Source organism: Myodes glareolus, chromosome 24, assembly GCF_982192425.1.
Source record: "Myodes glareolus chromosome 24, mMyoGla1.1, whole genome shotgun sequence".
NCBI classification, from domain to species: domain Eukaryota; kingdom Metazoa; phylum Chordata; class Mammalia; order Rodentia; family Cricetidae; genus Myodes; species Myodes glareolus.
The window spans coordinates 49,921,479-50,059,934 of record NC_142049.1 but is presented as its reverse complement, the minus strand read 5'-3'; the positions used below and the strand labels follow the sequence as shown (position 1 = coordinate 50,059,934).

The 138,456-nt window shown below is 51.6% G+C and overlaps 4 protein-coding genes across 13 annotated transcripts; 2 read left to right on the top strand and 2 right to left on the bottom strand.

The window, feature by feature from the left end:
• Nucleotides 1-22,349: 22,349 nt before the first annotated feature.
• Clec11a (C-type lectin domain containing 11A) lies at nucleotides 22,350-25,596 on the bottom strand. Its single transcript, XM_048438196.3, has 4 exons — nucleotides 24,468-25,596; nucleotides 24,133-24,322; nucleotides 23,694-23,885; nucleotides 22,350-22,892 (listed from the first exon to the last, which is right to left on the bottom strand). Exons 1-4 carry the CDS (start codon nucleotides 24,612-24,614, stop codon nucleotides 22,447-22,449), a joined length of 975 nt encoding a protein of 324 aa, XP_048294153.1. The 5' UTR covers nucleotides 24,615-25,596; the 3' UTR covers nucleotides 22,350-22,446.
• Nucleotides 25,597-28,411: 2,815 nt separating this feature from the next.
• Nucleotides 28,412-77,870, top strand: Shank1 (SH3 and multiple ankyrin repeat domains 1). Of its 5 annotated transcripts, XM_087901279.1 has the most exons (26): nucleotides 28,412-28,487; nucleotides 30,867-31,164; nucleotides 31,323-31,526; nucleotides 31,937-32,008; nucleotides 34,751-34,859; nucleotides 35,047-35,198; nucleotides 37,488-37,655; nucleotides 38,039-38,155; nucleotides 43,678-43,755; nucleotides 43,934-44,000; nucleotides 44,262-44,592; nucleotides 45,331-45,524; nucleotides 51,037-51,150; nucleotides 51,287-51,362; nucleotides 51,783-51,809; nucleotides 59,836-59,918; nucleotides 60,165-60,289; nucleotides 60,752-60,887; nucleotides 61,351-61,431; nucleotides 61,948-61,971; nucleotides 62,125-62,193; nucleotides 62,517-62,635; nucleotides 68,956-69,052; nucleotides 69,582-72,669; nucleotides 74,226-74,306; nucleotides 74,713-74,850. In XM_087901279.1, exons 2-25 carry the CDS (start codon nucleotides 30,910-30,912, stop codon nucleotides 74,269-74,271), a joined length of 5,832 nt encoding a protein of 1,943 aa, XP_087757405.1. In that variant the 5' UTR covers nucleotides 28,412-28,487; nucleotides 30,867-30,909; the 3' UTR covers nucleotides 74,272-74,306; nucleotides 74,713-74,850. The 5 variants fall into 5 exon arrangements, with proteins under 5 accessions (XP_087757405.1, XP_087757401.1, XP_087757404.1 ...); XM_087901275.1 differs by lacking the exon at nucleotides 74,226-74,306 and having other exon boundaries at nucleotides 74,713-77,870; XM_087901278.1 differs by lacking the exons at nucleotides 74,226-74,306; nucleotides 74,713-74,850 and adding an exon at nucleotides 72,773-73,230.
• On the bottom strand, nucleotides 77,825-94,496 carry C24H19orf81 (chromosome 24 C19orf81 homolog). 5 transcript variants are annotated; one of them, XM_085682810.2, is made up of 5 exons: nucleotides 94,070-94,496; nucleotides 80,110-80,182; nucleotides 79,871-79,991; nucleotides 78,685-78,818; nucleotides 77,825-78,280 (listed from the first exon to the last, which is right to left on the bottom strand). In XM_085682810.2, exons 2-5 carry the CDS (start codon nucleotides 80,142-80,144, stop codon nucleotides 77,962-77,964), a joined length of 609 nt encoding a protein of 202 aa, XP_085538936.1. In that variant the 5' UTR covers nucleotides 80,145-80,182; nucleotides 94,070-94,496; the 3' UTR covers nucleotides 77,825-77,961. The 5 variants fall into 5 exon arrangements, with proteins under 5 accessions (XP_085538936.1, XP_048294144.3, XP_085538935.1 ...); XM_048438187.3 differs by lacking the exon at nucleotides 94,070-94,496 and adding an exon at nucleotides 91,790-92,166 and having other exon boundaries at nucleotides 77,825-78,157; XM_085682809.2 differs by lacking the exon at nucleotides 94,070-94,496 and adding an exon at nucleotides 91,790-92,140.
• Nucleotides 94,497-109,471: 14,975 nt separating this feature from the next.
• Nucleotides 109,472-124,869, top strand: Syt3 (synaptotagmin 3). 2 transcript variants are annotated; one of them, XM_087901288.1, is made up of 11 exons: nucleotides 109,472-109,534; nucleotides 110,164-110,307; nucleotides 111,333-111,498; nucleotides 115,244-115,772; nucleotides 117,190-117,565; nucleotides 118,903-119,121; nucleotides 120,985-121,105; nucleotides 121,223-121,394; nucleotides 121,486-121,618; nucleotides 124,163-124,249; nucleotides 124,380-124,869. In XM_087901288.1, the coding sequence occupies exons 3-10, from the start codon at nucleotides 111,348-111,350 to the stop codon at nucleotides 124,226-124,228; spliced, it is 1,767 nt and encodes a 588-aa protein (XP_087757414.1). In that variant the 5' UTR covers nucleotides 109,472-109,534; nucleotides 110,164-110,307; nucleotides 111,333-111,347; the 3' UTR covers nucleotides 124,229-124,249; nucleotides 124,380-124,869. The 2 variants fall into 2 exon arrangements, with proteins under 2 accessions (XP_087757414.1, XP_085538940.1); XM_085682814.2 differs by lacking the exon at nucleotides 109,472-109,534 and having other exon boundaries at nucleotides 109,901-110,307; nucleotides 111,328-111,498.
• Nucleotides 124,870-138,456: the final 13,587 nt, after the last annotated feature.

Below are 138,456 nucleotides of genomic sequence, written 5' to 3'. Positions count from 1 at the left end.
CCTGCCAGAGTAGTCAGCCACTGATAATAGGAAGAGGCCTGAGTCTCAGTAGTTTACCCTGAGGCGATGCCTGGTTACAGGAGGAACCACAAGCTGAGATTACCTGACCTCCACTCAAGAACAGACCATTCAAAGGAAATGAGTGGCGTTTTAACCACTGTAGATGGGAACACCTGCCAAAACATATTCACCAGGACATCCCTAGACAAATGTCAGTCAGTCAAGAGTCCTGAACCTCAGAGACCCCTCACCCCCACCTTTACTGCTACAAAACCCTATTTTGATTGAGCTCGGGGCTCTCCGTTTATTCCAATACATTGGACATGCAGAGAGACTGAGTTTACCTTAGCCATGATGTCAGAGCAATGAAACAGCAACCTAGACAGGTGTCTTTGCGTTGTCACCGTGTGTACCAGAGTAAATAAATAAAATTTATTTTAAAATTAAGTTAAGATTAAAATAAAGGCTCTTTGCTTTTACACACGGGACTCCGTCTCCTTGTTGGCTTTTGCGGGGACTTTGTGGATTTGGGCCTACCAATCCTAACCACGGAGTCATCCCTCCAGCCTCGTGAGTCAGTGTGAAACAGAGTTGGAATTAAGTTCTTAGGACTGAAGAGATGGCCCAATGGTTAAGAGCAAACGGCCTGGGTCCGGATGCACGGCAATCTTCTGTGTCCAGTGTTGGGATTTGATGCTTCTGTGGTCACTGCATACATGTGATGTGCATGACATAATACAGACAACACACACATAACACGTTAAAAGTAAATCTCTAAAAAAAACAAAGTATAGGGTTGAGGACTTGGCTCAGTAGATTAAAAGTGCTCACTAAGTAAAGTGAGGACCTCTCTCTGACATTCCAAAACCCACGTGAAGCCAGCTGCGGAACAGAGGGAAGGTGCACACAGGACAACCCTGGACACTGGAAGGGCAGTTCCCTGGTATACGCAGTGACAACGCAAAGACACCTGTCTAAGTTTCTGTTTCGTTGCTGTGACAAGACACCATAGCTAAGGCAGCTCATAAAAGAGAGCATTTAATTGGGGGCTTGCTGACAGTTTCATAGGGTTGTTCCATGCGCATCATGGCGGGGAGTCTAGGCAGCTGTGGTGCTGGAGAAGTAGCTGAGCGCTTCCGTCCTGCCCCACAGACAGAGAGGCAGCAGGCAGAGAGGCTCATTGGGCCTGCTGTGGGCTTTTGAACCCTCAAAACCCATCCCAAGTGACTTCCTCCAACAAGACCATGCCACCTCTTCCTCCTAATTCCCAAATAGTGCCACTACCTGGTGACTAAGCATTCAAATATATGAACCTATGGGGGCCATTCTCATCCAAACTATCAGAGCACCCTGTCTCAATTAAGGTGGAAGGCGGAGTTGAGCATCTTCAGGTTGCCTTCTGACCTCTAACGCATGTCATGCCACATGCAGACCTGCAGTCTCACACCAATTATTGTTCTTTTTAAAAATAATATGATGATGGGATGGCCCCGTGGCTCGCGGAGTCTGACAAGGATGGCCGTGAGTCCCTACAGCGCCATACGGCCGGGGGAGTCAGGCGGGCAGTTACGGCGGATAAAAGGCTCATAGGACATAGTATTATTTAAAGAAGAGGGAGACATTTATTGCTTAAAGAAGAGAAAGACAGAGAGAAAACAAAGACACGTACACACGAGACGAGACAAACACACACACGCACACGCACCCACACACACGCACCAGAGAGAGAGAGAGAGAAGATGGCGGCGGGGGGGGGGGGGGGGGGGGGGGGAGAGGGTCAAAAGTGGCTGGGATGGGCGTGGTTAGTTCTTAAAGTGTCCCAATGGAATAACACCAATGCATACCCATTATAAGCACATACCAAATTTTTTGTTGTTGTTATTATTTTTTTTTTTGAGACAGGGTTTCTCTGTAACTTTGAAGCTTGTCCTGGAACTCACTCTGTAGACCAGGCTGGCCTCAAACTTACAGAGATCTTCCTGCCTCTGCCTTCTGAGTGCTAAGATTAAAGATGTGCACCACCACCGCCCAGTCAAAAAAAATTTAAATATTATTTTTGACTGTGTGTCTGTGCACATGATCTCAGTGCCCATGGAGAGAGAAGAGGGAACAGACCCCTTCTCCAGACCTAAGTCTCAGGTGGTTGTGAGCTGCCACATCCCCCGGAAGAGCAGCTCTCAGCTTCTGAGCCATCTCTCCAGCCCCAAGGAAAGATTCTGACAGAGAAATGCCAAGGGGAGGAGCTGTGCGTCTCAGACGGTGGCGCCCGAGGGCCTGAGTTCTGGACGTGTATTCAACTCAGTTTATTTTTTGGAAGTTTCTGACATTACTTTGTTCAGAACTTATTTTTTTTTCCTTTTCTGGCAAAATCACAAGATTTTTCCGGGGTTCATCAGAAAAGATTACTCCTCTGAAAACGAAACCGCAGTACAAGGGGGAGCTAGGTGATGCCTCAATTTGATGCAAAGTTTATAATGTTGTTTGTGAGATTCCCCAGAAAATTGCTTTTAAAATTCTTTAAAGTTTGCTGCTTGAGGCTTTGAAAGAAGCATGGCCACAAATTCTTCCCATGCTTCCGACTTCCAGGAAGAAGCATAGTCACCAAGGCTGCTGGACTCCCAGGGGTCCGCAGCTGTTTGAACCTTTGTATTGAGAATAGCTCTGTGGAGAAGGGATAGTGTTCCTTTGCAGACAGCCCTCAGAACAAAGAGGTTTTGGTTTTGGTTCTTTGGGGGGGAGGAAGGTGTGTTTGTTTGGGGATGGGAGGAAGTGGTATGTGTGGAGGTCAAAGGACAGCTTTTGCTTTTGCCGGAGTCGGTTTCTCCTTCCCCTGTGTGGACCCTGGGGATGGATCACGGACGGACTTGACGGTGTCTTTCGTTACTTGAGCTATCTTGCTGGCCTACAACACTGATCGGGCTGCAATTCTTGGCTCTTTCACTGACAGCTCAGCCAGACTCTGGTGAAGCTTCCTCTCCTTTCCCATGCACTTCCACTGAATTTCCTTCCCTCTTCCTATCCTGCTTCATCTGACAGTGCTAAAGGTCAGGACAGCCGATGTGATGGTGGTGTGTACCAGTCATGCCAACGCTGGCAGGGGGCACTGAGACAGAAGGACCACCATGTGTTTGAGGCCAACCTGGGCTACGGAATGAGACTCTGCCTTTAAAAACAAACAAACTAGAGCTAGGTGGGTCCCCTTGGGGTTGAGAGGTGGTGTGGGAGAGCACTTTTTAGGATCCCCAGCGAGCTGGGGCGTGGCTCAGTGGGAGAGCCCCTGCCTAGAGTCTCCCAGTGAGAGGCTGGGGTGTGGCTCAGAGGCAGGGCTCTTCCCTAGCCTGCTCAAAGCCTTGGGTTGGATTCCCAAAGGGGAGGTGTAGTTAGAGGGGACTTGGGAATTCCAAAATCCCAGAAGAAAGGTAGTTGACACCTGGCCAAAAAGCAGCTCCTCCAGAGGTCCAGAGCTGCCAGTCTCTCTCCAAACCATGTGTAGGGCGAAGGTCGAGGTTTATGGACAGTGTGAGGGACTGTCCCAGCAGCGGTACTGGGCTTTGCGGCTCATGAACTGCTCAGTCCTGCGTCAGCAAGGGTGGCTGGTGACCAGGGCTCTGTTCCTGTGTTCATGTCCAGGACAGGGCAGCTGGTTACCTCACACCTGCCTCACCTGCCAGTCTGTCTGCCTGTCCCCCTCCCTATCTCCCTCACACCTGCCTGCCCCCTCTCCCTATCTCCCCCACACCTGCCTGACCCCTCTCCCTATCTCCCTCACACTGGTTCTATCTACATACCTCATGGGAGCCTCCTGGTTTCTGTCTTTACCCTGTAAGCTTGCCCTGTCTGTCACCCTGCTCCCTGTCAGGACCTCTGTCTGTCACATTCCGTGTGACTCTACAGCACCAGTTGCTCACTTCTACCTGGGTGCTCTATGCAATCCTCCCCCCTCCCCCGTCTCTCTTTCTTTCTCTGGGTCTCTGTCCCTCTTTTCTAAGTCCTTCTGTCCTCACCCCACTTCATGTGCCTTCATTTCAGCCCACCCCACATTTTCAGAAGACAGGAGTCCTCCATCCCAGACTGTACCCAGCTTCTTCAGGCTGCCCTAGAGCCTCTCAGCCTCCACCCCCAGTTTCTGGGTTCCTCTGCTGCCTCCTCTTCTTCTTCCCCTTGAGGGAACCTCAAGATCTGGCCCAGCCATCTCCGGATTTCCTTGTCCCCACACACATAGAGCAATGGGTTGAGGAAGCAAGTCAATCACAGCAGAGTGAGCCCCAGAGGTCTCGGCAACACCCACACATCCCCCAACTGCAGGCCGAACCCCCACATGTCCAGGGATTGAGTAGCAGCTCTTGGGGAAACCAAGAGATGGACAGGCTGGCTGCAGTGCCCCCTGGAGAACCTCCCCGAGACCCTGGCCAGCTGCAGCTGCTTCTGATCACCCCCAGTGGCACCCCAAACCCAGATGGCCGTGCCTGGAGGATTCCAGAGTTGTCCTGTTAAAAGGGTCACTCCAGCTACTTCAGTTCCTCAAAGTTCCCAGGACTATACAATGACCCAGTGCCCAGGATGGTTGGAGCAAGGAGGTACAGTGGTCAGCGACCACATGAGTCAGCAGCCAGTCACTAGCACTGAAAATCAAGAAGGCCAGATGTGGATCCAGGTGGCCCAGAGGCTGGCACGTGTGGGTCCAGATGAAGCTGAGAGGTAGGATTCCCAAGAATATGGTGTCAGCTATGAGCTGGTGACCAGAACAGCCTGCAGACAGAACAGGAAGGAGGGATTCTCCAGCCTAGGCCAGCAGGCCGTGACTCGCCATGTCCAGGAGGTAAGAGACAACTGCCACCAGAGAGTAGAGGAGAAAGAGAATCACTCAGGGCAGGTATAGAGTCCCAGAGGTGCTGACTGATGCATCTCCATAGGGTCCTCCATGGCTGTATGGGACTGGAGGGACAAACAAAGCCTCCACATCAGAGCACCCTGTCCCAAGCCTCTCAGACATGCACCTTGGGGATGGTTCCAGCACCCCCAGATCCCTGTGTCATCTTCTCTTCCTTTGTTTCTGTGACCTCCCACGAGGTCATTTTGACAAATCATGCCTTCATCACTCTAACCCAGCTCACCCTGCCCTCCAATGACCCCTCAATTTGTCCTGATATGCAGGGCTGACCTCCGTCCGCACCCTCCCCGGTCCTACACCGGCTATGTTTTCCATTGTTCCGTGAGAAGTCCTGGTCCCTGAGCCCTTCCCCTTTTCAGTATGCCCCCTGCTTTCTGACCCTCACTCCCCAGACCCTCCCCTTCATCCCACCACCTCCCTCCATTCTGAGGAACACAGCGCTTCAAGGTCCATGTCCCAGCCCATCAGTATGAAAAGCCCCACCAAGGCCATGGGGGATTCAGGACTTGGCCTTGTCCCATCCCCCAGTCCTCTAACTCTTGGGGGTCAGCTCAGGATTTAGACTCAGGTCCTATTACCACTTTCCATCCCCTCATACCCTGAGCTTATCTATCAGTGGGTGTGGGGTCTCCAGGTCAAGTGTCACCGGTCAGTGGGTGTGGGGGTCTCCGGGTCAGTGTCACCGGTCAGTAGGTGTGGGGGTCTCCAGGTCAGTGTCACTGGTCAGTGGGTGTGGGGTCTCCAGGTCAAGTGTCACCGGTCAGTGGGTGTGGGGGTCTCCGGGTCAGTGGGTGTGGGGGTCTCCGGGTCAGTGTCACTGGTCAGTGGGTGTGGGGTCTCCAGGTCAAGTGTCACCGGTCAGTGGGTGTGGGGGTCTCCGGGTCGGTGTCACCGGTCAGTGGGTGTGGGGTCTCCAGGTCAGTGTCACTGGTCAGTGAGTGTGGGGTCTCCAGGTCAGTGTCACCGGTCAGTGGGTGTGGGGTCTCCAGGTCAGTGTCACCGGTCAGTGGGTGTGGGGTCTCCGGGTCAGTGTCACCGGTCAGTGGGTGTGGGGTCTCCGGGTCAAGTGTCACCGGTCAGTGGGTGTGGGGTCTCTGGGTCAGTGGGTGTGGGGGTCTCCGGGTCAGTGTCCCCGGTCAGTGGGTGTGGGGTCTCCAGGTCAGTGTCCCCGGTCAGTGGGTGTGGGGTCTCCGGGTCAAGTGTCACCGGTCAGTGGGTGTGGGGTCTCCGGGTCAAGTGTCACCGGTCAGTGGGTGTGGGGTCTCCGGGTCGGTGTCACCGGTCAGTGGGTGTGGGGTCTCCGGGTCAGTGTCACCGGTCAGTGGGTGTGGGGTCTCCGGGCACCCAAGCAACAGCTGTTGGTCTGGTCTTCTCTTGACCCAAAGTTTAAATGGGTGGTGAGCTCTCAAAACAGGGACTTAGACCTGGCTGGAAACCAGAGAGGCCTCCACTCTGAGAATGGAAGGAATGGCTTGTTTATCTGAGTACTCCCAGGTAGGGTCAGAGCCCCTCAGGGTCTGTGTGTTGTGACTACTCACCTCAGCAGCTTTCTGGTGATCACTGCCCTTCCTCCTGCACTTAGAACAATCCACATAGTTCACACACATACACACACACACACACACACACACGCATTTGGTCTGCATGTATGTCTATGCACCATGTGTGTGCAATGCCTGTGGAGGCAAGAAAATGCGGCAGATCCCCTAGGACAGGAATTACAGAAGTTTGTCAGCCACCACGTGGGAGCTTGGAACTGAACCTGGGTCCTCTGCAAGAGCAGCCTATGCCCTTAACTTCCGGGCCACCTCCCTAGCCCCGGATACTATTATCTTAGCACCTAGACTACATGAGACCTTGGGTGAACACAGCTGGTGGAGCACTGGCCTAGCTAGCAGGAAGCCCTGGGTCCCAGGGCTTAGTGACACAGGCCTGCAATTCCAGAACTTGGGAGATACAGACAGGAGGGTTAGAAGTTCAAGGTCATCCTCATCTATATAGCAACTTTGAGGCCCGCCTGAGCTATATAAGACCCCCGTCTTAAAAATGAAGGAAAGAAAGAAAGAAAGGAAGGAAGGAAGGAAGGAAGGAAGGAAGGAAGGAAGAGAAAGAGAAAGGCAAGACGGCTTAGCAGGTGAAGATAGTTGTCCCAGAACCTAACAGTCTAAATTGGATCCTGGAAAACCACAAGTTGTCCTCCGACTGACACACAAACACCACATACTTTTACACACACACTCCCAGTAGATAAATAAATGCAAATTTTAAGTTTAAATTTTGATTTTATATTTATAAGTGTTTTGCCTGCCTGTATATCTCTGTACCTTGTGGGTGCCTAAAAAGGGAGGCCTGGGAGGGCATTGGGTAGGCTACGATGGGTGGGTGGGTAGGTGCGATAGTGGTGTTGGAGAAGGGGAAGTGGGTGGCAGGTTAAACCAGGCTTTGTCTTGGGGCTGCTGTGGGAAGTGGGGGATGTAGAATTGAGCCTGCAGTCAGCTCCCACCTTAGCCCTGCACTGACCTGCTCTCTGCCCATCAACTGCTCTGGGCTCTCCAGCCGAAGGCTGCCTCCTCTGCCCCTAGATCCAGCCCTGTCTCCTCCTGTTCTGCTCACTCACTCGTGGGCCCTAGAGGCATCTCTTTGCCCTCCAGTCCTCTCCGCTCACAGACCTCATACAACCCCCAGAACCGTGAGACAAATCCCACCCCATGCCCAACCCTGTCCCTCCCACCCCCGCATCCCTGCCTGTCCTTCCTGACCCAGCCTCTGCTCAGACACAGGATGAGAAAACGCAGGCTCCGAGGGAACGGCCATAGCCATGCACCTGTTCTCAGAGCAGGTTCCACACCGGGTGGGGAGATGTCAGGGGACGAAGAGCTTGTGACAACTCTTTCCCAACAGGGGTGACAGACTGTCTCTTCTGGCTGAGAAGATAAAAACAGCCCACACTGGGGGCTCTGCCTCCCCTGCCACCTCCTGGGAGAAGCACACAGGAGGTGTTAAAGAGCAAAGCCTCCCACCACGGGACGAGGTCTGCGTGCCTACTGTGTGCTAGGTCAGTGCTTGTGAGCCTGCTGGGTGAACCGACCTGCTGGGTGAACCGACCGCTCCCCAGGATGTTAACTCCTCCTCTAGCTGCCAAGCTCTTCCTCACAAACGTTAGCACCACCCTAAGATATTGGCCCCTCCCCTGACTGTCCACCATCTACCTGACAGGTGTCCTAAGATATTGGTCCCTCCTCTGACTGTCCACCATGTGCCTGACAGGTGTCCTAAGATATTGGCACCTCCCCTGACTGTCCACCATCTGCCTGACAGGTGTCCTAAGATATTGGCCCCTCCCCTGACTGTCCACCATCTGCCTGACAGGTGTCCTAAGATATTGGCCCCTCCCCTGACTGTCCATCTGCCTGACAGGTGTCCTAAGATATTGGTCCCTCCCCTGACTGTCCACCATCTGCCTGACAGGTGTCCTAAGATATTGGCCCCTCCCCTGAGTGTTCATCTATCTGACAGGTGTCCTAAGATATTGGCCCCTCCCCTGACTGTCCATCTGCCTGACAGGTGTCCTATGAACTTGATTCAGTGTATTAATGGAGTCACGCCCTCCTTGCTATGTGACCCTCAGTAAGCAAGTGATTTAATCTCTCTGCTAACTATCCTCCTCTGTGACAAGAGGATTGAGGTGCTCACTCCACAACTTACAGGCACACAGACTCAGGGGATGGGGACAGTGGGAACTGAGGGGGTGAGAACAGTGGGAACTGAGGGGGTGAGAACAGTGGGAACTGAGGGCGTGGGAACAGTGGGAACTGAGGGCGTGGGAACAGTGGGAACTGAGGGGATGGGAACTGAGAGGTGGGAGCAATGGGAACTGAGTGGGTGGGAACGGTGGGAACTGAGGGGATGGGACAGTGGGAACTGAGGGAGCCAAGGAAGTGGGAACTTTGGAAAATGAGAGAACCCTGGGAGTAGACCCTGGGACTTGAGGAAAACATGGGAACTGTGGGAAGTAAGAGAACCTGGGAAAGAACCTGTGGGTGTCAAACCATGCTGGAATCACCCTATGACCTATGACCTGGATCCCAGGAGCTGCCCCCATGGCAGCCTTGTCTCCCAGGCTCACTAGGTAAAAACCCATTTTCCCCATCCACGCTCCCTTTCAGCTTTTGTGCAGGTATATTAGGCACTGAGAAACAGAGCGACAGGAAGCCCATCGGTTCCTGTGGTTCAAGGCTAGCCACAGTCACACAGTGAGTGAGGTTGAGGCTAGCCTGAACTACATGAGACCCTGTCCCAAGGAAAGAGCAATGAAGACAGGAAGGAAGGTGCGTGGCCAGGAACAGCAGTGGCTGCTCTCCCCGAGAGCCCGTCCCCCGCTTAGTGCCTGTCAATTTCTCCTCTCAGCTGGTCTTGCATTTGTTCTCTGATTCCTTTTCTTGCTTCTTGAACCATTTGCTAATTTCCTTTTGGACCTTGTTTTCTCCTCCTGAGATTTAAATCTGCAGATCTTCCTCTGTGTATAACTTTGATGTTCTTGAATGAAGTGTGGCTTTTGCTTGTGTATCCCTAGAGCACAGAGATTCTTTCAAAGGGCATTCGCCAGTGCCCAAGGAGGTCAGAGTCCTTTCCCCTTTCTTAAAGAAAGAAATTTACTTTTATGAGTAAATAAAAAAAAAAAGGTTGTTTTTGCCTGTAAGCCCTTTAAGGCATGGGAATAGCTAACTCCACACCCTGCACCCCTGAGGACCTCCCAACCAGCTAGGCCCTGCTCCCCAGAATACTTTAGCAGGGGGACACAGCCCCTCAAGATGTAGGCAAACAAGCTCCACCCTACAGAGTAAAAGGCCCAAGATCAGACCACAAAACCCCACCAATGCCAGGCCACCCTGAAAAGCGCTGCCCACGCCCCCAAGAAACCCTATGTAAAGCCTGCCTCCCCCTCAGTTCTTTGCCGCTTCTCTCCCAAGCAGAAGCAGAGGCAGCCTCCCTCCTGTGTTTTTACCAATAAACCTCTTGTGTGAGGTTTGCTGTGCTGTGTGACTGTGGTATTTCTTGGCTCCCAAATGCCAGGATACCTTTCCCCTCGTGTGTGTCTGTGTGCTGTGTGCTGTGTGCACAGAAACCAGAAGAGGGTGTTGGAGCCCCCGGAACTGGAGTTACAGATGGTTGTAAGCTGCCATGTTGGCTTGGGGTCAAACTGGAACCCTCTGGACGAGCAGCCAGTAACTCTTGACCATTGTACCGTCTCTCTCGTCCCTCTGTTTCTGTGTGACTGTCTGTGTGGGGTGTGTGCATGGGAGTGCATTGTCTACAGAGGTCAGAGCACCTGCAGCCGGAGTTACAGGCAGCCGAGAGCCTCCTGGGGTGACAGTGGGGTGAGGTTGTGGCTATTCAGCTGAAATGTCTCTGTTCTCAGTACTCGAGGCTGCAGAATTCCCAGATAAATATCATGATCCGCACTTATGCAGGCTTTCAGAAGGTTCAGGAAATTCCCTGAAATGGACTGTCTTGTTGTCTTGTTTAGTTTTTTTTTCTGATTTTTCTTTGTCTTGCTTTTTTAAGTTTTTAAATTAGCTGATAGTAATTACACCCAATAGTAAGTTCTATTATGACACGTTCTTTCATGTTTATAATGTAATGTTTAATCATATCCGTCCCTCTTTCTTTCTCCTGTCCTCCCACTCCTACCGAATGCTTTCCTTTCCCTGCTAGTCCCTGTTGTGCGACATTATTCCTGGGCAGATACAAGCAAACATCTATTCACCCTAAATAGGGAACTGATGACAGACCAAAGAACGGATGCCACCAAAGTCCATCTTGATGAGCCAATGAGATTTATTGAGATGACTTACAGGGAAGTCGGGGACCTCTGAGCGCCAGCCTCAGTGTCCCCTCAGGGTTCGAAAGAAGACTCACAGCAAGCGCGGGACTTAGATCTGAGGGAGAAAATGAACTCTCCACTCTGTACTGTTCTGTATCAGCTTCTTCATTCTTCCCCTGCTGGTCTCCTATTCTGTAAAGTTTGCAGTTTATATGCACACACACAAAACAAAGGCAATTCTCTGAGCTTGCACACCCTTTATCTTTGAAGATCCCAATGTGATCTATATCCTTTATATCTGACTCCTTTCCTGATTGCATGTCCTGCCAAATGGAAGGTAGTTGCAGGGAGGTGGTTTCTGATGTATCTAGGGAACAAAGCAGAGATTAGACTGTGGGAACCAAAGTGATTGACTATGTGACTAAATTTCCCACCAGAGATCCCACAGAGTTGGGGGGATGGCCCAATATTCTAGTACATGGGAAAGAGTTGTGTTCAACAAGTCATACTCTGCAGAATCTTGCACCCAGGAAGAGTGTTTATGGCTTCCCAAGAGATCCACTGTGAGAATCAGTCAATATGCAAAAGGTGGTGGGCCCAGCGCCTTGTGAACTGGGTTTGCCTCCATCAGAATGCATTCGTTCTGGTGGGTCGGCCTTCTGCCTTATCAGCTGCAATCTCACTGCATGATTCCTGCAGACTGCAGCACAGGAATATGGGTGAAGGTTAAATACAGGAGCATGAATGTCTCAAAGATAGCTTACTTTGGCCAAAGCCCATCCCAGCACAGGTGACAGCTCACAAAATCTGGGACTCTGGGCACTAATGCTCACGAAGCTCTGGGTTTTGAAAACTGTGAATTCCAATTTGAGGATTAGGAATGGTGTATAACTAAAATATTCTCAAAATGCATTGGTTGCGGCTGGCAGGGTGGTACACTGATGTAGGTGGGTCTTCTGTATTTCTGTTGCTTTCATTGGTTAATTAATAAAGGAACTGTTTGGCCTGATAGGTCAGAACATAGGTGGGTGGAGTAGACAGAACAGGATGCTGGGAGAAAGAAGCAGAGTCAGCTGCCCACCATGAAGCTGCCAGGTCAGACATGCTGAATCTTTCCCAGTAAGCCACGACCTCGTGGTGAGATACAGATTATTAGAAATGGGTTGAATCAATATGTGAGAGTTAATCAATAAGAGGTTGGAGGTAATGGGCCAGGCAGTGTTTAAAAGAATACAGTTTCCGTGTAATTATTTTGGGTGTAAACTATCCGGGGAGCTGGGATCTTGGTGGGAACGCAGCCTGCCGCCCCATGCAACAGTACACCCCCACCCATATCCAGGAAGATGATGCAGGAGAACTGCAAGCTTAAGGCCAGCATAGACTACATGGTGAAGCATGTCTCAAAAACATAAACAGGAAATTAGGGAGATGCCCCAGTGGATAAGAGTGCTCAGTTTGCCGTCAAGAGGACTGGAGTTCAAATCCACATTTCCTGTGTCAAAAAGCAGGCATAGCCAAACATGCACGTACAACCCCAGCGCTGGGATTAGAAAGTAGGCAGAACAACCAGTGAGGGGCTGCAGTGTTGCTCAGTTGTAGAGCCTTTGCCTAGGATCCCCCTTGAGAGGCTGGGGGGTGGTGACATATCCCCCCTTCATCATTCAAGGCAGGACAGCACACAGCATGTTGGCTCTCGTTCCCAGTCTCTTGAAGATTCCTTGGGCCAGATCAAGTTTGCTACCTGACATCTTGTGTTTTCTTCCTCTTTAAAGCTTGCTTTTGTTGGGATTGTGAATGCTATTTTTAACATTTTATAATTTCTTATTGGCATTGTAAAGAAATAAAATGATTTTGCTATCTTCTTAATGAACGTGTGTGTGTGTGTGTGTGTGTGTGTGTGTGTTTCTGTGCTGCATGTAGACCCCAGAGGAAGATGTCAGGTCATTATGTCAAGACGGGATTTCTTACTGTTTCTGAAGATTTGGGGCCAGCAAGGCTGGGCATCTCCTGTATCCACTTCCATCAGCACTGGGGTTACAGACATGTATAGGCATGCTAGCTTTCCAAATAGTTTGATTCTGGGAATGCAAAGTCGGGCCTTCACATGTGGTGTAGCGAGCATGCTCCCCTACTGAGCTGTGTCCCTAGCTCCTCGCGGAGACTCCATGTGCTACTCTTGTTCTGGAAACTCTCTGATCTCTGCGTGTTTGTCCTAGTTTTTGTTCGGGTTGACTGACAGTGAGTGCATAGTTATATCACATTCGAATAATGACAGCTTACTCGGTTCCCTTCTAGTCTTTGGTTCTAGAAACCCAATCCAGAATCCGGCACACACCAGATGGTTTACCACTAAGCTCCACTCTTGACCCTTCCTTCCCTTGTTTCTCTTTTAAGATTGATTTGTTTTTTGATTGTGTGTGTGTGTGTGTGTGTGTGTGTGCGCGCGCGCGTGCGCGCACACACGCATGTACCACATATGAGTGGCATGCTCACAGAGGCCAGAAAAGGATGTTGTTTCCCCTGAAGCTGTAGTTATAGACAGTTTGAGCCACCATGTGGGTGCTGGGATCTGAACTCGGGTCCACTGAGCTGAGAGAGTCCTCTGAGCTCCTGAACCATCTCTCTAGCCTCTTCTTTTCCTTTTCTTTCTTTGTGTTTTAGACAGGGTCTCAGAGCCTATGCTGGACTCAAGCTCTCTATGTCTGCAAGGACGACTTTGAGCCCCTGCTCCTGCCTCCACCTCTGGAGTGCTGCCATTAAAAGCATGCAGCATCACATCCCGTTTATGTAGTGGTGGGGGCAGAACCCAGGGCTTGGTGCATGCTGAGTAAATACTCGGCCAGCTGAGCCATATCGCTAGCTAATACACACCACAGTGTTCTGATTCACTTCAGATCCGAATTATTGGAGTCAGCTGATCATAGACCAACACCTCTGAATGCAAGAGCTAAAATAAATTTCCATTCCTTACACAGCAATCTAATCGAACAAACAACCTCAAAACAATGTCATGGTGCATAGCAGGTGATTGGACACTGGCTGTGCCCAACTGTGGCATCTTCAGAGAGACACTGCTAACTTACCAGAGACTGTGTGGCAAAGCCTTTGTCAAGAGGTACTCTCAGACTGAGTGAAGGGATTTTTTAAATGGGGGAGGGGCTGCTCTTCCAAAATATCAGTATCCCAAACTTGGAGGCATTCCAGACTGAAAGAGGCTACGTAGTGGGGTGCAGTGGGGCATGCTTGTCACCCCAGGAGAGCGAGGCCAAGGGAGGAGGACATTCAAGGTACAGACCTGTCTGGGTTAGACAGAAAGTTCCAGGACAGCCCCAGCTATGTAGGGAAACTTGATCTTAAGGAAACAGAAAAAGAAACAGAGGCAGCTTCTGTAAAGGAGGCTTCAGGCAGCTACTACTAAACTAATGCTGACCCCGGAATGCACCCTCAGCTGGTAGGGAAGTCCCCCTGACAAACCCCACCAAGGGCACTGCAGACTGGGGGTTCCATGAGGAAAGCCTCCAACACTCGCATCCACAAACTGTGGATGGCGGAATGTAATCTCCGTGCTGAGGAGGAAGGAATGGGCAGATCTAGGGGGCTGACTGGTGGGTCAGCCACCCTAGCCAATCAGTGAATGACCCTGAATCGGAAATCAAGGTGAGAGAGATTAAGGAACACACAGGACTTTAACTTCTGGGGGGAAAGCGTATGTGTCGTGTGTGTCGTGTGTGTGTGTGTGTGTGTGTGTGTGTGTGTGTGTCAACAGATCAAATAAAAGACTGTCAAGAGATAAAGTGTTGTGTAAATATCAGGCTTGTGGGTTGAGTAACCAGGCCTGCCTCTATTCTTTGGAAGCAAATGTAGGGTAACAGGCCGGTAGAAAATCACCCTGCCCCTGACTGCCCCTGACTGCCCCCAACTGCATGGCTTGGAAGTTCCCACCCCCATAACTTAGGGTTGATAGCCAAACAATATTTCCAGTTTCGCTGAACTTTTCCATTAGCTCGCTGCCCATGCTCCAAAACTCCTATAAAGCCTGCCCCGCTGTTCTCACTCAGAGGCAGACAACATTCTGTGCTACCGCCCAATGGGTCTCTTGTGTGAGGTCTTCGACTTTGCGGTTCCTTGGCTCCCAGTTCCTAAGACACCCATATGCTGGAAAACCCTCCCATTAGTTTCATGACTTGGATAAGGCTCTTTCTGTGTCTGTGCTCCCTCTTGGGATCTGAGAAACCCTGTCCTTCATCTCCAGTCCACCAGAGACAGGCTCACCAAGTGCTCAGCACCCCATCAACCAGTGACAATTTGGTTTCCCTCTCGGTTGGTGCATACGATTCCTTGCATAGTCTTTAAGGCTACAGCTGGCCTTCTTTACTAACCCTGTTCTTGACCCTTTCTCTGGATGAGACTTCATCCCTGAGTTCAGTTTCCTGCCTTCTAGAATCACTTAAAAGACCTGGTACCAGGTGCTGAGTCTTCTCTGACTGTGCACTGAGTGTGGTGATGATCCACTTATCCATAGGTCTTCTCTTGGACCTCTCTGAGTCTTGGGGATGCCCTCAACCACAAACTGTGGTACCATTCTCCTCTCTCTCTCTCTCTCTCTCTCTCTCTCTCTCTCTCTCTCTGTGTGTGTGTGTGTGTGTGTGTTGGTTTGAGTTAAAATGACCCTCATAGATGCATAGGGAGCAGCGTTATCAGAGGTGTAGCCTTGTTGGAGTAGTTGTGGCTTTGTTGCAGAAGGTGTGTGTGTGTCACTGGGGGCTTTGAGGTTCCAGAAGCTCAAGCCAGGCCCAGCAGCTCACTGTCTCTTCCTGCTGCCTGTAGATCCAGATGTAGAACTCCCAGCTACCTCTCCAGTACCATGTCTGCACCATGCTTCCTGTCATGACAATAATGGACTAAATCTCCAAACTGTAAGCCAGTCATCCATTGGAACAGGATGGCCCATTTCCCCTGTGCTGCCTTTTAAAAAACCTCAAACCCTCCACCTGGCACCCAACCTAAAGGGTCTAAAACTTACTTGGTTTTACAGTTGGATCCGGCCTCACTATCCCTTCGATATACCAATCCAAATGGCTGCCTAGTGGCACTCTGGGTCCCAGTAGTTTTTGGAATCCTTACAAGTACTGTAAATAATCAGGGAAATGAAGAGAGATTCCCTACATTCAAGCCTTTTCTTAATTCCAAGCTTATACAATACCTAGATGATCTTCTCTGTATCCATCCCTACAAATTAGCTAGGCTGACACATCTTCTCTACTCAAGTTCCTGTCTGTCTGCAGACATAGGGTCTCACCCTCTAAGGTCCAGCCGTCTACCCCTCAGGTTCTTATCTGGGACTATTATTCCAACTCTTAAGGCCATCAGCCCAGGTCGGAAAGACTTAATCCAGTCACTCTTAGGCCTTATATCCTTTCTAGAGTGGCTGTTTCCTTATGCTCTTTGACCCCCTTTCTCCCTTCCTGATCACCCCTATATATGATGTGGCTCTTGGCCCCCACATGAGTCCATCCTTTCACCCGTTGCCAAGCCTTTTTGCAAGCTTCAACAGGCCCTCCTCCAGGCCCTGACCCTCTCTCTGTGCTCGGGGTCCTGGATCGCCAACTGGGAACCTTCTTTTGTGTCCATTGCATATTTATCAAAACAACTAGACCATATTGTCTAATGATGAACACCTTTCCTGTGTGCTCTGACCACAGCCAAACTCCTTATTTGTGAATCAAGATGTTAACCATGCTGGGCCATGGTGGTGCACACCTTTAATCCCAGCACTTGGAAAACAGGCAGGCAGGTCTCTGTGAGTTCAAGGCCAGCCTGGTCTACAGAGTGAGTTCCAAGATAGGCAGGACTACATGGTGAAGCCCTATCTCAAACACACACACACACACACACACACACACACACGAGTTAACCTTCAGGTCACCTACCTCTGTCTTCTCTTCTCACCACCCATCCTATCTCATAATGTACAAGTTTCCAAACACTACCTTCTTCCCAAGTTCTCTCCCTTCAGGTAGCATCGATAGAGGATGCCACACTTACCTTTCAGGCACGCCCACCTCTCAACATTTCGAAGCTCCTCCACTGGTCAATACAGGGATACTGCTCATCTCATTCTTGCATTGAGACCTTAGAATAGCTACTACGTCATCCCACACACATACATGAGGGTCCTCCACCGCAGACTACCTACACCTGGTACACAGATGGCAGCTCCTTCCTATGCAGGGGTTCCAAAAGGCAGGATGCACCATCATCTTGGACACCAAGGTGCTTAAGGAACCACCTTATTGAGCCCAACTCAATCACAGACCAACAGACTGAACTACTAGTTCTTCTTTTTTAGATGTATTTATTTATTATGTACACAGTGTTCTGCCTCCATGTGTGCCTGCAGGCCAGAAGAGGGCACCAGATCTCATTACAGATGGTTGTGGGCCACCATGTGGTTGCTGGGAATTGAACTCAGGACCTCTGGAAGAAGAGTTTGGGCCATCTCACCAGCCCAAACTACTAGTTCTTATCCATGCCTTAAACTAGCAAAGGGACACTCTCTAAACCTCTTCACAGACTCAAAGCATGTCTTTCATATCCCTCTGCCACACACAGCCATCTGGAAGGAGCATAGACTGCTAACAACGAAGGGAGGATCAATAACCAGCTCATGGCCATGTTGAAGGTCATAGAAATTGTGCACTGCCAATCACACCAGTGGACAACTCGGTCATCTCCAAGGGAAATAATTGAGCCAATGAGGCTAGAGCTACAGCTTGTGGAGGCGTGGGTCCCTCTCACATCCCCCGTGGCATCCTTTACAGCTCACTCTTCACTATCATCCTCAGACACTCAACAAAGTCTACACTGTGTGCACCAGCTCTTCACCCTAATAGCGAGGCTTGGTCTCACATCTCACTTCACTGAGGCCCATCTACAGCTCCTTCTCAAGGATTTCTCCTTCTCCTCCTCCTCCTCCTCCTCCTCATCCTTTTGAGATAGGATTTCTCTGTGTAGCCCTAGCTATCCTGGAACTCACTTTGTAGACCAGGCTGGCCTCAAACTCACAGAGATCCTCCTGCCTCTGCCTACTAAGCACTGGGATTAATGGCATGTGCCACCACACCTGAGTGGATTTGTCCTTCTTAAAGGCCATCACTGTCTCTTGCAACTCAATTTTACCCACATACCCACTGTCAGAAGAATCGATACCTCCTGGTTCTGGCGGACTCTTTTTCAGGGTGACTGGAAACACCAACCTACCACCAACAAAAGGGCTCAAAGAGTCTCAGATCTCTTTTGAGAAATCATCCCTTACTTTGAAGTTCCAGTTTCCCTTCAACTATGCAATGGCCGAGTTTACTTCTCAAATTCCTCAAACTTTATCCAAAGCTCTTAAGATCCCTTGGCATTTCCATATCCCTATCATCCCTACTCCTCATGGAAGGTCAAGCAAACCAATCATTGCCTCAAATTTTTCTTACTATTTATTCACAAGAACTTCACCTAGACTGGGTAAAACTTCTGCCCCTCGCTCTCCTCGGCTGAGGGTCCTCCCCAAACGACCTCTCTCCATTTCTTTGTTTGAGCTTCTGTTGGGTGACCAATCCTGACTCCTGCTCTCGTATCTCAGCCTTTACATCTCCCCGTTCACCTGATTAGTCTCCCTCTCCCCTCCCTTCCCTCTATGCTCCAGATAGTCACCAACCATTCTTTATTTTTTAAATTGATTGTTATTGAGCTCTACATTTTTCTCTGTTTCCCCTTCCTTTCTTCCCCTCCCCTTCAACCCTCTCCATGGTCCCCATGCTCCCAATTTACTCAGGAGATCTTGTCTTTTTCTACTTCCCATGTAGATTAGATCTATGTAAGTCTCTCTTAGGGTCCTCATTGTTGCCTAGCTTCTCTGGGGTTGTGAACTGTAGGTTTCACCAACCATTCTTTACCTTGGTCATCTGATCACTCCAACCCATCATCTTTTAATATTGGGAACCTGGTTCTTTTCTCGTTCCCAGATCAGTGACCCCCCCCTTACCCCTCTCCCCTAAGGGAAAGTCCCTTTCAGACTCCCACTGCTGCTAAACTCGAGGGCCTCCCCCAACAGAATATACTGCTCGCATCTGCATCTTAAACCCGTCTGTAAATGGAGACTGCTCGCTCATTTCCCGGCCACTCAGATCCAAATAAGCACACAGAAACTTTATTAATTACAACACCGTTCGACCAATAGCTTAGGTATAGTCCTACCTAGCTCTTACATCGTAAATTAACCCGTTTCCAATAATCTATGTATCGGCATGAAGCTGTGGTTTTCTGGAAAATTTCCAGCAGCATCTTTCTTCTTTCTCCTTTGGAAACTACATGGCATCTCTTTGACTCTGCCCTTTTCCTCTCTCTCTCTCTCTCTCTCTCTCTCTCTCTCTCTCTCTCTCTCTCTCTCTCTCTCTGTGTGTGTGTGTGTGTGTGTGTGTGTGTTCTGATTTCCTGCCTGGCTTTACTCTGCTAAGGCATTGTGGCCTATACAGTTTTATTCATCAACCAATAAAAGCAGTACATATACAGAAGGAAATCCCACATCACCCTTCACTCCAGAACTTCAAAACAATGGGATGGATCTTTATTTTACACTTCAACTCCCTTAAACTTCAGAGGACACAGAGACTCCCTTTGATCTCAGAAGAGCGAGGCTTCACACAATTGACCCTGCTCAGCTCTACTCTACTGGGCCTTGCTCCCTCCTTCTCTATTTCTTCCTCTCTACACCTTGGCCCTGAAATTTTTTTAAATAAAAAGATGTTATCTTAGTTTCTTGTCACTTTTTAAACTGTTGTGGTGTAGCATTAGCAATCACTTTCCAAGAAAAATCAAATTTTTGAGGGCTGGAGTCCAGTTTAGTGGTAGCATGCTTGCCTAGAATGTATGAGGCTCTGGGTTTAACTCCCACTAGCAGGTGAAAATATTTTAAAAGAATATTGCTCCCATCCCATTTCAGGTGGACATCAAGTGACTTCCTTCATCACTTCTCCTCCCTGTACTTTGAGACAGGGTCACTGAACATGGCTGGGTAGGCTGGCTGGCCAGTGGAGCACCAGATCCACTTGCTCCACCTATCTCCCTCTGTTTCCCGGCTCTGGGGTTGCAGACACTCTCAGCCGGGCCTGTCCTTTTTATGGTGTTGAGGATAAAAGCTCAGGTCCTCACATTTCCAGAACAAACACTTTGCTGACTGAGCATCTTCCTAGCCTTCTTCAGTTCGTTTGTTTTGGGTTTTGTGGTGTTTGTTTGACTGTTTTTTATTTTTTATTTTTGTTCAGACAGGGGTTCACTCTATAATCCAGGCTGGCCCAAAACCCTAGGCCCTGCCTCCTGTCTTCCCAAAAGCTGGGATTGCAGGTGTCAGCCTCCACTTCTGGTTGCAAAGAATTTTCATGTGTGTTTTAAATATTCTACTCAGTAATGTTGTAAAGAAACAGCCTGCCTCCATCTTAGGTTTAAAATCCATTTTATAGTGAAGATAAACCGGGTTTGTTCCTGTTTATGACTGAACTCCGTTTTTCACGGATTGGGCTATGCCCTCCCTGTAACCTTAACTACAAATGGTTCTGTACTGCCAGTTCCAGGAAATGGCAACCATGTCTTTGTTTCAAAAGGTTTTTCATAACCATCTTGCAACCCTACCTTTGTTTCCACTGTTGCCATGACTACCTTGTTAGGACCACCTGTCCCTTGCAACCTGTCTTTGTTTCAGGTCATTATGACTAACTTGTCATGGTATGTTCTGTTCCTGTAACCCCACCCATTTTGCCCACCAGATCCCACATTTGAAAACCCCTCAGCTATTAAAAACCTTGTCCTTCCTCACATTCAATGCCTGAACTCCTGAACCCTACCTTAGGGGGAGGCAGCTGGTGTACACAAATAAAGGCTTGCTTTAATTGCTTGTTTACTTTTATTAATTTAGCCATGATTTAGGAGGGTGGTCTTTCTCCTCAAATCTTTAGGATCAATCGTTGGCACCCAAATTTTCTAACCATTTCCTACACATATGTATATATTTATTTATTTATTTGTTTGTTTGTTTATTATGTATACAGTATTCTGTCTGCAGGCCAGAAGAGGGCACCAGACATCATTACAGATGGTTGTGAGCCACCATGTGGTTGCTGGGAATTGAACTCAGGACCTTTGGAAGAGCAGGCAATGCTCTTAACCACTGAGCCATCTCTCCAGCCCCTACGTATATATTTAATATAAAGCAATTTCACTTTTAAAAAATTGTTACATCTATCAATGAAAATTCATAAGTTTTTCAATTTGTTTGTTTGTTTGTTTGTTTGAACTCTTGTTGAAAAGGCATTACTATGTAACCGGCCAGGGACTGAACTACATTCCTCTAGATGCATGGGGCAAGCCCGGTGGATGGAGAGAATTCAGTTTTCATTGGAGACAGCTGATCTATGGTCCTCAGGCATACTGGGAAATGTAGGCCAACACCACATGGAAGCAGAAGGTGGGGCTTGCTAGAGGACCTGCATGAGACCTGGGCTCCAAGAAGGGAAGACTGACCTAGCTTCCCAGACAGGAAGTAACTGAGGGAATCCGAGTGTTCCCTGGAAGTTGTAAGATGTAAGGTTGGAGTGGATGTCTCTTCTCTCCGGAATGGGCTTGATGAAATGAGGCCCCAGGGAAAGCAGGTCTGAGAACCCTGGTCACAAAACAAGATTAAACGGCAGGACCTAGAGCACACCATCACGTTTCCTTATCTCTCTGCTGAGGATTAGTGACAGGGCTCAGGTCCTAAAGGCCCCTGAGGAAGCATGCTAGGGATGTTGGCATCTGCATAGATGCATGAGTACACCAAACATCTGTGCACAACTACGTGTTCCTATGCGCATGTGCTCCTCAACATTCTGTATTTTAAAAAGACAAGTACAAGTATCCAAAGTCAGGGTCTGGTGCTTCCTGATTCTCCCCAGGCAAAATAAAGGTCAGATGTCTCCACAGTCCCTCAAATCATATCATGGAAGAGTTTATTGGCACTGGGCTTAGCTGGGAGCTTGAAGCTTTCAGGACAGATGGGGACATGGGGACGTTGCATAGGCTATCTCTCAGGGGAGCCCAGTCATCCAGGATTGGTGGCACTTCGGGGCCCAAGGAAGGTTCAAGATGCATGGTGCACTATATAGGGTGCAAAGCATACAGGGTGGGGCTCAGGGCACACGATGTAGGTGTGGTGGTGAACACTACACTGAAAAGTTTAGACTTACTCTGCTTGAGAGACCAAAAGCAGAAGAGTGCCTCTAACAGGATGAGCTCCTGTCAGCCCACTTCCTTTATCCCGACCCCAGATGTGAGACTCTTCTTAAAGTGACCGATCTTGTAAAATGTGCTGTTCTAGCAAGATAGTAAGACTGCTACTTCTGCTTTTGTAATCAAACTTGCTTAGTCTACTCAAAAGATGACCAGGGCGACTGCAAATAAACCCCTGACCTACACGTAGGCAGACTACATGTAATCTTGTGGAGTTTGCCTTTTTAAGCTCTGGGCTGATATGGCTAGAGGCTGCATCTTTGGAGTTCTCTCAGGGCACACCTGGCCTCAACCACCCCGGGTGCCAATACCTAAAATAAAAAAGGCTTTTCTTATTAAAATTTATTCATGGTTATTGTAAACCTCTGAGCGACCCCAGACAGTAGGGTACACGAAGTAGAGCTCTGAGGCAAGGACTGGCACTCTAGAAAGGGTACTCGCAGACGAAGTAGAGGCGCCGCTCACAGTCATGGTCCCACCAGGAACCGTCGTCTGAGGCCTGCGCCACGCAGTTCTCCAGGACGCCGCCATTGGGCTGATCCGGACTGAGTGGATGTGATGCCGCGCTAGACTGGGCTCCAGGCTCCGGGCTGGGTGCGCGGTGCCAGGCGAAGAAGGACACGCGCTGGCCATTCTCGAAAAGGTAGAGCCCTTCCGAGCGCCGGTCGTTCACGCCCAGCCACACCGGCCAGTTGTAGGGGGCGAGCGCAGCGTGCAAGTACCGGCCTAGCGCATCCATTTGCTGGCGGTCTGCCGGCTGCGCTAGGTTCCCGCCCCGCGCCTTGCACCGCGCCTGCGCAGCCGCCTGAGTCTCGAAATCCCGCGAGAGCAGGAAGCACTTGTGGCCCAGGCGCACGCCCTTCAGACAGCCTGTAAGCATGGTGAGGCGGAGTCAGAACATTGAAGCAAGAGGGGGCGGGGCCAGAGCGAGACTCGGTGATCAATGAGACGGGAGAGGGAGGGGCCTGTAGGTAAAGGGAGGAGCCAAAGCAGTTGAGTGGTGTCTGAGGGTAGGGGGCGGGGCCAAGTGAATTAGAGTTAGACCGCGATGGCCAATGAGGTAGAGGCAGGCCTGCTGGGGGCGGAGCCAAAACTCTGGGGTAAGACAGACCAATGAAGCAGAGCCAGGGCTGCATGGGGCGGGGCCAGAGCTTTAGGGACTGGAAGAGGGCGGAGTCAGAGTGAAAAGTGAGGCTAAGACAAGGGTGGTAGGGGCGTGGCTAAAAGACGGTCCTTCAGTGGTCGAAACTTATTAGGGGGAGTCAGAGCATTGAGGACAGAGAGGGCGTGGATAATGGGAGGGATTAGAACTTCAGTGACCAATGAAGCCTAGCCATGCTGTCAGGGGCAGGACCCAAGCGTTTGTGGGTTATAAAAGGGTGGGGCCAGAGGGCAGTCTTATTAGAGCGGCAGTGTCTAACGAGGTGGCCTTAGAGGGGCGTGGCGAGGGTGTAGGCGGTGCCAGACAGTGAGTGGGTGGAGCTTCCAGGGTGCGGCACAGGTTGAAACGAGGAGTGTTTCACCCACCTCATAACCCAGCTACAGATGTGCCAGCACATCCCAGTTCTGTGTGGACCCTCTAGTTTCCTGACACCCTTGGTCCCCAGGTGTTCAGACCTCCCTGGCGGCGCCTCCTCCCACCTAGGCCCTCTTGGTGCTGCTGAGACTCACCCTCCAGGCGGCCGTGCTCCTGCTCAGCCCGGACCTGTGCCTCCTTTAGCGCATGCACGGAGTCGTGGGTATCACTTGTAGCATCTCGTAGCTGCCGCAGTCCCTGGGTCAGCTGGACCACACGGGTGTCCAAAGCGTGCAGACGAATATGCAATTGGTGTAGGCCTGCATCCAGGCCGGACAAACGGCCCACTGTGAAGGAACAGGATAGTCAAAAGAAGGCACAATCAGGAGTCCTAAGGAAAAGGAAGGGCATGGCCCTCCAACTCCCAAAGATGGAATGGATGAGGTAATCTGAACTATATAAATGAGGTTCAGTGGTTTGGGCTCTTGACAGGCATGTGGGGGGAGGACGCGGACCTGGGGCTCCCTTGATATGTCTGGGGGACATATGGGTCAGTGGTTGACAGACAGGCCATCCTGGCTTCTGAATACTCACAGATATAACTGATGGTGTCCTCTGGTGTGGGAGAAGGGCTGGGGAAATGGTTGGAACTGGAAATAGGTGATGTGGTTTCATCTTCCTCTTCTTCCCCTTGGGTCTCCTTGGTCCCCAAGACCTCTTCGACTTCAGGATTTCCAGCAAGACTATCATTACTTCCCACCCCAGTGGGCAGCCCCAGGGCCTCCTGTAGATTGTGGGTCAGAGAACACACATCAGTCTCCTCACCTACCCTCTCAGCTCTTTCTCTGAACCCCTTGCTCCATCTAAGTCCCATTACTTTTTTTTTTCTGCCCATCTCTACAACCCTTCATCCCAAACCCAACACTCACCTTCAACATCAGTGATTCCCGCTTTCGCTCTTCCTCCAGGGCACCTCCCCAGCCTCCCTCCCAGTCCCTTCCAGGACCCCGGGCTCCATGGCCAAAACCCAAAAGCTGAGGGACCACTAGGGCCCCTAAAAGCCAGGCTGCCTGCATCCAGCTGGGCTTCCCAGCACTCAAACTAGTAAAGTTCAGAATGACTGGGATAGATAGGACTGGGAGTCTCAGACTGGCAAGTGTCCCGGTCCTATGGGCAGGATAGATAGGACTGGGGGTCTCAGACTGGCGGGTGTCCTGGTCCTATATTGGCAGCTCACTAGCCTCTTGATCCTCCACTCTGCTTGTCTTTCTCTTCTGCCTCCCTCCCGATGATCTGGTCTGTCTCAACTCTTGGTCTCCTCAGATTCTCTTGGTGTGTCTCCCCGCCCCTCTTGGCTTCCAGGAGGCTCTGCCTCTGTGGCCGGAAACCTCCAGCGTTCCACAGCCTGATCCCGCCTTGGGTCTCCCCACACCCACCCCTTGCCACTTTCCAGAACTATTTCTGCCCCCTTTTGCTCCCTTTTGCAAGTATAAGCACTTAGATGGACAGAAGAAAGATGGAGAACATTCTGTAGGGCATCCTTGATGCTGGCAGGCCTCAGCCTTGGTCCATGAGCCTTCTTAGAACAAAGCAGGCCACAATAGGATGCTGACTTTGGCTTTGTTCCTTTCCCCGCCTCCTGGCCATTCCTGAGGAGGGAGCAGACTGCAGGGTATGCTAAGGTTGTTATTATCTGTGGTCACTACTGACCACACAGCCTGATGAAGGGGACTCTTCTGCCATCCTCAGGCTCCAGAATCTCCCAGTCCCCACCCAGATGGTCTGTCCCTGCCCTGCCAACCCTTGTGTATGCCTGCTTGTGGGGACATGTGTGAACAGCATCATGTGTACAGCTTGAAATATGTAACTCCAAGGTTCTCCTGCAGGCCAGGCCCTGAGCAGGCTAATGCTGGGGTGGGAGGTGGTAGTGGGCCCAGTGGTCCCCATCAAAGAGAAGAAGAGGTGGACAGTCAGAGCAGGTATCTCCAGGAAGTGAACTAACCAAGCATTGGACTCTGAGCAGAGAACATTTTACAAGCTGCCTCACCCCAGCCTAGACCACTGCAGTCCCCTCCCCCCCGCTCTCCCCCTCCTTCCTCCAAGCCCCTCCAATCTGGGCTGCTTGCCTGCCGCAGCCAGAGCAATCCTTCCAAACCATAAATCAGATCACATTGCTCCCCACGCCCCTGCTTCCTCACCTTCCCATCAGAAGCAGGAGAGAAGCCAAACCTGGGCCTCAGTGCTCAGTACAGCCTGCAGCGCTAGGGCCTGGGAGAGAAGCATTTTCTGCAGGCTCACCTCATCTCCCCTCACCCTCCACCTCGGCTGTGTCCTCCCTATCCTTTTCCTCCTGCAGACTCTTCCCTCAGCTCCTCCTCATCGCTGGAGTCTCAGCTCTGAGCGCCATATGAGATGCTTTTCTAAAACGCCCCCTTTTCTTCAAGGTATGATCCAACCAGCATGGCCTTGTTTATTCACGTCTGTTTCTTGCAGACCAAGGCTTGGATTCTCGGATAGTTCTGTATCCCCAAGTCAAAGCAGGGTTTCCTAGTACCTAATAAGTGCTCAGTTAAGCTGTTTGACTAGGAAGGTTCCTGGCAGAGTAACAGCAGCTTGGTCAAAGCCTCAGAGACAGACTTTTGTGTTTAGGTTGCACCTGTGCTCTCAAGGTATCTGCCTAGGTAGAGGTACCGAAGCCTGTGGGAGGATCCAGTGCTGGGGAAGTAGAAGGCTGTGCCATGCCCACTCCATGCCAGCACCATAAGTCCTGCAGGGCTTTTCCAACTAGAGTCCAGCAGGTCTTGCCAATTCATGACCCAGAGCTCTAGGGGCCCAGGCTCTGCATGGAAAAAGCAATGAAGCTCAGAGAGGGGACATGGCAGTCTTATGGAGCCCTTTGGTGGCATCTAGCCAAGACTGCTGGCTCCAGGCAGGTGCCTTACATCTGCCCTTGGCTGCTGAGAGCCCTATGAGGGGTCTTGGAAAGGAACACACCAGATTTCAAGAAAGCCTGGAACATGGAGGGCAGAGTGACCTTGGGCAGCCTCCTGGCTCCCTCGGAGCCTCTCAGATGCTCATCAGTAGCGCAGAGGTCCCTCACCAGAGGCTGGAGACCTCCACATAATGCTTAACAGCCTTGTAAACTATTGAGTGTGCATAGCCACTCAGTGCTGGTGCCGGCACAGACAGCTGTTCTCCATGGGCTCAGCTGCTCAGCACCTGGATGGGTACTCTTTGCAATGGCACTAACTCAGCTTACCCCAGGATGCTCCCGCAGCTGCAGATGAACCCAGAAGCTACCTGGAACCGCCCTCTATAGGTAATGGTGTTCCCTTGTGGCTCTGGGGATGCAGCTGGAATTGGGACAAAGGAGAAGTCAGGACCGAAGACGGCTGCAGGATGATGAACGGATCTGCCTTGCCTCTATGAATGTACCAAGCACCAGAACGCTAACCCCCTACACACTCTTAGCTCGATGTGCCCATGTGTGTGAAATTAGAGGTGATATATGATGCGTGGGGATACACAATGTTCTTTGGGACACCATAGCAGGCCACTGGAGACTACAGGGACATCCTCTATGTTCTTCATCCTTGACACAACCTCTTTAGAGCTGGGTGACCTGAAGCAAGTTACTTAGCCTCTCTGTGCTTGAATAGGAAAGAAGTCCCTAAACCTGGCACCTGTCCTTAGGGATAGCTGTCGGGGGGGGGGGGGGTGCTATAAGCGGGGTGTGCAGTCAAACAGGTGTGCACACCTGTGATGGACAGGGGGTGGGTGAGCTCACTCAGACAGCTCGCACGTCTGTCTACCGTGTGCTTCTGTGGGCAGATCTGAGCAGGCAGTTGGAGTATGGTGTGGGTAAATCTTGCAGGGTGCTGTCGGTATGCTGTGACACTGGGGTGTGACACTGTGCATGAAGCCAGGTGAGTGTCTCTGGTCCTGTGTGCTGGGCAGGCATGCCCTAAGGAGTAGGCAGCTGTGAGTATGCTTCCTTTACACCTTTACAGGACCAGTAGGGAGAAGGGACATATGCCTATCTCGGGTACTTCCGTGTGTGGGGGCTTATATGAAAGGGTTCGTGTGTGTGTGTGTGTGTGTGTGTGTGTGTGTGTGTGCACGCGCGCACGCTCACAGTGGGGGGAACCACAGGACAGAATTCTATAGCCCTCAGCATTCACTTTGGGAATATACAGACTCTCTACAAATACAAATAGCACCCCACCATGTGTAGAAAGAGTAGGGAGCACTCTGGGAGAGGGACTCCTCTGGGAGGAGCAGGACCCCATTTGGGATACAAGGGGGTAAGCAGGGGTGGAATCTGGGTTTGGGGATGGGGAAGTGGAGATGAAGGGTGGAGGAGGGCGAGGGGAGAGGGGCGGAGCCGCGTTTGGCGGGGAGGATGGGCGAGGTTTGGGGGCGCGGGGAGGGGCGATATCTCTCTGCGGGCTTCTGGAGGGAGGGGAGAGAGCGGAGGGAGGGGAGGGAGGGAGAGGAGAGCAAGAGAGAGAGAGAGAGAGAGAGAGAGAGACCGGGTGAGGGAGAGACAGCTAGTGCGAGAGAGCGAGCCGGGTGGCAGTGAAGGCGCCGAGCGGGAGCAGGCGGCGGCTCGGCGGCCCCAGGCAGAGGAGGAGGCAGAGCCGCCGGCCGGAGCCGCGGCGCCCGTAGCCGGGCCGGACCCCAGCCCCGGGGCGGGCGAGGAGGGGCGCACGGGCGCGACAAAAAGGGGGGCGCGCTGCGGATGGCCAGGCCCGGCCCGCGGGGGGGGTGAGGTCCGCGGCCCCCCCGCCCTCCCCCCAGCCCTCGCCCGCCCCCTCCCCGGCCCGCTCGCCCTCCGGGGCGGTGGGGCATGGCCTGAGGGTCCCCCGTGTACGGGGGGGTGGGGGGTGGGGGGAGGGGGGAGGGGCCGCGGGCGCCGCCGACCGGGACTCAGCAGCCCCGCCAGGCAGGTAAGGGCACGGGGCACCCCAGGGGGTTTCTGGGGTAGGGTGCAGCTGCGAGAGCTGGGGTTGCGGGAGAGGGCGGGGGCGCCCCGGATGTCCTTGGCCTGGCGCCGGCTCCAGCCTGGGTGTGCATTTAGGGTGTGTATGTGGGGGGGAGTGCGGGTGTGGAAGGGAGCGTGGCCCCTACGGGTGGCATCAAATTGGGTTGCGACCCAGTCCCGGGTGCCCCGTCCCAGATCGCATCCTTGCTGGGAGGGTGTGCCCCATCCCCCACGTGCTGCGCCCCCTAAGCCGTACTGGTTGGTCTCTTAGGCTCTTCAGGGCTACCACTGGGTCCTGGTCCCCGCCTCCCAACCCTGTTCGGCCACTCCCCCGCCTCGCCCACCCTGGCGCACCTGAGCCCCTCCCCTAGGTCACCCTGGTGCCCCAAACCCTCCTAGCCCGGGGTCTGGGCCAGAGCATCCTACGCCGCCTAGACCCGCCGTCCCTTACAGACGTCTCCAGTTCCTTCCCACTCGCGCCTCGCGTGTCCATCGCACCTCCGGTCCCTTCTCCGCGGGTCGGCGCGCCCCCTCTGCTCCCGCCCCCAGTCTCAGCTCCCTCTCTGACCTGGGGCTGTCCCCTCACCAGCCTTCCTGCCTCAGCCCCAGCTCCCGCCTTCCTCAACCTCCATTCATTCTCCCGGGGCCCGGCTCCTGGCCACGCCAGCCGTCCCCTGTCCCCCAGCAGCCTCGCAGGGCACCCCCTCTCTCCCCATCGCCAGCTCCCCCCGCCCCTTGCCGATCCCTCAGCCCGTCTCGGTACCAGCTGCGTGCCAGCTATTCTTAGCCGCCGAGCTTTTGATTCATGCCGCCCCGGCGGAGTGTGCCCGCTCCCTCCCTCAAGGCCGGAGGGGGAGGGGCCCGAGCTGTCCTGGGTGTTGGGGCAGTGGAGCCCCGCGCTCTTGGTGCCTGGCCCATGCTGACCTTTCATCCCACCTGCCACCGGTTCCTGTAGAGCTGGGGCTGAAGAGGGGATGTCAGCCAGGGTCAGCCGAGGGGGAGTGGCTGAGGTTATACAGCCAGGTGGTATGTGGTGTAGGGCGGTCAGTGGACTGAACTGGAGGCCCGGAGTCTCCTCCGGAGCCCCGCAGGTTGGGCAACAAGGCCAACTGGGGCGTGGGGACTTAGGAGCTCGGTCCCCACGAGGGGGAGGGGTCCTCAGCCCGCGGTTAGATGCCTGCTCGCCTACAGTTCTTGGAACTCTCTTCCTTAAACATTTCGTCTTTCCTTCCCCAACCCTCCTCCCCCCAGCCCATCCCCACTCCCCCAAAGTCAGCAGTACCCTCCACTGCTTCCCATCTCCATGGCAACGGTGCAGGAGCCGGGCCTGGTGTGGGGTGGGAGGGACCAGACCAGACATTCTGCTTTCCGGTTCTAGAGTGGGGAGTGGGGGGTGGTGAACAGGAGAGAAGAGGACTGCATTTGGAAAGGAGCCACCCTTCAGTAGGCCACTTTGAGAGGGTTGACCCTCCCCACCTCCTGGTCCCATATCGCTGCAGTTCATTTCTTAGCCCTCTCCCCAGCCACCTCACCCAATCCAAGTTCTCCTCGGTGGAGCCAGCAGTACCAAACAGTGCCAACCCACCCACCCTGCTGTGCCAGTCCTGAAACACACCCACAGGTCACTCGCAGCAGCCCACACCCACCCAGGCCACCACAGCTTGTCACCTGGACTGTTCCGCCTCCGCCCACACATCCTCTTCATATGCCCCAGTAACCTCTCATAGGTCCCCTGGGTACAGCTCAGGGGAACTTCTCTTTTCTGTCCATCCACCCACATTTGTGTCCCTCGATCCCCTCCAGGGACAGCTCATTCCCCAGCAGCCCTCCAAACGTGGTCAGCCACACTTCAGTGAAGTCACCAGCTCTCGGGCACCTCCTGCTGCCCCAGGCTCAAAACTCACACCTCCATCTCGCCTTTACTATAAAAGTCAGTCTTAGCCTCCCTGGGGTGAAGAGGCCAGGCTCTGGCCAGGAGGGCAGGATACTGGGGTGGATTGGTCCACCTGTCTGTCCTTAGCTAATTTTAGCTTCATTTTCTGTGGCTTGACAAAGTGGGCCAGTAGCTCCCGTGGTGATTCTGTGATTTCTGGGACACACTGGGTCAGCAGCGAAGTGGAGCGCAGGGGGGTGGGGGCTGCAAGCAGGGCCAAGGACAGGGAGGAGAAGGGTGCCAGGAAGGCTGCAGCGGTGGTGTGAGCTTGTCTGTGCGGAGGCCTGAGGGTATGTCTGGTCTCCCTTGCCTCCCAGGGCAGAGGGAGCAGGCTTCCACTGTGTCTGTCACTGAGTGGTACTAGTGGCCTCTGAGTGTCTCTACACTGAGGGTCGCCTTTGCCTTGCCCAGCTGCCTGTGATGCTGCTGTCCCCCGTCGCCCCGTGGCCCCACGATGACCCACAGCCCCGCGACAAGCGAGGACGAGGAACGCCACAGTGCCAGCGAGTGTCCCGAGGGGGCCTCAGAATCCGACAGCTCCCCAGACGGGCCAGGGAGAGGCCCCCAGGGGACTCGGGGCCGGGGCAGTGGAGCACCTGGTAACCTGGCCTCTACCCGAGGCCTCCAGGGACGCTCCATGTCTGTTCCTGACGACGCCCACTTCAGCATGATGGTTTTCAGGATTGGCATCCCTGACTTGCACCAGACGGTGAGTGGCTAGTCACCTGTCAGCTGATAGACATATTGACCAAGTCTCTTTCCCCACCCCCAATCCCAGCTCCAACTGGACTCTACTCCTTTTCCAACCTGCCCTTCACCCTCAGATTCTTGACACAACCTAGTCCTGGCCATCCTATCTCCCACCAGAAATGCCTGCGCTTCAACCCCGATGCCACCATCTGGACAGCCAAACAGCAGGTGCTCTGTGCCCTGAGTGAGAGCCTGCAGGACGTGCTTAACTATGGACTGTTCCAGCCGGCCACCTCAGGCCGGGATGCCAACTTCCTGGAAGAGGAGAGGCTGCTAAGAGAGTACCCCCAGTCCTTTGAGAAGGGGGTACCCTACCTGGAGGTGAGGCCACAGAACGCTCAACAGAAGTCATGCACTGTGATTCCAAGAGAACCCCAGTGGGCTCTTCAAGATTTCCTGAGAACTCCTAGGAGAGAGATCCCGAGTCCAGATCACCAGCTGAGTTGCCTCCTTCCTCCCCTAAGCTCCTTATACCATCAACTGGTGAGGGAATTCCAACTACAGTAGTTATTCTAGAACATTCAATGTATGTAGGGGTTACTTACAAAGTAGGGGTTATAGTGCACTAGACCTTGATGGCCTGGTACTCCTGGAAAGGTCACCCTACCTATGGCCATTTCCACGCTAACCCTAAACTCATTCTGGGAGGAAGGGAGGAACACTGACATTATTCCCCAGCAAGGACTCTAATTATGAATCTGTGTCTCCTCATACCCAACCCCTGGTCTCAGTTCCGCTACAAGACACGAGTCTACAAACAGACCAACCTAGATGAGAAACAGCTGGCCAAATTGCACACAAAGGTGAGTACCCTGGCATAGACCTCCCCTGGGTGTGCCCCCCGCACCCAGAGTCCCTTTCCATTACCTTCTTATTCTGTATTTCCCCAGCAGCTCTCCCCTCTGCCAGCCCCTCAGTTACGCCAAGTCCTCCATTTAACTTTGAATTCTGTTTGGAGACACCTATTTATCTCCATCATAACCCCTCCCACTTCCCTTTATGGCCTCACCTGCCCAGAGCAATGCCATCTACCTGGTCTGTGCATTTGTAGGAGGGGTGGTAAAGGTGGTGGTGGTGGTGGTGATGGTGGTGGAGGTGGTGCTGGTGGTGGTGACGGTGGTGGTGGTGGTGACGGTGGTGGTGGTGGTGATGGTGGTGGTTGGTGATGGTGGTGGAGGTGATGGTGGTGGTGATGGTGGTGGTGGTGGAGCTGGTGGTGATGGTGGTGGAGGTGGTGGAGGTGATGGTGGTGGTGGTGGTGGTGATGGTGGTGGTGATGGTGGTGATGGTGATGGTGGTAGAGGTGATGGTGGTGATGGTGGTGGTAGTGGTGGTGGAGGAGATGGTGGTGGAGGTGGTGATGGTGGTGATGGTGGTAGAGGTGGAGGTGATGGTGGTGATGGTGGTGGAGGTGGTGATGGTGGTGGTGGTGGTGGTGATGATGGTGGTGGTGATGGTGGTGATGATGGTGATGGTAGTGGAGGTGATGGTGGTGATGGTGATGGTAGTGGAGGTAATGGTGGTGATGGTGGTGGAGGTGGTGATGGTGATGGTGGTGGAGGTGATGGTGGTGGAGGTGGTGGAGGTGATGGTGGTGGTGGTGATGGTGGTGATGGTGGAGGTGATGGTGGTGGTGATGGTGGTGGTGATGGTGGTGGTAATGGTGGTGGTGGAGGAGATACATATGTGGAGGCCGGAGGACAATGGACAATTTGGGGAAAGTCAGTTTCTCTTTTCACCATATGAATCCTGGTAATGGAACTCATGTGGTTAGGCATGGTGAAAAGTACCCTTATCTGGTGAACCATCTCACTGGCCACACCTTGTTTTTAATACACTTCTTTACTGGTCTGAGGCTTGCCATGTAGGCCAGGCTAGCTGACCTGGAAGCCCCAGGGATATGCCTGTCTCCACCACCCCCTGCACTGGGAGTACAAGTACACACCATCACCCCTGGCTTTTTCTGTGGGCTTTAGGGAATCCAACTCAAGGCCTCACACTTGCATGACAAGCACTTTACTCCTAGCCCCTCAGCCCATTTTTAACTCTGCCTTCTCTGCTCAGAAGCACTTAGGGTTCTTTCTTACCCTGCCTGGGTAGCATTTTATAGACGCCCACAGTTCCCTGGTCCTATATCTCCACCAAGCACACACTCTGCCTTTCCTTTCCAGCCACATTTATTCTGTTGGGTGCTTTCTCTCCAGACCTTAGGTGATATCTCCCCTGTGTCTGCCCTGGTCCCTAGGAGCTGGGAGAAAGTTAGCAGGCTGATGTGGCCAGAGGGAAGCAATTCTTGACATTTAGTGGGAAGAAACTTGCCTCTTTTTTTCTCCCCAAAGCTTCTCTGTCCCACACTGTCCATTCTCCTCTGTCCTACACCGTCATCTGTTCACGTCTCTCCTCCCCTTCGTGCCTTCTCCCTCCCTCCCTGTGCCAGCCACTCTGAGAGCCAGTGGCCATGTGCAATTCCACCGTGTCTTTTTTTTAGAAATTTTATTTTTAATTATGTATGTGTGTGGGTATGTGCATATGAGTGCATGTGATCCAGGAAGCTAGCAGCATCAGATCCCCCTGGTGTTGGAGTTATCTGCCATTGGTTGGTGCTGGGAACTGAACTCAGGTCCTCTGTAGGAGCAGCACACACTCTGAACAGCTAAGCTGTCTCGCTAGCCCCCATGATATGGTTACATACTTATTTATTTATTGTTGTGCATGTCTGGTTTTGGGGTAGAGATGGCATGTTCATGTTATCGATCACATGTGGAGGTCAGAGGAGAATTTGTAGAGCTCAGTTTTCTTATCTCATGTGTGTTCTGGGGATCAGATTCAGGTTGGTAGGCTTGGCTGCATGCACATGATATTTTAATTGTTTTCTTGTGTATTGTGTGTGGAAACAGTAACAGTAGGGGTGTATTCCTTTAAGAACGTGTGTAACCAGGGTGGATGCCAGCACAGTGCCCAGTTCCCCTTTGTCATTGGGGTTTTTACTGCTGTGAGGAGACACCGTGACCACAGCTACTCTTTCAAAGAAAAGCATTTCACTGGAGCTGGCTTACAGTTCTGAGGTTTAGTCCATTGCCCTCATAGCGGAAAGCATGGCAGCACCCAGGCAGACATCGTGCTGGGCAGGTAGCTGAGAGTTCTACACCCCATTGGCAGGCAGCAGGAAGAGACAGTGAGCCACTGGACCTGGCTTGAGCTTCTGGAACCTCAAAGCCCGCCCTCAGTGACACACCTCCTCCAATAAGGCCACTCCCTGTGAGCCTGTAGGGCCATCTTCATTCAAACCACCATACCCTTCTACTTTAGAATATTACTTTTAAGCCAGGGTCTCACTAGATAGCTCAGGAAGACCTAGAACTTATCATCCTCCTGTCTCTGCCCCCAAATGCTGAGAAGACCGGCACGACCCGCCACACCAGACTTCCTTTTTGCCTTGGGAAGGTGCTGGCTGTGTACTCCCTGGGTGCTGTCTCTGGTTGCTGCTTTCTTCACTTGATCCCCAATCTCCCTGATTCCCATGTCTTTCTTTGTACACAATTCAGACGGGGTTGAAGAAGTTCCTGGAATATGTGCAGCTCGGGACGTCTGACAAGGTGGCGAGGCTGCTGGACAAGGGGCTGGACCCCAATTACCATGACTCAGATTCAGGAGGTAGGAAGAGGCGTGGGCTGTGAAGGACTGGGCTGAGGAGCAGGATTGGGTAGACAGGGACACATCCTCAACCTCAGCGAGGCCAAGGGACCAAAGGTTGTAGGGAGCTTAGCTAGGAGACCAGGGGTGGAGTCTAAGGGCTGGCGGCCCCAAGTTCTGCCTCTGAGGATCCTCTCTTGCCCTTCAGAGACACCTTTGACCCTGGCGGCCCAGACGGAAGGCTCAGTAGAGGTGATTCGAACGCTGTGCCTGGGTGGGGCTCACATAGACTTCAGAGCCCGGGATGGCATGACAGCGCTACACAAGGCTGCCTGTGCTCGGCACTGCCTGGCACTCACGGTGAGGCTGCTGGAGTCCCCAGATGGGGACCCTTTCTCCTTTCCCTTTTCCTCAATTTCTGTTCAAAAGATCCCTTGTCAGCCAGGTCTGAGGTACACGCCTGCAGTCCTAGCACTCAGGGATCCAAGGCTGGCCTAGGTTACATGAGACCCTGTCTCACCGCCCTCCAGCCCAAATGGTACCTCTGTGTCCCCACCACACCATCGGATTCTGCACACTGACAGATACACAGTTCCCGCTGTCAGTCTGTCAGGTGCCCCAGCTTAGTCTAGAAGCTGGTTGTGACTTAGCCTCTTCCCTGAACACTCAGAATGGTCCCCTTCCCTCTGTCCAGCCAGTGTGCACCTACCTCTGCCTCCCCAAATGCCTACCCTTAAAGGCCTTAGAACATAGACAGTGAGTTCCTGCTACTCAGGGAGACCCACCGCCGCGCACACCCTGGGTTTGTTCCTAGCCTAGCCCTTCATCTCCCAACACACCTGTCCTCTCACAAGTAATCCTTCTTCTCAAACCCAAGGCACAAAAGACACTTTCCCCAAAACAGGTGTGGCGGCACAAGCCTGGCATCTCAGTGCTTGGGAGGTAGAAGAAGGAGGATGAGGAGGAGTGGAAGGTCAACCTTGACTACATAGTGCGTTTCAGGCTAGCAGGGACGTCATGGGACTCTTGCAACAGAGAAACAAAATGTGATTTTCCAAACAAATAAGCCCAAGGTGCCCACAAAGTGCACAGAACAAATTTGTGTGCAGTTTTCATTTGTGTGTGTGTGTGTGTGTGTGTGTGTGTGTGTACAAGTGCATATGTGTGTGACCCATGAGCAGGCATATACAAATGTGGTAGCCAGAGGACAACCTTAGCTATTGGTCCTCAGGAATTAGCCACCATATTTCTCCAGTGGAGCTTTCATTGGCACAGAGGGCTCCCCAGTTAGGCTAATCTGGCTGACCAGGAATCTCCAGTGTTGAGATTGCAGCCGTGCAACACTTTTTCCCATGGATCACTGAGATCAGACTCAGGTCTTCATGTTTGCAAGGGCTCTCCAACCCCCTACCCCAGCCCTTGCATGCAGCCTCATTTTAAATACTCTCTCTTCTGCCTCTGCCAGGTCACCTGCTCTCTCTTTTGGCACTGGCTGCTCCCAAAGATTGAGACACACGCATGTGCACAGGTGCCCCAGTTCAGTGACCCATCCCTCTTAGCTCACACTTTCCCAAAGAGTCCCTTAGTGTAGCCAAACATTGGCATGAAGAATTGGTGTTTATAGCCAGAACTAATGGATACTCTTTATGTACCTCTGTGTGTTTCCAGATCTTGGTTATCAAGTCCCCTAACCACTGGCCACACCAGGGTGTTTAGTTTTAAAATAATTAAAATGGAATAAAATTAAAATCACACTTCCATGGCCTCGCTAGCCCCAGTCAGGTACTCATCGCCCCCCTGTGGCCACCATGTTGAATGGCACCACAGGTCACCGTAGTGTCCTACCACACAAGGGCTGCTGTGAGCTGTCTGCGCAGGGGCAGCTGTGAACACCTGATCTTATACAAGCTTAAACTTCACCTTTTTCACCATTTTTTTCTTTCCCCTAGAACCCCCACCCTCAAGGAGGCTGTCTCAAATTTGAGCTTACCCCAGGCTTTCCTTTCCCAGGCTTCCTTTTGTGGGTGTCTGTGTAGTGCTCCCAAACTTGGTCAGGGGTGTTCTTAAACTTAGACCCCATTCTTCCCTACAACCATGCCATGTATTAAAAGTCGCTCTCCAGTGGCTCACCATCCGTCACCCACTAGAGAAAGGGTGAGCCGCATGTCAGGGTGAGAGGGTCCTGTGAAGGCATCTGCCTTGTCTTCTCATTGTCTCTAAGAATATCAGAGGGGCTGGGGAGGTGGCTCTGTCAGTGGAGCGCTGGCTATGCAAGCGTGGGGATCTGAGTTTAAGTTCTAGCACACAAGCAGAAAAGCAGAGTGTGGTGGCACGTGCCTGTAATCTCAGTGCCGGGGAGGCAGAGACAGGCGGCTACCTGGGCCTTGCTGGCCAGCTTTTCTGTGTGAACTGGTGAGCTTAAGGTTCAGTGAGAGGCTCTGTCTCAAAGAATAAAGTGGACAACAATTGAGGAAGATATTTATCATCGACCCCTGGCCTCCTCTACACACACACACACATTTCTGCGTCAGAGCAGAAATGGCACAGGTATGAGCCTGTATGGACCATTTAAGGCTCACCTCCCTACGAGCGTCTTAGAACTAGAACTGCCATCTGTCCTTTCTTCCTGAGTTGTCTGTCCCTCCTTAGGCACTTCTGGACCTTGGGGGCTCCCCCAACTACAAGGACCGCCGCGGGCTGACCCCCCTGTTCCACACAGCTATGGTGGGGGGCGACCCCCGCTGCTGCGAGCTGCTGCTGTACAACAGGGCCCAGCTGGGCATCGCGGATGAGAATGGCTGGCAGGAGATCCACCAGGTATCCATTCCGTCCCGAGCACTGGGGGGAGCTTGGATACCTGGGCTTTGCAGCATCCGAGGGTTGGGATGCAAAAGAGATGGCAGAGTTCCTTACAGAGAGGAGAGTGAAATTAGCAGAGTCCTCACATAAGAAAAGGTAAAAGGACTAGGAGAATAGATTTATGGATGAGGCTGGGTGCTTGATTCAGTGGAAGGGCCAGCCTGGGTATTTATACATTGCAGTAACTGAGTGCTTAGAGTCAGAAATGGCCTGGGTCCCAGAACAGGAATAAGGGCAAAAAATAGGAGGGGATGTGGATACAGACTTCTGACCTCAAGGAGGAGGGCCTTGGGAGGGTTCAGATGAGGTCTAATCGGGCCTCTCCACTCCCTGTCCCCCAGGCCTGCCAACGGGGCCACTCTCAGCACCTGGAACACCTGCTCTTCTATGGAGCTGAACCTGGAGCCCAGAATGCCTCAGGAAACACAGCCCTGCACATCTGTGCTCTCTACAATAAGGTCAGCCCAAGAAACACCTACCTGCCCCTTCAAAGACATGCTCCACACCAGTTCACTCAAGCCTCCTAGCTCTGCAACCTCTGTTCATTCACAGTTTCTACCCACCTGTTCACCCATCTACCCGTCCATCCATCTATCCATCCATCCCTCATCCACCTGTCTACCCACTCACTTATCCATCTTCCTACTCACCCATCCACCCACTCATCCGTCTATAATCCATCTACAAACCTATCCACTTATTTATCCACCTACCTACCTTCTCACTCATCCACCTGTAATCCAATCATCTTCTGTTGACTGAGGTTTCTGTCCTGCCCAGTTCCCGTAGTTGTTAAGTCCCAAAGAAATCACACAGAGGTCTACATTAGTTATAAACTGATTGGCCCATTAGCTCAGGCTTTTTATTAACTAATTCTTATAACTTACATTAGCCCATAATTCTTGTCTGTGCTAGCCACATGGCTTGGTACCTTTTTCAGCGAGGCAGTCACATCTTGCTTGCTCTGGCTTCCTCTGTGTCTGGGTAACAACACAGAGGACAGGTAGACTGAGTCCTCTTCCCAGAATTCTCCTGTTCTCATTGCCCCGCCTCTACTTCCTGCCTGGCTATTGGCCAATCAGTATTTTATTAAACAAGTACAAGAAACAAATCTTTATGGGGTAAAACCATTGTCCCACAGCACACCACCCCCTTTTGAGCTAATGGGCGGGACAGAAAAACCTCAGTCAACAATCATCCAACTACCTATCCACTCACTTATCCATCTCTCTGTCTACTCATCTACCCACCCTTCATCCCTCCACTCACCATCATCCATCCAGCTATCTGTCCATCCATCCGCCCACCCACCCTCCATCCATCCAGCCATCATCCAGCCATCATCCAGCCATCATCCACCCATCTACCCATCATGTTTAATGAGCTTCTCCCCTGTGTCTGGCTCCAAGCTTTATACTTGGAGGATTATGGTCTAATCCTAGGTGTTCAGTAAAGTTATGGAGAATCATGTTCCCTTGGGAGCCAGATCTGGACTTGGCTGGAGGTGGCTTTCTGAATGAGGTCAAGACAGCAGGGGCAGATGAAGGGGAAAAGAGTGCTCCAGGAGGGGAGCATAAGCTGTGTAAAAGACAAGCATCTGAGCAAGGGGGCCCTTTGCAGGGGACAGAGGAATGAGAAAAGTACAGCCTGGGGATGAATGCTGTATATTCAGCAATTCAATTTTGTGGAGGGTCCCCTCTCCAGCAATTTGGGGGAGAAATGGGCTGTAAAACAGACAAGGGTCTCATCAAATGGAACTGCGGTCAGCAAGAACTAAGGCCCCTTTGCCACCTGAGTACCTAGAGACCCCAGATGAGCCAGGCCCCTTGGAGCTCCAGCCTCCTCTCTCCCTAGGGTCTCCCAGATCCTTGCCCTTGAAGAGCTACTTGGGGGGACTTCAGGGTAGGGAGGACAGCACCTGCTGGGATGCTGCTGATCTGCCCTCCCTTCCTCCAGGAAGTCTTCCAAAACAGCCCCAGCCCCTTCTGCCTCCTGAGAACTCTCAGTGCTGGGGATATGGCGGGTGGCCAAGTGCCGCCTTGTGGCAGTGAGCAGAATGCTCAACGCCAAGGGAGGATTGGTGTTCCTCAAACCCAGCAGCATCGTGCTGGCATTTCCTTCCTGCTCGCTACTGCTTTCTCTACTGCTACTCATGCAGGCCTCTGGGCCGGGACCTCTGACTCGGAGGCCGGTGTTTGATGGAGAGAATAAAAAGACCTGGCCCCACATACCCAGGAAGACCCTGAACAAGCTTCTTCCACTTTCTGAGACTACGTCCTCCCTGCAAAGGGAGTCATGTCAGCTGATTGAAAGGGATGAGTGATTGTGTACATGAAGTGTTCATCCCTAGAATACAGCCATGATAATAATTATTGTTATTATTAGTATCATTACCAGTGTTAATTGCCAGGATGTGGTCAGAAGGCTGACATTCATCTGAGAAGGGAAAATTGAGTACAGAGAATTATACAGCAGCCACTATTCCCCAAAGAGGACCAGATGAGCATATTGTTTTGCTTTCTTCAGCTCCCCCATTTCCTGCCATCTGTGAAATGGGTCAGCCATGAATGTCTTTCAAAGGATCAAGCAGGTGAACACTTTGCTTGCTACCAGATCAAGTAGATGCTTAGCAAATATGAGTTCATCTTCTATTTCTCACCTGTCTTCTCTCTGCCTATCCTAGTCAGCCAGCCACCCATAGACACATCAATGCACCCACCGACCACACACCATCCACCACCCACCCATCTACACATTTATCCTCACACTCACTCATCCACCCAACAACCTATTCATCTGTCCATCCACCTTCTCACCATCCATCCCCTTCATTCATTCTCATCTATTCATACAGCACCAGTGCATCCATCCATTCATCCACACACCCACCCATCCACTTACCTCCCTATCTACTACCAATCCATCCATCCATTCATCCATCCATCCATCTGTCTGTCCACCCATTCATTTTTCCACCCATCTATCTTCTGGCAAAGGTCAGGTTCCCTAGACTGCAAACCTCTCAAGGGTGGGGACAGAGTCTGGTAAGTTCTGGTTCTGTTCCAAGTTCCCCGAACATAGTAATTCTTTTACACCCAAGCATCCAGCCCTGCACCCACCCATCCATCCACCTATGCGGGCGGGGTGTGACTGTCACTCTGCTGTCTGTCACCTTGGCCCTGCAGTTTGCACATGTCACCCCTGCTGGTGGACCGGTCCTAGACTGTGAGTCTGTCTCAAAATGGGGATAGAATTTCATAGACTGCTGTGTCCCAAGCCCCCAGAAACAGCGTCCTTGTTACTGCTGAGAGATGAATGAGTGCACGGCTGACTGAATGGATGATGGAGTTGTGGATCTCCACCAGAAGTGTGAGCAGCTCAGGACTTAGAACTCTGGACAGGAGGCTGCTGCTTTTGACAGATTGAATGATGCAACAAACGAATGAATAATTGAGTGACTTGAGCAAATGAATTTTGATTGACAGCTCCACATCCTCCATCTTTATTTCTTCCAAGTGTATTTCTTGAGCACCTACTGTGTGCTTGGTGCCAGTTCTGGGGATAGGAGATGAGTCCGAGATAATGCAGAACCCCAGGAAAGGTAGAGGAAGCTCTCAGTTTGGTGAATGTTTAAACAAATAATCAGAATCCCATGAGATAAGTGCTAGTTTGTAAATAAACACAAGATTCTCCAGGTGTCCAGTGGAGGGAGCTGCTCACTAAAATGTGGGCATTTAAACTTGGTCAGACATGGGATAAACTACGGTACTGTGAATCACACTGTGATAACCCCATGCCCCTCGAGGTGGGCTGTGGGGCGCGTCAACGCATGCAAAACATCCATATATGGCAGCATGGGAATACATGGTTGTACGTGCTTACACACAACACAACCAGAACACAAACTGGACTTGCAGGAAGTGATGTTAGTAGTCAGACCCGGACAGACAAACACCAGCGTCTGAAGGCCAGGTTCATACCCCACCTACTCCAGTAACTCTGCAAGGGTCTAGGCACAAATGTTGCCTGCTCTGCTCCCATCCTGTAGAACAGGCCTGTATTAAGGGGATTCCCATGTAGAAGGTGTGTTAAATAGAGGCACTTAGAAATTCACATTCGAGGGAGCCAGAGCGGAATGGAGCCACAGGCCAGTGTGGGTTTGTCCCGGCTAAGACAAAGGCCAGATGACATTTCCCCACTGAGTAAATGTTCCTGGGTGGTTCCCGTGGGCTGCACACTGCTGTTGGAGGCTGGGGTCACAGACAGAACCTTTGTGTGACGTACCATAGAAGACAGGAATATAGAATTGGGAAGTCTGGCATATGGTGTTTTGAAGGAAATGGGTTAATATTGGCTTAGAAGAATACTGATCTATGCGAGAGAGTTCTGGAGAGATAAGGAGGAAGGGCTATGTGAAAAACTCCTGTCAGCACTCGGGAGTCTGAACAAGAGTGGCTTGCATCTGAGGCCGGCCTGGGCTCACAGCTAGGAGCAGGCTATTCTGAGACCCCGTCTCAAGCAGACAGCCAAAGGTAGGGCAGTGAGGGAAGGGCTCTCTGAAAAGATGGTGCATTATAAAACCCAAATGAAATGAGAGCTGCTGTGTAGGGCTCAATGGATGGAGAATTCCAAGTGGCTCTTTGGAGTGCAAAGGCCCTTGAGCAGAGGCATGCCTGCTATGGGGAGGAAGTGGCCAGTGGGGTTGGAGAAAGGGGATGTGATAAGTTCTGAGGTTGGGGCGGGACAGCTAAACGGGTGAGGGAGAGCTAAGTGGCTGACGGGGTCTGCATGTCCCCCGCTGTCTCCCACCTGACCTTGACCCTTTCCTCTGTGTTCTAGTCCTTGTGAGTCTGACAGAAAGTGCCAATGAGACAGACTTGGGAGACTGGGGGTGATGGATCGAAGCTTAAAAGCACTTGCATGCAAGCATGAGGGCCTAGACTCGAATCCCAAGAACCCATGTAAAAACAGGCATGACAGCGTGAATGTGTAATCCCACGGCCCCTACGGGGAGATGGGAAGTAGAGACAGGGACATCCCCCAAAACTCATGCCCCTGCGAGCCCAACATAGGCAGCACCAAGCAAGGGGCCTTGTCTCCAACAAGGCAGAAGGAAAGCAGGATTGTCTTCGGACCTCCACATGGGCGTAGTTACCCACAAGAACACGGACACACATTGTTCCCCCACACAGATACACATGCACAAATACAGACCTGGAATGGAATCCGAGGTCAGTCAGTGACCAGCCACGTGACCTTGACTGGTGCAGAGAGCTCTGTCTCCTCATCTGGGGGAGAAGCACAGTGATTTCTGTCCGGCCCCTCAGTGAGCTCCCTTCTCACGTTCAGTTCCTGTCACATAAGACAAGGAGCCCCTCGCAGAGCCCAGGGCCGCTTCTGTCTTAGCCACATCTGAAGCCCCACCCCTTTAGCAGGAGACAGCTCCTGGAATCCGGTGGGAGAAGCCAGAGAGCTACTATGGCTTCAATAGGAAGCAGTATAACAACTAGAGATATAGTTCTCGCGTGCTAAGTCTATGAAACTGCCCACTTGCTTATACGTCTCATGCTGGAGATGGAACCCAGGACTTTGCACATGTTAGGCAGGCATTCTACCTGAATCTCACCCCAGCTCCTCACTGGGGGATTCCAGGCAGGGACTCTACCACTGATCCACACCACAAGTTCACTTTTTAGTTTTTATCTCAAGACAGTGTTTTGCTAAGTTGCCTGAGCTGGTCTTGACCTTTTAATCCTTTTGCCCTAACCTCCCAAATGAACTAGGATGAGAGATGTGAGTCCCCAGGCCTAGCTTCCCAGTGTACCTTATACACACAGTCCATCTCCCTTGGACCGCCACAGTGCTTGAGAGGCTGCTCTCCTGGGTAATGCTGAAGTCCCCAGCATCACAACCATGTTACTCCTGCTAACTAACTTACTGTTCCTTTCCTTCCCTCCTGGACCACCGCCGTCCTTCGCAGGAGACCTGTGCCAGGATCCTCCTCTATCGTGGAGCAAACAAGGATGTGAAAAATAATAACGGACAGACACCCTTCCAGGTCTGGGCTTCGGAACTGAGGCAGGGGACACAGAGGACAGGGGACAAGAGGAATGGCAGTGAGGAAAGCTGTAAGGGGAGCATGGTCTGGGAGAAGGGAGAGGGTCAGGTCAGGGATGTGGAAGGCAGGTTGATAGACTGGAGGGCTGAGCAGCGACCTCCTTGTACCCCTCCTACAGGTGGCTGTGATTGCTGGGAATTTTGAGTTGGGGGAACTGATCCGTAACCATCGGGAACAGGATGTGGGTGAGTGAAAAGGAGCTGGGATGAAGGAGGAACTGAGGGTTCATGTTGGGGTCACAGACTTGGTGGCCCGATTGAAGGGTGTCAGGGTGGGACACAGACTCCTCAAAGTTTCAAAACTGCCTGAGGAGGGATGAGGGAATGACTCAGCACCGCCCCTCCCCCATTTCTCATCTCCTGCTGCCTCTTGCCCTCAGGGTCCCCTCCCTGCTTCTGTTTCCCCACCCCACCTGCCTGGCCCTGACCACCACTCTTCACTTTCAGTGCCCTTCCAGGAGTCCCCCAAGTACGCAGCCCGCCGTCGGGGACCCCCGGGTGCAGGGCTGACTGTACCCCCGGCACTGCTGAGAGCTAACAGCGACACGAGCATGGCGCTGCCTGATTGGATGGTGTTTTCGGCCCCAGGGGCCTCATCATCTGCGACCCCTGGCCCTACCTCAGGACCCCAGGGCCAGTCACAGCCCTCGGCCCCCAGCACTAAGCTCAGTAGTGGGACCCTCCGAAGCGCCAGCAGCCCCCGAGGTGCCCGGGCACGCTCCCCATCCCGAGGGAGACATCCTGAAGATACCAAGAGACAGCCTCGAGGCCGGCCCAGGTAGGCAGGACTCAGGTCCACAGCCGCTGGCCCAGCCCTTCTAGCACCCACACAGTCAGCCCAGCTGTTCACCTTCTGCCCCAAGAGTGGCGGTCCCCTACACACCTGTATCTCTCATTGTCTCATGGGTAAAATGACGGTGTTAGGGATGCCTGGCCTCACTGCTGGCGTGGGCTGAGGTGGGACACTAGAAGAAAAAGCTTACCGCCTGTGAGCACAGACAGATGGCAGCAGGGCAAGAGGAGAGAGGAAAGAGAGTGGGAAGAGGGGGGTGGGGTAGGTAGGAGCTTTGGGAATAATGTCCAAGGCTGTTCAGGAGTTTAGAGAGAGGAAGCTGAGAGCCGAGGGAGCAGGAGAGGGGACCGTTCTTTGGTAAGAATGCCAGGGAGAGAGGGAGGCCCACAAAGTGTGGCCCTGGCCCCAAGGAAGTGGAGAAGGCTAGGAACAGTTGGCTGCGGCCTTGGACCTGCCCCAGGAGGAAGCTAGGAGTCACTGAAGGAAGGCTCAAGAGCTGGAAGATGTACCAGCACAGGTTCAGGAAGCTGAATCAGGCTGCCTGTGCGGACCGTGGGAGGGGTGGAACTAGGAGTCTGAAGACAGGAGATGGGGTGCATGCAGCTGGTCTCCCAAAGATCCCAGAACTTGGAAAAGCACTGGGTCCCTGTCCCTGCCCTGACTGTCCCCGGAAATGCCCTGTCCCTCTACTCGCCCTGCCTCTCACCACTTCTGTGTTTGCAGCTCCAGCGGGACACCCCGAGAAGGGCCAGCTGGGGGAACTGGGGGCTCTGGGGGCCCTGGGGGCTCCCTGGGCAGCAGAGGCAGACGTAGGAAGCTCTATTCAGCGGTACCCGGTCGCTCCTTCATGGCGGTGAAGTCATACCAGGCTCAAGGAGAAGGGGAGATCTCTCTGAGTAAAGGCGAAAAGATCAAAGGTGACAGGGTGAGGCTGGGTGGGTACAGGGTGAAGGGAACCTCTCGCTGGGGACCTTAGAGAGCCCTGAGAGGTCCCTCTGGCCTGGAGGAGAGGGAAGCACTGTATGGAGCAGTATCGGGAGGAAGAGACTAACTGAGCTTTGGAGGAGCATTGATTGATATGTTCTTGGTTTTTTTTTTTTCTTCTTCTTCTTTCTTTTTGTGTGTATGTATGCTTCTGGTGTGTGGTCTTGCATATGTGCAAGAGTGTTTGTGCACATGTGTAGTGTGTATGTAGAGGCCAGAGACTGATATTGGATGCCTTCCTCAATCCGCTCTTCACATTGTTTTTTGGGACAGAGTCTCTCACCAAACTCAGACAGGCTGGATACCCAGCAAGCTCCAAGAACCCACTATCTCTGCTTCCTGTCCTGGGGCTTACAGACACCCGCAACTCCTCCTGGGGCTTACAGACACCCGCAACTCCTCCTGGGGCTTACAGACACCCGCAACTCCTCCTGGGGCTTACAGACACCCGCAACTCCTCCTGGCATTTTATTTGGGTGCTGGGGATCCAAACTCGGGTCCTTGTGCCTACACAGCAGGCTGTTTGCTGATGACCGTCTTCTAGGCCCCTGGAACTTTTCTCCTTGAGGCAGGGTCTCAGCCACTCAGGTGCACCCTGAGCCTCTGGTTATCCTGCCTCCCCCTTCTGAGCGCTGGGATTACAAGTGACCTGCCTGGCCGTTCCTCAGGAGGGCGGTGACTGTGGCCCACGGGTTGCAGCCTTCACAGCATGGGTAGTGTGCATTCCTGGATAAACGGGTGCCTTGGACATAGGGAACCATGTTGATGGGAATATGATTCGTATCAAACAGAGGATAATTTTCTGCCAGATTCTTATCTCTCCAAGAGCCCTGCAGGGTAGCGGCTGAACATCAGGCTGTCTGAACTCAAATCCTGGCCCACTACCTCTTAGAGGAAAGAGTTCTAGAAACCAACCTCTCTGAGCCCTGGTCTCACTGTCTTTAAAACAAGACTCTAGGGAGAATCATGAAAGTCACTAAGTCTCTTAGGCCCAGTCTTTGGATGCTGTAAATAAGAGGCAGCTTTCCTTCTCATAACCACTTAGAGAAAGACCAATGGTGACTGGACAAGCATCCTTTCAGGGGATAAAAGGGTCCTTTCAGGGGACGTAGATATGAGGAAGACCTTGAAGGTTGTTCAGATGTGTGTGTGTGTGTGTGTGTGTGTGTGTGTGTGTGTATGTGTGTGTGAGAGAGAGAGAGAGAGAGATGTATCTATTATCCATCATGTATGTGTATAACGTAACTTTTAATCTAGTCTACAATCTATTAGCTGTATCTGTATCATGTATTGTGTATCTATCTATTTATCTATCATCTGTATATCTATCGATCAATTTATCTAGCAATCTATGTATCTATCAGTCTTGACATAGGGTATCACACTGTAGCCCAGCATGACCTTGAACTCATTCTGTAGCCAAGACTTGCTTTAACTATCAGCAGTCTTCTTGCCTCCACCCCCAGTGCTGGGGTGACATACATGAACCAGCATGTTTTGGTTTCTAACATTCTGTACCATTTATGTAGAATATCCTTCCATGGTCTCTTTGTGTCCTCAGCTACTAGGGTGTCTCAAGTTTCAGATATCTGGATGTCTTGTTCATTATTCAGTTCACTGTTTTCTGTCCATCCCCAGTTTTAAAAGGTATTTACTTGTTTATATGTGTGTGTGTACGGGAATATACATGGTGCCTATGCCTGTGTGAATGTGGAGCCCCTGTCTGCCTATTTCTTTGAGGCAGAGACTAGGCTGAAAGCCAGTGAGCCCCGGTGATTCTTCTATGTCTGCCCACCTTAGAACTGAGACTGTAGGCATGCGTGGGACACCCAGTTTGTTACAAGGGTTCTAGGTCCTGAACTCTGGTCCTAATGATTGCACAAAACTTTCTTAACCACTGAGCCACCTCTCCAGCCCTACTTCCATTTGAGAGTTTGTGTGGAGGTTCTGGCAGGGCGTGCAAGTACTCACATACCCTTTAGTGAAGACAGGTTCTCCTCTATGAGAAAAGGTCGCTCTCTTAGACCGAGCGAGTGCACTTTTCAGGAGGTACACACATGAGTTGAGAGGGAGGAAGGGGACACCTGGCTAGCCAGCCCAGCCTGACAGATCATCTCAATCAACCCTGGAAGCCAATCCTTCATATCCACCTCCACTATTTTATTTTAAATCTTGCTTTATTTTTAGTTTATATGTATGTATGATTTGTCTGCATAAATGCATGTCCCATGTGCGTGCCCAGTGCTATGGAAGTGAGAAGAGGACATCAGATCCCCAAGATCTGCAATCACCAATGGTTGTGAGTCGCTGTGTGGATGCTGAGAGTAGAACCTGGAACCTTTGCAAGAGCAGCCAGTGCTCTTAACCTCTGAGCCAACTCTCCAACCCCCACATCCCTGGTTTTTTGAGACAAGGTGTCTACTATGTAGCCCTTGCCAACCTGGTGCCTACCGTTGTAGACCAGGTTGTCCTTAGACTTTACAGTAATCTTTCTGGATCTGACTCTGGAGTGCCAGGGATAAAGGCATATGCTCCCATGCCCGGCCGCTTCTGTCCCCTTGATCAGTATTCCCCTTGTAGGTGTCCCTCCAAGGGCTGCTGTGGAAGCTCCCCTAGGGCAGGAACTGCAGAGCTGGGCACAGCTGTCTGTCTTGGGACCTGACACTCGATCAGCACTCATTGTCTTGTAAGCAAAGGATTGATCTCAAGCCCAAGCAGTCAGGCCCAGCAGAGCCAACATCTCTGATCTGGGGCTTTCTCTCATGTCATTGCCCCATGTGCTTGGGAGAGCGGACAGGTGTGTACAGAGAAGTCCCCAGGAGCTTCATGGCAATACCAGTGTCACCTGAGCTCTGCTGGAGGCTTTTCAAGTGTGGTCCTCAGCATCTTTGAGTGTGTGCGCGTGTGTGCGTGTGTGTGCGTGCGTGTGTGCGTGCGTGTGTGCGTGTGCGTGTGTGGTGCATAGTTATGTGTACAGTTGAGTGCTTTATGTGGAAACCAGAAGTCAACCTTGGGTGGTGTTTCTCAAGACCAATCCTCCTTGCTTTTTTGAGCAGGGACTCTCACTACCCTGGCACTTTATCAAGTAGGCTAGGCTCACTGGCCAGCCAGTCCCAGGGATCTGTTTGTCTGTACCGTCCCATGGTGAGATTATGGTTGTAATACTACATCCAGCTTTCTCCATGGGTTCTGGAGGATTGAACTCGGGTTCTCATGCTTGTGAGGCAGGCACTTCATCCACTAAATGTTTTCAGTAGTTGGAATTGAATTGAGGCAAGCATTTCATCATTAAGTTAAGCACCCCAGCACATTAGGGGATTCTAGGCAGGGGCTCTATCACTGAGCAACACCTCAGTCCTCCACTGCGCGATTCTAGGCAGGGCCCTACTGCTAAGCCACTCCTAGCCCTTCTTTCACTTTTCATTCTGAGACTGGGTCTCACTAAGTCACATAGGTTGGCTTTGAGCTCACTGTGCCATCCAGGCATATCTTGAGTTTGCAACCTTCCTGCCTCAGCCGTGCAAGCAGCTAGGGTAACAGCTTGTGCTCCCAGCCCCAGCTTGCCTTCAGAGTTTTTTAACCTGGAAAGAGTTGAGGACTGACTGAGAAGGGAAAATAGGTGAAGGACCAAGTACAGACAGAGTTGGGGGAAAATACTGAGATACAGAAAAGACAGTGTGTCTGTTGCTACTAGCAACAGTATTGAGATCCTTGGATGGGAATTCAGGTACACACTAGCCACTCAAAGCTTTATTCTTGCAGCCACACAGGCTTGTGTTCCAATTCTGCCACGACAGTAACTAGCCTTCTGACCTTGGGCAGGTGGCAAGTGGCATTAGCTTTCTGAGCTTCTTTGTCACTAAAATAGGAGTAGTAAAAGTGTCCCCTCTCAAGTTCTAGCCTGGAGTGAGAGCCCAGTCTCCTTGCCATCTCTCTCTGCTTCAACAGCAGACAGGGAACAGGATGAGAGCAGGCAGGTCTGCCAAAGGGCTGAGAGTTACCACTGCCTACAACTGCGGGTCGGGAGGGAGGGATGGCAAGAGAGGCAAAGGCTTCATCTTCAGAGCAGTTCTCTGAGCTACAGGACTTTGGAGGGTTAAGGGTACACCCAGGTAGGTGGTGGATGGTAATTAGAAGGGACACGGACCAAGTGTGGACCTGCCACTAGTCAGGGAGGACTGTGCCACAGAACCCAGTCTGTCCCCCAAGCCTGCCTGGTATGCTCCTCTGGTGCAGAAAGCTCATGTGCAAGAATGTGCCATCTTGGTTCTCCATTGTGCTCACCCCCATTTCTTGGACCCTCTGGTTTTGGTTTTGAGACGAGGTCTCTTGTAGCCCAGGCTGGCTTTGAACTCTAGGCTCTGAGAACCTCCGGGGTTATATATGTATACCACATCCAAGCTTTGTTCTGTTTGGGGTTTGGGGTGTGATATGGTATGTGCACACTGTGCACAGGTGCACATGTGCAGAGGCCAGAGGAGGGCTCGGGGTGTTCTGCTGAGTCGCTCTCTGCTTTATCCCCAAAGGTGGGGTCTCTCACTGCTCTTGGAGCTAGACTGGTAGAGGCCAAGCCCCAGTGGTCTTCCTGTTTCCTAACAGCAGTGTTAAAGGTCTGTGTGTGGCCACACTCAGCTTTGGTTTTAATGGATCCAAACTCTGGTCCTTCAGGTTGAATAGTAAGCATCTTACCCACTGAGTCATCTCACCACTCCCCTACCCCTAAGTTTTGTTTTGATTTTTTGATAAAGTGTTGTGATATAGCCCAGGCAAGCCTTGAATTCACACAAATCCTGCACAAGCTATTTTTTAAAAATATTTTTATTTTACTTTATGTATATGATCATTTTGCCCACATGTATGTCTGTACAACAGTTGTGTGCTTCTGGAACTGGAGTTACAGACAGTTATGAGCTGCCTTGTGGGTGCTGGGAACTGAACCCATGTCCTCTGGAAAAGCAGTCAGTGCTCTCAGCCTCTGAGCCATCTCTCCCTCCCTCTGTCAGTACACTTAACTGTTTGCTAAGCCATCTCGCCCTCCCCATGCCTCAAATATATCTTCAGGACATATTTGGGAGTTAGAATAACAGGACAGGGTACACCAACTGTGTTGGGAGCAAAAAAGCAGCCTAGAAACATCAAGAAGGGGTCCAGTTGCTAGAGGATTTAGCATGCACAAAGCCCTGGGTTCCATCCCCAGCACCACATAAGCTGGATTTGGTGGTACACACCTCTCATCCTAGCACTGAGGCCAAGGCAAGAGAATCAGGAATTCAAGGTCACAGTTGCTATACCGTGAGTGTGAGGCTGTCCTGAATACATGAGAACTTGTCTCAAAAATACAGTGGGGTTGGGGGGAGGTAGAAAGAAGAGAGGAGAAAGAAAAAAAAATGAAGGAAAGAAAGCTCAAGACATTTCCCTGTCCCCTGTCCCCGCTGTCTTATCCAGTGCTCAGCATCGGGGAAGGAGGCTTCTGGGAAGGCCAGGTCAAAGGTCGAGTTGGCTGGTTCCCCTCTGACTGCCTGGAAGAGGTGGCAAATCGCTCCCAGGAAGGAAGACAAGGTAACTAGGAATGGTTTCCCTCACACCCTACAACCTCCCTACCCCTCCTACCCCAGCTGATGGGGTGCAGGAGTCTGGGGGTAGCCTTGAATTTGCTGTTCACAAAGTCAGGAACCACGGTATTTTGTCCCTGCAGAAAGCCGAAGTGACAAGGCAAAGAGACTCTTCAGGCATTACACAGTGGGCTCCTACGACAGCTTCGATGCCCCAAGGTAAATGTCCTCACACCCGTAGGTCCCCCGCCACTCCCAGCTCCCTTTACACTCCATACTTTAAGGCCTCTTTCTCATCTTGCTCAACTTGAAAGTTCAGAAAAGGCAGAATTCTGTTAATGAACAGCCCAATCCCAAATCCGCCCTTGGCAGCCACTGAGGCCTTCTAGTTTGGGGATACCCAAAACATGGGTTGGGGTATCTTGAGGCCCTGGGTTCTTGTGTGGGGGCTAGTTAGCATTCCTGGGCTCCTTCTTGTTTCCCTATCTGTGTGCAGTCCCACACTGTGAACATATGTACATCCTGTGTGTTATGCAGTGTGTGTGGGGTGGGACCAGCAGGACCCCATGGGTGGGCACAGCGTGAAGGGCACACTGACACCTGTCCCCTCCTTGGCTGCTGGCTGACTTGCTTCTGAAGTCTGATCGATGGGATTGACTCAGGGAGGTGAGAGGGGCGGGGTAGGGTGGGGATTGAACCAGGATGGGGTGCTTGTATTTGGGGGATGCGGAATTGTATGTGTGCATGACCCGAGCTGAGGAGTCCCAGCGTGTGGACGTTGTCTGTCTCTGCCAGTGCGCATGACACAACCGCGTGCATGTACAGGCAGAAGGCCCTTAGTTGGATATCACTGTAAATATACCCTAACCAAGGCCGTGTGCTGCAGTTCTCGATGCACACAGGTGCATTGGTGTCAGTGTTGACTGCGTGGCTGGCTTTGCACATGTGCGCTTCTCTGGCTGTGGCAAGCAAGCACTGCCAGAGATGTCCATGTGTCTGCTCACACGTGAACAGGTGACAGATCTCTCTACATCCTGTGTTACTGTGTGTGCTTTTGCTGACCCCAGTGTGTGTGTGTGTCTTCTCCTCTATGACTGGTTCTTGGATGCAGAGCCTGGAATGCTGTGGGAGGGAAGGGCAGAGGAGGGGGTGATCCCAGGGACCCAGGGCTCTGCTGTGGGGCAGGGATGCCACCCTCCTCTGCCACCCTTCTCGGCCACCCCATCCCACCTCAACCCAGAGCCCAGGGAAGGGTCTCCCTGTTCTCATTATCCTCCATTAAATGTGTCCAAACCTGTGTCTGTGTTCTGGCCACTGGGGGAAAGGTCTGGGTTGCGGGAGGAGAAAGGAATGATACCATGGGTGGGGGACAAGGTCGGGCTGGGGTGCCAGCCACTCTGAGCCCCAGGGTCTGAGGCGAATCATCTTGTGCCAGTTCACCCGGTACGTCTCTGGCTCTGAGCACCGGGTGAGTATGGAGGCTCCTTTTACCCCAAGTAGGCCTCTGAGGAGGGGGGTTTCTCCTGGGCCTGGCTCTTGGGGTGATGTCACTTGTTCTAAAGACTGATGCGGAGGGCTCTCTTTCAACCCCGGTCTCCATCCTCCCTTTCTTACTGATATCCTGTCTTGAAGCCTTACCATTTCTGTCCCTTCTCCGCGTCTCCTGGGGCTGAGAGTCAAGTGTCCCTTCAGTAATGCCTTCCCTCTGCTCTTCCTGACCCAGTCTGCAGTGACCTGCTCCTGCGCTCACACTCTGCATCTCATTGTTGGTCCCCAGCATCCCAGCTAGAGCTGGGCCAAGCTTGCTTGTGTACCTACCCTGTAGGGTGTGCCACCCTCTCTCCTCCTGCCTGGGGGGGGGGGCGAGGTTGGGGGGCATGGTTCTGGTGAGTTGTGGTGTGTGTGTGTGCGTGTGTGCCCCCTCACTACTCTCTGTTTCGGTGTTCTGGGTCCCAGCTGAGTGTTTTAGGTCCCTCACCCAACCCCACCCCCTTACCCTGCCTTTTCTTACTATGTTGGAGATGACTTGTGTGTATGTCTGCGCTGAGGATGGACTGTTTACCCTCTCTTGGGGAGGGGTCGGCCTCTCTCAACCTTGGGTGTCCCTTGCCCTGAAAATGTGGTTCTGTCTGCCTGCTCGTCCCTGCACGCTGTGGCGAGGCGTCTTAAATGATGTGTGGCGCTGCGTCCTTCTCCCTGCGCTCCCGCTCTCTGGCTCGCTCTCTCTGCACCTGCGCGAGAGGACTCTGTAAAGGGGGAGGTATAGCGGGGGGGGGGACCGGAAGTGACTCCCTCCCCCTCCCCGAGCCTTACCCCTCCCCCTCCTCCCGCCAAAGGGGCCCCCGCGTTACCCTCCCCCGCCCGCCCCCCCACTCCGCCCGGCTGCCCGGCGCAGGACGCCAAGGGGTTAACGCGGGGCCGCGGCCGCCTCCGGAGCTGTCCGCGGTGCTGGAGCCTCAGCCATGCACTGTCCCCCACGCGCCCCCCGCAGCATGTGAGCCCCCCGGGGCTGCCCGCCCTCCCGAAGGGGGGTGCGCGCCCCCTCCCCCGGCCCCTCCCCCCTCCCGGCACGGGTCAGCATGAGGCGGGGCCTGGGGGCCCGGACACGGGGGTTCAGCCGAGCGGGGACGGGGACGCGGCGGCGGCGGCGACGGCGGCCGCGGTGGTGGCGGGGGCGGCCCGGATCGGGACCTGGGCCGGGGCCGGGGCCGCGGTGGCGATGGCTTTGTCTGCAGTCGGGGGTGGCCCCGGCGGGGGCGCCCTGCCCCAGCCGCCCCCTGCGCTCTCCTCCAGCTGGCCGGCGCTGGGGCCCCGGCGGCGCAGCGTCTGGTACATTTACAGGTAACGGCGCGCAGCCCGCTCGTCCCTGGCACGACCCTCCGTGCGTTCAGGGCCCCCCAGACCTGTCCACTTTCCTCCTTTAGGCCTGAGCCCTCCCAGACCCTCTCTCAGCAGCTCAGCACCCGCCTCTCTTCCACCTCCCTCCTTCCTGTGCCTCAGATGCTGCTCCAGGGCCTCCCGTGCTCTTCAAGACTTTTTGCCCACCCTCCAATGAAAAGAGCCCACTACAGCTAGACTCTGCAACCCACTCTTGCCCTTTCTGGCACCCCTAACTCCCCTACTCTAAGGAGCCCTTCCCCAGGGTTTTCCCCCCAGATACCCCAGGCCCCCTATCCCTCCAATCTTCCGCATCCCCGCCCCTCTTCCTAGAGTCAGCAAGTCCCCCCATTCATACCCCTGTCTCCCATTCACAGTCGGTCCCCCCACACACACCTCCATCACACAGGCATCCCGCCCCCGGCCTTCCCTCCCCTCCTCTTTTCCGCTGCGTGTCACTGTGCGGCTGTGCGTGTGTCAGTGATGTGTGTGCCTATGACCGCCTGCGTGTGTGAGGGACAGACAGAAATGGAGAGGCTGTGGGCTCCAAGCCCACCCCCCACCTATGTCCATCTGTGTGTCCCTGCGTGGGGGGTGTCTGTCTCTATGTGACTTAGAGCCATAGCGAGGCTGTCTGGGGACTGTGTGCGTATGTGCGCCTATGTGTCTGTATGCGTGCGCGCACACGTGTGTGTGTGTGTGTGTGTGTGTGTGTGTGTGTGAGAGAGAGAGAGAGAGAGAGAGAGAGAGAGAGAGAGAGAGAGAGAGAGAGAGAGCATCTGTCCCAGAGACTGCGGCTGTGGGCTGTGTTTCCCAACACCCAACCTCCTACGCCTTGGCCTGCCCCCTCCTCCCCCGTACCCCCTCATCAGTTTGCTCTTGTGTTTCTGTCCCCACGTACCCTGCTCCGTGCCCCCAGGAGTCTGTGCATGGGGAGGGACGACCCTGGAGCCCGAGATTCTACCCTCTGCGGGGATGGGGGCATGTGGGCTGAATCTCACCAAGCTTCTGCATGGGGCTCTGGCACTTGCCTGTGTGCTGCTCTCAGCATGGGGACAGGGGCCGACTTCCTTGCATGCGGGGGCTCTGTGCAGGCCATGGAGAGGCCTGCCGAGATGGGAACACAGGGAGGGAACTGAGGACCTGAGGGAACACTGTGGATGGCAGCCGGCTCCAGGCTGTTGCATCCTGAGTGGGCAAGAAGGACCTGGGGTGGGGGTGGGGAACAGTCGCGCCGCAGTCTCCATGAGGGAACCAGACCTTCTCTGGGACACGGAGGGATGGCCTGGGGAAGGACATGGTGCCAGCTCCTGATGGGCAGGTAGTCCGCACCACATACAGTGGTGCTGTGTGTGCATTGGAGGGGAGGTGCGGTGAGGGCGAGTGCGGGTTTGCTGGACAGAGAAATATGTGTGGGTACTGGAAAGGGTTTGGGTACTGGAGTTTGGGGGTGCTGAGCGCCAAGAAAGGTGCCGAGATGAGAATGGAAGACAGGCAGTAGGAAGAGGATTTGGGGGCGGGGACCGGGCACCAGAGCCTGGAGTTTGCAGGGAATGTGAGCAAAAGCGGCTGCTGGAAAACCCAGCCTAGTTCGCAGGGCAAGCTGTGGATACCCAAAGGAGAAAGAGCTTTCCACGGATGGTGGGGCAGGCAGCGTGGAAGGAATGTGGAGGCTACTGAGGGACACCATGAGCTTCTCCATGTAGGAGGCAAGAGAATGTGGGGGGCCAAGGCTCAGGAATTTTGGAGAGGAGGCAGACAGGGGTGAGGAGATGGTAGAAATACAAAGAGGACCCATGGAAGAAGGGGTGAGCAGAGTGACTGGGAGCAGGGGTGATTTCCCGCTATAACCTAAGGACACCATCAGACCGGCTGTCTGGTGAGGTAGTTTGGGGAAATATGGGGATATAGGATGGTGCAGAGTGAGGTGTAGAAGAGGGAGGAGGCTCGCAGGGAGGAAGGATGGAGGCACCACGTCTGGCATGGGGCACACAAAGAGCTGTGGGTACAGAGAGACTTCTGCAGCATGCTGGGGTCCATACGATGGGAAGGAACAGAAGGGAGAGCTGTGGGAATGGAGGGGATTAGGTGCCACTGGGATGTGTGGCTTTCAGGAAACCTAACTTGTGGTCTTGACCATTCTAGCTGGTGTGATCTTGAGCAGGCCCTTCTTCTGTGCCTCAGTTTACATAGCTTTAAAGATGGGCACACTCACAATCAACCCCACTCAGGAATGTTGTAGTGACTTAAATATTAATGACCCAAAAAGTGGTTAGTCATGCATGGTTCATAATGTATCACTTGTGTTACTGGCTGAGGTTAGGATAAACCCCAGAGGCTGGAGGAGCAGTCCGGGACTGTCTTATTTAGGGTTTCTATTGCTGAAACAAACACCGTGACTGAAAAGCAAGTTGAGGAGGAAAGGGTTTATTTGGTTTATACTTTCATAACACTGTTCATCATAAGGAAGTCCATAGAGAACTCAACTAGGGAAGAATCCTGGAGACAGAAGCTGATGCAGAGGCCATGGAGACGTGATGCTTACTGGCTTGCTTCCCATGGCTTGTTCAGTCTGCTTTCTTATGGAACCCAGGACTTCCAGCTCAGATATGGCACCACCCACAGTGGGCGGGGCCTCCCCCATCAGTCACTGATTAAGAACATGCCCTACAGCAGATCCTATGGAGGTGTTTCCTCAGTTGAGGTTCCCTCCTCTCAGATGGCTCTAGTTTGTCCGTGAAGTTGACCTAAGGCCAGCCAGCGTAAAGGTCATCTGATCAACTTTGGAAATGTGTGTCTGAGGTGTTTGAGTGGTGTGATATGAAAGAAATTCTAACTGCGGTCACCACAATATTCTCTTAGGTATTGAAGATTCCTTATCAGCTAGGTATAATGGTATACACCTTAAACCCTAGCACTTGGGATGCAGAGGCAGGCAGATCCCTGTGAGTTTGAGGTCAGCTTGGTCTTCAGAGTGAGTTCCAGGACAGGCAGATCTACACAGTAAGACCCTGACTGGAAAACAAACGCACAGTGTTACTGTGTGTCTCTGGGGAGTTTCTTAACCTTTCTGTGACTTACTTCCTTGCCTATAAAATGGAACTTAGTAGTGTTTAAGTCTTCTTCGTGGACTGGCTGTGAGGAGATACCCAGTGGGTCTGCTGTGAAGGGTTTTCGATGCTGCTGGCCTGTAGTGAGCTGTGGCCTTGGCATGTGAACAAGAGGCTCATATCTGAGGACAGGGTCTGGGAGAAGGTTTATGTGTTGGGCTGGGGCTGAAAGAGATTGCAGAGTTGGATGTGGTGGTGGCTAACATACATCACCCCAACACTAGGGAGGCTGAAACAAGAGGATTGGTGTGAGCTGCAGACTAAACTGGGCTGGAGAGAGAGAGAGAGAGAGAGAGAGAGAGAGAGAGAGAGAGAGAGAGAAGAGCATGGGCAAAGGTGAGGGTGGTGGGCATGAATGACTGAAGGTGACCTTGCCTTGGCAAGGGGTAAAGGGGGAGCATGAGGGGCATCGTTGCCTCATGGGGAGGTTCTTGGCATGTGGAGAGGGTGTCAGAGTAGTAAGGACATCGGGCTTAGAAGGGGTTGTCACCCTGTGTCGAGATGAGACTGCCACAGAATACAATAAGAGTCAAACTGCCCTGACCTCTGAATTGTCCCCAGACTGTCCATTAGCCTCATCCTTCTAGCCTCCTTAGACCCATTTCTCTCATCCCCCACCCCTCCCCTTTCTTCAACCCTTCAATCTTCTCCCAGCACCTGCTTCATACAGCTGCAAAGAGTGCTGGGGGGAAGGGGAGGGCTGTGGGGGAGGAGGCAGGAGCCTATGGACAGGCTTGTTGACCTCTGGGTAATAAAACAATAAAACAGTGGCTGGGGTATGCCTCTGTTTGCATGCATGATGTGGTGCCTTTTAAGCATGACAAGGAAGGAGGCAGCACACAGGCATGTACAGAACACCCGCTGATGTACAGGAGCATGGGTTTTTACCGTGGACGCTGTGGGGCTCGTAGGAGCTCACAGAGGGTACTGACGGGGAAAAGTGGCACTAGAATGCAGTAGGCACACAATTAGGTGTTATCCCCATGTGCTGGGAGGTACTCAGAGGGCGTGTGATGGGAATACACTGATATCAAAGTGAGGGGAGTCAAAATCAGGGCATACTGGGATGTGTGGGGGTGTCACTGAAATATACTGGAGTACTTGTGGAGGGCTGTTAGCTGAATATGTGGGGGTAGGTAATTGGGGAACCCGCATGGATATTATTGGAGTGGCTTAAAGCCACACAGATCTAACTGAGGTTTGGTGTGTGTGGAGGGGGAGCCTGAGCATTGCTACAACAGAGAGAGGGAGCATGGCACTGGCCCTGGGTTCTAGATGCTAACAAAGACTGCTGCTGCGAAGAGGCACTGCAGTGCGTGTGTTCTGGAGTGTTCTGAGAGGAACTGGCTTGAGGTCGAGCAGGCAGGGAGAGTGTGGAGTGGGGTGGAGTGGTGATCCAGGACTGAGGCTGCTGAAGCCAGTCTGAGGAAGCGTCAAAGCCAGTGCTATGATTGGAATGTTATCCATTTCCTGTGTTTGTATCCTACTAAGAAGTCCTGGTGAGATAGATGGCTTTAGAATTAACATCATATTCAGGGGGAGATGGTGTTTACTTTTTCCAGTACTGGAGATGGAACCCAGGGCCTTTGTGCATACTAAGCAGGTGCTCAACCATTGATCCATACCCTAGCAAATGTTCTAGGAAGAAGCCTTCAGCCCCTCACTGGGGGGTCCTAGGCAGGGGCACTAGCACTGAGCCACATCCCAGCCCCTCACTGGGGGATTCTAGGCAGGGCTCTACCACTGAGCCACATCCCAGCCCCTCACTAGGGAGGCTCTAGGCAGATGCTCTAGCACTGAGCCACACCCCTAGCTCTCTTTTCACATGATGTCTTCACTAAGTTACTTGGGCTGATCTTGAGCTTTTGGTCCTCCTTTCTCAGCAGCCTCCCCCAGTAGCTGGGATGGCAGGCTTGCATCATCAAGACTGGTGGTTGGTGTGTGACCAGAGGATACTGACAGCCTTTGTGTGACACACTGGACACTTATCAAGGGATGCAGCGGTCAGCGCTGTCCGTCGGAACTGTCAGTAACTGTGTCAGCAGTGTCATCAGGGACACCACGTGGCCTCCATACTGAGGAACTGACACTTTAAAATAGTCCTATGCAGCTAGAGGCTGCCATACTGGACAGGGCAAAGTAAACATTGTTTGGATTGGTCCTCTGGAGGTCTTCCTGTAGTAAAGGAGATGAGGTGTGATGAGCACCTTGTCCTGTGACATAGTGTGGGCCCTGTGCCCTACCCTGTGTGTGTAGTACAACTTATGGATGTCTCACAGTCTCCTCAGCCAAGCCCTCAGGACAGAGTTGGAAACTGAAGCACAGAAGGTTAAAGTCATAGGTTCAAGGTCACAGACAGGACCCTGCCAGCCAGCACCCATTCAGGGCTGTGATCATTCACAGCCTCTTCTGCTCACCCCACTGGGTGCCTGGTGCGCTGTGGGCTCTGTAACAGCTCTGCTGAGTGGATGGGTGGATGGATTCACGGAAGGATGAATGAGGAAAGAGTGGGTGGAAACCGGAGCACCCCGGGCTTTGAGGGGGTGTCTGGAGCATAAGTACAGACTGGATGGAGGTGGGGAGCTGCAGTGAATGGTCTCCACGCAGAGGCTGGGGCACCCTGTGACTGGGTGGGGCACCAACTCTGTGCCTCATGAGTCCTTCTCCACCCCCATCCCTTCCTGCTGCCTCCTGCCTCCTGCCAGTGATTACATCATCAAGGAGAAGACAGTCTTACTGCAGAAGAAGGACAGTGAGGGGTTCGGGTTCGTGCTACGGGGGGCCAAGGGTGAGTGCTGGCCGGGGAGGGGATGGGAGATCCTCTCTGACCCAAGAGGTAGGGCCTGGATAGGGAGGATGGAAAAAGAGAAGGGACCCCCCCTACACACACACCCTTAAGCCCACCCGTTGCCCCACCCTGGGGTACTGGTCCCTCAGCTCCAGTGAGTCCACTGTGACTTGGTCTGAGCCCCATCCCCTGCTCGGCCTCTCCACCCCCTCCCCTCCGACCCCGCCGGCTCCTCCCCGTCTGCAGCGCAGACCCCCATCGAGGAATTCACCCCCACCCCGGCCTTCCCGGCGCTGCAGTACCTCGAGTCTGTGGACGAGGGTGGCGTGGCATGGCGGGCTGGACTGCGAATGGGAGACTTCCTCATCGAGGTGAGCCCCGCCACACTGTTCTGGGGACCCTGGGGACAAGTTGTCACCTGCTCACCACACTCAGTCTATGGAATCAGCAGCAGCTCTCCCTGGATCAGAAAGGGGCCCATGCCAGAGTGGTGGTCACACCTGTCATTTCAGTTAGCCATCTCGGGAAAACTGCCACTACCACTAGTTCCAGGCCAGCCTGGGCTACCTAGTGAGTTCCAGGTCAGCCTGGGCCACAGAGTAAAACTGTACCTAAAAAAATAAAAATAAAGTATCGTAGAATTGTCCCCCCGCATGTGCAATACAGGGACATGTAGGTGTAGAGGTGACTAAGGTGTGCAGGTCAACCCATTCCTGGGGACATGGGAATTACAGGGAGCCATGGAAGGGTTAAAGGATGAGAAAGGGTGGGGTAGGTCACTCGGTTGGGCACTCTGGAGCTGACGGTCTTCCCCCCTCTCCTTCACGACACAGGTGAATGGACAGAACGTGGTGAAGGTTGGCCACCGTCAGGTAGTCAACATGATCCGCCAGGGAGGCAACACACTGATGGTCAAGGTGGTCATGGTGACCAGGCACCCAGACATGGACGAGGCTGTCCACAAGAAAGGTACATCTTCACTGCTCTCACCTTAGCTGTGTCGTGGAGAGCTGGCCTGGCACACACAGAGCCCTGGGCTCCAGCCCCAAGGCTGCAGGAAGGGACATTATGGTGCCCACCTGCAATCTTAGTACTCAGGAGGTAAAGGCAGGAGGAGCAGAGACGGAGGCCATCCTGGCCTACTTAATGAGTTTGGGTTAGTCTAGGCTACGTGATACTTTGTATCAAAATAAAGGGGCATCTCCAGCCACCAAATTAAGACTCTCAGAGTCACTCCTCAAACCCCCACAAGGCTCTCCTTCCCCCTCAAGGCCTGCCTGTTCATAACCCTTCTGGGGAGAAACTGAGGCAGAGAGGGCTCAGCATGCTCGGGTGCTGTTCTCAGAGTTCTGGAAGCACAGTGAAAGGAATGGGTGTCGAGGGGTCTTCTCCCTGCAACACTGACACCTCCCGCCCATCCCCACCTTTCCAGCATCCCAGCAGGCTAAGCGGCTCCCGCCCCCAGCCATCTCCCTGCGTTCCAAGTCTATGACCTCAGAGCTGGAGGAAATGGGTGAGCCTGTGGGGCTGCCGGGGCTGAGGGCCAGGGGCGGCCAGGGGCAAGGGGCTGGACCACCCTTGACTTTGTCAGTGTTGTTAGTCACGAGGGGTCCTCGTCCTCCTCCTGTCCCGCCCCCCCTCCATGTCCTTGGGCCAGGTTCTGTGGCCTGCCTATGTGTCACTGGGGAGTTTTTGAGTCTTCTCCCCTCTGCCCTCTTGTATCTCTGTTTCTCTGTCCCGGGTCTCTGGGGGTCTGTATGTGTCCCCCACCATGGGTCACTCTCCTTTTGTCCCCTACCCCTTCTTCTACTGGCTCTCTCGACCAACAGAGGAAGGTTAGCAACTCCTAGCAGGCAGAATATCATGACCTGGGGCGGGTCTCATTTTCCTCTAACCTGGGGTCAGCTGGGCAGATGACTGACTATTCCGCTACCCGGGTCACTAGGGAGGTGGGCATTCCAAAGAGGGGTCCCTCACCTCCCCCTGATGTCCTAACTCTTGGCTCCTCTGCTGTCTACCCCTGGGCTAGTCTCCCCCTGGAAGAAGAAAATTGGTGAGTGGGCTCAGGTCTGGTGGGAGGGTCCCAGTCTCCTGACCCCAGCGGCGGATTTACCCTTCCCTTTACCCCCACCTTGTGCTGGCCACACCTGCTGGCCATGCCCTCTGCAGGGTACCTTTGAGCTTCATCCCTCTCCTTTGCCCACAGAATATGAACAACAGCCGGCACCAGTGCCCAGCATGGAGAAAAAACGGACTGTGTATCAGATGGCACTCAGTAAGATGTCACAGCATGGCTCCCTGATGCCAAATTTCCCCTCCCAGCCTTTGAGGATGCTGCATGCATTCCTGTCCTCCTCCTCCCTCTGTGCTCCTCAGACACCTGGGAGCTAAGCACTTGGGCCCTGGAAACCTGGTTACATCTTTGTGTTACCCACTCTCCTTGTCATCACTGGGCCCTGCCTGCTGGACTGGGAGGTGTTCCCAGAGACAGAACTAGGACCACATGAGCACACATGAGCTCTGTATCACCCCCAAGGCGGCGCGGTCTCTGTGGTAGGCCCCTTGCATTGTCTCTTTGACTGTCTTCACTCCCCACAGACAAACTGGATGAGATCTTGGCCGCTGCTCAACAGACCATCAGTGCAAGTGAGAGTCCTGGGCCTGGTGGCCTGGCGTCCCTGGGCAAGCACCGGCCCAAAGGGTTCTTTGCCACTGAGGTAGGTACCCTGGTGTGAGAAGGAAACTGAGGAGTGCAGATGTGAAGACGCCCAAGTGTCTTCTTCATCTGAGCACCACACTCGCCTTGAGAAGTACCACACTTCCTTTCTCCTCTCTCATCTCCCTCCATCCTTGACCATTCTGCCTCTCATGTTAAGTCTCCTCTGCCCTTTCCTTCCCTGTATAGAGATGTGGCATGATGGTTCATGCCCATCATCCCAAATCCAGAGAAACTGAGTCAGGAGGTTGCTGTAAGTTTGAGACCAGCCTGAGCTACATAGGGAAATCTTGTCTCCAGATCAAAAGAAAAAAATTAAGAAAATGATGTCATAGTTATCTATCCTAAGCATAATCCTAGATGCTCAACAGATGTTAGATGGCTATTAAAATATTGGTGCTGGGACTGGAGAGACAGTGCAGGGGTTGAGAGTATATATTGTTCCTGCAGAAGACAGGTGTTCGGTTCCCAGAACCCCCTGGGGCCACTGACAACTACCTATACCCCAGCTCCAGGAACTCTGATGCCCTCTCCTGCCTGCCTAGGGCACAGCACAGTCCACGTGCACAGCCCCACGTGCAGACACATGGACACACACATGATGTTTTAAAAATAGAGTTGAGGGGGCTGGAGAGATGGCTCAGTGGTTAAGAGCATTGCCTGCTCTTCCAAAGGTCCTGAGTTCAATTCCCGGCAACCACATGGTGGCTCACAACCATCTGTAATGAGGTCTGGTGCCCTCTTCTGGCCTTCAGGCATACACAGACAGAATATTGTATACATAATAAATAAATATTTAAAAAAATAAAAATAGGGTTGAAAGTGATTGAAGAAGACACCTAAATCCAACCTCTGGCCTACACACACTTACACACACACACATATGCATACACGCTGTGAGCAATGGCTCTCCACCTGCCTTCCCCACAGATAAAGGCTGGTCTGTATTAAGTACTTGTTCAACAAATTTCAGATACTGTGCTCCACACAGATACCCCATTCCTGCTTTAGAGTCTCCTTGTGAGGTATGCTGTAGTGGTTAGCGCTGTACAGATACCCCGTTCCTGCCTTATAATCTCCCTGTGAGGTTAGCGGTTAGCGAGTTGCAGATGTGGAACTGAAACTCAGAAAGGGCCCACACCCAGCCCGGGCTCTTCTTCCTGGTCCCTGCTGGCTCTGCCCCATGGGTTTGACCTTCTTACACCAACACAGCCACATCAGACCTGTGTGTCCTCACTGCCTGGCATCTCTCTTAGCCTATGCCTTCTGCCTGCCACAGCCCTGTCCTCAGGGGAGCCCAGGGTCTGCTGGGCAGATTGGTGTGGGCTTCCTCAACTATGCTTACTGTATCTCTGTCTTGTGCAGAGCAATGCTCATAGAGACAGCCTTTGACATAGATGAAAACCAGTCACCAAAATCGCTGTTCTGTGGGGCTTAACCTAGGGTCTCATGCATTTGGCCACTGAGACACCTTGAGCTCCTTCACTGGGGGATCCTAGAAAAGGGCTCTACCACTGGACCGTGCCCTCACCGAGGGAGTCCCTCACCCAGAGATTCTAGGCCAGCAGTTCTCAATGTGTGGGTCAGGATCCCTTTTACCAGATATCCTACATATCAGATATTTACATAACATTCATAATTGTAGCAGAATTACAGTTATGAAGTAGCAATGAAAATGATTTTCTGGTTGGGGTCACCACAGCTTGAGAAACTGTCTTAAAGGGTCGCAGTGTTAGGAAGGTTGAGAACCACTGTTGTAGGCAGATCTATCACTCAGCTACCTCCAGGCCCTCACTGAGGGATTCGAGGCAGGGACTCTCTACTGGGCCACATCCCAGCCCCTCACTGGGGGATTTGAGGCAGGGACTCTCTACTGAGCCACACCCCAGCCCCTCATTGGTGGGTGCTATGTAAGTACTATAAATGCTACTTTTCCAACCTTCAAATAATTTTTAAGTGAATTTTGAAGTCAGAAAAAGTGGCTCACACCTATAATCCAAGCATTCCAGAGACTGAGGCAGGAGGATTGCCATGAGTTTTAAGGACCAGCCTGTCCTCCCGAGTGAGACCAACTCAGAAAACCGAAGGATAAAACAGATTAGTTGCTACAGCAATATCAGTGCCTTTTGGCCAGCATGTTACCCAGGGAGGCTGTGTTGTGGCGCCTAAGTGCTCTGGCTGCAAAGTCCGCAGCAGCATAAACACTGTAGAAATGAGTCGCTGCTTGATGGGGTGGGGAAATCTCTGCAAACTCGGGGGGCAGAGGTGCAGCCAGCCATCTCGATGAGACTGGCTCGCTACCTCAGCTTTAAGGGAGAATAGGGCTGAGTTTTCCACTGGATGATGTAAAGACAGGTTGTCATTTGTTCCCCCTGGACCACACACTCCTGCACTTTTATGCAGAGGCAGGGAGCAGGTTTTGCTGTCAGACTCCTGAAATTCCCAGTATAGTGGGCCCTTCTCTGGCTAACAGAGTGTCCTGCAGGCCCCGCCCTCCCGTCATGCCCGTCCTTGGTTTCTTAGGATGTTTGAAAGGTCTTCAGTTGTTAGGGTGGGTGGTTGCTGTGCTGTCCTGCCACACAAGGTCGGAGTAGGAAAAAAGGGAGAGCCAAGGGTGCAGCCGGTGAACAAGTGCACACCCAGCAGGCGCAAGGCCCTGTGTTCAGGCTGCAGCACCAAGAGAGGTGTTGGGAGGGAAAGAGAAAGAAAGGGGTGACAATGGAGGGAGAGAGGTGACAGGCAGGAAGAGAGTGTGAGTGAAAGGAGCAGAGAATTGATGGAGACGGGAGGCAGACAGGGACAGGAGGCAGAGGGCACAGGTCTTTCGGCCAGGCTGTGCGTTCTCCCTGTGTGACCTTGAACCACACTATCTCATCCCCAGCATTTGTTTCCTGACCTGTAGAATTTTGAAACTGGCTGCACTCAGGAGGGTCAAATGAGGTCAGCTGCTGCCCCACAGGGCTCTAAAAGCAGCAGTCCCTCTGCGGGCTGGTGCCATCACCCTCTGATCTGACTCCAACACATCCCTTCTGGGTCACAGGATCCCAAACTGTCACCTGACAGCCTCGGTCTCTTGTGTGTGTGCTCATGTGTGTGCCAGCGCACAGACACATGTGGAAGCCAGAGGACTGCCTTTGGTGTCACTGTTTGTTGGCTGAGGTCTCCTGCTGCACCTGGAGGTCACTGATGAGGCTAGGCTGGCTCGTCAGCAGGTCCCAGAGAGCCACGTGTCTTCCCGCTCAGCGCTGCGATTCCCTGTGCAAGCTACCACGCCAGGCCTTTCCTGCAGGGCCGCGGCAAGCATTTTACCAACTGAGCCATTCCCCAGCCTCAGCTCTTAAGTTTTAAAACTTCTATCCCTTCCTTCTTAACCACCTAGCTGGTGCTTGAACAAATTTAAAGACAGGAGCTCACAACCTCCTATTGTAGCTTTTCTCTATATGGACAGACTTCTAGAAAGGTCTTCCTTACATGGCCCCCAAATCTACGTTCCCTGAACCTTCAGTGAACCTTTTCATCATGGTCTTCTAGAAAGGTCTTCCTTACATGGCCCCCAAATCTACGTTCCCTGAACCTTCAGTGAACCTTTTCATCATGGTCTTCTCTGACAGGTTTTCTTGTAGAGGAGAGAAGATCACCTCAATTTCTTTTTTTTAAAGTTATTTATTTATATTTTAGGTACAAATGCACTGCATGTACACCTGCAGGCCAGAAGAGGGCACCAGATCTCATTACAGATGGTTGTGAACCACCATGTGGGTGCTGGGAATCGAACTCAGATCCTCCGGAAGAGCAGCCAGTGCTCTTAACCATTAAGCCATCTCTCCCGCCCCCAACCTCAACTTTCTAGATGACAAATGGATGTTAGGGAATTGAACTTGCTTGCTCAGGACTCTCAGAAATGTATATCAATCAAAGCAGAGCTCTGTTGAGACTGGCCCCACTCTTTAGCTAACCCAAGCAGGCAGGAGTGCTTTTTCCCCAATATTTATTTTTTAAGCGTGTGTGGATGTATACTGGGTGTGTGTATGCATGGGGGGTTATATATTGGGTGTTCATAGGTATGTGGTGTAGGCATGTGGTGTGTGGCATATGTATGTGCATGGTCTGTGTGTGCAGTGTGTATGGTGTATTTACAGTGTGTGTGCATGGTATGTATATATGTGTATGGTATATGTGGTAGATGTATATGGTGTGTGTGTGGTATGTATGTGTGTGGTGTATGATGTACAGTGTGTGTTGTATGGCGGGTGCATGATGTGAGGGGTGAGGTTGTGGTGGTGGGCGGGGTGCATGGTGTGTGTGTGTGGTATGCAGCATGCAAGTGTGGCACATTCCAAGACCCATGCAGGACAAGCACCTCCCTCCATCACTCTATCTTGTTCCTTTGAGACAGATTCTCACTGAACGAGAAGCTCACAGTTTTGTCTAAATTGGCTGTCTGTCAAGATCTAGGAATCCATCTTTGCCCCCTGGCCAACATAAGCCCCAGTGCTGGTGTTACAAGCACGGGCAGCCAGGCCCAGAGTTTTATGTAGGTCCTGGGAATTTGAACTCAGGACCTCATACTTGCAGAACAAGTGTTCTTACCCACTGAGGCATCTTCCCAGCCCCTCACCCATTGTTTTGACCTGAGCTTTTCCAAGCCGATCGTGTCCGTTCCTCAGACTGGGCTCCCTAAGAACCTGTCCTCCCCCTGGGGCCTCCTCTGTGGCTCTCGTTACCTCCGGTTCTCTTCGGTTCCAGGCTCTCTAACACGACCTCGTCACGCTTCTGTTTCTGCTGTGACTTTTCACCACCTCCCGCTCTTGTCACGGTGTCCGGTCCCTGGGCTCCCTATGAGGCGCCTGCTCCCCGACTCTCAGACTCTTTGCTGCTCTAGTGGGATCACAGGCACTTATCCTGTTTCTGGGTTCCCTGGCCCTGTGGAAGCAGCACCCTCCAAGGGTATCTGTCTCTCCAGGGCTGGGCAACCTTTTTCCTTGGACGTTTGTTATTTTTCTGAGACAGGGGTCTTATGCTGTAGCTGACTCTGCCTGGAACTCACTTGTAGACCAGGCTAGTCCGGAATTCATGGCAATCCTCCTGCTTCTGCCTCTCCAGGTCTGGGATGTTAAGTGTAAGTCAGCACACTGAACTCTGTGTTCTGTTCTCTAATTTATTTACAGCTTGCCTTTCACGGACAGGACATCCTTGTTAGGGAATGAATAAGACAAACATAGTAATAGACAGTTGTAACCTAGGTAGGCCAGAGGGTGCACTTGAGACCCAGGAGAGCCTTGACTCTCAGGCCATCACTGCCCTCTGAGGTCTCAGGACGATGGACATGGTCCACATGTTTTGTATGGAATCACCATCACATTGGGTTCAAACACAGCCAGTGTGATGGATGGGTGGAAAGTCAGATGGACAGAAAAATATGCACAGATGGAGTGATAGACAGATGGAATGGCGGATGAACAATCAGAAATCTCAGGGAATGATGGACACAGGCTCGGACAGATGAGATGGATGCTCACACAGACAGAAATTTTTCTTTAATGATCTGAGTGGCTCAGTGACTGAGGGTTTGTTGTGCTGTCATGAGGATGGGAGTTTGGATCCCAGGCCCACAAAGTCCAGCATCCCCCACAACATCTGCAACTCTAGCTCTGGTACCCCTTCTGGCCTCTGAGCAGAGGACTGTGTGAGCACCTGCACACACCGCACACGCACTCACACACATGCACACATACGTGCGTGCACACACGCACACATGCAGCACACACGCACACACATATTTAAGATAATGATGAATTGAAATTGAAGAGTAGCTCACGTGGGCTCTGAGGTAGGACCGTGGCTGTGGCTGTGCCTGTTTGGCCTCACACCTGGGTGCTTCTGTGGGTCTGATATGGGCTGCAGCTGCCAGGGATCAGAACCGAGGGCCTCATGCTTGTGTGTGTGGCAAAGTACTTTACTGACTAAGCAATCTCCCCAGCCCTGATTTCTTTTTGAAAGACTCTGCCAAGTCTGGAAAAGAGACTAGAGAGGGCTGGACAAGAGAAGCGACAGAAACTGGCCAGAAGAGTGTGCCTGGGACCTGGGAACAGGCCATGACTGCAGGTGGTGCTGGCTTAGGGGGGCAGCTCTTGCTTGCTTTTCTTTTCTTTTCTTCTGACTGCCACCCCAGAGAGGCTCTGCAGGGACAGCTCTCTGCTTCCCCACACCATGTTTCTGTCGTGCAGAGACTCCGAGGAGAAAAGCCTCGAAGTGTGGAGAATTCTGACTGATCCTTCTCTACTCTCTCTTCTCTCTCTCCCTCTAACTACTACGCTGAAGTCGAGCTTTGATCCCCACCACCGCTCCCAGCCAAGTTATGACCGGCCTTCCTTCCTGCCTCCTGGACCTGGCCTTATGCTCCGGCAGAAATCTATTGGTATGTCTCTCAGAACGGGATGTGGTCCGGGAGCATAAGAGAGGACTGTCTAGGTTGGGCAATGTATCCTAGCACCAGATTTGACCCTGGTTAAGTGAGGTCGGGTTTGGATGAATTCGAGGTTTGCTTCTCAGCTGTGTGACCTGGGAAGGGTAGCATCTAAAAAACTGGGGTCTTTCGGTGTTCAAAGGACGGAGGGTTGGTAGCAGGCAGGTAGTAAGTAGAGGCAGATACTTGTTGAGGGAGAAGTCAGCTGCTTCTTGCATGGCTCTATGTAAAAATGATAGATAGCCTTTTCTTCTTAAGCCTGCTTTAAACTCACTCCAAATCACCATTAAATTATCATGTGCGCAAACCTTTGAACAACTAGTAAACGGCGCCCCCTCGTGGCTGAAGGGTAAAATTCCACTTAATTGAGCCTTTTCCCTTGCGCCCCTGCTGGTGATTGCTGTTACGCAGTGCACAGCTTGCACCTAGGAGGAACTGGTCCAGTCTCCAATTCCTCCCTTGGTTTTGTGTGTCTCAACAGGGGCTGCAGAAGATGACAGACCTTACCTAGCACCCCCAGCCATGAAATTCAGCCGTAGTCTGTCTGTCCCCGGTTCAGAGGACATACCCCCACCACCCACTACATCCCCACCAGAGCCTCCCTATAGCACACCTCCAGCCCCCTCCTCTTCCGGCCGCCTCACTCCCTCCCCTCGGGGAGGCCCCTTCAACCCCGGTTCTGGGGGTCCCCTTCCTGCCTCTTCCCCTTCATCTTTCGATGGGCCATCTCCTCCTGACACCCGTGCTGGGGGCCGAGAAAAGAGCCTGTATCACAGTGGAGCCCTACCCCCTGCCCATCACCATCCACCTCACCACCACCATCATCACGTCCCACCTCCGCAGCCCCACCATCACCATGCACACCCTCCTCACCCACCGGAGATGGAGACAGGAGGTTCTCCCGACGATCCCCCACCTCGATTGGCCCTGGGACCCCAGCCCAGCCTTCGAGGCTGGCGGGGCGGAGGACCCAGCCCGACCTCGGGGGCCCCATCACCTTCCCACCACAGCAGTAGCGGAGGCAGCAGCGGCCCCACTCAGGCTCCCGCCCTGCGCTACTTCCAGCTGCCCCCCAGGGCGGCCAGTGCAGCTATGTATGTGCCTGCCCGCACGGGCCGCGGTCGCAAGGGCCCACTGGTCAAGCAGACCAAAGTGGAAGGCGAGCCCCAGAAGGGCAACCTCGCTCCCGCGTCCTCCCCAACATCCCCAGCGTTGCCGCGGCCTGAACCACCTCCGGCCGGGCCATCGGAGAAAAATTCCATCCCCATCCCTACAATCATCATCAAAGCCCCATCCACCAGTAGCAGCGGGCGCAGCAGCCAGGGGAGCAGCACAGAGGCTGAGCCCCCCACCCAGCCCGACGGCGCGGGCGGCGGCGGATCCTCGCCCAGCCCTGCGCCGGCCACGTCCCCGGTGCCGCCGTCCCCGTCGCCCGTGCCCACCCCTGGGTCGCCCAGCGGCCCAGCAACCCTGGATTTCACCAGCCAGTTTGGAGCAGCCCTGGTGGGCGCGGCACGGAGGGAGGGAGGCTGGCAGAACGAAGCCCGGCGGCGGTCCACGCTGTTCCTGTCCACCGATGCGGGAGATGAGGATGGAGGCGACAGCGGGCTGGGCCCGGGGGCTCCCCCAGGTCCTCGGCTGCGCCACTCCAAGTCCATTGATGAAGGCATGTTCTCCGCCGAGCCGTACCTCCGGCTAGAGTCAGGGGGCAGCAGCGGGGGCTATGGGGCCTACGCAGCCGGCAGTCGAGCCTACGGGGGCAGTGGGAGCAGCAGCGCCTTCACCAGCTTCCTCCCCCCGCGGCCTCTGGTGCATCCGCTGACTGGCAAGGCCTTAGATCCCGCCTCTCCGCTGGGGCTGGCCTTGGCCGCCCGGGAGCGGGCCTTGAAGGAGTCCTCGGACGGTGGGGGCACCCCTCAGCCACCTCCGAGACCTCCGTCGCCACGCTACGATGCCCCGCCGCCCACCCTCCACCACCACTCGCCTCACTCACCCCATTCACCACATGCACGTCACGAGCCAGTGTTGCGCCTGTGGGGGGACCCCGCGCGCCGGGAGCTAGGGTACCGGGCAGGTCTAGGGAGTCAGGAGAAGGCCCTTCCCGCCAGTCCACCTGCAGCTCGCCGCTCCCTACTGCACCGTCTGCCCCCGTCAGCTCCAGGGGTTGGCCCGCTCCTGCTGCAGCTGGGGCCGGAACCCCCAACTCCCCTTCCTGGGGTGAGCAAGGCCTGGCGCACTGCAGCCACCGAGGAGCCTGAGCGGCTGCCTCTGCATGTGCGCTTCCTTGAGAATTGCCAGGCCCGGCCTCCCCCAGCGGGCACGAGAAGGTCCTCCACTGAAGACGGGCCTGGGGTCCCACCGCCCAGCCCTCGCAGGGTCTTGCCAGCCTCTCCCACCTCTCCGCGGGGCAGTGAGGAGAACGGCCTTCCGCTGCTGGTCCTGCCGCCGCCAGCCCCTTCGGTGGATGTGGACGACGGCGAATTCCTCTTCGCGGAGCCGCTGCCTCCACCCCTGGAGTTTTCCAACAGCTTCGAAAAGCCAGAGTCGCCCCTCACACCCGGGCCTCCCCACCCGCTGCCAGACCCTCCCTCCCCAGCTACCCCTCTACCTGCAGCCCCACCCCCGGCTGTGGCCGCAGCTCCTCCCACCCTGGACTCCACCGCGTCCAGCCTGACCTCTTACGACAGCGAAGTGGCCACGCTGACCCAGGGGGCTCCCGCGGCTCCTGGGGATACTCCTGCTCCAGGCCCGCCAGCTCCAGCAGCCCCAGCTCCCCCAGCCCCGCAGCCAGGCCCTGATCCTCCACCTGGCACGGATTCTGGAATTGAGGAGGTGGACAGTCGGAGCAGCAGCGATCACCCGCTGGAGACCATCAGCAGCGCATCCACACTGAGCAGTTTGTCTGCGGAAGGAGGAGGCAACACGGGGGGTGTGGCTGGGAGCGGGGCCGGGGTGGCCAGTGGGACTGAGCTCCTGGACACCTACGTAGCCTACCTGGATGGCCAGGCCTTCGGGGGCAGCGGGACTCCTGGCCCACCGTACCCCCCACAGCTCATGACTCCCTCCAAGCTCCGGGGCAGGGCGCTTGGGGCTGGTGGAAATTTGAGACCTGGTCCCAGTGGGGGACTCCGAGATCCTGTCACCCCCACCAGCCCCACGGTCTCTGTGACCGGAGCTGGAACAGATGGGCTTCTGGCCTTGAGTGCTTGCTCAGGACCCTCGACGGCAGGTGTGGCAGGAGGTTCCGTGGCGGTTGAGCCAGAAGTCCCGCCTGTACCTTTGCCCACTGCCTCGTCCTTGCCTCGGAAGCTGCTACCATGGGAGGAGGGTCCGGGACCCCCACCCCCACCCCTGCCAGGGCCCCTGGCCCAGCCTCAGGCCTCTGCCTTGGCCACGGTCAAAGCCAGCATCATCAGCGAACTCAGCTCGAAGCTCCAGCAGTTTGGTGGGTCCTCTGCCGCGGGAGGAGCTCTGCCTTGGGCTCGGGGAGGCAGCGGGGGCAGCACAGACAGCCACCACGGAGGAGCCAGTTACATCCCAGAGAGGACCTCCTCCCTGCAGCGTCAGAGGTGAGCAGAGACCTGGAACTGGCGGGTGGCTATGGCAGGTGCTGGAGCCCAAGGTCCCCAAAGAGCCTCGGAGTTACAGAAAACAAACTGGGCTGTCTTGCAGGAATCGGACCTCTAAGAAGCACACTTTCAGCTCCATGGTCACCATAACCCATGGCCCAAGATGAATGGCTACATGTTTTTATTTTGTTTTTGATGGTCCTGGGGAGCAAACCTAGGGCTTCAGGCATGCTAAACAAGTGCTCCACTATTGAGCCATGGCCCCAGCCCCTCACTGGGGGAGTCTAGTCAGGGGTTCTACCACCAAATCACACCCTGACCTCTTACTGGGGGACTGTAGGCACGGGTTCAACCACTGAGCAAAGCCCCCAACCTTTTTACTGTGTTTTGAGTCAGGACCTAGTTAAGTTGCTTTGGCTGGCCTTAAACTCTGTTTAGAGTTCAAAAACCAAGTTTAGATGTCTAATCCTCGTGCCTCAGTCTCCCCAGTAACTGGAATGACCGACTATACATCCCCAAGCCTAGATACAAAATATCAACAGCAAAACTGCATTAGCTAAAGGTGTCTGTGTGACTTTTCACAGTGCCTCCTTGAAAGGGGTTGGGGCAGAACTTGAGCCACTGCGGTCGACGTGATGGAGGAGGGTGGGGCATCTTTGGGGAACCCAGCTCCCTCTAGATAGGATGATATGGGCCCATGCTGTCACTCCCCAGATACTTCTCAGTTGTGGTCTCTTTGAAGCCATGACCCATTCTCACAATGGCTAGAGAGCAATCCCATCTTTAACTCAGATGCACGGAGGAGAGCTTGAAATGCTTCCTATCTGTCTACAGTGCACTGTGATTCTGGCCCCTGTATCTAACAATCCAGGGTGGATTTAGCAAGCTGGGGAGATAAGAAACAATTCACTCATTGTTTTCCATGGGTGGATGGGAGGGAGCTGCAGGTAGGCATCAGTGCACAGATTACATGTTTAGCACAGCAGTGTGCCCTCTGGAGAAGGGGAGGGGGCACAGTGGACAGTTCAAGCCAGACCCAGAGCGCATCTTTCTGCTAGTTTATTAAGGCTCAGATGCCACACTGGGGGACTCTAGGCAGGGGCTCTACCACTGAGCCACATCCCCAGGGCCCTAACTGGGAGATTTTAGGCAGGGAAGAGCTCTACCCCTGAGCCACACCCCAGCTAGACACTAGGCACAATAATAACAGCTACCCTCGCAAAACAATCCAAGAATTGGCTGGTTACAGTTTTCTCAGAGGTCACCAGGCCGTATGGGGGACAGTTAGCCACCCAGTGGAAATAGCTAGTTCAAAGGCCCTACTGTGTGGCCGTGCTGAAGGGAGCTCAAGGGATGAGGGGACCTTTTTCTCCCCTTGTTTCTTCTCTCTTCACCTCCCTCTCTTCACCTCTCTCTCTGTTCTCTGTCCCCACCCCCTTCCATCTCTTTCCCCCCTTGAACGCCCACCCTCTTTTTTGTTTGTTTGTTTGTTTTGTTTTGTTTTGTTTCTGTCTCCCTGTCTTCCACTCTGCTATGACTGACCATAACCAAAAAAGGCAGTATAGAGTAGTGGTTAAGAGCTCAGACTTTGGTGACTTCTAACTGGGCTCTGCCACTCCCTGGCTGTGTGTCCTTAGGCAAGTTTCTTAAGCTCTCTGTGCTCTTGATAATAGTAACCTTCCACCAGGGCTGTTGGGGATTAAATTGAGCGGAGATTCAGAAAGCCTTTAGAACAATGCCTGACACACATGCGCTGCAGCAAGTGGTGGCGGGTGTTATTGCTATCACTTAATGGTTCTTTTTCTTCCATCTCTCTTGGCTATCACCCTCTCCCTGTCCTATTTCTTGCCCTTCACTTCTCTCCTGACATTCATCTGACCCTCCCTTACCACCACCCCATCTTCTCCATCTCTACCCCTACCCTTGTGTCTCTCCCTCTGAATCATGACTTCTGCCTCTTATTCACCCTTGCCCTCAACACTCCCCCCAAACCCTTCTCCCTTACCCTTGGTCCCCTACCCCCCACCCCTTGTCACATTCCAGGCTCTCCGAAGACTCCCAGACCTCTCTTCTCTCCAAACCCAGCAGCAGCATCTTTCAGAATTGGCCTAAACCCCCTCTGCCTCCACTCCCCACCGGATCTGGGGTCTCCTCCTCAACAGCTGCAGCCCCAGGAGCTACATCCCCTTCAGCCTCACCCGCCTCAGCTTCCACCCGACACCTGCAGGGCGTGGAATTTGAGATGCGGCCTCCGTTGCTCCGCCGGGCACCCAGCCCCTCGCTGCTGCCTGCCTCGGATCACAAGGTCAGCCCAGCGCCCAGGCCCTCTTCTTTGCCCATCCTGCCTTCAGGACCCCTCTACCCGGGCATCTTTGACATCCGTAGCTCCCCGACCGGAGGGGCAGGAGGCTCGGCTGACCCTTTTGCTCCAGTCTTTGTGCCACCACACCCCGGGATGTCTGGCGGTCTCGGAGGAGCCTTGTCGGGAGCCTCTCGCTCTCTATCACCCACCCGCCTGCTCTCGCTGCCCCCGGACAAGCCATTTGGCGCCAAGCCTCTCGGATTCTGGACCAAGTTTGACGTCGCCGATTGGCTGGAGTGGCTGGGCTTATCAGAGCACAGAGCCCAGTTCCTGGACCACGAGATTGATGGCTCCCACCTGCCCGCCTTGACCAAGGAGGACTATGTGGACCTGGGCGTGACCAGGGTGGGCCACCGAATGAACATTGACCGGGCTCTCAAATTTTTCCTGGAGAGGTGATGGCTGGCCTGGACGGACCAACCCGTCCATAGGACCCTTGAGCCTGCTGACCTCTTGACCTCTGACCCCTCTGACCATCATTCTCTCCCCCACCCTCTCAGGGGGCCAGGGATTCTGCTAAAACTGTGCCCTGCCCTGTCTCCCCAGGCCTGACTGAGGTCCCCGATGGACCGGATGCAGGCCAGACACTGGCACCTCACAAGAGGCGGGCAGCTGACACTGGGCTGCTAGTGGTGTGGGGGGGGGGGGGGAGTGTGATTAGAAAATGACACAGGGGTACTGAGAAGGAGGAAAAGGTCGACTGGGGGGGGGACAGACAGAGCCATAGAGGGTCAGCCCAGAGCCTGACTGGATGGGGGGCTGCCCCCCAGGCCGCAGGGGAAGATTGCCCTCCTATTCCATCACCTGTGCCCCTCTAATAACCCTTTCCACCTGTCCAGGCCCCTCAGCCTCCTCCTCCCCCTGCCTCTTGCTTGCCGGCTCCCCACCCTGGCTGCAGTTTTGCACAAGCTTGTCCCCTTGGCTGTCTTGCACACCTCTGCCTGCAAGGCCCTCTCTGCTCCCTAACGCGCTGCGTTCTCTTTCTTCTCTCAAGCGCCATGGCCTTTGCTAGCTTGTTCTCTGCATCCTTTCTTCTTGGGGGCTGGGGTTGCACCCTTTATTTCTCTGATCACCCTGGACCCATGCTGCAGACACACATGGGACTTTCCTTCCTTCCTCTCCTTCTCGCAGACCCAGGCATACTCCTGTAGCCCCTGGCCACCCCTTCTTTCTGCTCTGTCCTTGCACACTCTAAACACATTTACCTCCATTCTCATACCTGGAAATTCGTTCCTGTCCTGGCGCCCCCAAGCCCATACTCTCCCTTTCTCATGATGACACTCCTGTCCCCTGCCTTCTCCCTGACATGTGGCACATCCCTTGCACACTCACATCCCAGATCTCTCTCTCTCTCTCTCTCTCTCTCTCTCTCTCTCTCTCTCTCTCTCTCTGTCTCTCATTTCCCTGTGTAGCTCTGGCTGTCTCTGGGACTCACTCTGTAGACCAGGTGGCCTTGAACTCAGAGATCCACCTGCCTCTGTTTCCCAAGGCTTCTTCTGTTGACATCCACCCTCTTTCCTGCATCCTCCTGCGCACTTGCCCTCCCCAGCCTTTTGCTTCTCCCCAGGAGCTTTTCTTTCTTTCTTTCTCTTTCTTTCCTTCTTTCTTTCTTTCTCCTTTTTATTTTTTTATGGTGCTCAGGTGTGGGAAGTGCTTGCTGCGCTGCTCAGTCTTTCTAGGTGACTTCCCCGGTTGCCCTGCAGAGCCTGGCCTCTTTTCAGTTTGCATACTTGCCTCTCTCTAGGCACTCTTAGCCACAACTCTCCTCCTCTTCTCCTGCGCCACCCTAGGTCTTTTGCTCACCTCCTCCTGCTGTTCCTAGGGAGAGGAGACCCTGCGCATGCACGCTGGCTCCCAGCTCACTAGGCTGTCACTCAGTCCATCCATCCGTCTGTCAGTCCATTCTGCACGAAGATCCTCCTCTTCCCCCCACCCTTTCTTCTCTCCCAGATTACCCCTCCCCCTCCTTTTAGCATGGCTCCTCCCTCCCTGCACGTGTCCCCCCCCCCCCCCCCCCCCCCCCGCTTCTGGGGCTTGGGAATTTAAAGCCACCTCTCCTCCCCTAGGTAGTCCCCTCCCCTGCTGTGGGTAAAAGGGGGAAGGGCATCGCCCTCAGGTCCCCCCCCCCATGTTCAGCTGCCAAAGAAGGGAGCTCCCCTCCCCCCAGCCCATTCCCTAAAGCTGCCCCCCAGGACCCCCGGGGGCGCTTCGCCCAGGAGGGGAGGGCCAGCCCCCTCCCCTCACCACGTCAGGGAAATGCAGGGAACCTTGTGGGAGGGTCGCGGGAGGGGGGAGGGGTGACAAGGACTGGAGAGGAGGTGGCGTTGGGCCCCTACCCGCCCCCTCCCCCTGGTCGGATGCCCCCCGTCCGCAGGGGGCCTGCGCGGCGCCTGTCTATCAAGGGCTTGTTAATTCCGGATGGGTGCCGCGGGGTTGGGGAGGGAGTAAGGGGTGGGGTTAGGGGGGGAAAGGAGTAGGGAAAGGGAAGAGGGAGGGGCTGGATGGGGGAGCGGGGTGGAGAGGAGAGACAAAGCAAAAAGAGAAATAATAGCAAAAGAAAAATATACAAAGCAAAATAAAAATTAAAAAACTAGAACACACACAAATCCAAACGGGGGAAAAAAAACTCCTGAAATAAAAGCCCTAGAACTGTCTTCCAAGGGGGCGGGAGGGGACGAGAAAGGATTTGGGCTCCTTCTGCAGCAGGGATGGGGTGTGACCTGATGGATGACAGTAGAGGTCTGCCCCGCCCCCTACGCCCAACAAGACTTTGCTGAGAGAAATGGCTTTTGTATCAGGTCATTCTTTATAATTAAACTCACAGTATCCACCCCCTCGAGCCGGCCCCGCCTCCTTCCTAGAGAGGCCACGCCCCTTACATGCGGCAGGTCTGGGGGCGGGGCGCAGCTGGGACCCGCCCCCGCCATGCGTCAATCTTCCTCGGACGGCTCCGCCCCCAGAGCCTGGAGCATTCGCCTTCGGACTAGGGATCGGCGCAGGTGAAGGCGGTAATCGCCCAGCAGCAGATCGTCGTGGCGCACCAGTGGGTGAGCGAGTCCGCGGAGGCAGAGTCCCGAGCGCAGCAGGCGCGAGCGCGTTTGGAAGTCTGTGACGGTGATGAGCCATCTGCGGGCGAGGCGAATACCGAAGGATGTCGCCGGGATTCGCTCCGGCCGCCTTCGCTCGTGGCCGCCGCTGCCATTTCTCCTGGTGTCTCTTCCACCTGACCAAGGGTGCTCCAGACCGCGGCTGACTCGGCCAGAGGTGCCATTCAGTCCAGGCCCGCCCCCTCAATGCCATCATCGTTCTGATTCTGCCCAAAGTGTCACTCGGCCTAGGACCCGCCGCTCTGGGTGACTCTGAACCTCACACCTCACTGACCTCCCTGACCTTGACTTCACCTTCTCACTGTAGGCTCCAGTCTTTCAGTGACTTTCAGCTCCACTCACCTCCTAACTCTAACCCCACCCACCAGCTTCTTAGTCTCGGCCCCGCCCCCTCACTGCTCACTGTCCCTCCCCTCACTTCCCCCCTCACTCGCTCGGACTCCATCTCCAAGTTCCATTACTAAGACACCCCCCCACACCCCGTCTCCCTGGCTTCACCCCTCCCATCAGCCGCTTAACCTAGACCACGGCCATGCATGGGCTCACCTGTCTCTGCGGCCGGCCGTCCCGCAGATGACATTCATGTTCTCATACCGGATACTGCTCACACGCCCACTCTCCATGGCCCCGGGCATCTCTGCCTCCAGAGCCTCCAACACCTCCAGGTGCGTGAAATCCTCCTGCGTGGGGGGTATACAGCTTCAGTCTGGTTGGAGGCTGGCCCAGACTTCACCTGCAGACCCACTAGGTTCTGTTACTCTTGTCAAAGAGGAGACCACAGGTGTCTCTCAGATGCGAAGGCGTCCGCCACTCAAGATCATTCTTAAAAACCAGAATGATTACAATTTCACCACCCTACAGGGAAACTGTCCCAGAAACCAGCCATAGATGGTGCCTTAAAGTTCTGGAAGGTGCTTGGCAGAATTTGGACCTATGATCTCATGTTAAGGTGGTGCAGTATCAGAAGGATCAGAGGAAGTTGTTTCAGGAGATGTGCTGATCGCTGACCACAGTGCCAAAGGGGAGGAAATAGTTGTCCCAGCACATGAAACCAATTAGGACAGGCTGGCACCACAGTTCAGTGGGTAAAGGTGCTTGACTTGAGTTCAATCTCCACAACCACATAAAGGTAGAAGGCGGGAGCTGAGTTGTCCTCTGACCTCCGCCTGTCAGACGTTAGGTGTGTCTGCAGGGGAGGCTGTATGGCCTCTTCCTCCCATCCGTGTACCTCTTCGCTTCTGAGCTCGAGAGAGAGAGCTGCTGCGCCCTAGGTGGGATGATGGCACTGGGGTCCCTTCCTCAAAGGCACACAGGAAAGGAAAAATGGGGTGGGGACTTGTTCCCAAGAAACGAGGACAGCAACCCCCATGACAGAGTAAAGTCACAAAACACCCAAAGAGGTGCCTAGTACAGAGTAGGTGCCTCTTAACGTCAGACACAAGCAGATATAATCTTGTTCGTGTGTGTGTGTGTGTGTGTGTGTGTGTGTGCGCGCGCGCGCGCGCGCGCGTGCGCACATTTGTTCTTGTTTGAACCAGGGGCTCAGGTAGCCTAGGCTAGCCTTGAACTCATTGTGTACCTGAGGCTGACCTCAAACTCCTGCTCCCCCTGACTTTGCCTCTAGAGTTCTGGGATAATAGACACACACTACCATGCCTGGCCATCTCAGTTCTGAGCAGGTGATCCTCTCACGACCCAAAACAATCCGTGCTAAGAGCTGACGGCCTCTCACCGAAGTCTCCATGCATAGGCAGAGGGGCTGGGCAGAGGGCGGTGCTGAGAACTTTCGGATACATGGGAGCTCCCGGTCCAGTGCCTCATATTCTGAGATGACCTGTCGCAGGTACTGCTTTCTGGGGGGCGGGCGGGGGAGAGAAGCAAGACAAGGAAAGGGATCGCTGAGGTCAGGGGCTGCTGCTGTCACCGCTGCAGGAGCTGAAGTTGGTGCTCTTGGAGCCAGGGAATACTCACGAGGATTTGACGGGTCTGCATAGGCTCCGAGCCATGGACTCCTCTGTAGCCTCCAGATCCACAAGGATGGATCCTAGGTACAAGAGAAACCAGTGTCATTTTCCAAGTGCCCTTGGCAGCCACGACTTTTCAGAAGAGAGTCACCCAACAGTGTACACACTACCCCAGAAAGCTCGATCTCAGAGGCCAGTCTCTGAGATGCCACCTGGAAGCAACAAAATCCATCCTTCCACCTGGTTCTGAGACTCTGGATTCCTCATTAGGCTCAGGCTGAAGGGGCCTGCAAGAGAACAATACCACTCTGCCCAGAATTTATCCTGAAGTTCAGCCTGCTGGTTGGACCTTAACTGACAAGTTTCATGTGATCCCTTCTTGTGAACCTGCTCATTAGCTGATGGGCTGCTCTTTCCCCTGGCTAGTGATTGACACACATGACCTATTTCTCCTCTTTACTTCAGCCCGAGGGTTGTACAGGCACAAGGGTGTCTAGAGCTTCCCTGACCAGCTCCTTTGTGGCCTGGCAACTGAATTCTCACCAACAGTGTGAGCAACTGTGAGCCACTGACATAAAAGAGTGTTTACCGAGTGTGGTGGCGTGCACACCTATCATTGCAGCACTAGGAAGGCTGTGCAGGGGGTTTGCCATAAGTTCAAAGGCAGTCTGGTCACACAGTGACTGCAGGGTCAGCCTGGGCTTCACAGGAAAAGTGTGGGAAGGAGGGACAGATAGAGGAAGAAGAGGAATAGAAGGAAGAAGAGGGAAGAAGGCAGGGAAGGAAGGGAAGGAGGGAGAGGGATGGAAGGGAAGGAAGAGAAGGAGGGAGGGAGAAGGAAGGAAACTGTCATTGATGTTTGGTTCCTTCCTTCAGAGGGACTGGACTGTGAGTGGAGTAGCAGGCTATTTTCAATCATATTGGGATATGCCGAGCAACAATGTAGAAGGATCCTGGGCCTAAGAGTTGCCCTGTAGAGTTCAAGCATCCCTCAACCCACTCTAAGATCAACTAAAGTCTGCCTCCTTTATGTTACTGTGTTTCAAGGCAGAAGAGAGAAGAGTTGCCCCTGACAGTCAGGGCTCCTTGACATTTACTTCAGACAGGGCCACTAGGGCAAGACCTGCTGAAATGGGAGCACTGTGAGGTTGTGTCACGACAGGGGCCAGACACAGCTGCTCACAACACACAAACTTCTGAGCAGTGGTGGCGCAGGCCTTTGGAAGAACTCGAGTTTGTCGCCACTATGGTCTACAGAGAGAGTTCCAGGACAGCAAGGGCTATGTGGAGAAACCCTGTCTCTAAAACCAAAAACAAACCAAAACAACATAGAAACTACAGAAAGGATCAAACGGCCCCTCCTGGCTCAGAGCTGATGGTGGCATCTCACCTCAGCACCCTGTGCTTAAAGCCCCAGCTGCTCCATCTTACATCAGAAATAAATACTCCTTTTGTGCACGTGGACTCTTCTAGATGTAGTGTGGGACCTTGTTTGAAGGCAACCTTCCGAGCCAAACCCAAGACTAGAATCTGCATCTTTTGTTGTTGTTGCATTGCTGTTTTGTTTTCTAAGACAGGGTCTATGTAGTCCTGGCTGCCCAGGAACTTACTCTGTAGACCAGGCTGATCTTGAACTCAAGAGATCCACCTTCCTGAGCCTCCCAAGTGCTGGGATTAAAGGAGTGGGTCACCACGCTTGACTACTTTTGTTCACTTTTATCCTGTCTTTCCACCAACACCCCAGCTTAGAATCTGCAGGTTCTGTCATACTTCAAACACAGAAGTTTTCCAGAGTGTATCACTGTGGTGTATCCAGTGACTCATTGATAGTGCTGGGAATTAACCCTGGGGGCTTATTTAGGCAGATGCTAGGCAGATGCTCTACCACTGAGACATGACCCCAGCCCCTCACTGGGTATTCTAGACCAGCACTTTCCGGGTGATGTACATGTCTCATCATGTCATGCCACCCTGTCACATGGTGCCTCACGTGACACTGAGCTGGCCGATCTCCCTGCTGCAGACTGTCTCTCATATGCACACACTCTGTGATCTGCTCTCCATATAGGCTCAATTACTAAACTAATTCCACAATGCTATACAGTTGGCTGTCACCACCTTCTGAGAAGTGCGCAGGTCTGTGTGTGTGGAGGTCAGAGATGAGCCTCAGGTACCAGTCATTAGGCACTGTCCACTTTGCATTTTGAGACGGAATCGCTCACAGGACTGGAGCTCTCCAAGTCTGCTAGGCTGGCCGGTCCCTGAGCCCCAGGAACCTGCCGTCTCTGCCTGTGCGGTGCTGGGATTGCCGGTGTGCACTACCACACCTACTTTGTTTTTGAAGGATTTGTTTCTATTTTTATTTGTGTCTCTGTGTGTGCCACATGTATGTGAGTGTCTGCAGGGGCTAGAAGAGGACATCAGATCTTCCGGAGCTGGAATAACAAGTGGCTGATAGCTGCCTGATGTGGGTGCTGGGGTCCAGACTTGCCTCATCTGCAGGAACTGCTGAAGCCATCTCTCCTGCCCATTTTGTTTTGTTTAACATGGGTTCTGGGGATTGAATTTAGGCCCTTATGCTAGCACGGCAAGCACTTTGCTGACTGACCGATCTCCCAACCCCTTTAATGGTGTTTAAAGGCCGGGTCTCAATCTACAGCCCAGGCTGTCTGTTAGCCCCGGCTGGCCTTGAACTCATGGTAATCCTCCAGCCTTAACCTCCTGAGTGCTAGCATAGTAGGTGTGCCTCACCATACCCAGCCCACAGTCTCGATGTGTTTTATTGATTTTTTTGTTTTGGTTCGTTTCAGTTTTTTGAGTCAGTGTTTCTTTGAGAAACAGTCCTGACTGCCCTAGAATTCACTCTGTAGACCAGGCTGACCTCAAACTCATAGAGAGCTGCCTGCCTCTGTGATAGTTAAATTTGAACTAATCCTTAGGTTAGTTTTACCCACCCCTCTTACACCATTTCCATGATCCCAAGTTCCCGAAATGGGTTGAACTCTGCCCTGTGTGTGACTGATGACAGCTACTAACCGCGTGCCTCAACCACGCGTGATCTATTTTTAACCACCCTACCCTTCAACTCTGTATTTTCCCACTCGCCATAACCAATCAGGTTTAATGTCAACTACCCCAAGACTTTCCCCAAGGCTTGAGCCCCTGCTTGTGATTTTTCCCTTAATAAGCCCTACCCTATAAATGCTCAGGGCCGCTCTCAGTCTCCTGAGTGCTGAGTTGCTGCCCAGGTCCAGACCTGCTTCCATAAACCCCTGTGTGTTTGCATCAGATACTGGCTCTATGCTGGTCTTGTTTGGGGGTCTCACAATACGTGTACAACACCTCTGCTTCCCGAGTGCTGGGATTAAAGGTGTGTGCCACTACCAACAGGCTTGATGTTGTTTTTTAAGTTTTATTTTATTTTTAATTTTGTATGACATACCCACAGAGGTCGGGTGTCAGACCCTCTGGTGCTGGAGTTAGATGTGGCTGTGAGCCACCCAGCATGAATGATGAAATCTGAACTTGGGTCCCTGGCAAGAGCAGCAAGCACTGAGGTATCTTTTCAGCCTCAGACTCAATGTTCTTGCCCAAGCATCCAGCAAAGTGCTAAGTGCAGAGATGGTCCAGTGTGAGCGTTGACAGGGAAAGCCCCAGGTTGAGTTGAAACCCTTGTGGGAACCACTTGAGTCTGAACTCAGTCAAACCGACTGGAAATAAACAAAAACAAGCAAACAGATCTGGACATAAGTCAGGGATTTAAGTCCAGATTTAGACATAAAAATCTAAATATGTACTACACAAGAGAATCTCCTGGAAAAATTGTGGATTTTGTCAGCTGTCACTATGACATGGTAGACATGTCCTTAAAAGTTCCTAGCAGTTTGGATGGGGTTATGAGGACGGCTCCGTCAGTAATGTGCTTGCCTTGTGTGGTGCTTCTAATAGTCAATGCGATACAATCTGCAGTCGTCTTGGAAAAAGTCTCACTGAGGAATTGTCCGACCAGGGTGTTCTGAGGGTGTGTCTGTAGGAACTGATCCTGTGAAGCATGCCCACTGTGGGCAGCATTGCTCTCTGGGCCTGGGACCCTAGACCATATGAGCAAGAGTGGAGACAGCAAGAAGAGCACTGGCGTGCATGTACGCATGGGCTCACTGCTCTCAGATCACACCAGTGCATGTGATCTGGCCAGTGGCTTCACGCTCCTGATGCCTTCACGTCCCCGATGTCACAGCCCTGGAACTGTGAGTCGAATAATCTCATTCCCCCTTAATTTTAGGGGGGTCAGGGTATTTTGTCACTGCAACAGAAAACAAACTAAGATGCCATGCAGTCATAAATACTTAAGCGTGATCCCCAAAACTCATGATGTCAGTATGTGCCTGCAATCCCAGGGCTGGGGAAGTGAGACAGAACGCCAGTCAATCTAACAGAATCAGTGAGCTGCAGGCCAGTGAGACAATCCTGTCTCAAAAAAAAGTGACCTGTGATTGAAAATGTCAACCTCTGATCTACACACACATAGACACACACATAGACACACACACACACACAGAGATACACACACACACCAATATGGAGGCACAGGTGAAATAAAAATTGGTGGAAATGATATTGTGACTGCAATTAATTAATTAGTGGGGGGGTGTCCACATAAATGTAGTGGGTGTCCATGCATATGTAGCGGGGGTGTCCACAAAATGTAGTGGGTGTCCACGCAAATGTAGCGGGGGTGTCCACGCAAATGTAGCGGGGGTGTCCATGCAAATGTAGTGGGGGTGTCCACGCAAATGTTGCGGATGTCCACACAACAATCAGGAAAACACTGCTCACATTGCACCTAGGGACTCTGGGACAAGTGAGTTCATTAATGTCTTGATTTTGCCATGGGGTAAAACTCTCTGCATTTCTATCCTGAGGACTTAGAAGGAAATCGATGCCCTAGAAATGTGTGTTTTATCATTGGAAGATGTGGCGTGGCAACGCCTGTTAAGAATGAGAATGATTTCTCAGGAAATGTGATATTAAATACGTATTGGATTTTTCTAAACTGTGGCAGCATTTCTAATCCCTATAATTATGCAATAAATTACTAAAAGTATATTTATTCAGTGGTAGAACATTTTCATAGCTTTCCTATTACTGCCTACATGTGTACACACACAAACACACACAGAGTCACAGTCACACATGCACACACACATAGAGTCACACAGTCACACATGCACACACACACAGAGTCACACAGTCACACACACACACATACACAGAGTCACACAGTCACACACACAGAGTCACACACGAACACACACACAGAGTCACACAGTCACATACATACACACACACACACACACACACACACACACACAGAGTCAGGTATGGTGATCAAAGTCTGTCACCCAGTTATTCAGAAGGCTACATGAGGAGATCAAAAATTCAAGGCTGGCTTGAGCTACAAACTGTGACCCTGCTTCAAATAACAAAAGGATGAGCCTGTGGATCAGTGGTACAGCCCTGCCTAGAACCCATGAGTGTCTTAGTCACTGTAATTTCTGTGAAAAGACACCACGACCAAGGCAAATCTTATAAGAAAGCATTTAATTGGGACTGGCTTACGGTTTCAGAAGCTTAGTTCATTATCATCATGGCAAGGAGCACGGTAGAGTGCAGACAGTCATGGTCCTGGAGAAGTAACTGAGAGCTGTATCACGATCCACAAGCTGGGGGACCCAGTGCACACTTCCGCTAACAGGGCCACACCTCCTAATCCTTCTAATTCTTTCATACAGTTCTACTCCATGTTGACTAAACTTTCAAATGCATGAACCTAGAGGGCCATTCCTATTCAAACCACCACATTCCATTCCCTGGTCCTCATAGGCTTGTAGTCATATCATAATGCAAAAAATGCATTGAGTCCAACTTCAGAAGTCCCCATAATCTATCACAGTCTCAATACTGTCTAAAATTCCAAAGTTCAAAGTCTCTTGAGACTCATGGCAATCACTTAAACTGTAACTGATGTAAATCACTTAAACTGATTTTACCCCTGTAAAATCAAAATAAAAAAGCAGCAGATTACATACTTTTAACATATATAATTGCTCAAATTACAATATACATTACTGTTCCAAAAGGGAGGAAAAGGAACATAGTAAGAAAATACTGGACCAAAGCAAGACCAAAACCCAGTAGGGAAAACTCCAAATTCTGCATCTTCATGTCCAATGTCAGACTGGACATGAAACGGGCACTCGGGTCCCGATGTCATGCCAGGTGGTGGTGGCATACACCTTTAATCCCAGCACTTGAGAGGCAGAGGCAAGCAGATCTCTGAATTCAAGGCCAGTCTGGTTTACAGAACGAGTTCCAGGATAGCCATGGCTACACAGAGAAACTCTGTCTTGAAAAACTGAGAGAGAGAGAGAGAGAGAGAATTACTAATAACCACACGACACATGGCATTCCAACATGGCAAATATACATCCACATAAAGCCTGAGAAAACTCTAAAAAATGTGTGTTAAAAAAGGGCGTTAGACACACAGAGCAGTTTCCTAATTTGTGGGCCTTGGCACAGTGGTGCATCCCTGGTTGTAGGCTGTTAGCTTGAGCTGCCAGTGTTGCATGGTGGGCTCCCACAGTCTCTCATGCTGGCCGCAGTACAGATACGCCACTCACAGTTTAAAGGCTCATATATCAGAAAAAGGATAAAGATACACAACCAAACAGATTCAGACAAAAAGAGCCTCTAAACGAGTCATGGTGTGTTTATAAATGTATGTAGACTTGGGAGAGCAAAGAGAAAGAATATATACAGTCTTACATTTAAAAATATAGTTTTAAAGTCCTTAAAAAGAAATTAAGTAATAAAAAAATATAATAAGCCATATAAAGATGTAAAATACACAGAGTCTGGATCCCATATCTTATTGTGTGTCTTTAGATTTTTTTAACTGTTAATGAGTAAATGATAACTGCTAAGAGATATTTAATTATAAAAGCTACTAAATTTTAAAAAACATATATATATATTTTTTTTAAAAATATTTATTTATTTATTTATTTATTTATTATGTATACAATACTCTGTCTGTGTGTATGTCTGCAGGCCAGAAGAGGGCACCAGACCTCATTACAGATGGTTGTGAGCCACCATGTGGTTGCTGGGAATTGAACTCAGGACCTTTGGAAGAGCAGGCAATGCTCTTAACCACTGAGCCAACTCTCCAGCCCCCAAAACATATATATTTTAAAAGTATCTTAGCTTCAAAATTTAGGTCAAAAGATATGTCACTTTGGGGGAGAGATTATGCTTACATTTCCACAATAAATGAGAGGCTATGAATTCATTCTGGGTTAAGGAAAATCAGATTTGATCGAGAAAGATCCCCTGAAAATCCTGGGTATATACATAAAGAAATAAACCTAAAATAACTATAAGATATATAATGTATATTTTACCTGCTCAAACATGCAACAGAAAATCATCTCTGACTGACTTGTGTACAATGCACAATCTTTACTTGTATTTTACAGATAAGAATGTTACCTTTAAAAATTTATGTATTTTCAGTACAAGGGGACCAGACACCAATGGAAAATGAATGACCCAGGTGATCCAGCATGTGAAAATTCCTCTGTTACAGTTTCCTCTGAGTTCAACATCCAGAACAGCTTCAATTACTAAAATCGAAGATGCTCCAACCCTTCAGACTACTTCAGCCAATACCTAACAATTATTCTGGTTTTCTCAAGGTTCCCTCAAAGAAAACAAAAGCATAACTTCTTCCCCCAATGCAATACATTTTCTGACTTCCATTTTAAAGTTAGTGCATGCCTACAGTATCCAGGCTGGTTTAGTTCAGCAGTCCCTTTGACAGACCTGTCTCTCGGAAGCTCCTGTGTGTAGTCAACGCAACACAAAACATTCGCAGTCAACACAACACCATTCAGGACCCAGACTCCCTGTGTGTTTCTCATCTTTACATGGCTTATTCTTTTATATTACTGTACTCTCTCTTTAAAGACTTTATTATTTATAGACTATTTTTTCTATGACTGTCTATACCCATTTTTATGCACATCTTTAAATACACTGCAACCTGTTTAGAGGATGTTTCCATCTGGACCTGTCTTTATTGCATGTCTCTAGCCTTTTCTGACCGTATGAACCAAACCTTAAACTGCTAAGCAGCACTGCCGTAGTGGGTGGCTCTGCCCCACTCGGCTCCATGAAAGCCAAGCTTTATGGCCGAGAGCCTGACCAAGAGCTGCGTTCAACTGGGTGCTGAGTCTAACCGGGAACTGCATTTAACAGCCCCGGCTCTGGGATGTTGGTGCCCACACGGTGGCAAGTGTTTTTTACTTAGCTTGCTGTTTCTACTCAGAATACTCGTCACTGCATGACAGAGCCGCGTACAGGAACCATGTCCAGTTTGTTTCTTTGTTTCTTAGCTTCCTTAGTCCTATGTGGAAATTTGAGTCCCACATTGGAACTTCAAATGTAACATACTTCTTTTGGCCACCAGCCAGCTCCCAGATCATGACACGGATATTTCTTATTGGTTATGAACGTTCAACCTTATCTTATGCTTGTCCCGCTAGCTCTTATAAGTTTTTAACCTGTTTATCTTCACCCATGCTTTCCCTCAGGGCTTTCTACTTTTCTTTCATTCTGTTCACTTGTCCGTGTCTGTCTGTCTGGCAGCCACCTGGCCCCAGGTGTCTCCCTCTCCTTCTCCCTCATTCTCTCTTCTCCTTTTCTGCAGTTTAGAGTCCTCCCCCTACTTACTCCCTCTGCCCACCAGATCCACCTATCCCTTCACTGCCTAACTATTGGCTGTTCAGCTTTTACTAGACCAATCAGGTGCCTGAAGCAGGCAAGGTGAAACAACAACACATCTTTACATAATTAAACAAATGCAGCACAAACAAACGTAACACACTTTTACACAATTAAATAAAGTACTATCTGCAGCATGCACGTTCCTACTAGTATGGCCCATTAAGCCTCATGAAAAGCACTCAACTGCTTTTCTAGTCTGAAGGCCCGAAGTCCACATTCCTTCATTAAGCAGCCTGGTCAGGCTTGTCACAGCAGTGCCCTGCTCCCTGGCACCAACTCCTGCCCTAGTCAGTGCACTATGACCAAGGCAACCTTAATCAGGGTCCAGGGTCTTGCTCAAAGTTTCAGAGGCTTAATCCATTCCCATGGTGTCAGGAAAGCGTGGTAGCACATGTGACACTGGGGCAGTAGCTAAGAGCTAAGAGCCGCATCCTAATCCATGGGCAAAGTGAGGGGTGGGGCTGGCACGAGCTTTTGAAATTTCAAATTCCAACTCCAGAAACACAGGTTCTCCAGCAAGGCCACACCTACTAATCCTTTCAAATAGTTCCACTCCTTAGTGACTAAGCATTCAAATATATGAGACTTGGAGAGCCATTCTTATTCACAACATTACTCAGTGGTAGAGCCCCTGCCTAGAATCTCCCAGTGAGGGGCTGGGGTGTGGCTCAGAGGTAGAGCCCCTGCCTAGAGTCCCCCAGTGAGGGGCTGGGGTGTGGCTCAGTGGAAGAGCCCCTGCCTAGAATCCCCCAGTGAGGGGCTGGGGTGTGGCTCAGAGGTAGAGCCCCTGCCTAGAATCCCCCAGTGAGGGGCTGGGGTATGGCTCAGTGGAAGAGCGCCTGCCTAGAATCCCCCAGCTTAGGTTTGATTCCAAACATTGAAAGAAAAAGTATTTACTAATTAATTAGGTTCAAGAATTTCATTTCTTAACAGCATCTCTATGGCTTCCTATGTATCCTGGAGGATAATGGAAAGAATTCGTTCACCAGAAAACTTAACAGTATTAAATGACTGATACCCACTTTCCCCTGAGAATTCCCAGTCTAGCTGAAGTGGAGAGGAAATCCTTCCCCAGGCCTAGCACAGTATGCTTCCCTATGGAGGTGGGATCCACAGTGGGACAGAAAGGCTGTAGGAACTTAGCAAGTTCATAGTTTGCATGTGAAATGTTCCTACTGGCTCAAGCATTTGAACACACGATACCCAGTTGGGGGCTGTTTTGTAAGTGATGGGAGCTTTTGGAGGATGGGTCATGTGTGGGGGGCAGGTCTTGAGGTTTATAGTTCTGCTCCCAGATCCTCAGGAATATTCATTAGGCTTAAACCAGTTTGTCAGCACCACGTGGTAACCATTTAAAACCTAGGACAGCTTGAGCCCTAGTGGCAGAGAATTTTGTTAAATGATCCGCGGGTGCAGCTTGAGCCGAAAACCCTAGAAAGGAATAATAAGGTCATCTTGTTCTTCTTGCTAGGTAGGATGAGGTGGACAACTGAGTGTTAGTTGAGATGGGAGAAGAGGGCATCTCAGGAGCTCTTTGAATGAAGACTTCCGGAAATGACGGTTGAAACTATGGCAGCTACCTTGTGTCCATGAGGTAGGCAAGCTGGTATACCAAGGAAATGCATCTCAGATTAGAACCTTGGGAGACGAAAGGAACTGGCTCCCTGATGGTGTCACTAAATTTGATCTCTGGGTTTTTGTGTGTGTGTGTGTAGGACAATGCCATTTCTATTCTTTGCAGAGTAAGTTTCTGCTATTTATAGCCATGCAGTCTTACTGGGAAGCGGGTGAGTTGTGCTGACAGAGGTTGCAAGCCTGCGGCTGATGTGTGCAAGAGACAGCGATGGTCTGGGTGTATGTTAGAAAGGCTCCCTGGAACCAGGCTGGGCCCTGGTGGAGCAGAGAGACCAATGACAAGGAGTCAGAACTATGGACAGAGAAAAGAACCAGACGTAGCCAGAAGTCAGTAAGGCAAGGATGGGGCGGGGGCGCAGGGAGAGGAACTGCGTGGGGCTGGAGTGAAAGGTTGGCAAATGGGTTCTGTTTCAGCATCTGAATTGGTGGTGGGGCCATCTGAAAATAAAGAACAGGGACTGAAGACAGGAAGACAGCAAACTATTCTGAGTCCAGAGCCACACTTCGCAAGAATATTGCAAGACCCAGGAGTTAAGGCATCTAGGAAAGAAATGGACTCAGAGGCATTGTTGAGGCCCAGGGGGCTCATGGCGTTCTGGGCTCAGAGATGTTAGCCAGGACACTGCACCTTTTCAAGGTAAATTATTTGTAAACCAAGGGTATTCGTCAGAAGACTGCAGAGGGTGATGGGAAAAGGAGTTCTAAACACAGAGTATTAGCTAGGGAACTGCAATGTCTCATGGGAAACATAAGTTTGGGCCCAGAAGTAGCGTTCTGTGCGCGGCAGAACTTCATGTAAAAAGACTATTAATTAGCCTGGTAACTGCAGAGGCTGGTGGAAAATGTGGTTCTGGACTCAGACTATTGGCCAGGGACCTGCAGAGTCCTGTGGTAAATGTAGTTCGTAGTCCAGAGTCTTGGCTAAGACTCTGCAAGGTCTCCTGGGAAATGTAGTTTTGACTCCAGACTATTAGCAAGGAAGCCTCCTAGGAAAAGTAGTTAAGAGCCCGGGGAATTGCAAAGTCCTCTGAGAGATGTACTTTGGGGGCTTACCCCACTGGCGAGAGACTTGCAGAATCCCAAGGGCAATGTAGTTCTTCTATACCCAGACTCTCAGCCAGGGCCACCTGGGAAATGTAGTTCGAAGCTCGAGGACCAACTGTACCGGAATGCCGGTTCGCCTGCCCTCCAGGCCTGCTCACCTGCCTCCCTGTGCAAGCAGTGGACGCCCAGGTTTGGGGAGCTGTGTGGCTCCACCCCTGACTGCATCCTGGAGAGGCGGGTCGGAGGAGGTCCAGGAAGATGGGGCGGAGTGCTCACACAGGACCACACGCCCCAGCTCTTTCCGTCGGCTCCTGCTTCTTGCTCTTTGAAAGCACGTGGGACAAACACGGAACTGCAAGGCTGAGACCACAAGGACACGCGCGTTCCCCTAACCTCGGGGACTCGGTGTGCGCCCCAGTCTGTTTCCTTCCCCGTCTTTCCCCCACTTCTGGTCTCTCTCTCTCCACACCTCCTGCCCCATCCCTGTCTTTGGCTTTCCCCCAACTTCTCTGCCTGCCTCCCTCCCAACCCCATGCCCCAGCTGTCCTCTACATTTCTCCCAGAAGACTCTCTCCTCTTCCCCACCTCACTGGTCTCTCCCTCCATCTCCCCAGCCTTCTCCATCAGCCTCCCCAACAGCTCCCTAGCCCCCCGGATTGCCCCCTCTTCATTCTTTGGAGTCTCTCCCCAACCCCTCACCCTCTCTGAGCCTCCCTACTTCCCCTTCCCCTTCTCCCAGATTGATTCCTCAGTCTCTCTTCCATAGCTACTTCTGGCTCCATCCCCTGCCGCCCCGCCCCGCCCCTCTCTCATCCCCTGTCTGTGCCCACTTGCCCTCTGTTCATCCCCGACTAGATACCTGGAGACAAACAAACTGAGTTCTCTAGGGGGGAGGGGACGTTAGGCTGGTTACCATGGTGCCGCTAGAGGGGAAGCAGGGCTGGGGTTCATATTCCTGAATGTGGGAAAAGTGGAACTGAAGGCCAGGACCGGAGGCTTTATGCAGGCAGGTGCCCAGTTAGACCATCGGGGAAGTTTTGTCCCCGTGCCCCCGGGCTCCCTCTTTGTATCTTGTGTCACCCTCTTTTTAATTACCCCCCAGCCCCACCCCGAGACAGTTTGCCTCTATAGCCTAGGCTGGCCCTTGCCTTCCAGCTGCAGAAACCCTGAGGCTGGAATCCCTGCTCTCCCCTCCCAGGAGGTCTCTGTTGTGTTTCACGGCTGACTGCTTCCTGAGTTTGCAGATCAGTCCAGATTCTGCAGCCAAAGCTAGAGTCTCATTCTCTTTCTCTAACGGTGGCAGTAGCCAATGTGCCACCTTGCAGGTGCAGAACTTGCTTGGAGCAAGTGGAGGGGAAGGTGGAGGGGAAGGACAGCTTTCCGGTGATTGGCATGGCTGGATCCACTGTGTCTGAAGCTCGCGATTCCCTGTTAGGAACTGAGAAACAAACTTCTGAGGTTTAGCTGGATTTGTTTGGGGAGGTGTTTCGATTCTGTTCGAGAGGGACTTTGGCAGCTGGTGAGAGCCCATAGTGGGTGAGGGACAAATATGCCAGATAGGCGGAGCTTAGGTGAGGGGTTTAATGGGATGAAGGTAGTGTGTGTGGGTCTCTTCACCGGGCCTCTGGGGACAAAAGCTGTGGAAGGGGGGTGGGAAGAGAGAGAGGCAGGCAGGGAGGGAGGAAGGGAGGGAGGAAAAGAGGGAGGGAGGGTTTGAGGGTGCACGCACTCGAGAGCGGGAGTGCTCCTGCATGCCTGTGGTTCTGGGAGCTGTGTTCACAAGGCAAGGGCTCCCCAGCTTCTCTGGCTCTTCCCTTCCTCTCTTTTGTTTGGTGGAACCTCCACCTTGTCCCCACCTCTCTCTCTCCAGATCCCACCTTCAGTAAACTTACCAAGCAGCCTGCCAAGGCTCCTCCCCTTGAGATGCTTGAGACTATGTCTACAGGGTACTTAAGACTTGGCCCATAGACCAGCCAGGTGATTTCTCTCTTGCCTCCCCCGAGAGTCACCCAGGAGTTGCTTTGCTCTGTTTATTAAACCTGGCTTTATTAATTCAGCTAGATCTGGCTTATTGCATTGGCAGAGAAACCTGTTAAGTCTGGAGCATAGCCCCCAGCCCCTGGCATTCATCCCAGCCTCCCTGGCCTGGGAGCTGCATTAGTCTTGACTCCAAATCCCAGCATGCCAGGTCCTGACCCCGCCCTGGGAGAGGATCAAGACCACTCCCACAGAAACACATGGTTCCTGGTTTGCATGGGCACCCCGCTGTCCTGTCCTGTCTCCCCACCATGCCCGAGAACACTGTACTTAATAAAACAATGGGCATTTTGGTTTGTTTTGATCTGACCTAATTGGATTTCTTGCGCCGGCGGAGCTGCCCCTTTTTAGAATTTTTTTTCTTAACAAAACCCACAACCCGGTAATTTCAAAATACTTACCATTAACCTGCCTTCTTCAACTCCATCTCTGTAGGACAAGGAACATCATCGACTGTGGAAGCCCTCAGGGTAGAGGCATGTACACTGAATGGATGAGTGAGTGCTCTTCTGTGTCTAACAGTGCAGCCCCAGCCCAGTGGACTTTGCCCCTCTAAGTCCTGTGAGACCAAAGAGTGCAGAAGAAGAGAATACAGTCTCAGACAAAGCAGGTTAGCCTGGTCTTCTGTGCAACCTAGGTGACTAATTAGCCACTTTTTGTTGCTGTGATAAACACCATTACCAAGGCAGCTTAGACAAGAAAAGGTTTACTTGGCCTTATAGTTGCAGAGGGATGAGAATCAATGGTGGCTGTAGGAACAGCAAGCTGAAAGCTCACATTGTAACCACAAAGCAGGAAGCAGAGCAAGCTGGGAATGGCTCTCTTTGAACTCTCAAAGCCTGCCCCGAGAGGCACACTTCCTGGAGGAAGGCCGCACCTCAAGTGCCCAAGCAAACACCACAACTAGGGATCAAGTGTTAAATGCAGTGACAAGGACTCCTGAAAGGCATCTGTCCTGGTTCACTTTGACTGTCAGTCCCACCCAGCTGAGAGCTATCTGAGAGAAGCCTCCTTTGAGGAATTTCCTAGCTCAGCTTGGCCTATAGGCTGTTCTGTTGGAACTTTCTGGATTGTTAATGGCTTTGGCAGGACCCAGCTCACAGTGGGTTGGACCATAGCGTAGACAGGTGGACATGGAATTTATAAAAGATAGCCAAGGAGAGGCATGAGTGACAAGCAAGCTAGAAAGTAGTTTTCCTCCATGGTTCCTGGCTTCAGGTTCCTGGCTTCCCTCAGTGATGGACCGTGCCCTGGAGTGTGAGTCACATCAGCCCTTTCCTCCCCTAAGTTGCTTTTGATCCCAGCAACAGAAAAGTAGCTACAACTGTCAGTCCTCCAAACCGTATTGTCCTCGCTCTCTGTCTCTCTCTGTCTCTCTCTCTCTGTGTGGAACCCAACCAACATTCTTAAAAATAAATAAGTAAAATCAGATATACACATATGCATACTTGTTTTATTTATTCTTTGGCAATTTCATTTATCTGTATAAAGTATACTGATGAAATTCAGACTCTCCGCACTTCATCAGCCTCCAGCCTGCTGTCTCTTCTTGATTTTTAAGTTCTCTTCAACATGGTCACATGTATTTCATTTATATTTAATAAATAAAGCTTTCCAATAAATAGATAAATAAATAAATAAAGCTTTCCTGAAGATCAGAGAGTAAAACAGCCACCCTGATCAGCCTTACAGACCAGGCAGTGGTGACACACACCTTTAATCCCAGTAGCCACAGTAGTTTGGTTTAGAAACCGGGCAGTAGTGGTGCATATTTTCAATCCCAGCCCTAGAGAGAAATATAAGAAGGGAGGCAGGCTAACCATTTCAGACTGAGGTAGAGGTAAGAGCCAGTGACTGACTGTTTTACTTTTCTGACATTCAGGTTGAATTCCAATATCTGTCTCTGGATTTCTATTAATCATGCTACATTTGACACCCAATGTTTGGGGTATGAATTCACAAAAGAATTTGCCTGAGTGGTATAGGAGTTCCTTCTGTTTGTGTGTTGCTTTCATTGTTTAATGAAAGAAACTGCCTTGGTCTAGTTGATAGGGCAGAACTTAGGTAGGCGGAGAAGACAGAACTGAAGGCTGGGAGGAAGAAGGGCAGAGTCAGAGAAGGCATGGATCCTCTGCCTGAGATGGGTGCTGGTTAGAATCTCCGATGAGCCACTGCTACGTGGCGATACACAGATTAATGGAGATGGGTTAAATAATATGTAAGAGTTAGCCAATAAGAAGTTAGAGCTAATAGCCAAGCAGTGATTTAATTAATACAATTTCTATGTGATTATTTCGGGACTAAGCTAGCCGGGTGGCCTCACCTTGCAATACCTGAGGCTATTTCCCTGAGGATTTTTATCATCTCCGTCCTACCCAGAAAAGACCTGAGCTGGACCCAAACCTAGCCACCTGGGTTCCAGAGAAAAAATAGTACTCCCAACTCCCATCTGCCCAGGCTTAGGTTCCTCTTCTGCCCTGTCCATTCGCCTGCCCACAGCTTCTCGTGGCACCCACAGCTTGCTACCAGCCTACACAGTACCAATACAGCTTCCCATGCCCCCCACCATAGCTTCCTCTGACTCCTATGGTTCCCACAGCTTGCTGCCAACCCTACTTGCGGCTCCCTTGCAGCTACCATGACTTACTGTGGCTCCCGCAGCTTCCCTTGGCTCCCCCAACCCACCATGCCTGCTGTACAGCTGCTCTAACTGGCATATCTTTAGCGAAAATCCGTTCAGTATGATTTTTGAGTTCTGCTTAGAAAATTCACAGGTTTGTGACATTGGAACAAGACCAGAACTCCAAGGTCTCTGGATTGCTTTAGTAATATAACTGTGACACCTACTGGCCCACATTGTTATTACACCTTAAAATTCTCATCTGAACCAGGATTTTAAAAGAGGTAAGTCATCTGATAATGACTGATAATATCACCATCCAGGAATTTTCGTTTCTGCTATGGAGGGAATTCTAGAAGAAGTCTATGACCTACCCGGGACACATACATTCTTAGCCAGAGCTGCTATTAGTTTGGTATATCATAATACATTCTTAAATGGTTTGCTAACAGAGTCAAGAATGAGAAACTTGTAGAAATGATACAGACTTTACAGACTATAATAAGATGTTGGCCAGAAGGATTTATACCATATAAAATGTTAATCATAATCTGACAGGCAAAATTCACTCCATGTCAACAAGTTATGAGAGCTTACAGACTGGTACTGAGAGAGAATCTAAAAGGATTCACACTGTTAAAACTGACAATCAAACTCTGTTAAAAAGTTACAGAAGGGTAGCAGATAGAATATCAGTCCTCGAAGGCAATCTACATGCCATCCAAATAAGCTCTAAGGATGAGAAGATATCATTAATGGAAAAATTTTAAAACTTGGGGATCATATGTGCATGATGAGAACCAGAGATTAATTGGTTTAATGAAATCATAGGAAATATTCACAGGTCAAGAAATTCAGAAAAGACAATAATACATAGATTTGAAACTATTAAAGAACTTGTCAGAACTGGTTGGCCAGTGGTGGCGCATGCCTTTAATCCCAGCACTCGGGAGGCAGAGGCAGGCAGATCTCTGTGAGTTTGAGGCCAACCTGGTCTACAAGAGCTAGTTCCAGGACAGGCTTCAAAGCTACAGAGAAACCCTGTCTCAAAAAAAAGAACTTGTCAGAATTGATAAGCAGTTAAGAGTGAACATTGCCAGTACCAATCAGAGTCAGAGATGACTCACCAAGAGTTGTAGCTACTTATCCTGTTACTATCTCTGAAAAGCCAGAAAATAGTAAATACCCAGAAGGATATACAGAATGTGAATGGGAGCCTATACATATAAAAGATCTAAAACATATTAAGGAAGCAGTAGTTTTTTATGGCATGCACTCACCATATGTAAGGCAGTTAATGAAGACATAGGCTTCAAGAAATAAGGTTATTCCACATGATTGGCTTCAGTTAGTCTCAGCTGTATTAGATCATGGTCCACAGTTACAGTGGAAGAGTTATTAGAGAGAGGAAGTTAAGGTTCTTGAACATGAAGGTAGAGTCTGAGGTTTTAGTCTCCCAAGATCAAATTCTTGGTGAGGGCTTTTACGCTGATCCAGTCAAGTTATATAAATACACACACACAGACACACACACATGCACACACACATGCACACACACACGCACACATGCACACACACGCACACACACGCACACACACACACACACACACACACACACACACACACTGAACATATTCTGTCTGTATGCAGTCAGTACAGCAGCCTTGAATGATTGGGACAAGATTCAAGAACTACAAAAAAAAATGAATTGTATACTAAGGCCCAAGAGAACCATTTTGTGATTTTTTGCAAAGATCAACTAAAACTGTACAAATATCAGCAGCAGATCCAGAAGCTAGATGAGCACTCATTGAATCTCTGGCTTTTGAAAATGCTAATTTAGAATGGGCCTTAAAGGTCAGATCAGCACCAACAGATAAATGGATCCTACACACAGTCAATTTTGAGTCTTTTGACTATAACACTGAGGCTTGGGTAGGAGAAGTGATTTCTAAAGGTATGAAGAGACATCAAAATACAAATGTTTTAATTGAGGTAGAACAGGCCACCTGATAAGGTATTGTAGACAGGGCATACCTAGAAATAATGTTTCATCTGAGAATGACTCAAATAGAAGGCCCCAAGCTTCTGGATTATATACAAGATGTGGCAAAGGCTGACACTGGACCAACGAATGTAGATCAACAGGAGACAAACAAGGCTACCTATTACCACTGAGAAATTCCTTGGGGCCTTCTTGGCCCAGTTATTCCTAGTCACTGTAGAGAACATGCCTTCCCAGGAAAATTAGAAAGTCCAGTGCCTGTTGTAAAAAACCAAACTGCTCTGGATGATAGAATAACCACGGAAGATGGATCAAAAGTTCCAGTAGAAAATAGAAAGCATATATTTTGGCAGACTTCTATAAATGATCAAAACCAAAGCTGAGTGTATGAATAAATAACATCATAATTGAAGGATTATTAGACACAGGTGCAGATGTGACTATTATTACTCCAGAATCTTGGCATCTGAATTGGCCTCTTCAGGAAACAGATGTTCAAATTCTAGGAACTGGAACCCTAGTTCAGGTAAAAGAAAGAACTAGGTATCACAGAATCACTGTGGCTCATGATTTTAATCCCAGCAATTGGGAGGCAGAGGCAGGCAGATCTCTGTGAGTTTGAGGCCAACCTGGTCTACAGGAGCTAGTACCAGGACAGGTTCCAAAGCATGATGGAGGAGGGTTATCTGTCTATTGTGTTATTTTCATTGGTCAATAAAGAGACTGCCTTGGCCCTTTGATAGGACAGAAAATTAGGTAGGCGGAGTAGACAGAACAGAATGCTGGGAAGAGGGCAATGAGGCAGACGCCATGGAGCCAGCCACCAGGTCAGACGTGCTGAATCTTTCCCGGTAAGCCACACCTCGTGGTGTGATACAGATTATTAGAAATGGGTTAATATCAAGATATGAGAGTTAGTCAGTAACTAACTCTCTAGAGATAATGGGCCAGGCAGTGCTTAAATGAATACAATTTGTGTGTTGTTATTTCCGGGGCTAAGCTAGCCATGCAGGAGCTGGGCAGGATGAAAAGCAGGCCTGCCCGCAGCTCCACACTACATATGGCGCCCAGACGTGGATAACTGAATCCACAGAAAGCTTGGGAAAGCTTGGGAACGAATAGAGTAAAGCATGTTTTGTTGGTAACAGCAATTTCTCGGGTCTGCTCTGATTGCTAGAGGCAAGCAAATGCTCTCATCTAAGAGAGGCTTCCTGACTCAGCTTTAGCTGCAAAAAAGCGACACAGAAACCTGTCTCAAACAAACAAACAAAAAAAACAAAGAAAGAGATAGGTTGGATGCATAGGACCAGAAGGACAGAGAAGAAGGCTGGGGCCATATGTGACTAATATAGCAGTGAATCTGTGGGGTCGTGATCTGTTGCAGCAATGGAATACCCAGATTAACATTCCTACAGTTTCAGAAACAGACCATAAACCAATTCATGTTTCTGGGAAGGATATTACAAGGTACTATAAAAAACGGTCACTAACCATTCAGGCTGTACAAAAACACTCTGGCGAACTCTCAGAGATTCCAATGACCCTACCTTTAAAATGGTTAACAAAGAAACCTATATGGGTTAAGCAATGCCCTTTAACAAAAGAGAAACTGCAGGCTTTAGAACAGCTGGTACAGGAGCAACTAGATGCTCAGCATATTGAAGAATCAACCAGCTCTTGGAATTCTCCTGTATTTATTGTTAAAAAGAAATCAGGGAAATGGAGAATGGTAACAGATATAAGAGCTGCTAATAAGGTGATTCAGTCAATGGGCTCTCTAGAGTCTGGCATTCCTTTGCCTTCTCGGTTGACAAAAGATGGCCTCTTAAAGTTATTGATTTAAAAGATTGTTTATCCACCTAAATCTTTACAAGAAAAAGACAGAGAAAAATTTGCCTTCATAGTGCCTACTTAAAATAATTCTCAGCCTGCTAAGAGATATCAATGAAAAATTCTCCTACAGAGAATGTTAAATAGCCCCACCTAGTGCCAATATTTTGTAACTTAGCCATTGGAAATGATGCATAATCAATTTTCTGAATTTATAGTTTACCATTACATGGATGACATTTTACTATCTGATTCAAATGTAAATACTTTAGAAAGAATGTTTGAAGAAGTAAAGAAAAATTTTTCCTTGTTGGGGATTATAAATTGTTCCCCCCCCCAAAAAAAAACACAAAAAGGAGATCCTAGTAATTATTTAAGTTAAAAAATAGGTTTGTAAAAAAAATTAGACCCCCAAAAGGTACAAATCAGGAGAGATTGATTATAAACTCTTAGTGACTTCCAAAGATTGCTAGGTCACATTTCCCATCTTCAGCCCACTACTGGGATAGGTTCTAATTAATTTAAACAAAATCTTAGATGGTGACAAGGTCTTAAATTGTCCCAGGAAATTTTCAGCTGAAGCTGAGAGAGAATTGGCTTTGATTGAAGAGAAAGTACAGGAAGCACATGTGGATCATGTGGATCTGAATCTTAACTACATTCTGGCCATGTTACCCTCCAAACATTCTCCTACAGGAATTTTAATACAGAGGAAAGATATTATCTTAGAATGGATCTTTTTTTACTACATAAAGAATTAACAATTAAAAACTTACTTGGAAAAAGTCTCTGAGTTAATTCTTAAAGGTAAATTGAGACTTTGTCAATTAGCAGGACTAGACCTAGCAGAGATTATAGTATCTTTTAATAATGATGAAATTGACAAGTTATGGGAAGAAAGCAAACCCTGGCAGAGAGCTTGTAGTGAGTTTTTGGGAGAAATTAAGAACAACGATCCCAAAAGCGAGAGAATTCAATTTATAAAGAGAACTATTTGGATCCTTCCTCACATTGTACAGGACACACCAATAACTCAAGCCCCTGCATTCTATACTGATACAAATAAATCAGGAAAGGCAGGTTACAAATCAGAAGATTTATGTGAAGTTGAACAGGAAATTAGAGACTATAGATTCATTCTCAGTCAAGAAAAAATGAGATTTGATAGAGGAAGACCCCTTGAAAAATCTCTAATAGGAGCAGATGGATCAGATGATCCAATGTTTTAGAGCACCTCTGTTGCAGTTTTCTCTGAGTTCTACATCCAGACCAGTTTCAAGACTGCTGCTGAGATGTTCCAACCTCACAGAATACTCCAGTCAGGACTTAAGCATAATCTTAAATTTTCTTTGGGTCCCCATAAAATTACCAGCACACCCAATCAGCAGGATGCAGCTTAGAAAACTATGCCTGCCTTCCCCAAAATAATGGATTATAGATGTTTGTTCGTCTTTGTTTAGTGTGTTGTTTACAGTTGTTATGGATCATGGTCAGGAAAAAAGCTAAACAAAGGAGATTAGATTCAGGGTTTTTATTTTGAAAAGAAAAAAAGGGGACATGCTGTGGGATAATGTTTTTATACGCTGTAAAGATCTGTCATTTTTATTCATTTATTAAAATGCTGATTGGCCAGTAGCCAGGCAGAAAGTAGAGGTGGGGCAATCAGACTAGGAGAATTCTGGGAAGAGGGAATACAGAAAGTCAGCTGCCACCCAGACACAAAGGAAGCAAGATGAGAATGCCTCACAGAGAAAAAGTACCAAGCCACGTGGCTAAAAATACTTAAGAATTATTGGTTAACTTAAATTATAAGAGCTAGTTAGTAATAAGCCTGAGGAAGAGGCTAAACTGTTTATCATTAAGCCTCTGTGTGTTTATTTGGGACTGAATGGCTGTGGGACTGGGTGGGACAGAAACTTCTGTCTCCAGTATGGTGGTTGATTTTTGGTTGTTCAATGGAATATGGATATTTGTCACTGTTTGAGGGGGATTGGTTACAAGCTGTTTTTGGTAATGGTCAGGAAAAAACTAAACAAAGGAAATTAGATTCAAGGTTCTTGTTTTGAAAAGAAAAAAAGTGGACTATGATATGATAGAATAAAAGGGTAGATTATTGAATCTACTCTGATAAGAAAGAAAGGAGGCTATAGATATAAAATGAAAAGGTAGACTATTGGATCTACGTTTATAAAGTGACTACTGTTGTAAATATTTTACATATGATTGTATACGAATTCTATATATTGATACAAATTTAAGATTAATTTTGTTAGAACATGCTATACATACATTTCAACTCATTTAACAATGTAATTCAAATTTCTAGTTCTTGAAACTTATTATTACCAACTGTTTAGAATAGTAAGGAAATACAGGTTAATAAGTAGTCACCTATTAAAATCAAACTTGTAGTCACATTATCTATGTTTTCACGGTCAAACAAAGATATATTTTTAGATAGACAGGTCATCTTCAAACACTTCAGAGATCTACAGAATGTGGCATTTAAGATGTTTTAATAACATAGACTCTTTTTATGACAATGAGGCATGTCTGCTCCTGGCAGCAACAATCTACTACAGAGAAAAATGGGTATCAAAGAAACTCCACATGGGGTTCACTTTCTCTGTGGCAAAAGTAAGCCACTGGGCAAGAAAATGCCCTTGCCTCGACTGCTGACAGTGTGCTGTCCAAATTGGCCACAAAAGAAAGGGACTGCCAAATATTGTCAAGAGAAGGAGGGACAGTCCTTCAGAATATTCTGTCCCACAGAAAAGTCTATTGGATGTTCTAGGGCTGTAGGCTGAAGATGGATGCCCCAACATTGCAGAGGAACTTTGGGTCACTGTCCAGACAGCCAGCTGTTTCTGTCATTTCTCACAATTTTCAGAAGTCACTTGCTCACACTCTCTGCTTACTCGGTTAATATTATTTCCTTCTTGGGTCTCTGAAGGAGTTGAGGACTAGATAGTTATAGTTTCCCATGTTTATCTCACACAGAAAGCAAGTTATGACTGAAAGTAAGTTAGGTACAAGACTTTGGACTCACCAAGATAGGATAGAGATGGAGTATTTTCTCTGAATTTGTCAAATGCAAATGGACTGAACATTGTTGATGCATTTATTTTCTATATATATTGTATATAGTCATTGTATTTATTGTATATAGTTTTTCTTATATTAGTTATAGCCTTTTTGTTTTAGACACAGGGGAAATATAGTGATATTTCATTTGTATTTTAATAAATAAAGATTGCTAGAAGATCAGAGAGTAAAGCAGCCACCTTGATCAGCCTTAGATCAGGCAGTAGTAACCCACACCTTTAATCCCAGTAGCCACACTAGCATGCCACAGAATTAATCCCAGCGATAGAGAGAAATATAAGATGAGAGGGGACAGGTCTCAGTCAGTCTCATTCTGAGGATTCCTGAAGGCTGGATCACCAATTTGGACTGAGGAAGAGGTAAAAGTCAGTGACTGGCTGTTTTGCTTTTCTGACCTTCAGATGAACCCACAAATCTGTCTCTGGGTTTTTGCTAATTGTGCTACAGTTGCCCTTTCTGTCTCCCATTCTCCCCTCTTATTTCCCTCCCAATCTTTCTGGAAGTCTTCTTCCAAATACCTTCCCCCTCCCTCTTTCCTGTCTTTTTTTTTTTTAATAACCCTGCTGTGGGACAATGCTCTTGTATCCTGTAAAGATTTATCAGTTATATTATTTTAATAAAACACTGAGTGGCCAGTAGCCAAGCAGGAAGTAGAGGTGGGGTGATAAGAATAAGAGAATTCTAGAAAGAGGAAAGACTCAGTCTGCAGTAATCATAACCCAGACACAGAGTAAGCAAGATGAGAATGCCTCACTGATAAAAGGTACACATGGCTAACAAAGACAAGAATTACGGGTTAATGTAAGATGTAAGAAAGAGTTAATAAGAAGCCTGAGCTACTAGGCCAACCAGTTTATAATTAATGTAGACCCTTGTGTGTTTCTTTGGGACTGAACAACTGAGGGATAGGGTGGGACAGAAACCCCTGGAAACATAACCTATTGAGTTTAGTTAGAATTCCATGTATGAGCATGGGTATAGTTATTTACTAGAACACAACTTTCCAGTAGCTACACTACTGAAGAAAAATGGCTTCCCCTCAACCAATGACCATTGACCCACAACCCCTCAGGGAAGGGAAGGGGCCCTATAAGCCTCTCCCACATCCATGCCTCCCACATTAAGCTCTTTCTGAATTTGAATCACCAAGCTTCACCCCCAACTTTCTGCATCTTTGTCATTCTCTGTGTCCCTACCCTTTTCTGTGTGTCCTGTATGTCTCTACCTAATGCATCTCTCCCTCTGTCTTCTCCTCTCTCCTCTCTCTCTTTATCTCTATTGCTCTGTGTCTCCATTTCTTCATTTTTCTGTCTCTGTTCCCTAGCTGATTCCTCTGCCAAGCTGCCATTCTTGCCTCCTCTGTCAGGCCATCAGCAGCCCTTGGCCACCAGCCCAGAGCCCACATTCCTGCATCAGCATTTTCTCCAGTTCCACAAATGATGTCAGTACTGCAGCAAGGCTGGCTGCAGCCCTGCTTGGAGGGTTTCCTTTCCCACTTGCTTCTACACAAACCCTGGCAACTTGGCTGCCAAAACCTTGGCTGACCTCTTTCTGGGGTTAACTTGCTACTGAGCACCGGGAGAGAACCACCGTTCATACAGACATGGGCATCTATCTCTGGACAGGGCTCTGTGTGGATCTGTATGGTTTATCTTTGAACCCCAGGGCTTATCCTGGTCCGTTTTCCAGGTGGTGACACCACAAGGGATTCCCAGCAGGTAGGCAGATATGGGTGGTGAAGGGAATACCTCAGGAGGTGTGGGAAGGAAAACAACGGGATTTGAGCAAACTTGTTCATTTGTTCACCCACTACCCCACCATTTACTCTTCCAACATCCTCCATAAGCACCATCATCCATCCATCATTCCTCTCTCCAGTTTTTCAATCATCCATCAGTCCTTCCCTCCACTCTTTCCTTCAGTCAGCCAGCCATGTACCATCCGTCTCTCCATTCCTCCATCTGTGTTAGCTACTTTTCTATTGCTGGGATAAAACACCATTAATAGATAAAGTACCATGAGTAAAAGTAACCTACAGAAAAATTTATTTGGGTTTCTGATTCTGGAGGGGAAGTCCATAATGGCTGAGGAGACAGGATAGAAGGCAGCCAGAGCAGGAAGCCGAGAGATCTCATCTTCAGCTACAAAGAGGAAGCAGAAAGAGGGAACTGGAAGTGGGAGGAGACCATGAACACTCAAAGCCCACCTCAAGTGAGTAGCCTACTTCCTACAGCAAGACTCTACCTCCAAAAGATTCTGCAACATCACCAACAGAACCAGGAGTTCAAACACATGACATTGTGGGGGGACAGTTCTCAGGACCAGGAGTTCAAACACGTGACATTATGGGAGTCAGTTCTCATTCATTCAAACCACCACACCGTTCAACCATCCATCATCCATTCCGCCACCCATTTCTTCTTTATTCACCTTCTCGGCAGCTTGTTCATCCATTCGTTCAATTTGGTGGGTGTCTGCGATGTGCCAGGCACTGTCCCAGGCAGTGTGGACATCAGAGAATGAAAGAGCAATGTGATGTCATCCTCACTGAGTGGCCCAGTCCCTCCTGCCCAGGCCTCACTCACCTCATCTTAGGTATTGTTCTGCTGCTGTGACAAAGCAGCACTTTCTTGGGGTCTTGCTTTCGGCTTCCGAGTTAACCCATTTCCATCATGATGGGAGCACAGCAGCAGTCAGGTGGGCATGGCTCTGGGGAGAGGCCAAGAACTCACATCTTATCCACAAGCTGCAGGCGGAGAGGGAAAGACTGAGTCTGATGTGGACCTTTGACAGCTTAAAGCCCACCCTCAGTGACTTACCTCATCCAACAAGGCAACAGCTACTCCAACGTGGTCACTTTCTAATCCTTTTCAAACAGTTTCACCAACTGGGGATCAAGCACTCAAACATATGAGCCTGTGGGGATCATTCTCATTCAAACCACCACAGCCTCCTCCCTTCATCTTTTCCTACCCCTAGCCCCACCATTCCCCTGAGATCAGCTCATGCACCCAGAAGCCTTCCTTGACATCCTTCTCAGCACTGGGTACCGTGGACTTTCCTGCGCAGCCCCAAGGTGGCCCTCGTCTGTGTCCTTAGTCAGTACTCTCAATGTTAGCTTTTTTTAATTAAAAAAAATACTTTCCTCATTGTACCTTCTCTCTGTGTGTACACACACATGCCATGGCACACATGTGTAGATCAGAGGATAACTTGGGGATTGAAGCATGATTAATAAAAACTCTGAGAGAGAAATTAGGGTTCAACCTGAAGATTCAAAAAGCAAAGCAGCCAGCCACTGACTCTTGCCTCGACCTCAGACTGAAATGGCGATCCTGACTCCCAGAATCTCAGAAGGAGACTGTGTCTGAGAGTTGTCTTGTCCCATTTTATAATCCTCTCTAGGGCTAGGATTAAAGGTGTGTACCACTGGGATTAAAGGTATGCAGCACCTGATTTCTATGGCAACTAGTGTGGCTACAGGGATTAAAGGTGTGTGTCACCATAATCTGATCTGTGAGATTGACCAGTGGGACTGTCTCACTCAGATCTTCAGGCAGTCTATTGAAATGCCACTCCAGGGGATGTCGGTTCTCTTCTTCCACAGCGTGAGTCCTAGGGATCAGACTCAGAACATCAAGTTTGGTGGCACACTCCTTCACCCACCCACTAAGCCATCTTGTCTTCCTGGAAAGAACCGATGAACTGTATTACCTCCTCTTCTACTGAATCAAGTAGGATGAAGATAGCCAGCTCATTCTGTTTCCTGGTTCCCATGCTTCACACCCAAGGTCCTCTAATATCCCAGATGCATATCAAATCAAGGTTCCAGATTCAGACCCAAAGTGGCTTTCAGATTAACTGGGCCACTTGCTGTCTGTGAGGTGAGTACTTGCTTTCTAGGGCCTCCATTTCCTCACCTGTCGGTGCCACTAAGGAATAAATGCACAAGCAGAACCGCTCGTTCTGACAGCACTAACCGTGAAAGCATACCTCGGGCCCTCGCCTGAGAGTTACTAGACAGCTGCTCTAGGACTGAGCTGCTACATCTGTCCTCACGGGGCAGGCAGGACTCAAGACACTTTAATCTTCAAAATAATGTTGTATTATCTGATTATTTAAATTATCATTATCAGGGCTGGACTGAAACCCCATTAGCAAAGTGCTGACTGTGCACACATGTAATGAGTTTGAACCCCAGACCCTTACATGAAAAGTCATGGGTGGTGGGACCCTCCTTTAATCTCAGCTCTGGGTGCTGGAAACACATGGATCCATGGGACTCACAGGCCAGCCAGTCTAGTCTACTTGGTGAGTCCTTGTCCCCCCAAAAAACAAAATAGATAGCACTCTGACACCTGCACATGTATGTGCATGCATTCACACACACACACACACGCACACAGGCAAGCATGTAAACCAATTATCATCATCTTGGGGGAGGGTTAGTGGCACAGGACAGTACTAGCACTCTGAACGCTGAGGCAAGAGGATTGCTAGTTCCTATCTAGTCTGGGTTCCATAGTAAACCTTGTGTCTAAGAAATATTTTTAATTTAAAAATCTTCATCATTTACAAAGAGGGAAACTAAGGCAGTTAGAAATAAAGCCACGCCAGGTTGTGTCGTGTGCTGAACTGGCGTTTGAACACACACGTTTTCCTGAGTTGCACAGACGGCTAGTTCTTTCTGCAGCTGACGCGGCATGCTGAAGCCGCCTCAGATTCACAGTGTTTCTCTGGAAATGTGTCATGCAAAGCTGGCAAGCCCATCTGTGTGCACATTTCTGAGTGTGTATGTCACTGTCTGCGTCTCCCCACATATGCATCTCATGAACCCTGGTCAGGCTGAGCTGCATGGCTGGGACTAACCGCTAAGGCCAGTCACACCTTTGGTGGGCAGACACCCCTGCATGCTCCCTCAGACTGAGGTGATGTTAAAAGCATAAGTGTGGGGCCCTGGATGGAGCCAGAAATCTTTCTGGAGGCTTCTGATGACTTCAAAATGCATGCATAGGTTACCATGGGGGAGAGCAATCTAGTTAAAAGGGTTACATTGAGCCCAAGGTTTCAGATATGCTAAGCAAACATTTTTCCACCGGGCTATAGTTCAAGCTCCTCACTGGGAGATTCTACTAAACAAGGGTTCTACTGTTGAGCAAGACCCCCAGTCCCTTACAGGATAGGATTCTAGGCAGATGCTCTAGCACTGAGCAATGCCCCTAGTTTCTCCCTGGGGGATTCTAGGCAGGGGTTCTACTGCTGAGCAACATCCCAGCCCTCTTTTCATTTTGACACAGGGTCTCACTAATCTACAGAGGCTGGCCTTGAACTCGCTATTTTCCCTCACCATCCAGAGTGACTGGGATGAGAGACCTCTGCCACCAGTTCTGGCAGCAATTGGTCTTCCCCTTGGAGGTTGTGGGGTTTTTGTTGTTGTTGTTGTTGTTGTTGTTGTTGTTGTTGTTGTTGTTGTGTGTGTGTGTGTGTGTGTGTGTGTGTGTGTGCAACTGGTTGAAAGAAAAGGGAGGACGATAGCAATGGGTGAGTCAGGGACCTCCAAGCCAACCCTCTGGGCTGCTCTCTTGTAGATGAGGACCCCGTCGGAGGAACTGGATCTCTGTGGGCCTCCGCTGGTCTGTGAACCGGGAGTAACACGATTGCACTCATCCCTATGCCGGAGTGAAGATGCCACGAGAAGACGTCTTCAAAGCTCTTAACTCATTACCTTGGTGATGGCAAATGGCATTAGCTGGTATTCATATGGCAAAACCCAGTGCTTTCTGCCCATAGGCAGCTGTTAAGCACCTGCTTGCTGCCAGCGCTTAACGACATGGACCGGTTTCTGAAACTACGTCCCTAAGGAGTAATTTCATTGTATTTTGCTGGACAACAGGATTTGGGATGCTTCGAGTCTCAAGGGGTCTATGGCAGGACTCCAATCTAGTGCCTGTGGTTCTACCTCAAACCTGAGACCTCCTGTGGCCGGTTTTGCGTTTCTCTCTGCTCAACTGCAAACCCTGAAGTCCGGCTCTCTGGAGGACAGAGTATTTGTGGCCTGGGACTTCTGAGTCCTAGCCTTCTAGGTCCCTCAGGTGGCCTAGCACTGGGTGGAACTGTGCAGCCAGCAACCAGGGAGGTGCACACCGCGGATACAGCAATTTTGACTTTTGGGTTGCTTGGGTTGGGGAGGGGGGGGGGGAGCCTGGGGGAGGAGCCGAGGAGCTGCGACCGGGGCGGGGAGGAGCCAGGCTGGCACCGCGGCGGGCGGGCGGGTGCGCGCGCTGGGCTGCAGCATCCGCGGCTCCGGTGAGTCCGCCCCTCCCCCTCCCCCGCCCCCGCCCTAGCCTCATCCCAAGGGGGCGGCCCCGAAGAGGTCGGTGCGTAGAGGGGCGCATCTGAAGCTGGGGAGCTGGAGTCTGCAGTGACAGCTCGGGGGAGGGGCACGTGGCCCTGGAAAAAGGGGGATCCTGATTCCAAACACCTGGGTGCACTCCACCCCTCGCCCACCCATCTCCAGGGCATGGGGATCAGTGACCTATTCCATGGCCCCCTAAGGAATAGAGCCACGTGACCTTTCAAGGTCCTGGACACCGTTCACCTCTCCTGCAGCGTCTTGGGACCCTGACATTTTAACCCTTTCAACACCCCCCTCTCAAAAAAAAAAAAAAAAACTCAGCTTCTGCAGCCCAGAGACGCAATTGAGGACTTCAACTCCCAGCAGCCCGTGCAGCTCCAGTGCGATGAAACTGCTGTAGCACTAGCAGCAAGACCTACTGGGAGTTGTAGTCCCTAGGCGTTTAACTCGCTCCTGGGGGCCAGGAGGTGGAAGGGGGCGGCTGGACCTCTCTGGGGTCACCTGGGGTCGCCCAGCTACTTCGAGTAGGGCAAGACACAAAACTTGAGCTGATTCTTTCTCTCCCGGCTTGGGTCCCCAGATCAGACACCAGCCCCCCTTCTTTGCACCTGGCAAGCGTGGAGACCGGTCCGCAGCGGCTAGGCTCGTCCACCCTGCAACCCCCATGGGCTACCGCCCTCCGCCACCTCGGCTGCCACCCAGGACAAGGCAGGGGTAAGCACAGGTGAGTCTGACCCTGGCCGAATGGGAGTCTTCCTCAGCCGTCCCCCTTCACCTGACTCTGTCTGGCTCTTGTTCTTTCCTTCCAGGCCCCCTTTCCCACCCATGTCTGATGTCTAGCCCCAAACCTTGTGTCACTCTCTCCTTTCCCACCTCCACCTCTTGCTCCTGTTCTCTTTTTTCTGACCATGCGTCTGTCTATCCGTGTGCCCAACTCTCTTCTCTTGCCTTGTGTCTGAGGTCTCCAGCCATTGTCTGACTATCGGACTAGGAATTCAGCATCTTCTCTCTCTTCTAATCTACCTGTCTCTTTGGAAGGTATTTCTGCCCACACTCCTGCCCTTCTTCCTCTCTCTCTCTCTCTCTCTCTCTCTCTCTCTCTCTCTCTCTCTCTCCCTCTCTCTTCCTCTCTCTCTCCCTCTCTCTCTCCACCATGTCTTGGATATAATGAAGTAAATGCCGCTCCCAGCCTCTCCATCCTGAATCCCTATGCTCCACGTTCTGTGTCCATCATTCCCTGGCTACTGGACTTCACTCTGTCCTCTCTCTTATCTCTGCCTCTCCTCTTAGCTCCCCTTCCCTCAACTTGGGGTTTCTGTCCCCCGTGTGACTCTTTTTTCTTCCTCCTTCTTCCTTCCTCCAACCCTCCAGCAGCTTCCCACCCTGAGCCTTCCACCAAAGCTCTTCCACCTGCCCCGAATGCCTTACCTGCCACAGCAGGCTGCCCACTACCGATGCCTGACTCCACCTTCCACTCTGGGTCACAGAGTGCCTGCCCTGACTTCCCCGTGCTCCCCTGGGGGCATGTTCTTTTAGTCTGAGAGTGCCCTGCCTTTTGCTGTGGCTCTATTGATCTGTTTGCTCCTTGATGCCTCTCACTGGATGGTGATCTCAAGAAATGTCCTTAATACCTGTCTATTATTTCCGTCTCTGGGTCCCCGAGCCACCACCCTCTGCCCTCTGCCCCTTTACCAGTCCTTCCTTCTCCCTGCTCCATCTGCTTCCCCCCCAACCCCCTCTTAAGTGTAGGACCACGTGGCCGCTATGTCTGGGGACTATGAAGATGACCTCTGTCGGCGGGCCCTCATCCTGGTCTCAGACCTCTGTGCACGGGTCCGAGATGCTGATACCAATGATAGGTGCCAAGAGTTCAACGAACTGCGAATCAGAGGCTATCCGCGGGGTCCGGATGCAGGTCAGAACCCCTGCTGTCCCAACTGGCCACTGCCCCTATGCACCTCCACAGCAGCAAAGACTCTGGGAAGGTCGGAGCAGGGCCGCTCAGCGTTCCACCCCTTGATGAATCTTGCCTGCTGCTCTGGCCCCAAACCACTGAACTGGGAGGAATAGTTGTGTGTTTGGTTCATCTAACCCCTGACCTTGGAGCTGTTGGCCTCCTCCTCCCTAATTATGACCACCAAATATCCCCCTTCGGGAATCATGAATCTGTTTATTTCCCTCTTTTTTTTTTTTTTTAAGGTGAGGGAGGGCTGAGGATCAGATAGGGCCTTATGGAGCCCAGGTTGGTCTTAAACTTGAAACAGTCCTCCCGCCTCCGTCTCCCAGGTGCTGGGGTTATAGATGTGAACCATCATACCTAGCAACACACAGACTAAACTAGCCAAAGGCAGGGGTGCTGGTGGGGGGAAGAGGCAGCGTGCAGGAGACACCAGGAAGGACTGTCCAGTGTTTCCTCTGTGAGGTCACAGGTCAGCTTTAATTCTCCCTCTGTTGGTATGTGACACATTGCCCGCCAGAGAAGCTCCCTGAAACCTTAGTACTTAGGGTTTGTTTTTTTTTTAAGTTTGGTCATGTGATGTATTAACTTTTACGTTGCCATGACCAAATTCCTGGTGGAAACAAAGAAGGAAAGATTCACACACATCATAGCAAAAGGCAGAGGGGCACAGCAGCACAGACAGCGTGGCTGACCAGGACGCAGAAGATCCTGGGGATGCTAGTCTTAGCTGCCTTTCCTCTTCCCTACTCCATGAATCCTCTCTGGAAATGCCCTCACATACACAGAGGTGTGCCTTAGCTCCTGGGCTTTTGCTGCTGGTGGTGTGTATGCATGAATGTGCGCTGGTGCACATGTGTGTACATGTGTACATGTGTGTGTGTGTGTGCGTGTGAGTGCATGCATTTGGAAGTCAGAGAACTCTTTAATAGCCCCCCCACTTTTATTTTATTTTATTTTATTTGTCTACACATTTTTCTTGCATGTATGTCTGTGCACCATATACCTGCTGGTGCCCATGGAGGCCAAAAGAGGCTGCTAGATCCCCTAGAACTGGAGTTACAGGTGGTTGTGAGCCACCATGTGGGTGCTAGGAATTAAACCCAGGTCAAGAACAGCAAGTTTTCTTAACTGCTGGCACATATTTTTTCACTTTTTCTTTTTTTTTTTTTTTTTTTTTTGGTTTTTCGAGACAGGGTTTCTCTGTAGCTTTGGTGCCTGTCCTGGAACTAGCTCTTGTAGACCAGGCTAGCCTCGAACTCACAAAGATCCGCCCGCCTCTGCCTCCCGAGTGCTGGGATTAAAGGCGTGCGCCACCACCGCCCGGCTATTTTTTCACTTTTTGAGACAGGATCTCTCATTGGCCTTGAACTCACCAAGTGGGCTAGGCTGAGTGGGGAGCAGGTCCCCAGGATCTGCTCATCTGTGTCTTTGGGTGCTGTTACAAGCGTGTACCGTTATGCCTGGCTATTTTTATGTGGGATCTGGAGATTGAACTGAGGCTTCTCTGGGCTGGTTGTGCAAATGCTTCACTGACTGAGCCGCTCCCCAGCCCCTTGTTTTGCATTTTGATATAGGGTCTCACTCTGTAACACAGACTGACCTGGAACTCCATAGGTAACCCAGGCTGACCTTAAACTCACAGCAATCCTCCTATCTCAGCCCCCTGGTACTGAAATGATAGAGATGAACCACCTACACCTCGCTCCTAGGTGATTCTAAATTTAGTTGACTTGACAGTGAAGAGCAACCATCACAGGTAGATGTGGTGAGCTGTCCACATGGCAGCTCTTAATCTTTCCAGAGCATGAACTGATAGCCCCCAACTCCCAATATAACTTTGCATTGCCACCAACTACCTGGCGTGGCTCACACTAATTCTTGGCCTTGCACACTCTGGGCTGTGAAGACCGGCAGGGGAGCCAGAGAGACTTGAAGGATTTAGATAGAGTCCTCTGAGTGGGGAATCCTATACTGGCAATGTTGAAAGTGTCCAACCCGTTTCCTCTATGACCCCCATTGCCCCGATGCCTCCCACATACAAGAGGCTGCTAAAATCCTGGACTCTGGTTTCCAGTAGCGTTTAGGGCTCTCAGTGGGGTGGGGTGGCCACCTAGATAGGAGCACTCTGAGGGAGGTGGCAGGATGAAGTTCAGACTTCTTGCACCAATGTCGGCACATGTTCCTGCGACACCCCCTCTTTCCTACAGCGTCAGTTTTAGGTGAGAAATGGGCTATATCACATGTAGGTGAGAGATGGGCTATATCACATGTAGGCTACGCAGTAGCGGAAGGACTAATGCTACAACCTGCTTTTGCTTCACCAGGTGATCTAGAACTAGGAGGTGTTTCCTTTTCCCTGAGTGTCCGGACACAGCAATTACAGTGGGATGTCCCAAGTGGCAATGGCTGAGTTACCTGCTCCCACCCACCGTAGTTCTCCATCTAGATAGAGCAAGGTCTCATCCTTATTCTACCTCCAATCCCAGGAGTCACAGCCTCAAGAGTTACATCCATGAAACCCCACTCCTGGTATCAATTACAAAAGGAGTCACAAAACCCCTCTCCCAGTATTAATTACTGAGAGTGACCCAAAACACTGGTTGTAAGAAAGGGGCCATGCTGAGCATGCTGCTGGCCTTTAGAAGACACCAGTTGGTGTGTGTGTCATGTGACAGCGGTCGTGAGTCTGATCATTTGAATAAGGAAGTCTCCCCGAGGCCACTGCTCACCAAGGAGTACTGAGGTGTGACAGTAAGAGCATAGGTCTTAAAGTGTGGCACCTGTGTGTGTGTGTGTGTGTGTGTGTGTGTGCGTGCGTGTACGTGTGTACGTGTGTGCACATGTGCGTGTGTGCGTGCACGCGTGCATGTGTGTGTGTGCGCGCGCGCGTGTGTGTGCATGTGTGTGCGTGTGTGTGCATGTGTGTGCATGCACGTGTGCATGTGCATGCGTGTGTGTGTGCACGCCCGCTTGTGCAGGAGGCCAACCACAGATATTATTTCTAAGGCACTGTCCTCCTTGCCTTTTGAAACAGAGTAGGCTAGGCTGACTAGCCAGCAAGCTCCTAAGGATCCACCTTGCTCTGCCTCCCCAGTGTGGGGTTTACAAGCACAAGCCGCCTGGCCAGCCTTTCTATGCAGGCACCAAACTCAGGTGTCACACTTGTGCAGTGAGTACTTTCCTGACTGAGGTATCTCACCAGTCCCCGTCGCACCTTGTCCTCTGACCTTCACTTCCTGTTGGTCAGTCTCACCGGGTGCTCTGAGGTGTCAGGTATACTGTCAGACCTCAGCAAATGTTAGTTATTGTACTCGGGTGTCGCTCGTCATTGTTACCGTCAGCCGCGACAGAAAGCGCCTAAGACAGATTCCCCAGGACAGACAGACAGCTAAGGCTCTCCTGGTTGTCGCCGAGCTTTTTGGGGTCTTGTCCTTCACAAGTGCCCTATGACAGAGAAGCAACATGAGCCTGGAGACAGTCTTCAGGGCCCCCATCTCCAACCTGTCAGTCGCTACCTACAGAACGTGGTGTGAACTCCACCGCCTCTGCAAAGCAACCGTTATATAGCGGTGTGACTACAGCCAGAGTATAGAGTTCCAACTCAGTCATCCTGGTAACCACTCAGGACAGTAGATGCCAGATGTTTTTGGGAGAGTGCTGACCCCTCATGATCCCTGATCTCTCTCTTCACTCTTTCCAGACATTTCCGTGAGCCTGCTGTCAGTCATCGTGACATTCTGTGGCATCGTCCTCTTGGGTGTCTCTCTCTTCGTGTCCTGGAAGTTGTGCTGGGTGCCCTGGAGGGACAAAGGAGGCTCGGCAGTGGGTGGCGGCCCCCTGCGCAAAGATCTAGCCCCTGGGGTTGGGCTGGCAGGCCTGGTCGGAGGTGGTGGGCACCACCTGGGAGCCAGCCTTGGAGGCCACCCCCTGCTGGGCGGCCCCCACCATCATGCACACACAGCCCACCATCCGCCCTTCGCCGAGCTGCTGGAACCAGGTGGCCTTGGGGGTGCTGAGCCTCCAGAACCTTCCTATCTGGACATGGACTCATATCCAGAGGCTGCTGTGGCCTCTGTGGTAGCCGCTGGGGTCAAACCAAGCCAGACATCCCCAGAGCTGCCTTCTGAGGGTGGGACAGGCTCCGGGCTGCTCCTGCTGCCTCCCAGTGGTGGAGGCTTGCCCAGTGCCCAGTCTCATCAGCAGGTCACGAGTCTAGCGCCCACCACCAGGTGAGAGATGGTGTTGGGCTGGGGCCTTCACTGTGAGGCCTTGCTTCTCTTCTCTATCTTCTCTATCATCTTTGACCCTTCTGATAGCAGGGTCAGAACAGGTGTGGGATACTGACCCCTGGATCCAAAGGAGGATGAGCCTGAGGCCTAGACTTCTGGATGTAAGAGGAAGGGAGCAGGGCCTTGGATAAAGCCGCCTGGAGACAAGAATCCAGGGTTAGAGGCTAGCATGGTAGTGTACATGTTATCCCGGCCATTTCACAGGCTGAGGAAGGAGGGGCTAAGGTTTGAGGCTGCCCTGGGCACTGTAGAGAAACTTGGTCTTAAAATAAAAATTTAAAAAAAAGATAAAATTAGAAAAAAAGAAGGCTAGGCTACATCTCGGTGAGAGAGCACCTGCCTAGAATTTCCCAGTGAGGGAGTGGGGGTGTGACTGAGAGGTCCCTCAGTGAGGTTCCAGGGTGGGGTTCTGCACAAGAGCTCTGGCCTAGCTTGCCAAAAGCCCTAGGTTCAGTCTCAGTACTGGGGGCAGGGGTTTGTGGTTTCTGAGGGGCAGGCAATTATTGATCTCATGCGGTGTAAGCTATGGTTAGTATATGGGCCCAGTGTTCACTTGACCGTTCTGTCTTCCTCATTGTGTGCATGTAAGCGTAGGGTCTGATAGGAACTGGACCAGAGATGCATGCTGTGCCCAGGCCTCCACCCTCAGGCTCTGACAGTCCAAGGGGTATGAGTTAGGAAGGCAGGAAGGCAGCTCGAGGCACTGCCAAGAGCCCCACGGAGATCCCAGCCCAGGCTGGGAGGAAGCTGAAAATTCCCTGGATGTAGAAGTAGCTTGACAGACAGTCACATGGTGGGGAAGCTAAGACAGATGTGCAGGTAGGGGAGCATGCACTGTCATTGCAGGCCGGACAAAGTGAGGACAGAAGAGGGCAAGTTCTTGATGGGGGAAGCCGGGAGGCGGCAGGAGGCAGATCTGGACCCAGTCTGGGACATGGGGCTGCAGACGCCAGACCAGCGGAGGCTAGAAGTGGCAGGGGTAAAGGCTGTGTCCCGAGGGCACTGGGGAGCCACAGCAGGGTGTGAACCAAGGAGGAAACGTGTCAACTCTTGAGCCATCTAGGGAGGGAGAAATGAGGACCAGCAGCCCAGGCAGGCAGAGGACAGGCTCAGCCAAGAACAAGCCATAGAGACAGAGAGCAGTGACAGACCAGGGAGGGGGGAGGTCAGCTGAAGATGACTTGGAGGATCTGGGTAGGGCGTCCGAATGAAGAAGTCCTGATGACCTCTGGAGCTAGATTAGAAATATGATAACATCTCTGTTGTAGATGGGAAAACTGAGGCTCAGTAAGCACAGGTGTCTTATCCAGGTCAAGGACAGGTCTGCATCTCACCTTGGTCTCCCCTTGACACACAGGTACCCAGCCCTGCCCCGGCCCCTCACCCAGCAGACCCTGACCACCCAAGCAGACCCAAGCAGCGAGGAACGGCCACCTGCGTTGCCTTTACCCCTGCCAGGCGGCGAAGAAAAAGCCAAGCTCATCGGTCAGATCAAGCCAGAGCTGTACCAGGGCACTGGACCTGGTGGCCGGCGAGGCGGTGGGGGCTCTGGGGAGGCAGGGGCACCCTGTGGCCGCATCAGTTTTGCCCTGCGGTATCTCTATGGTTCTGACCAGCTCGTGGTGCGGATCCTGCAGGCCCTGGACCTCCCAGCAAAGGACTCCAATGGGTTCTCAGACCCCTACGTTAAGATCTACCTGCTGCCTGATCGCAAAAAGAAGTTTCAGACCAAGGTCAGGGCAAGGAGGAAGGATCCACAGTGTGTGTGGGATCTACCAGGTTTGAGGGAGGGAGCTAGGGAGGACCCCTGGGTCTGCGGGAGGAGAGCAAGGGCCTGGAGCCCTGGGTCTGAGGGAACATGGCTGAGGTCCATACCCTGAGTCTGAGGGAGGAGTCTGGGGAAGTCACCTGGGTCAGAAGAAGGGAGGCAAGGACTGGACTCCTGGGGTGGGGGGAAGAGTTCTGGGTCTGAGGAGGAAAGGAGGGGCCTGAACCTGGATCTAAGAAGGAAGGCTTTGGAGAAGGCTTAGGTCTTATGGAGGAGGCCTGGGATATGGATCTCTGGGCCTGAAAGAGAAGGGCTGGGGAGGACGCCCACATCTGCAAGAGGGGGGCTGGGGAGGACGCCCACATCTGCAAGAGGGGGGCTGGGGAGGATGCCCACATCTGCAGGAGGAGGACTGGGGAGGACCCCCACACCTGCAGGAGAAGGGCTGGGGAAGACCCCCCACACCTGCAGGAGAAGGGCTGGGGAGGACCCCCACATCTGCAGGAGGAGGGTTGGGGAGGACTCCCACATCTGCAAGAGGAGGGCTGGGGAGGACCCCCCACATCTGCAGGAGGAGGGCTGGGGAGGACCCCACACCTGCAGGAAGAAGTCTGGGGAGGACCCCCACATCTGCAAGAGGAGGGCTGGGGAGGACCCCCACACCTGCAGGAGGAGGGCTGGGGAGGACGCCCACATCTACAAGAGGAGGGCTAGGGAGGACCTCCACATCTGCCGGAGGAGGGCTGGGGAGGACCTCCACACCTGCAGGAGGAGGGCTGGGGAGGACCCCCACACCTGCAGGAAGAGGGCTGGGGAGGACCCCCACATCTGCAAGAGGAGGACTGGGGAGGACCTCCATATCTGCAAGAGGAGGGTTGGGGAGGACGCCCACATCTGCAGAAGGAGGGCTGGGGAGGACCCCCACATCTGCAGGAGGAGGGTTGGGGAGGACGCCCACATCTGCAAGAGGAGGGTTGGGGAGGACCTCCACATTTGCCGGAGGAGGGTTGGGGAGGACCTCCACATCTGCAGGAGGAGGGTTGGGGAGGACCTCCACATCTGCAGGAGGAGGGCTGGGGAGGACTGCCATGACTGAAGGAGGAGGACTGGGCCTGGGTCTGTGGCTCTCAGGGAAGAGGGCTGAAGTCTGTGTCCTGCATCTTAAAGAGGAGGCCTGGGGAGGTCTCCTGGGTCTGAGGGAGGAGGCTGGGGCAGGGCACATGGGGTAGACATGGAGCACATGGCTTACTGATTCTGGGAACAATACCAGTGGACATTCTGTCTGTCTCTGCCTCCACCCAGGTGCACAGGAAGACACTGAACCCTGTCTTCAACGAGACTTTCCAGTTCTCGGTGCCTCTGGCCGAGCTGGCACAGCGCAAGCTGCATTTCAGCGTCTATGACTTTGACCGCTTCTCGCGGCATGATCTCATTGGCCAGGTGGTTTTGGACAACCTTCTGGAGCTGGCTGAGCAGCCCCCGGACCGTCCACTCTGGAGGGACATCCTGGAAGGTGGCTCGGTCAGTGGCTCCACCCACGATGGGCCCTCTGCACCCTCAGGTCCCCTGCTGACTCCTCACCCTGGGTCTCCCACCTCTTCACTTCCCAGCCCTGAGTGTTAGCAGCATTACTTCGCAGGGAGTACTGCAGACAAAGAAACTAGGGTGGTAGAGGGACTCGGAGGGGGCTCTCTGCCCTTCCAACTTTATGAAGCACTATTGTGGGGCCCTGGGCCTAGAGTCCCACCCAGATATCTTGGGACTTCACACTGCATACCTGGCCCAGACGTCACTGTGTAACCCATCCTCCCCTCCCCCACCATGTCTTCTCCTCGTCTCCCCCTAACATCTCCTTGCTCATTTCCAGACTCGCAGGCGCTCAGGCCGTCTCTGAAGCTCCTTTTTCTCCCTTCAAACCCTTTCATAGTCTTCCTTCTGTCTTTTTGGGGTTTCTTGGGAATCCTGACACCTGGATCTTCAGATATCTGATGTACTGGGTCCCCTCCACTTTCCCCAGCATCAGATCAAAGAGCCCACACCGCTGACCCTGATTTTATGACCTCTGCCAGGGACCTCTCATTCCTCTGCAGCCCCAGTGCCATGCCCAGGTCTGGCTGAGTGTCCCCAGTCCTTGAGTTCTCAGGCTGAGCACCCAACCCCAATTCCTGTCAGTCTGGGGAAGCCAGGGTCTGAGGAGTGAAACAAGAATAGCCTCATATCAGGAGAGGGCAGGTCTGAGCCCCAGGGTCCTCAGCTGTCAGGGCTGTGGTTGAAGCAGGTGCCTGCAGCTTCATTAGAGCTCACCATGGTCAGCTTGTCTTTGGGCCCAGTGTCCAGGGCCTGGAACTCACATCCACCCTGCTGTCATCTGAGGCATGTCACCCATTCAAGCCTCCTTAGCTAAGGTCTTTTCTCCTCCACTCATCCGCCCACGCCCCCCAGAGTGGGGAAGTGCAGAGAAAAAGGGAGGAGAAACAGAGAATCTAGAGAAGCAAGTGCCAAGGATGACCAGCACTCAGAGGGGACGGGGTTGGTAGCTGGAGGCAGGCCACATACAGAAGAGACGGGCAGTCCTGCCCAGAGCCTCCATTCTGCGTGGCTCAAGGATGTGAAGATTCCCAAAGAGCACAGGAGGCACACAAGAGCAGGGTGGCGCTTCCAGGGAGGCCAGTTGCTCCTTTTCCTCCCAGTGACACAGTGGCCGGAGCCCCCGGGACCTACACTGACTCAGACCCTGCTCTGACTGCTCACCATTGTCACGGCTTTTCCCCAGGCTGTTCTCTCTGTCAGCGGAACCTCCTCACCTGATTTCATCCCCGACCTGTTATCATTGGCATCGTGTCTGACCAGCCCCCGTGTCCCCTAGCACTGCACCCTGGCATCGGCATCGTGTCTGACCAGCCCCCGTGTCCCCTAGCACTGTGCCCTGGAGTCGGCATCATGTCTCACCAGCTCCCGTGTCCCCAACACTGCGCCCTGATACCCTGATGACTTGCACCTGCCATGATTGCTCTTCTTTCTCTCTAGATCTCTATCTGAGTCTCCAACTGCTTCTCTATTTTGGTCTTTGTCCCCCACCCAGGTCAGTCTGTCTGTCTCTGGGTTTCTGTGTCTCTCCAATCTCTACCCACTTCTCTGTCTTTCTCTCTGCCTCTGTCTACGTTCTCTCAGTTTGTCTTTCTCTTGTTTCTCCTTTCCCTGGTCCCTGTGGCCCACTCTCTCCTCCACAGAACAAAAAACGCTTTGATGGTGGTGACCAGCTGTGGCAGGGGAGTTGTGGGGCCTTGGCCGCGAGTCAGACTGTTCAGTGTATAGGAACCTAGCATAGTGCAGAGAGAGGCGGGATGGAGAGAGGGTTACATGCTGCCTCTGTCTCCACTGCAGGAAAAGGCAGATCTTGGGGAGCTCAACTTTTCACTCTGCTACCTCCCCACGGCTGGGCGCCTCACCGTGACCATCATCAAAGCCTCTAACCTCAAAGCAATGGACCTCACTGGTTTCTCAGGTATGTGCGGGTTGAGGCCTGAGGGAGAAGGTTAGGTTGCCAGACAGGAGGGCTAAGGCCCGGACCCCCGGGCCCGAGGGCGAAGGCTCTGCTCAGTCCCAGGGCTTCTCTGCGCAGACCCCTATGTGAAAGCCTCTCTGATCAGTGAGGGGCGACGTCTGAAGAAACGGAAGACCTCCATTAAGAAGAACACGCTGAACCCCACATACAATGAGGCCCTAGTGTTCGACGTGGCTCCCGAGAGTGTGGAGAATGTGGGACTCAGCATCGCAGTGGTGGACTATGATTGGTGAGGGGCCCCGACAAGGTGGGGCAAGGCATTGAGGGGTGTGGCTGTCTACCTCCCCGACTTTTCCAGTAATCACCTCCCCAATCCCCAGCATTGGCCACAACGAGGTGATTGGTGTGTGTCGGGTGGGTCCGGAGGCTGCAGACCCACACGGCAGAGAGCACTGGGCGGAGATGCTGGCTAACCCTCGCAAGCCTGTGGAGCACTGGCACCAACTAGTGGAGGTAAGTGAGGCCGCCTCTGCCATGCATGGGCCCTGCGAGCCAGGAGGACCCCAGCTGCCTGTGCTGACTGCTTGGGGGCCAGGGGAAGTCACTCCACCTCTATCCTGTTTCCCGTATTTGTACAGCAGCCTGGGACTTGCAGCCATGGTGAGGGCCGCTGGGAGGATTCAGTTTGTCAAGTGTTCTGCAGTGGGCAGCTGCTATTCTTTCCCACATATGCTAAACACATAGGAAGGAACTCGGTGATAAAACCTTTTTTTTTCTCTCCCTCAGAGAAAGGTGTGAATATTAGTAGATGGTGGTGTAGCGGGTGAGAACAATTTTTAATGAATAAAATATCAGGCTGGAGTGTGTAGCTCAACAACAGAGCACTTGCTTGCCACGTGGTTTGGTCTCCGACACCACTAACCGCACTTGCAACAATAACAATAAATCCAAAACACAGCACAACAAAATGTCACAGGGCAGTGTCTATTGTAAAGACTGCTGTGTGTTTGTTTCATGCCTGGGGGCTGTGATCTGAGTCTTCTGAGGTAGAAGGCCTTCCACACAGGCCCTCGGAGGACTTTGTAGAAGAGAAGGTGTTGGGGAGGGGCTTAGAAGGAGGTGCGGGTGGGCAAGGTGAAAGGGGACACGGGCTGAGGAGACTGGGCAGCAGTAGCCACTTCTTTAAAACTGTATTTTATGTGTATGGGTGTCTTGCCTGCTTGCATGTCTGCACACCATGTTTATGCAGTGCTTGCAGAAGCCAAAAGAGGGCATGGATGCCCTGGAGTCAGACTTAGGGACAGTTGGTAGCTACCCTGGCATGCTGGGAACAGAACCCAGGTCCTCTGGAAGAGCAACCAGTGCTCTTAGCCCCTACGCCACCTCCCCAGTCCCCACCAGTAGCCACTTCTGTATTAGAAGCTGGGCCACCGCCTCTCCGCCTTGCAGATGCTGTTTATTCCCTTGGGGCCGGAAAGACGCTTCTGTTTGTAAAGCGCTTCCATGCAAGCATGAGGACTGTGTTTAAATCCCCAGAAGGCAGACAAAAGTCAGCCAGAGTCACACCCTGAAACCCCACAGCAGGAGGCAGAGATGGGAGCCTGGGGCTCACCCGCCAGCCAGCACAGCCTAATTGATGAGCCCAGGCCACAGTAAAAGACTTTGTCTCAATCACAAAGTGGGGGTAGGGAGACGGCACAGTGGGTAAGAGCCTTTGCCCTGTAAGCATGAGGACCTGAGTCTGAATCCCCAGCACCCATGGCTGCCATGTCTGCAACCACAGTGTTGAGGGGCAGAGGCAGCCAGGTCCGAGAGCTCACTCCCAGCCAGCCTAGCTCAAGTGGGAAGCTTTGGCTCAGGAAGAGACCCTGTCTCAAGGAAATATGGCGAGAGCACCTATAGAGGACCCACGTCCTGTTCTGGCCTCTGTATGTGTGCGCACACGCATGTGCACCTGCACACACATGCACAGCACGCACACAGCCATGCTCATCCATGGGTCCACAGAAACTGCCAGGTTTTCTCTCAAAGATACCCACTTTGAAAATATTGACAAATTTGCTTTCACTGAAGCCAAGAAAGTAAAATTACTGTAAGTTATGTTTAGAGTTTGTTTGTTTCAGGGTCTTTGTTTCTTGGTAGTTTTCCATTACTTTGGTATTCTGAGGAAAACTCTGCCCTGAAAGCGTATAAGCTAGGCGCCGCGGCTCACACCTGAGCCCTCGGGAGGCAGGCCCTCGGGAGGACGAGACACAGAGTCTGTGTTGAGTTCTAAGCCAGCCTGGGCTACAGAGGCTAGCCCTTCGTCCAGATCTGAGTCTGATTCTGAGGCTAACCTTAAACCTTGGTCTGGGTCTGAAGCTAACCTTAACTGTGGTCTGAGTTAGGCTAACCCTAACCCTGAGACTGAGGCTGAGGCTAACCCTCACCCTGAGTCAATCCCTCTCTCCACTGTGAGTCATCCCCCCTACACACACACACACACACACACACACACACACACACACACACACACTTTCCAGCAGGTTGAACAGCCAAGGCCCAAGCTCAGGTTGACTGAGATCTTGAGAAAGACCCCACTGTGAGAAGAGGCTGCGTCCTGGCTAGTCACTGGTCCAATGACCTTACTCACTCCACTTCTCAGGAAACTTTCAGGAAGCCACACTGCCAGCACTAGGAGGCGCTGCAGGGTGCCCTTTGCTGGAAAGTGGGCACAGCCCGAGTTTCAGCCCATGCTGTGTGTGGCCACAGACTGAGCACCTTCCCCCAGACAGCCTCTGCCCATAGCCTGCTTGTCTCTTCTGTGTGGCTCCCCAGTACCTCAGAACAGAGTTTCAAACTTCTGAGTCCCAGACCCGCCTCAAGGCCCCTTTCCATAACCTTGTCTTTCTTGCATTTATAGGGATTTATCTTTTGTGGCTGAGTTCCCCCACTGGTAGAACGGATGGTATATCATTTCCTACACCCCCTGGGAACTAAGTGAAGACAGCATGTAGCTAAGGAGTGGGGCTGAAGCTTCCTGCTGTGGTAATTGTTCTTTTTCATCCCCAACTCCAGGAGAAGACTCTGACCAGCTTCACGAAAGGTGGCAAAGGACTCTCAGAGAAGGAGAACTCGGAGTGAGAGGAGACCCAGAGAAGACAGGTGTGCCTCGGAGCTCCGGCTAGGGGCGGGGGGCTCCAGTGACCTCTCCCTCCTCGCAGCTGGCACAGCAGCAAGAGGTTCGCCCTAATCCTTCCCGGCATTTCCTCTCCCTTTCCCTCCTGTTTCTTAGGTCTGGTCTAGGCCTGGGATCAGACCAGTGCCCTCAGGACCCCATCCCTTCCTGCCCGGACTGTGAACTCATCTCCTCGAAGCCATAACGTCCGAGCTGCTGGTGCGGGCGGCCTGGGCCTGCCCCTCCTCGTCTGGAGGTGTGAGAGTGGGAGGCCGCAGGTCCAGCTCCCTGTTTCAGGGTGGGAGGTTCTTGGCCTCCATTGTCTGTCTCTTATCCCCAGAATTCCGCCTAGAGGCAAGGGGTTGTGCATGTCTGGGGACCCCTGACCCCATCCCTCTGTCTGTGTGTCTGTCTGTCTCTTTGCTGTTGTCTAAGTCTTGGTGTTCTGGCCTATGACCTCACCGTGAATGTCGACAGACCAATCCTTGATGTCCCCTGAACAAACACACCCTCCAGCGTCCAGCCCTCTGTCCCTCATCTGCGTCTGGCCGATCCCCTCCGCTGCTGCTATCACCAGAAATAAACACACTCTGTGGGTCTCATTCCACCTCGCCTCCTGTCTCCCTGGGGCCAGGAGGTGTGCTGGAGCATGGGAGCATGTATGGCCAGGCCACTAAGTGGCTTCTCTGAGGTCAGTCTCTAAATGATAATTTCAGATGAAATCCAGACTAGAATTTCCAACTGTAAGAGATGAAGTGACAGAAATCTCCTGTGTGCTTCTAACAAACCTTTCATCCCAAGTAGTGCTGGGCACTGGCGGGGGCTCAGAGGCTGGCTTGGCCTTCCTCTCACTGACAGGGGGCTCAGAGGCTGGCTTGGCCTTCCTCTCACTGACAGGGGGCTCCGAGGCTGGCTTGGCCTTCCTCTCACTGACAGGGGGCTCGGAGGCTGGCTTGGCCTTCCTCTCACTGATGGGGGGCTCGGAGATTGGCTTGGCTTTCCTCTCACTGATGGGGGGCTCGAAGGCTGGCTTGGCCTTCCTCTCTTGCACCAGGTATCCTGTTCTTATGCGATGACATGCAATCAGGCACCTCGAACAGGGCCATCCCTCATGCAATCATCTTGTCCCTCTAAAGAATTCTAGAACTGCCCAAACCTAACTAACTAACTAACTAACTAACTAAACTAACTAACGCTGGGTTGCAAAACATTCTGGGAATGGGCCCTCTTGTTATCTGGGCTCTTTCATGAGGGTTTTATCAGCAGCAGGGAAGCGTGAGCAGGGGAAGAATGAGAGGAGAGAAGCATGGAGGGGGCAGTAGCAGGACTTGCCCAGGACCTGCTAAACCCATTCAAGAGAAGATGGCTTCTGAGAAAACGAAATGAAGACCATGCCTCCCCAGACACGCTCATATTTGGGAAAGGTTTCTGATTGGTCCTGCTTAGACTTTGGATGGAAGTCACTTGACTTAAGTCTGATAAGTGTGCCACAGGCCACTCCCATCTCCTCCTCCCTTTACCACCATTGGTCCAGACACCCTGGATACCTCAATCCCTTTTTTTGTCCCTATGGCAAGTGCATCTCAAATTTACAATTCTTTAGTCAGAAACACGGGGCCTTTGATGGATGTTCCTGCCTCTGCCATATCTGACACACCCCTCCACGGGCTCCTTGGTGTTCCTTCACACTACCTTCTCATACACGTCACAAATGTTCCCACTGTGGAAAATAGAAACCTGTATACCTGCTGCTCTCTTTTGGACTGGCAGCCAGGACTTCAAAATGGTGGGCTGAGATGAAAATTATCTTTCAGGATCGGAATCCGGAAGTCAAGATGTGTGTGGATGCTTCCTCCCACGGTACTGAAGGAGTCCAGTCTGTGATGGAGATGGGCAGGCCCGGCCTTGCATAGCTAACATGCGTCACCCCTGGGCGCTGTGTTCTTACAGCACTGTGCACCGCCCCCATCTTTGTCTTGTTTGAGACAGGACCTCACATAGCTTAGGTTGGCTTGAACACGTTATGAGGCTGAGGATAACCTGGAGCTCCTGGATCTTTAGCCTCTGCCTCCTAAGTGCTAGTGTGGTAGGTGTGAATAACCATGCCCAGTTTTTGACGATGGAGTGGATCTCAGGGCTTCCTGCATGCTGAGCAAGCCTCTCTGCTTGTCTGTTAGGAAAACACCTGCTATTAGATGTGGGGACCAGTCTAAAACCAGGGTGACCTTATTCAGAGATCCTTAACTGCATCTGCCAAGGCCCTGGCCCTGGTCCTGGTCCTGATGCTGAGGACATGGTCGTCTCTGAGAAGGATCGTGACACTACCCCACCTTAGGAACTCAGTTCATTTTTAAAACATTATTTGTTTTAGGCGCATGTGTGAGGAGGCCAGAGGACAAACTCCAACCATAGATTGTGTCCTTCTGCCGTATGGTCTCGGAGAATCAAACCCATCAGGTCATCAGGCTTGGGAGTCATCCCATCCTCCCCTCTCCTTTTTCCTTCCCCTCTTCTCCCTTTCTCTTCTTTCTTCCCTTCCTCTCCCCTCCTTTTCCCCTCCTCTCCTCTCCCCACTCCTCTCCCCCAGGCTGACCTTGAACTCATGTTGAGTCTCCTGCTTCAGCCTCCCACACGCTGAGATCACAGCCATGAGATTCCTTCCGAAGATGAAGTGTACTCCATCACCTGCAAGTGTACAAACCTGCGCTTGCTCGGTCATCTACTGCCTCGCTGTGTTGCACTTCTGCAGCTGGAGATTGACCCCAGGGCTCTGTGGGCTCTGTGCATGCTTGTGAGGCCTTCACACGGCACCATATCCTCAGTGCCACCCACTCGTCAGCTGGAAGACTCTTGATTACCTCCTTTCACCCTCTGTGAGCATGGGTGTACAAGCATCTCTGGAAAATCAGAGCTGGGCATGGTGGTGCACACTCTAGCCCAGTACTTGGGGAGACTGAGGCAGGAAGAGCAGGAATTTAAGGCCGGCCTGGGCTACATAATAAGTTGAAGCCAGCCAGAAGTACATGAGACCCTGTCTCAAATCAAACAACCTATGCAACTTATTATACCTAAGCCTAATCTCATTAAGGTTGTCTGAAAACAAGCAAACTTAAGGGGCTGGAGAGGTGGCTTGCTGGCCTTGCAGAGCATCTGAAGTTCAGGCGGCTCACAACCACCTGTAACTCCAGCTCGGGGCTCTCATGCCCTCGTCCAGCCTCCGTGGGCATCTGCATTTGTATTGACATACACAAATCTTCAAAAAGGACCTTTCTGACCCCCAAATTCAGGCTTTCACTCTATTGTGATAGCAACCTAGAAGGCATCCTGCTCCGAACACTGAGATCCACTTCTCGTCTACGCTCTGAGGCCAAGGGCGATCAAAAACTCTGATTGGCTGGATAGGCCTGACACGGAAGCCTGTGGAGCATGCCCAGAGCACGTGGATTTGGGCTAAGAAGGGCAGAACAAAGGGCAGGGGTTAAGAGAACACAGAGGGCCACTGAGATGACTCAGTAGATAAAGGGCATCTGCTGAGCCTGATGACCTGAGTTTGACCCCAGGGACCCACACGGGGGAGAGAGAGCCCAGCTACAGCTTGCCTTCTGACGCCCACACGTGTGCGATGCACAGCAGGCAGTGGGCACACACACAGGTAAGGAATTTCAAAAGAGAGAGTGGAAGAGTTGTAGATTGTGAAGAGACCTTTGCAAACCACAGCAGGTGAAGGATTGCTGCCCGAAATATACACAAAACTCTGAAAACTCTGAAGCAAGAAAGAACACAGACAACCCAGGCAGGCACAGTGGCCCATACCTGTTGTCATAGCAGCCAGGGATGCAGGGCAGACAGGAGGGCAGGGCCAACCTCGGCTACATAGCAGGTCCGGAGACAACCTCGGCTACATGAGGCCAGACTCAAGTCAAACAAAAATAAAGACCTAGATAACTCAATTTACAAGTGAAGGTCTCAGCCTTCGCTGACGATGATGCTCAGATGCCAAACAAAGGTCAGTTGTGCGTTTTATGACAGCATTTGTGGTCAGACCAGGGAAGGAAGATTTGTGCGCATTCCTGATTACCAAGGTTTCGGCCATTTGATGGGGCAAACCTGCTTATATCACAGAAGCCGGGAAACAGAGAGAGAATGCCTACCACATCCGATGCTCCATCCAGACCCACAGCTCCTAGTGACAGTGCCACTCACTCACACCAAGTGGGTGGAATGGATCGTTACCCTTTAACCAGTCCTTGCTGGGGGCCCTCACAGACACTCAGAGGTGGGTTTTATGACTTCCCTAGGTGGGTCTGAACCCAATCCAGTTGACAATCGTGACTGTAAATCCCTGGAACTGGGGACACAGCTCAGTGCATGAAACACCTGCTACTCAAGCATGAGAACCAGTGCAGCTGCCCAGCTTCGACATGTAGCCCAAGTGCAGCGTTGTATGCCTGCAGCCAAGTGCAGCGCTGTATGCCTGCAGCCAAGTGCAGCACTGTACGCCTGCAGCCCGAGTGTAGCGCTGCACGCCTGCAGCCCGAGTGCACCGTTGTATGCCTGCAGCCTGAGTGTAGTGCTGTACACTACAGCCCGAGTGTAGCGCTGTACACTGCAGCCCGAGTGTAGCGCTGTACGCTGCAGCCCGAGTGTAGCGCTGTACGCTGCAGCCCGAGTGTAGTGCTGTATGCTGCAGCCTCACATGGCTGTGAAGGAGAGGCAGGAGGAGCCCACAACCTCACTGGCCAGCCTGGCTAACTCAAATGTCTGCTCGAGACTCAGTAAGAAACCCTGCCCCCCCAAAAAAAAGGTGGAGAGACAGGTGGTACACACCTTAATTCCAGCACTCTGGTGGCAGAGGCAGGCAGATATCTGTGAGTTCGAGGCCAGTCAAGGCAATATAGAGAGGCCCTGTCTCCAAAACAAAATAAAAACAAGATGGAGACAATCAAGAAAGACACAGGATGTCAAGCTCTGGCCTACACACACACACACACACACACACACACACACGGGCATGAGTACACACACCTGCATATACACACGCACCCACATTCATATATCATACATATGCACAGATTTTTTTAAAGATAAATCATCATTGCAAATGTATATAAGGGCTGCTGAGTTAGCACAGTAGATAAAGGTGCTTGCCACTAAACCTGATGACCTGAATTTGATCCCCAAAATATACATAGTGAAAAGAGAACTGATACCTATAAACTGTCCTCTGATTTCGCATGTGCTGTGGCATGAACACACACATGCACAAAAACACATGCTAAATATTAAACATATTAAGTACATAGATATGTTCAATATTGCATGTCATCAGCAAATTGCAAATTAAAACAATGAAACCCTCCTGCCACCCAGTGGAATGTCATGCCCAAGGCAACTCTTATAAAGGAAAGTATTAATTGGGGCTTGCTTACAGTTTTTGAGGGCCAGTTCATATCACCGTGGAGGTAAGCAGACAGACATGGTGCTGGAGCAGTAGCTGAGAGCTTTAAATCCTGCTCCACAGACAGCAGGCAGAGAGGGACGGAAGAATAGAGGGAGGGAGGGAGGGAGGGAGGGAGGGAGGGAGGGAGGGAGAAAGGGAGGGAGGGAGGGAGGGAGGGAGGGAGAAAGGGAGGGAGGGACGGAGAAAGGAGGTAGAGAGGGGGGGAGGTAGAGAGGGAGGGAGGTAGAGAGGGATGGAGGAATAGAGGGAGGAAGGGAGAGAGGGAGGGAGGGAGGGAGAGAGGGAGGGAGGGAGGGAGGGAGGGAGGGACACTAGCCTCAAAGTTCAAACCCACAGTACCTCATCCAAAAAGACCACACCTCCCCCAGTAAGGTCACACCTCCCCCAACAAGGCCACACCTCCCCCAACAAGGCCATACCTCCCCCAGTAAGGCCACACCTCCCCCAACAAGGCCATACCTCCCCCAGTAAAGCCACACCTCCTCCAGTAAGGCCACACCTCCCCCAGTAAGGCCACACCTCCCCCAACAAGGCCGCACCTCCTAATCTTTCCCAAGCGGTTCTTCAGCAGGGGACTAAGCATGCAAGTATAGGAGCCTACGGGTGCCGTTCCCACTCAAACTACCATAGTCCCAAATCCAAGAAGTCAATATCACCAAACGCTTGTGAGGACATGAAGCACCACAAATGCATTGCAGGTGGGGTGCCGAGTCTGTTGTTTTTGAGGCTACTTTGGCATTTTTCTCACAAGAGCTAAATGCACGCCAGTACCTGATGGTCAGTCGCCTACCTCAGCATTAACCCAGAGAGCTGAAACATGTTAGCTGTCTGTAGCAGCTCTATTCCTGGTCACCAGAGCTTGCAAGCAACAGCAACAGAAAAATGTGTTTGCTACTCTACTACTGCTGAAACCAAATTACCAACCAAAGCAGCTTAAGAAAGGAAGAGTTCATTTTATCACAGCGTGAGAGCACAGCCCATCCTGCAAGGGAAGCAAGGGTGAAGGCAACTAAACAGCGAGTCACATTGCAACCACAGGCAGGAAGCAGAGAGAGACCAACGACTGTGTTCGGCTCCCCTTCTCCTTTCTTTTCTGTCTAGGCCCCAGCTCATGGGATAGTACGGCCCACCCTTAGAGTGGGTCTTCTCACATCAAGTACCCTAATCAAGGCGTGGCCAGTGCCTGACTAAGCCTAGATATCCCCTCACAGACCTGTTTCCAGGGCGACTCTAGACCCTGTCAAACTGATGGGGATTGCCCAACACATCGCTGTTAGTGTGGCCTTACCCGTTGAGACAGACGTCTCACATCGCTGTGAAGATATTAATAATAACGGAAGTTGGGGAGGGAAGTGGTGACGGGCGAATGAAACTCTCTGTACTTTCACTAGATTTTTTTTTCTAAAAGCCTACAACTGAGTAATTTTTTAAAAAAAAAATCAATGGAAAAGAAAATCACAGATAACAGCTGTTAGGCAAAAACGACAGGTGTCTAGACGGAGGTCCAAGTTGAGGTGTTTCCATTTGGTCACATGGCTAGAAGAGATACTAATGACGTCCTCTGCATGTTTAAGGGCTTGAGAACAGGCTCCTGACTTCCTGGACACGGGTTTCTTCCTACTAGTGATAGTTCACAAAGCCTCGGGCGTGCCAAGGTATCCAGGACAGAGGGAGTCAATCGCCAAAGAGCCGAGCGTTCTGCGGTGCTGTCTGGAGGGAGGCACTGGGATGTGAGACAGACGGCCTGGTCAGCTGACTCAGGACAATTCCGGTGTCATGGCCGACGCTCCTCACACTCCCTGGCGACTCTAGTCACTGTAGTCCCCACTTGCCCCGCTCACTGCCAGGAGCCCGAAAAAACTGAAGGGAAGCGCCCGAATTCTTTGATATCCAATTAGAAACGGGCATGAAGGCAAGAGTTGTCCAATCAGATTAGTGGAAATGGTGCGAGAATTCGATTGGATAATAGAGTTGCCATGACGACACGAGTGTCTAGAGTTCTCAGCAAGCGCCTGGCTCTTGGCAACGCATGGTCACCTCCCTAGTGAAAGACAGCCAATAAGCGGGACCTATTCTCCGTGACGTCAGTAGTGGCCAAGGCAGCTAGCTGAAGCGCGTGAGCTTTCCCTCCCCTGCCCCCAGAAAACGCGGTGCTGTTGCGCATGCGCCCATGTTTCCATGTGCTTGTTCTCCAACAAAAGGCGGGAAAGTGTGTGAGATGAGGCGTGAGGTGAGAGGGTGGCACTCCAAGAGAAAGGCCAGGAAAGCAGGTGGCCTTTGGAAAGTCCCATTGAGGGACGGAAGTGCAGAGAGACCACAAGACACAGACTGGGAGAAGCAGCAGTTTAGGGGCACAGACCCCCCACATGCACAGCTCACAGGAATTCAAGGCACAGTAAACCACAGTCAAAGAGAAGCAGGAGGTGACAGGAGGCAATGATGGCAACAGGGCCACGGCAGAGGCCAGGAGATGGTGGTGAGAAAGGACAGGGAGTCAGGAAGATGGAAGAGACAGAGATAAAGTCCCTTCACTGAGGGCACTGAGGCAGGGTCTAAGAACAGGGTCAGGACCAAGAAAAACAGGATGCAGTCAGAGAGAGGGCAGTTAGAGGAAACAGAAAGGAATGGCCGAGGGTTCATTAGAATCACACTTGGGGCAGCTAAGACAAGATAGAGATTAAAAGGCCTGAGAGTAATGTCGGAGGAGTACAAGTACCGTAAAGCAGACCGGTGTCATGTGGGGAGGAGTGACAGTGGTGATAAAGGGACCGTGTGGAGAACAGGCATAGAGACGGCGGCAGAAAGAGCACAGAAAAGAGCGGCAGAAATAGAGACGGTGGCATTGACAAAAATGGAGGCAACAGTGTAAAGAGAAAAAGAACAAATCAGGGTGTGCAGGGAGAGCCAGGATATTAGCTGAGGAGGGGGCGATACATGGGGACAGTGAGTTTGCAGAAACTGACGTTGAGAAAAAGAGAGGAGAGGAAGGAGAAGAAATCTGGGGTGTAGCCAGTCAGGAGGAGGTGGCGCTGGGTTCAGAGAGGTGGACAGACATGGGGAGAGCAGGACCGAGTCAGGGAGGAGGGCATCAGAGAAAGAAGAGCAGAGAGTGTGACAGACAGACAATGGAACTCTGAACATGGCAGCTCCCCAGAAGCACCCAGAAGTCAGGACGCCGAATCTCTTCTTTTTTTTAAAAAATATATAGTTTCTTTTTTTAATTTTTTAAAATGATTTATTTAACTTTATTTTATGTGCATTGGTGTGAAAGTGTCAGATCTTGTGGAACTGCATTTTCAGACAGTTGTGAGCTGCCATGTGGGTGCTGGGAATTGAACCTGGGTCCTCTGCTCTTAACTGCTGAGCCATCTCTCCAGCCCCGAGTCTCTTCTTTGAGTCACTTAGGTAGGTTGTCACCTTAGTTTGCTATTGTGGGGAAAGTTTCCCATCCAGCCGCTAGATTTGCAGTAGCACTTCTGATCTCTGGACTTTTTTCTGTGGCCCACACAGGGGTGTGCAGAAGCACGTGGGGATTCTTTTCTTGTTTGATTGATTCAACAAATATTGGCCATGTGTACAAAGATGCGCCACTTTCTAAAAGCTGGGGAGAGAGTGGGGAGTAAATCGTGTGACCACGCCCGTTTCCACCTTGCTGGGGACAGTGAACATATAATGTCAGCCAGGGCTAAGAAAAACTAAGCAAAGCTGAGAGGAAGGAGTAATTGAAGCCGCCAATAACGGCTGGCGGGTGATTCAGACCAGAGCTGCCACCCGGTGATTACAAATGCCAGGTAGTTTTCCCTTTACCTGCAGAGCACCGCAGGTCTCGCAAGACTCGAGTGTGACTGAGGAGAAATCTGAGCGGGTCCACCTGTGGGCACTATACAGTCCTTGGCATCTTAGAGGATGGGGGATGGTAAACCCAAGGGTTCCGTTTCCACCCAAGGCTGAGTTCACACTCAGCTAAGGGAGCAATGACTTCAGGACAAAGGGAAGGAGAAGTCGGTTGGTGGTGGTGTTGTAGGGATCGCTGGGGTGGATGAAGAGCTTGCTGTGACTGTGAAGACCTGAGTTCAGAGCTGCAGAATTCACAAAATGCCAGGAAGTCTTAGCGGCTGCCTGTAATCCCCATACTCGGGGCAGTCCAAGGGGATACCTGGGTCTTGCTGGTTGCTAGAAAAGCTCACCCCTGGGTTTGGGGACAGACGCTCCCTTAGTGAAGTCCTCCGTTCTTCAAAAGGCTTGTAGAGGTGTTGGCTGGACCCAGGCTTTGTTAAGTTACTTTGCAAGTGTGTCTTTCTAACAATGAGTCTCTAAATTGTGTGTGTGGTGTATGTATGTGTATAATTGTGTGTGTGGTGTATGTATGTGGGAGGGTGAACCACGGAGGCCAGAGGTAAGTGTGCACAGAGGAAATGCCTACATTTGTGTTTTTAGACATACGTTTTCACGCAGAATCTGCTCAAGTAATAATGGATTGTCCTCATGTATGTGTACTTGGTATATCCATATCTATGCACACCTTTAATCCCAACACTCGGGAGGCCGAGGCAGGCGAATCTCTGTGAGTTCGAGACCAGCCTGGTCTAAAGAGCAATTTTCAGGACAGCCAGAGCTACACAGAGAAACCTTGTCTTGAAAAGAAAAAAGAAGGAAGGAAGAAAGGAAGGAGGGAGGGAGGGGGGAAAGAGGGGGGAGGAAGGAAAATGCATTCAGACTAATTTAGAGACCTCTGTCTATGCCTTGTAAAAAAAAAAAAATGACAGTGGTATCCCAGAAAGCTTTGTGTTCTGATTTCCAGGGTTTCCAGTCAATGACAAACAATGCTGCTGTGGGGGTCACTGCTCAGGTCGCCCTGAGGACATGTCTGTCTGCTCAGACAGCTGCATCCCAGTACTCGGGAGGCAGAGGCAGAAAGAGGATAACGCAGAGGCCAGTCTAGACGACATGGCGACACCCTGTCGCTAACTTAAATAAATAAACACTAAAATGCTTCTGCACTCTCTGCCTCATGTCTAGGCGGTCTCCATGGGAATGCACAGGTGCCGCTGTCACTGCCTTCTCTGTGTGGGATCCTGTGCCAACTGAAACCAGGGAGGGGAACAAGAGGGCAGTGCGCAGCATGGGCAGACGGGAGAGTGTGTGTGTGCACGTGTGGCCTGTGTGCATCCTACGGCCTGTGTGCATCCTACAACAGCAGCCAGCCCCTTCTCTCACGCTTGTGAACAAGATGGCAGTGCGCAGCATGGGCAGACGGGAGAGTGTGTGTGTGCACGTGTGGCCTGTGTGCATCCTACAGCAGCAGCCCCTTCTCCCGCACTGTGAGCAACAGTGCCCACTGTTGTAGGTTAGAGACAGCACATATTTCTTGGCTCAAGTAACTGAAAATCTCCAGAGGATGACCCGCGTCAGGAGTGGCTGCCTCAGGCAGGCAGCTGGGTGCTGTGATCATGGATATGTCCCCCACCAAGCCTGGTGGCACAGGTCTGTCATCCCAGTGACTAAAGATGAGGGAGACAGATTGAAAGTTCAAGGTCGGGCTGGAGAGATGGCTCAGTGGTTAAGAGAATTGCCTGCTCTTCCAAAGGTCCTGAGTTCAATTCCCAGCAACCACGTGGTGGCTCACAACCATCTGTAATGAGGTCTGGTGCCCTCTTCTGGTCTTCAGGCATACACACAGACAGATTATTGTATACATAAATAAATATTTAAAAAAAAAAAAAAAGAAAGTTCAAGGTCTGTGTTGAGACAGACGGCTCAACAGTGAAGAGCGCTTGCTCCTCCATGAACTTAGCTTTACCCCCGTGGTGGAGCCCCCTAGAACTTCCCACTGAAGGGCTACAGGTGGCTTAGTATGAGAGAGCCCGTTAGTGTGGGAAAGGCTCCGGGTTCCACGCCTCGCACCACCCACACAGGCTGTGTTCCTCATTCTCAGGCCAGAATAGCAGCTGACTTAAAAATTACAGTAAACAACGGTGTTCACAACCTGGGTTTGGACAGAAACCTCTAAGTCAAATGGGCGCTCCTTGGTCCTGCTCCCAGGACTGAGATTTAGCCAGAAGAATATGGACTGAATTTGCCCATAACTTGATGGAGTGCGCAACCGCCATGAGCCCAGCAAACGGCCACCTTCTTCCCCATAGCAACCCCAGCACCAAAGCAATACCCCTTCCCTGGTAACCAGGGAGGGCTCTGAGAATCGGCCTGCACGTGCCCTTCTCAGCTCTAACCCGATCGGAGAGGGGACTGGGGTGGGGGTTTCAGTAGAGGAGAAACCTCGTGCAAGACCAGGGACAGTGTGTGGGTGCAGCCGTCACTGCTTCAGAGAGGCCTGCCCAGAGGTCAGTGACCTGCCACTCTCCAGAAGACCAGGTTCTTTGACTCGCCAATTTGCTTTTGATTGACTTGACTTTGTTTGTTTTTGAGCTGGGGTCTCACTATGTAGCCCTGGATGACCCAGAAATTGCTATGTAGACCAGGTTGGCCTCAAAACTCACAAAGATCTGCCTGCCTCTGCTCTGCGGATAGTTTCTTTACGTATGAATTGAATTAGCAGGTCAACAAGCTTTCTCCAAAGGCTAAAGTGGGGGCCAAAGAGATGGCATCCTTGGCGATAAAGTGTTCACCTTGCAAGGATGAAACTTAAGTTCAAACACCAAAAAAAAAAAAAAAAGAAAGAAAGAAAGAAAAAAATGTAGGTTAATAGCGGCACTTTTAATCCCAGCACTGGGGAGACACACACACACACACACACACACTGTCATCCCAGCACAGGGGAGACACACACACACACACACACTGTCATCCCAGCACTGGGGAGGGACACACACACAAACACACACACACACTGTCATCTCAGCACTGGGGAGGGACACACACACACATGCACACACTGTCATTCCAGCACTGGGGAGGGACACACACACACACACACACACACACACACACACACACTGTCATTCCAGCACAGGGGAGACACACACACACACACACACACACACACACACACTGTCATCCCAGCACTGGGGAGGGACACACACATACACACACTGTCATCTCAGCACTGGGGAGACACACACACACACACTGTCATCCCAGCACTGGGGAGACACACACACACACACTGTCATCCCAGCACTGGGGAGACACACACACACACACACACACACACACACACACTGTCATCCCAGCACTGGGGAGGTTACCATCCTTTCAGAGAGCAATATGGCAGTCCAGGTCACACAAAGGAAAAATGTCCACATCCTTAAATGTACCGAATCCCACTCCCGGGAGTCTTCATGCAAGGCCTAAGCCTGTGTATACAGACAGCCAGTGTGGTGGTGTTTACAGTGGTAGGGAAATGGAATGACCGGCATCACCAGCTAGAGGGACAACTTAATTATCTGGACAGCTCTAGTCACGTGGCAGAGGACTGTCTGGCATTAAAGTGAAATTCTGAAGGATGGATCAGCATGGACATTTGCATCAGGCAGGCCCCAGGATACAGGCAGAGACCAGTGCTCTGTGGCACGTGCGAGCACCAGGGTGCTGGGGAGATGGTTCAGTGGGTAACATGCTTGCCTCGTCAGTACCCATGGAAACATTGCCTTTCAGAGAGTCCAGCCCTTGCGGCCAGCCAGCCTAGCCAGTGAACGCCAGGCTCAGTGAGAGGCCCCGCCTCAAAACCAAGGTGGTGAGCAGCTGAGGGTGGGGGAGTGCTGGTATTAAAAGACCACCATGCTGGACACCCGTCTTTAAAATGTGCCTGAGAGCACACATGGGCACAGTTCTCATGAAGGCCAGAAGAGGGTACCGAGTCTCCTGGAATTGGAGTTCCTAGTGTTTGGGAGCTGATGTGAGGGCTGGAAACTGACCCCAGGTCCTCCCTAGGAACAAGTGCTTTTACGGCTTAGCCATCTCTTCATCCACACTCTTAAAAAGGAAACTTTTTATTTTGTTTTTCTGTTTGTTTTGGTTTTGGGTTTTGTTTTTTGTTTTTGAGACAAGTCTTATGTAGCCCAGGCTAGTCTCACATTCCTGATTCTCCTGCCTCTGACTTTCAGGTGATAAGCAAGAGTTTATTCCCAGTCCTAGAAAGAAAAAAAGTACATCTTTTTATTTAAGAAAAAATATTTTACTAGGCTGCCATGGCATACACCTTTAATCCCAGCAATTGGGAGGCAGAGGCAGGCAAATCTCTTGAGTTCCAGACCAGTTCCAGTTCCAGTTCCAGTTCCAAAAAATAAAAAAATTTAAAAGCCATACTTTAAGGGGAGACTGTGGTTGGGATATATTGTATTGCATGAGAGAAGAATTTCTTTTAAAAAAGTAGTTTATTTTATGTATTGCAATACAGTTTAAATACTAAATAACTATTGCAGAAGGATTTTATATTGTTTTAATTAGAAGGAAAAAAAAGAAATTTTCACATTACAAAACTCTGTTCCGAAAACAAATATATCAAGAACACATCATCCTTTTTTGGTTTTCAGTTTTTTGAGACAGGATTTCTTAGTGTGGTCCTGGCAGTCCTGGAACTTGCTCTGTAGGCTAGGCTGGCCTCGAACTCACAGATATCCGCCTGCCTCTGCCTCCCAAGTGCTCGGATTAAAGGCGTGCGCCACCGCTGCCCGGCTCCACGCTATTTTCTCTAAGTGTAGTAATGGGACAGGCGAGCTGGGGATCCGCCACAGCTCACTTGGCTGCACCAATGGCAGTGGAGCCCAGAGAGGG

Coding starts and splice junctions, on each gene's coding strand:
- Clec11a (XM_048438196.3), bottom strand. CDS start 24,614: ATGCAGGCAGCCTGGCTTTTAGGGGCCCTAGTGGTCCCTCAGCTTTTG. Junction 24,323..24,467: donor GGGAATCACTGATGTTGAAG/GTGAGTGTTGGG, acceptor CACAATCTACAG/GAGGCCCTGGGGCTGCCCAC. Junction 23,886..24,132: donor GGACACCATCAGTTATATCT/GTGAGTATTCAG, acceptor GTTCCTTCACAG/TGGGCCGTTTGTCCGGCCTG.
- Shank1 (XM_087901275.1), top strand. CDS start 30,910: ATGACCCACAGCCCCGCGACAAGCGAGGACGAGGAACGCCACAGTGCC. Junction 37,656..38,038: donor GCTGGCAGGAGATCCACCAG/GTATCCATTCCG, acceptor CCTGTCCCCCAG/GCCTGCCAACGGGGCCACTC. Junction 44,593..45,330: donor CAGCCTCGAGGCCGGCCCAG/GTAGGCAGGACT, acceptor CTGTGTTTGCAG/CTCCAGCGGGACACCCCGAG.
- C24H19orf81 (XM_048438187.3), bottom strand. CDS start 92,165: ATGGGGTTGGGAGGGAGGCAGGCAGAGAAGTTGGGGGAAAGCCAAAGA. Junction 80,183..91,789: donor CTGCTTGCACAGGGAGGCAG/GTGAGCAGGCCT, acceptor TCTTGTACCTAG/GATCCATCCTTGTGGATCTG. Junction 78,158..78,684: donor ACGGCCGGCCGCAGAGACAG/GTGAGCCCATGC, acceptor CCTCGCCCGCAG/ATGGCTCATCACCGTCACAG.
- Syt3 (XM_087901288.1), top strand. CDS start 111,348: ATGTCTGGGGACTATGAAGATGACCTCTGTCGGCGGGCCCTCATCCTG. Junction 119,122..120,984: donor ACATCCTGGAAGGTGGCTCG/GTCAGTGGCTCC, acceptor TCTCCACTGCAG/GAAAAGGCAGATCTTGGGGA. Junction 121,106..121,222: donor GGACCTCACTGGTTTCTCAG/GTATGTGCGGGT, acceptor TTCTCTGCGCAG/ACCCCTATGTGAAAGCCTCT.